The following is a 144,179-nucleotide window of genomic DNA, read 5'->3' on the forward strand; positions in this document are numbered from 1 at the left end:
ATGTAATAACCTGCCTTTTCCCTTCCCTCCTTGTTGGCAAACAGTGCCTTGCTCCAGAGGTTGTCTCCATACGTTCCATTCCTGCAGCAAACTACAGCGCGACTTCCTGCCAGCATCGCTCCATCCTAGAACTCGGAAGGGAGATGGCTATTACTGGACATGCATTGCCACAACTATTAGGACTGAAAAATGAAATCAGACATTTCCGGTGAGCAAATAAGCCTGACAGGGCCAATTAACTTGAAAACAAGGATCCGCTTAGCCAATTATGTTAAATGATGGATACATTTTTCTAAATTGAATATGTCTACAGCTTCAAGGTTTTGATGCAAACATATTTAAGGGAGGTCACAAGATAAAGGCACTTATTTTTTTAAATGTATTATCAGAGATAATGTTGCATTTAACAATATTTTAAAATTTCCCAGCACTTTTGAGTATTTCAGGTTACACAAGGTGCCTCTAAATTGAAAAATAACAGGTACAAAGAATAATCATTTGACAAATCTTGGAAGGCCTTTCTGGAATACATACCAGAAAGTGCAAAAGTGAATGACTCTAATAACTGAATAACAAATCTTTTTGCAAGTCAGTGGTTTCCAATTCTTTGCTTGCAACAAAATTGAAAGAGAGCCCAATTTATTTGTCAGCAAATGGATTCTAAAAATTAAGTTCAGATCATAAAGTACTGGGTAATTTTGGCATATTTCTAAGTTCAAAGAATTAAGATATCTATAGCTATAGATATTTATATATAATAGCTATAAAAACTCTTTGTACTTCTATCCACTTATTTATGTGAATCAGGTTACATCTATAAAAATGAAAAATAGGATGATAATTGATTCTAAAACCCGTCTCATTCTGGCAATAAGTAGTGTCCATCCAGAGACATACAATTCAATTAGAGAGAGAGAAACATAAAAACAGTTATTTAACAAAAGGAAATTTTTCCAAAAGAATTTTACCTTTTTAATAATTAGCAAAATACATATTTACACTATTTATATAGTAATTGTAATGTTAGTTCAATCCTGAAGAAATTTTTTAATACTTAGAGTTTTATGATCACAGAAAATTTGTTACACCTTCTATTTGTCAAAATTATGTATGTTTTTGTGGCACAGCTTGAGCGGGTGGGCAGCAAAACTTTAAAGGACTGAAATATATTAAATCAGTATAAAATTCTGTGGTGAAAAAGAAATAAAGAAGAACTTGTTTGAAAGTACTTTTAAATAGATGATGGTAGGGAACAAATTGCAATGGTTTTTAGATTTAAATACATTTAAGAGAGTAACTTTCAGTTTCTTTTTTTTTTTTTTTTTTTCCTGTATGCGGGCCTCTCACTATTGTGGCCTCTCCCGTTGCGGAGCACAGGCTCCGGACGCACAGGCTCAGCGGCCATGGCTCACGGGCCTAGCCGCTCCGCGGCATGTGGGATCTTCCCGGACCGGGGCACGAACCTGCGTCCCCTGCATCGGCAGGCGGACTCTCAACCACTGCGCCACCAGGGAAGCCCCTCAGCTTCATTTTAAAATGTCCTTATTTACCCACAAAATCAGTTTAGGGTGGCCTAGAGATGGGTTTTCCAGCAATGGAAGCCGGCTCTTGGTTCCCTTTTGGTTTTCTCGCTAAGCAGGTGTCAAGCTTTTCAAATAAGCGGGCAGTTTTCTCCAAGAATTTGATCAGCCTGCCACTGAAGATGCCCTTCGCCCTGCTCCCTTCAGAGTAGAGCTTCCCCAAGGTACCCCACGATGCAAGAAATCCCTGCCTTGGAAAGGTGGATATTTGAGGAGGACCAAGCTCTTCAAAGAGGGCATTTCTGTTGTGTGGAGGCCATGTGGACCCCAAACTGGCCTCCCTGCCTCCTTCCCACATCCCCACACAGGCACAGAGATTATTCTGAGTTGTGGGGAAAGCCTCTGGCCCAGGCCTCTCCGAGCCAGTCCCAGTTCTTATCCCTCCCTGGGGTCCCTGTTTAAAGACTGTAGGGCTGGACTTCCCTGGTGGTGCAGTGATTAAGAATCCGCCTGCCAATGCAGGGGACACAGGTTCGATCCCTTGTCTGGGAAGATCCCACATGCCACGGAGCAACTAAGCCCCTGTGCCACAACTATTGAGCCTGCGCTCTACAGCCCACGAGCCACAGCTACTGAAGCCCACGTGCCACAACTACTGAAGCCTGCGTGCCACAACTACTGAGCCTGTACTCTAGAGCCTGCGAGCCACAATTACTGAGCCTGCATGCCCTAGAGCCCGCACACTACAACTACTGAGCCCACACGCCGCAACCACTGCAGCCCGCGTGCTCTAGGGCCTACGTGCCGCAGCTACTGAACCCACATTGCTGCAACTACTGAAAGCCCATGCACCTAAAGCCTGTGATCTGAAACAAGAGAAGCCACCGCAATGAGAAGCCCGTGCACCAATACGAAGGGTAGTCCCTGCTCACCACAACTAGAGAAAGCCTGCGTGCAGTAACGAAGACCCTACGCAGTCAAAAAATAACTTAATAAAAAAAAAAGACTGTAGGGCTTGTCCTGGGTATCAAATCCAATTTGGCCACGATTAAAGGAAACACACACACAGGGCCTGCCACGTGCCAGGTGCCATGTTAAGCACTTTACACATAATGATCCACTCAATCCACTCTGTGCATATGACTGTTATCACCATCCCGTGTAATGGATGGGAAAACTGAAAATGGATGGTATAACTGTGTAACTTGGCACAAAGCTCATCAGTCCAGAGTTAGGACTTACCCCAAAGAGCGTGGATCCGGAGTCCCTACCCTCACCCCGACACCCTCCAGCGGTGTCCACACAGGATGCTCCAGTCCACTCGCTCCACAGCGGACCGAAGGCTCCAGCTACCAGGGCTCTGCATCTTGGAGAGGGAAGGCGGGGCTGAGGCGTGATCTGTGGCCCTTCTGCTGTCTGCTGGCATACTGGGCCTGCCTGGACTTGAAGTCAAGAAGATTACAAACCCATGGGACTTCATACACACACTCACCCTGCCTTACGGTGGCACGTGTTCTGGGATCAGCAGGTGCTTCCAAACTGGGGACTACCCTTCACCCTGGTGCAATTCAGGGTTTTTATAAAGCCCCATCAAAACTGCAGTGACACAGAGCTGGGACACCAGGATGTCACGGGGTCAGAATCAGCAATCTCCTTCAAGATCCCATCAAGATTCAGGCAGCAGCAGGCACGGAGGCCATCCCTCTGAAACCCTCCCGGGTCGTGCTTCCCCTGGACCCTTAATCCCATGTTAACCTGTAAAAAGTTAGGAGAAAGGAATTGCCTTGCTTAAGATAACACCAAGAATTCCTTCCAGGCTCTAGAGAGACTCAGGTAAATGGCAACACGAATTGAGAGTGAGTCAGGCCTGGGAGAAAGGAGGCTAAGGTGAAGAGGGTAGGGATGGGACAAAGGTCATTAAACGTGGCTCTGACCCATACGTGAAGGATGGTTAAATGAAGGTATGACAGACAAGCCTGAAGTGGTGTTACTCAGGGCTTAGCTGTAAAAAAACAAAATAGAGTTTTTATTCATCCTGTTTTATAGATTCTGCTCCCCTGTTTATCCTCCATATAATGTGTACGTGTGAGTATATAAAGGAGAAACAAAATGACAACTCAAAAAAAAAGGAATCTTTTAATAAAAATTACTCATAAAAATCCTAATAAATTTCAAAGAGCAAGATATTTCTTAGTACATTTATAAAAGAACATTTGGTCCTTTTACAAAAAGCTCCCTTTTAATTTAAATACATTTCTTATTTACAGATTAAACATAAAATATCATCTATAGTTGCAAAGCATATTGCACGTTACAGAGAGAAGCATTTGTATGTTTCAATCGGTTTTCCCCAGAGTTTCCAACTCTAGATTTTTGTGTGTGTGTAAAAACATATTTACCTTTCTTGTGCATAATAAATAAAAATGCAGCCTGTGTTTTGCTATTTAAAACTAAAACAAAATACCTTTAAAAATATTATTTCTCTGCCTCTCAGTAAGAGGGAAGGGGGGGTAACAAATCAGGAAGGTCCACAGGTACTTAACATTCTCGCCAGATTCACATGTAAATTCAAGTGGGAACACAACCCTGAGCCCTGCAAAACCTGGGGACACGCGGCCCAGCCGACTCACCTTCTCACTTTCACAAGAGTCCCTGCCCTGCAGGAACAGGCACTAGAGAAGGAGCTGGATGTCTGGGAATGGAAAAGGAAAGAAAGATCAAGACTTCATTTTTCTAAAGTCCCTGCTCAGCCACTCTAAGGCTGGGGCAATCATCCGGCCCGACCTGGCCACCAGCATTAAATTTGCAGTCAGCAAAAAGAAAGACCTCTAGAAAAAAAGAATTTCTGATATTTTGTCTACAAAATCCAAAGTGAAGGATTACAGTTTGTAATCATTCATTAAACTGAGCTAAGAAAATAGCTGAGAGGGATGTTTTTCTTTGGTGGAGGACACAGCAGGGAGGCGAGAGAGGAATCAAGCTGAGACCCTCAGATTGCACGTATCCAGCCAGGGAGCTGATTTCCATCTGCACAGACACCATCCTGGCACATAAACACACAGAAAACTATTGAACTGATGTGCACACGCCCCATGATCCAGGACAGCCTCAGAACCTGGGGACTCAGTCGCACAGAGCAGTCACACAGAGCAAGTTCTGACAGAAGATTTCAAAGTTCTGAAGGGAAGATTTGAACATGGAAGCTGGATTTCCACCAAGGCCAGGACAATTGGAGAGCTAGCAAACACTTCCTTCGTCACCTCCTCCTCCAGGAAACAGAGTTCCTCAGTCACAGCATCTCAGCCAGCGAAGCCTGCCCTGGAACAATTTAGAACTCTGTGGTGGGAGATTTAGACTCCACCCAATAAGGCAGCTATAAGGCAGCTTCCCACAAAGGTTTGGCAAAACCACTTTCATTGTGTGAACCAAAGCGGAGTCTAGACATTAGCTACACACAGGAACGCAAGGATGGTGCAAGCTGTCGGCTGTTCCAAAGCATGGAATGTTTGGAATCAGGGTGCTCCTAGGGCAAATCACAAGGGAATTTCCCTGACACTCCCCTCCTCAGCCCTCGCCTTCCTGATCTCTCACGACACAGAACAGAAGAAACAGCAAAGACCCTGAAGGACATATCACAATTGTTGACACTCTGACCTTTAAAGAGAAAGCAAGTTTCGAACGTGGCTCAAAGGACCTTCTCTGTAACTAGCCCCGAGACGGGCATTCTGGCATCTAGTCACTGACTACACGGCATCCAACTTTAGATTGGGCAGTCTGGAAGCTCAGCAACCAGGGTGAGAATGGGTCGCTCACCCTCGGACTCACAACTGGTACAAGTCCAGGGCCTGGAAGCCAAGAGGGTCTGAGACTTAATACAAAACATGTCTCATGCCAGCCTGTAGCCGTGAGGTGCCTCTGTGGCACTCAGGCCCAGGTCCCTGTTCCAGAGCAGGAGGGAGATGGGATACCTGAGCCCAGAGGAGGGGGAACACTGGGGTGCAATAACATAACAGCATGATCACAAAGGGCTCACCTTCTTCCCTGAGGTGCCCCATTCTCCCAAACAGCTCATTTATAGTCCCACCTTGGTTTACCTGGAGAAAAGGTGCAGGGATGCTCATGCAGGTGTATGTCTTTAAAAGGGGATATTTTGGTTTTACCGAGGCAATGACAATATTTTAAATATATATAGTATTCTCAAAGAAAATTTTCTGTTCAGTAGATGAGACAATGTTGATAAACAGAATGCTTCTGAAATGAAGAAAAAATGTGAAATAGAAGCATTTGATTTTTTTTCCTTTAAAACATTTGCACAGTAAATGTTTAAAAGACAGAGGTGACATTTATTACTGAAAATCCCTCTTCTAAAAACCTCAAAGAACTGAATTAGATATCTATTTTAAAACCAGCAACACTTAAATTTTCAAGAATAAAATTCCTCCCTTTTGACTGAAAATGCAATGGCTCACACAGCATTCCTTTCTAGCTTTAAAAAGACTAAAATAAAATCATTTGAAGTATCCTAGCGGTGACGGGTGAGTCACACGACAGGTGAAACTGGAGGTTTTTAAGAGACTTCCTACCCTTTCTATTGAGGTTCATTTCAACCTCTGACGTTACAGGGAAGCCAAAGCTCGGGGTTCAAACCCACTTCTGCTTTCTCTGAGCCCTCTGCACAAGTTCAAAGAGACACAGTTCCGTGCTCACTATGGAAATAATACCAACAAAGGAAAGAGGCGTTTTAGCACAATTTCCTCTTTATATAAGCTTGCTTAAAATATCAGGTTGAAAGGCAAGGACTGGCCAAGAAGTTTCCAGAACCTACCTGATAAACATCCCATGCCCCTTGCGCTGTGGTCACACCATGTAGCAATACAAAACAAGGCGGTTAAAATCATAGCAGCAGCTGTGACATCCAGTGGCCCAAACCAAGAGAATAAGGCACCCATCAAAAGCCTGCATTGCACAGAGAGACAGCTCAAGGATGCCAGAAAGTCATCTGATCATTTCTTTCTCCCTGGCTTAGCTGATTGGCACTAGACACAGGAAACAAAATCGAAACAATTCCAACCCAAACACGGTCGGAACTGACAATCCTTGGTTAGTAAATATAAGACAGATGAAAGCTCAGATGATCATAGGTATTTTTCTCTCCCTTAAAAGGCACCTGGTTCTGAAACTATGGGAGATCCTCAGGTGAGTTCACAATAAATGTAGAACACCATCCAAAAAATCTACCTGTTAAGCTCTTAAACTGTGAGGCGACAACTTAAGAGATGCCTGTTAGAATTCGGATAAATTCGTGAGCAAATAATCCGTAACACCGTGACGAATTGCATGGGGCGCAAATGCATAACTGGATGATTTTTCCCCATGTGACCGACAATCGTGGGTGGACACCTGGGAGACAGCCCAATTATCCAATAAGAGAGAGAGGATGACAAAATGCAGTAAATAGGGATGTCAGGGGAACCACGGGCCCTGTTGCACAGAAATTCATTCACAATCCTCTGACAGAGAGGTCGCCAGGCGGCGGTCACGCAAGCGCCGGCAGAGAAGACTCGACAGATTCCAAAGTAGGAAGGTCTGAAGATCCAGCCAAAGAGCCCCATCCACGGTGCACAGTAACATCAGCACGTCGTAAGAAGCCAACTTCTACGTACCTTCTCACTTCAAAGTATATCCTTAAGACAAACAGGGCATTTTATTGAATAGAAGAGAAACGCTAAAGTATCCAAGAATCTACCAGATGCGGCTGGGGAGCTGGACAGAGATTCCTACATCATCGTGGACAGCCAGACTCCTATCCTCCTCCACTTTGGACTGGGTCTCAGCCTGGCCTGGGTTCAGCTGTTTTAGATCCAGTTTCAGATGAGGCCACACGGGGGTGAGCAGATCAAATCAAGCCAACCATCTGGTCAATCTGTCGCATGTAGACGCTCTTTAAGGGCAGGGAATAGCGCCTCTCGTCAGGAACGCGATTGCACTAGAAAGAAAATGAATGAGGGACAATTTGAATTTTGAGTTAAGACGCCATGTGTTAATTCCTCAGATGTGACTGGATGACCTCCCCTGGGGTTTCTCATCCTGGCACTGTCAACACCTGGGGCCTGTCCCGTGCACTGCAGGATGGTCAACAGCACCCCTGGGCTCTCCCGCTATATGCCCCCTGCCCCTAGGCCCCAGTGTGACAACCAAGATTGTCTGCAGACATTGCTCAATGTCCCCTGAGGAGCAAAGTCACCTCCAGTTGAGGACCACTGACGTAATTTAATTTCCTCACTTCACAGGTGAAGAAATGGAAACCCAGGGAGGCTAAAAGACATGCACCCAAGTTGAAGAGGGGCCGGGACTAAAACCTGCACCCCTTGGGTCCTTAATCCACCCAGAATTGCAAACAATGTTTTAGCTACTTGAAAATACTGTTGTTTTTCTGAGTCTATGGCTCTTCTCATCCACAGCTAAAACCTAAATGCTTAAGAGTGTTATTTATTTACTTATTTTTTTAAATTAAAGGCTTTTTTTCTTTTCTCTCTCTCAAAGGGGATCTAAGTTTGAGAACCAAACATGCTGTCTGGAAAGTTTCCACATACATTCACGCTCTTCCTCAAAGAAACATTTTCTCGCTGCTCTGCACGTGCACTCACACGCCCTACTCCGCATCTTCGCAAGACCAAGACTGACAGGTGCTTCAGTTGGTCCCAACGCCCCTCACTCGTGTTGTTTGTAGGTGCTGTGCCTTCTGCCAGAACGTCCCTCCTGGGACGCTTCCCCTCATCATTCCAGGAGCTACTGAGAGGCAGCCTCCTGAGTGAAGCCCTCCTTGTTTTCCTGGCAGGATAATCCCTCCCTCTTCGGTGTTTCAGCAGCACTTCACACAGCCTCCTACTGACAAGCACCCGGGGGGAACCGGTCTCTACACTGGGCCCTGGGCCCATCCAGCACCAGGACCCCTCTGACCGGCCCGCATCCCTGGTGCCCGGCACAACGGAATCGGGTCTATGAGACGAGTGTCTCCTTCAGTACAAATCCGGGCTCCACCACGCGGCTCCACCGTGTGACCTGACCCTCTCCGTACCTCCCTTTTTCTGTCTGTGAAGTAGGGATATTACAATATGTACCCCTCACAGGGCTGCTATGAGAAGTTAACATACTTAAGCATTTAGCACAGTGCTTAGCATGTGGTAAGCTCCGGAAATAAATGTTGGCTATGATTATTATCTCTCCTTGTTTTTCCCTTTCCTCCCAATCACGCTTTGTTCGCTTAGTTCGCTTAATCTACCCTCCACGGCCTAATATAAATTCCAGGGTCTTATCTATAGCTACAGAAATGGCCTTTCTGGAACTCTTCTCAAATTACACAACCCGAGTGTGCCATGAATATTCTGTCAGGAACTCTGGATGATAGTGTGAGGAGTAGTGTTTTCTCTTCCTCCGATTGCAAACCACCCCTGGAGAAAGCAACTTACGTTGGAGCTGGAGTTGATGACTTTTAGCTCATGAGGTCTAGGCCTGTGCCCGGACTTCCCCACTTGGTCCTGCCCTCCCTCTTCAGAAAAGAACTCCTTCCAGGGTGACTCCCGGAGATGTTCGTCCACAGATATAATGTGTCCCTCAGTTGTAAACATGTATCTGGTTCCAGATTTGTGTACTGGATTCTCCTCATCAAAGAGCTAGTAGAAAAAAGAAAAGAAAACAGATACAATTGTAGCAGGTTTGGAACCAATTCATAGTGCGGCTGAGTTCAGACTACTTAGGGACCAGAAGCTGCTTGGCTCTCAGGCCAACTCAGGCTGTGGGGTGGAATCCCCAGTTGTGTTGAAACTCAGATGCCTGGACTTCCCCGATCCCGCCCACACCTAGAGATTCGAAAGCCCGGGGCTAAGACCCAAGCGCCACTAATCTGTAAAAGCCCTAGATGATGCCCCCACGCCCTCCGGAGAGTTCCGGCGCTGGAATCCTGGAAGTACCCCCAGCTCACGTGCACCTAGGCCCGAAACTGGAAAAGCCTGGAGAGAAGGAGGTCCGTGGTTTATCCTTCACCAGGTCCCCAGGGCCTGACACACGTGCCACCGCGTGGTGCACTCCTGTGTGGGCTCTGAGGGCACAGGGCACCCCAGGCAGTCCTTCCTTCAGCAGCGGGCGTGGGGGGTGGAGAAGGGCACGGCGGGGGCATCTAGAAAGAACCCCTGACCCAGGCGTGTGGTAAACGATGCATGAGGAAGAACGCAGAACTCTTAGAGACGGAGGAAACCTCACAGGCACCTCAGGAATTTTACAAACGAGGAAGAACGGTCGGCACAGCTGCTCTGTGTTCACACAGCTCCCAGGAGGAGAACAGGGTCGGCCCAGCCCCTCCCCCTCCGCCACCCGCCCTGACCCTGAGTTCTTTCCCCGGGAACACCTTGGGGGTCTCCTCCATTCATTCGCTCCAGAACTCGCCCCGTGAATACCCCGGACCCCACGGCTGCCGGATGGGATGCCCACCAGGCTCTCGGCAGCCAACCGGACCGGCCGCACTGCGCAGTGTGGGAGACATCGGCACCCACAGGACCTGGTGGCAGGACCACGCAGCTGGCGGGCGGGCACACCTCCTCCGCCTGCCATGAGCAGTGACGCCAGCAGCACCAGCAGCAGTGTTGTCTGAGAGGACTAGACCGGGGCTTCCGCAACCCGGCTTGGTACAGGACCATTAGAGGCGCTTGTCAACATTACAGGCTCCTGAGCCTGCTTCTGAAGATTCCCATTCAACATGGCTGTAATCTTACAGCGTGACTCCAATCCAGCTGACCCCGGGGCTTGGGGACCGCTGAACGAGATAAAACGAACCTATCATTACTGACGGATATCTTTGGATCTCGGCCTAAATTCTCCACGCTGCTTCCCCACCAGGATATCCGGACCCCCGAGCCCTGAGAAAGTATTCTTTTACGTGTAGCCATACGAGCCAGTGACAGAGGGGAGGAGAGCGGCCAGGTGCACCACACAGATGCCGTGCACGCCCGTGGCCAAGCAGCCAAGAGGAAGGAGCACTGGACAAGGAATCGGGCCCAGGGCTCAAGCCTTGGCTCTGCCATGTCGTCACCCCGAGAACCCCGGCAAGTCACCTGACCTCTGGCAGTTCCCCTGAGGGGAAGAATGAACACTGACGAAGATGATCCCCGAAGGTTCCTTCCAGGTCCAAAAATTCAGTCTCTCCTTAAACACGTGCGGATGTGTGTATGGACAGAGAGCCGGCCGGGCTGTGGGTCTCACCCAGAGAGCCCAGGTCAGGGGAAGGAGGAGCTGAGATTCTGAGGTCTCCCGCAGGGAAGCCTCGTGACCACCATGCTAACGAGGGTCCCCCAGGAACCGTTACCTGCACCTCACACAACGTGTAACCCAGAGTGTCTATGTGTGTACTCGGCAGTGCCTCCTCTACGAGGTCAGCCACCACGGAGTAGACAGCAACGTGCCTTCACTCCGACAGTGCTGCGCCCCTGGGCCAGCGAAACGTCCAGCCTGGAGCAGCGCCTGGTGGCGTATGTTAGACGGAAGGCAGAGGAATGCCTGCTGCCGGCAGAATGGAGCGCTTCCTGGGTTAATCTTACAACACACATACCAGATACAAGTATTTACAGGTCTCGCTGAGGAAGAAGCTCTCCATCCGGTCCTCTTTGGATTTCTCGATGACATGATGCAGCGTAGCGTAGCCACACCTACGAAACAGTCATCCAGTGAGCCCCACCTCCGCTCCCTCCCACCTGTGAATTAGTTTAAGAGGCTGAAGTAGCCTATTCACAGAACCACCAAGGCATCAAACACCACGTGAGAAACAAATTAGGGTAGGTTTAAGGGCTGTCCTTTTTCGGCCTAGATTGTCTGCAAACTTCATTAAAAAGTGGTCTGGGGCTTCCCTGGTGGCGCAGTGGTTGAGAGTCTGCCTGCCGATGCAGGGGACACGGGTTTGTGTCCCGGGAAGATCCCACATGCCGCGGAGCGGCTGGGCCCGTGGGCCATGGCCGCTGAGCCTGTGCGTCCGGAGCCTGTGCTCCGCAACGGGAGAGGCCACAACAGTGAGAGGCCCGAGTACCACAAAAAAATAAAAAATAAAAAAAGAATATAGCTTCAGAAATACACAAGACCTAGAATAAATAGCCTTATGTCCTGCTTTCTTAAAAAAAAAAAAAAAAAAAGTGGTCTGGCTGCCGAATCATCAGGTTAATGGCAGCGGAAGGGGGATGGGGGTGGGGGAGAGTATTTGCCAAAAGCATAACAGGACACCAAGAAAATGACTGGCAACAAATTCAAAAGGACTGATTTAAATTTCGTGTCCCAATACTTGCATAGACTGACTAATCATTTGATAGTCTAAGACAATATTTTGTAAGAAAATACTCGTGACATTATAGCTAGGTAAAAAAAGCACATCGCAAAACTGAAAGAGTTTTTATACATATACATATATACACACATTATAGATTTATATATAAATATATAGAAGAGTATAAAACTATATACTTTTTTTTTTTTTTTTCCCGGTATGCGGGCCTCTCACTGTTGTGGCCTCTCCCGTTGCGGAGCACAGGCTCCGGACGCGCAGGCTCAGCGGCCACGGCTCACGGGCCCAGCCGCTTTGCGGCATGTGGGATCTTCCCGGACCGGGGCACGAACCCGTGTCCCCTGCTTCGACAGGCGGACTCTCAACCACTGCGCCACCAGGGAAGCCCTAAAACTATATACTTAAATGCTGATGGCAGTTATCTCTGCAGGTGGAGATTACAGTGATAATATTCTACCTCTATATTTTCTATATTCCCTAAACTTTTTAGTATATATATTATTTGTATAACAGGGGACATAAGTTACTTAAAAAGAGCTCATATAGTGTGCTGGAACCCTACAGGAATAAAGGTGAGAAAAATTTTTAATTTCCACTATAATGGGCAGGTTCTACTACACAAAAAGTAAGCAATTTCCCTACAAAATTAACATTAATGACCTGTTCTATAAAGTAAAATGCAAAATAGAATTATATTACCTCAGCACAACTCAAAAGAAATCAACAGTGGCCAACAGAAAAAAGGAAGGAACTTAGAAAACTAACTTGACTTTTGTGTACTTTTCCAGACTCTGCAGAATGTCCATTCCTACATGGAGGTAGAAGGGATTCTTGGTTGCCTAGAGAGAACACGAGAGAATGTGATCCAGCGGGGGCCTGGAAGACACGCCGTCAACACACATCGCGGTGATGGCAGGATGGTCCCGAGGAGATGAATCACTGTCCAAAGGAAGGCACGGGCCAGTTCACTTTATCCTGAAGGGTCGCGAATGTTACAGGATTAAGGTGTTCTGTCAGTTCAAAGCGCGCCTCCAATCTGCTTAACTTGAACGGGGGGCGGCAGATCAACTCCCTGCCTTTGGCTCTCGTGATCCCCATCATGATCAGAAATGAAACAACACCTCACCGACAGTCCCATATCTGAGAACAAATCCAGTTTCCGTGTTGCCTCAGAACTCGCTAGAAACTTAAGCTGCAAGCACAGGGAAACAGGATGTTGCCCCCGTTCCATCCACAGCACCGTGAGAAGGGCTAGGGGGCAAGAAGACTCTCAAAGTATCTAAAGAGGCCTCCACATGCTGTGTTCTCTAATCACCCTAGGAACTCAGTCCCTGGGTTGCTTCCTCTTCCGTCACATGCTCATAGATAGTTTTGTTAGGGGGAAAAAAAAATTCTCTGGGAAGATGAGACTTTTATCCCAAAACTAGTTTGAAAGCTGGGGATCACCTATAATTCGTGCCCAGTGCCAACCGTGCAGCAGCAAAAGCAAACGAGCACAGGGTCAGCTGTGTCTGGATTAAGAGGGCACACGGAGCAGCTTCAGAAGGCAGGGCCAGAAAGCCGAAGATTTCTCCGGATTCTAAGAAAGTAGTCAATATGAGGAAGAAGCTGCAAGAAGAAAGAAGCAGTGACGGAAACAAAGAGGCATCAACCCAAAGGCAACAGACCTAAGCTTAAGAGGAGAACTCAGCCAGCACCCGAGTCTGTCACCCTCGGAGCGTGAGTGGCCGGACTCTACCCTGGGATCTGGGATCCGGGAGGCAAAATCAGAGGCTACCTCCCCACCCCTGAGAGCTTACATACAACTCACAAGGTGTCTCTACGCCTGAAGTCAGTTACCAGTTGCATAGGATTTCTCCCTTTTTCAGAAGCAAATGGCAAGGATTCGGTGCTAAAAAAAAACTATGGAGCAAAAAAAAAAACAAAAAAAAACTATGGAATAAATCTAAACTACTAATCCTACTACCAGAGCTCATCAGATCTCCTTGCGAGGGCTTGCCCGCTACACGCGTCTGCCGAACGCACGGAGGGCCGGCTTCTTGGAAAGTGAGCAGCTCGTGCTGCTGAATTTGCGAATGGCTGACAACTCTCGATGTGTATATATGTATGGCACGCACAGAGGTATAAATATCGGCCTTAAACCGTCAGGGAGAAGACCCTTCACAGTTAGAGTGACATTTCCTCTGGCATTCAAGTAATTCCACAAAAGAGGAAGACTGTATGTGTTTTTGAAGGATTAAACAAAAGTAGGCACTCAGACAATCCCAGATGATTCCCTTTCCAACTAAGAAAAATAATTTTTCTGTCTGAATACTTTACACAGACCAGGGTTCCACAGTACATGAGGACAGAAATGCATCCGCCAACAAGAGTTCTTTGGTCAAATAAATTTGGAAAACAGAGAGTACCAAATCTTCCTCTTGATTGAAGGATGTGAGAAACAAGCCCTGCAGTAAAGATATGACTCAGCCTTGCAGAATGTAGGGCAAACGCGTACATGACCGCAGACGTCTTCCCTGTCCCGTGCAACCAGGACAGACGCTGAGCGCTAACAGGGCTCTGGGCCGGCGGTCACTCTAACGGTCGCTGTGAAATAACACTACTCCCCACCTGTCAGCAAGTGTTCCCTACGAACCAACTGCTACAGGTCTTCCCAGCATTTCAACACAAACTACTGTTCAACAAGCTCTAGTACCTGGTAGAGGAGATACGTAGACTCCACCAGCTCGGGTCTCAGCGGGTAGAAGAGCACGTCGGGGGCCTGCAGCTGCCAGTTGTACCTCTCGGGGAGGGCCCCGTAGCGCTTCCATATGGCGTAGTAGAAGGCGTGCAGGCAGATGGCGTCTTCCACGTCTCCTATCAGAACCTACAGGGAAGGCGCAGGTCACCAGGCTAAGACACTGTTTTCAGAGTGGCAAGACGTGACACAGGCCCTGGGCTTCCCCCTCCCCCCACCAGTCATCTGACCTACAAACGCGGCTGGAGACAAAACCAACCCAAAAGGAGCATCCCAGACAGACCCCCCACCCCACATCTGGCCATCAATGCCAAAGCCCTGAGAACTGCATAGGACAAGAGGCTAGCTGTACTCAAGAATGAAGAACGGGCAACTGAGACATGAATCATCCAAAAATCACACACCGTTACTTCTCTGGCATGGCTTTGCACTGATTTAGCGTGGAGTAATTTCCAAAGAGAATAATGGGGACGTACTGTGCTATTCACTTCCCAAATATGAAGGAGCCAGAGAATGTTCTGGTACCATAAAAAGAAAACAGAAGGGGAAAAAAAGCCCTTTCCAGTGACTGCTTTTTCTTAGCAAACAGGATTGCGAAATACCTGCAGTCCTGGGAAGAACGCCTGCAGAGAGTCAATCCACGTGTTCATCAGCTGCCCGCTGAGCATGTTCACGTTGACGTAGAGGGGCGGGTCCCCTTCCCCCTCGTTACAGGCTTCCCGACTGAGGAGCCACACAGAGCGGCCAAAGGGGAAGAAAGAGAAACAGCTCCAGCTCTGTGCCCCCAGCAGCCCCTGGCAGTTTCACTTAGATGGAATCAACATTAACCTTTTCTCCTCACTCATTCTTTAAACCTTTGGAGACAGACTGCCTCTACCTCTCAATACAAGACTCTAGCATAAGATGACACTTACCAAAGGATAAAAGTTCTAAACTCAGCCATGGTAACATATTGGGATTTCACTGCATTTTGCAGAAAGCACTTTGACAATCAGGTTTGAGAAATACGTCCACATAATTTGGTATATAGCATGGGTCAGTTTTGACTTCAGTGGGGAAGTCTGGTTATTTCTGCACACACAAAAGAGTCTCTTCTCTAATAAAATCCTACACCATGGGCCTGGAGCAACACCTCAGAGCAAGAAGCTCAGGGATTACTACTAATTTAGTAAATTTAGGGGCTTTAAAAATCGAAAAGGACTGAACTCTGGCCAAACAGCCTCTTACTAAAACACATCACTTGAATGATCCTACAACAGCTAGGGTAGAAATGGGCAGGCAACTAGTAGCTATCACTTGCACTGGCCACTTAACACACACATGTGCACAAGGGAAGACCCAGGGAAGACAGGCGGCACCAGGGTCGAAGCCACTGCAGCTTCGAATGGCACTTCTCTTCTGCCATCCTGAATGCACAACTGACAAGCGGCAAACAAAGCTGCTTTAAACAAACACAGAGCGAAAAAAAGGTGGTAACTGTCCTTTCTCTCAAGTGTAAAGACCAACCCTAACTTCTTTAGAAAGTGAAAGAACCAATACAACTCTGCCGCATTACAGCTCTACGTGCAATTAAAACCAGCAAAACAGAGGGATGTGTCACTCCTTGGGGCAGCCAGTCTCCAGGTGGCCCCCAGTGACCCCTGCCTCCTGGCTGTCACACCCTTGTGCAGTACCCTCACAGACTACATCAGCCCTGGTCTGTGTGACCAACAGTGTCCGGCAGAAGTGCTGGTCGTCATTCTGAGATTAGGGCATGAAAGTGTATGGCCTCCGTTCTGGTGGCTCTCTTTCCATCTCTCTCAGATCACTCATTCTGAGGAAGCCAGCTGCCATGAGCTGCCTACAAAGAGGCCCCTATGGCAAGGAACTGACACCTCCAGCCACAGCACGTGAAGAACTGAAGCCTAGGAGGGGACCCTCCAGCCCTGAGTGAGCTGTGACAAGGCTGCAGCCCTCACCAATAACTTGTAGATGACCTCGTGAGAGCCCCTGGATCAGCCCAGCTGCTCCTGGCTTCCTGACCCTCAGAAAATGGGTAAGATAATGTTTGCTGTTTTAAGCCACTAGGTTTCAGGGTCATTTGTTACGCAGCAGTAAATAGCTAATACACCTTGTCACCACCCCCTCAAATGACTAACAAACGACTAGGAGGCAGTAAAATGAGGGCAGAGACCAAAAGACCCTGTGAACCTATGTTGAGAAAAATACGAACACTTCACAATACATTCTATTTGCTTGACGGGACAGTAAGAGAGATGGTGAGGAGACATACCCTCTTCTTAAGTAGTTCTGAATACTCTTATATGCAGCATTAAACATTTCTAGGTCTTCTTTTTCTCCAAAGAGAATGTAAGATTTCAAGAGGTATTCATAGAAGGAGTCCAGTCCGGCACCCAAGCCACTCTGCTTTCCGACCCAATGGCCCGTCTGAATGTTCACAACATTGCCTGTGAAAACAAGCAAGCTCGTCAGGGCCTGGTCGGGGGGCAGGGGGGGCCTCCTACTTCAGCCCCACTGCTCCTCAGCACTTTTGTCCCTCACAGGAAAGAGGAGGGATGAATGTGTGGCCCTCAGGTCTTTATCAGTCCTATCAGCAGCTTGGGTGGCCAGAGCTTCCTGAACATACAGTGTTTCAACACTGATACAAAAATGGGGAAAACATTTAATGCACAAGAAAAATAGGTTTGTCATGTTGCTTTTCCAGATTGACAATTCATTTCAAAAGCCTAAAGGGTGTTGTTCATCAGAGGATGATGAATTACATAATTTACATTATCTGTAAAATGGAAAAAAAAAAGAAAAACAGAAATAATCCAAATGTCCAACATCAGAAGAGTTAATGGACTGTCATATAGATTTTAAAGACAATAACTGTGAAAATAAGATAACAACTTGAAACCACCTGCATGATTTGCCAGATGAAAGGCAGAATAAAAATATCTATATTATAATCTGAAAGTATACAAAAGCTGCACATGGGGCTTCCCTGGTGGCGCAGTGGTTGAGAGTCCGCCTGCCGACGCAGGGGACATGGGTTCGTGCCCTGGTCCGGGAGGATCCCGCATGCCACGGAGCAGCTGGGCCCGTGAGCCATGGCCGCTGAGCCTGTGCGTCTGGAGCCTGTGCTCCGCAACTGGAGAGGCCACAACATTGAGAGGCCCGTATACCGCAAAAAAAAAAAAAAAAAAAAAAAGTTGCACATGACAGGCTGCAAGGGCCTATGGAAAATTTTAAAGTTGACAGTTTGGGGTGACACTGGTAATGGGGTGACGGGGCGACTATTTTGTTTCTACTATTATTGTTAAATATAACAAATTTGTAAATAAATTGAAGAACTTAAGGAACAGTAATCGAAGATCACTTCTCAAAAGCAGTGCTTTTGCAATGACACTCTAGGCTCCAGGACCACCAATCCAGTTCCTTCCCGATGACAAAAAGAAAATATTTCTCAAAATAAGACAAAGAGTTACAAGAGGCAAACAACCTATTTTAAAATAACATCTTGAGCTAGTAAAATACTGATCATCATTGAAGATAAATAATGAGTACATAGGGGTGCATTATTCATTATACTTTTGCCTACTTTGATATGTTTGAAATTTTCCATAATAATTTTTTAATAACATCTTGATCAAAATTCTCAAGGGAAAAGAAAAATCTAATACAGGTTTGATCTGGGCTTTTAACCTACGACCACATGCCGAGATTTCTTAAAAGGAGAAAGTCACTCTACCAGTTAACTCTAAATTCCTATCTTGGGAACCTTATACTGAAGCAATATAATCTGCCTCTGAGGCAGTTCTTTTTATAGCATTTAACAATCACTTTCAAGTGGAATATGCCAAGGAATCAGATCAGAAGGGAGCCCTCAAATAGGAAGAGCATTATTCTATCCCATCAAACCTTCCAGCCACCCTCTAAGTGAAAAGTCACACGGAGAAATCAGATGTGGCAGACACTGAGGGAGGGCCCTTCTGTCTGAGCTGTCAATGTTCAGGTTCAGTGGTACAAGGAAGGAGGAGTGGAAAGGGGGGAGGGCCCCAGAGCAGAGGAAAGCAAAGGGGGCGATGGGCGCAGTGCCAAGGGCCTCACAGGTGCCCCACACCTAACAATCCCGTATCGTTGCTCCGCAGGTTCCAAAGGGCTTTCACAGCTCGCCTGGCCACCCACTCAAACGTGGAATCCCCCAGCAGTCGACTCAGAATCCCAAATTCCACCAGCAGGGAACCAGCGCCGGCCGTGCACGTCTCATTATTGCTGTCAGGAGGAACGCCTGTCTTTAGATTCACCTGGGGACAGGAAGACACAAAGGATTTGTGGCAGAAGTCAAGGAACCCACAGGGCTAGAAGACCAGGTCACAGCGACCAGACTCCACTCATGAACCAAGCTCACCACAGGGGGAGTCCGCCCACTGCCTCCCACTTTACATCCAAAAGGAAAATGGGAGTAAGGTTAAGATACAAACAAGACAGTACGAACACCAGAGCCCTGTGTTATTAATAAGAGCAAGTCTTGGGGGAATCATTATAACGCTCTTCACTAATCTGCCTCTTCCCAGCAGGTTCTCTTCAGGGTTACGCAGCACCAGGCTTTGGCACTGGGGACAAAGCCAAGCTGTGGGATCACGGAGGAATTTTAAGTGAGCTGCTATGAGCTCAGGCCTGCTCAGCAAACATTAACAAACCTTGGACTGGGAGAGAAATGAACCCAGCGAGAAAGTGACAGCCTGTTTCATCACTGAGGCTCAGGGGTCTGGCAATTCTCCACTGATTGCTGACCCAAAGGCTGACTCAATTCTCAGAGGGGTTCTGGACTCAGTAAATCAGATGCCACAAAGACAGAATCTCATTCCAGACCTTGCATTTAAATCAGCAGCTAACTTACTGGTCTGTACAGGCTTTATTTGAAAGATCCACATGAAGTGTTCAAAAGAACATTTGAAAAGAACATTTGCTGAGCTCCTCCAGCGTACATGTGGGGAAATGGGCCCAAGTCAGAAATGAAGACAAATGGCCCCCACTGTTTTGCAGCAGGGGATATAAATCCCACCTGCAAAAAGGGTTAAGAATACAGAGCACAGGAACATAACTTCCTTAAGGAGAAGGATTAAGTCAAATATGTCACTGTGGGGCTTCCCTGGTGGCGCAGTGGTTGAGAGTCCGCCTGCTGATGCAGGGGACACGGGTTCGTGCTCCGGTCCGGGAGGATCCCACATGCCGCGGAGCGGCTGGGCCCGTGAGCCATGGCCACTGAGCCTGCACGTCCGGAGCCTGTGCTCCGCAACGGGAGAGGCCACAGCAGTGAGAGGCCCGCGTACCGCAAAAAAAAAAAAAAAAAAAAAAGTCACTGTATGCCCAGCACACAACAGGTGTTCAGTAAATGCTGAATGAATTAAAAACCATTTCTATCATATTTAGGGCCAAATTCTCTCAAGCACATGGCTTTCCTCTTCCGCATCAGTCCCACCCCTTCCCGCAAATAAATTCATCAACAAAGAGTTCTGATTCGGGAAGGTGGCGAGTTGTTGACGCCCTCTACCTACCCGAGGGTAGGGGATCCCTGTCCTGGTGTTTTCAAAGGCAGGGAGGAGCCGCACAGCCAGGTCGTGAGCCATATGCAACAGCTCGTTATCATAATCCTTGATCGTCATGTCACCAAAGGGCTGCTTGGAGTCAGTTATTATTCTGTGGGCAGAAAGAAGGCTTCCCAGGACCCTAATGACGGGAAGAGCAAAAGAAGGAATAAAATCACGTTGGTTGTAAATGTGTACGATCCAGCTCAGAATGACAGAAGCGGGCTTGAATTCCCTATGGACTTAGCACTGCCTGAAATCAGAGGGACTGGACTTAGTGACCCCCTGAAGTTCTTTCCAGCCGTGACAGTAAAGGATCAATCGTTAGCTAACAGCATTAAGGAAAGGGAGAAAGCGAGCCATTCTTCTGAGGCTACTGAGAATAATCCCACGTAAAGCAGTAACAATGTTTAGTCATTTTCATCACCTCATCGGAAGGGAGTGTCCTAATCATTCCCAGAATAAATATCACCTTTTAGTATTAATCAACTACTCTTGGTTTCTCTCACATGGGGAAAAAACTTAGCCAAATAAGAAGCAGAAAAGAGCAAGACGACAAACGCTAAGTAACTTTTGTAGTTCTGGCTGCCAAGCAACGTCAAATTCTCCAACTTCTGGTAAACAGGCAAGGTGGGGAAGAGAAGGAGAGAATGACCCGACCGAGCGGCAGGCGCCACCAGCTTAGATCTCAGTCCCTCAGCAGCCACGAGTTCAGGTCCCCCTCCAATGAACTGAAGCAGAGTGTGACATTTTTCAGAACGAATGTTTTCATAACTTTGATTTTAAATAAACGCTACATCTGGATGTTACGCGGTGATACAACTTTCAAAGTTTAAACGGAATAGGAAAGCAGTCGCAATCTATTAAACTAAAAAGGCAAGATATAAAACATGAGCCGGGTACATTAGAGGGAGGGAGAGGGAGGGAGACCCAAAGGGTCAGCAGTGGTTTTCTGCAGGTGGTGGGTGACAGGAGAAACTATGATTCCTTCAGAAATACATAGGGGTTTTCCTAGGACACACTGAAGGCAATGAGACTAGACATAAAGTGAAATAATGAAAAACTCCTTTAAAGGGACATCTATCTTAAACCTGCATTACAATGTGTCTTTCTATTTGGCCCCAAATATAATTACTTTGAAATGGCAATTGTTTCAGTTTTGATCAATCCAAAGCAGATGAAAAAAGGGACACAGTGCCCACAAGGTCTGCACGGACTCCCTACCTGGACCCCGGGGCTGGTGGACCCTCCAGGAGTTTTCGCCTTACACACCCAAAAGCAGCCTTCAATCCGTTTGATGTACTATTTTACCTTATCGTGGCCTCAAAGACTTGGACGGTGGAATCTTTGTCAAATGACACTGTGTTGATCACTAACTTGACTGCTTTCTGGAACTCGGATGAATTTCCCATTATCTTTAAAAAGAGGAACACAAACCATTACAACAGCCTGAAATGACACTGAGGCTGCATGATCGCAGGAGCTGGGCCACTTCATCTGAATGTCTGTACGTGTGGTTTTGCCACTCGTGGGAATAGAAACACAAAAGGTAGAAGAGCACAGTTATCTCTTAGAACACATTCTGGGACAGACGGCAAGCCCATTTCCACCAAACTCGGGCATCCTATCTCCAAATGGCAAAACTGTGCCAGTAACTCCTCATAAGATCATTAGCAGCCCTCATCGTCCTGCCGCATTCTCCCTCAACTTCTGTCTGACCTTGTCTAGCATGCAAGGCATTACAGTTCCAGAAATTCCTGAAATGAGTAATAATAAATCCAAAAATTGAAGAAACGAAAAACATGGCTTCCCCTCTGCTCCTCAAATAATGCGACAGCTTGGGCGCTTAGCTCCCAGGAGACCGAAACATCTGGAAAACTGACTCCTTGCTTGTTTCCCAGATGTCTGAACACTTTGGGAAATAGTGGTATTTTCTTTTCGAGCATAGCATAAGACCAATGACATTCAAAACAAACAAAACATACAGATAACCAGCTCTATGTCCTTTGTAAGAAATGTTCTAGAATTAGGATTCCTATTTTGGGTGTGTGGATATGGTATCATTCCAAGCTTCTCTCTCTTATATGAGGTGGAAATTGGACATAAAATTTGATAAAATAACCTGAATAGAAATGCTTTCATGCTGTTCAAGATTTTATGACAATCCTGGCACTATAATGACATCATAAAGACATCAAAAAAAAAAAACAAGAAAAAACAATTTCATTCAGACACTACTTATTTCAAGTATGTCTTATTTCCTAGTGTTTATTGATCTAGTGCATCTTTTTTTCTTTTTCTCCCCCTCATTGTTATTTTGCTGTTACATGCAGAGCAAGTACAGACGTTTTTTTATCTGGCTTTCGGTTCTTTCTTTTTAAAAGATTATTCAATCATGCTGCAAGTTGCATCGAACAGTCAAGGGACTGCTATCATCCAAGTGTTTCCAAAGGACACCTGTTAAAGTTTGTTTAAAGTGTCAGCAAAAGAAAAGGGAAACGTCAACAGAAGTTAACACCTGAAAAATAAGCCTGAAGTGTACCTTAAAGACCGGGTGTTCTACAATGAAAACCACAGAGATGGGTCTGTTTCCCTACAGATGTTCACCAGCAGCAAACTCTGTTAGCAGCTGCAGGCGCTGATATGATCTCAGATCACGTGGAGGACGGCAAAGGAAGCCAACAGCTTTCAATGATATATTGTAATTTGCCATCTTAGACAGCTACGGAACTGAGTAACGAGGTTCTGAAATCATTCACTCAGGCTCGAGAAAAGCTGGATTGGGGTTTCTTTACTTCTCAGAACTTCTCAGAGCCTTTAAACGGCTGGTGTGCATTTTGGCTCTCCAGCAGTGGGACAGACTGGTAGAATTTCTCAAGTTCATTTGGGAACAGAATTCTTCTCTGAGGGAGAACACCCTTGGAATCTGTGTTGGGAAGTGCCAGGTTACTAGAAATTCATTTTCTTAACACGTATTTGCACTCCTATCATGTAGCAGACACCATGCAGTGTGGACAGAGTGCAGTGACTGAAACAGAGACAAGGTCTCTGTCCTTCAAGAGCTGGCAGATGGATAAAAAGACACAATGGGGCAAAAGGAGAGAGGTCAGGGGGAAAAGGTGTGCTTTCGTAAGCTATATATGAGCCTTGGGACTTTTTTTAAAGCAACACTTGTAGCCTGACTCAGCCTGTGGTCCCCTCAACAAGTTAACTCTAATCAGGGTGAACACACCCGTCCGGGCACATTTTGATCAGTGATGGTGGATGACTGACAGGCAGTAGCAATCACTTCAGAAGGAGAGATTGGGAAACTAAACTGCTGTGCAACTGCAGCCCGGCAGAATGAAACCCCGGACTCTCTGTTAGACCAAGAGCCTCGGGGAACTTATTTATTTATTTATTTTTTTGCGGTACGCGGGCCTCTCACTGCTGCGGCCCCTCCCACTGCGGAGCACAGGCTCCGGACGCGCAGGCTCAGCGGCCACGGCTCACGGGCCCAGCCGCTCCATGGCATGTGGGATCTTCCCGGACCGGGGCACGAACCCGTGTCCCCTGCATCGGCAGGCGGACTCTCAACCACTGTGCCACCAGGGAAGCCCCCTAGGGGAACTTAGAAGGACGGCCCCAGCTCTTCCCAAGTTCCGGTAATTCTACTACTAGCAAGATTTGGAACAGTTGTAATGCAAACTTAGCTAGCGTTGCCCAATGCTAACTCCTGACAGCTTCAAACTCTGTTTAAGGAAAGTTAAAATGCAGGATGTGGAATCAACTACAGTACAAATTTTCTTATGGTAAAGGTGTGCCGGACAATGGAGGAGAGCAAAGAGGTAGTAGAATCATGTTTACTAAGGAAATTTTTCAACGCTACGCTGGAATATAGTCCCTTGCTGTATTTTACAGCAAAGGGTCGTGAGGCACACCAAGCACACGCGGCAGCCTGGTAATAAGAACCATGCATGGTGTCTGACTGCCTTCCATGTGCTTTGGCTCATCTGTCTAGAGGTCTCCAGCTGCCTTGAGGGAAACCAAGGGCTGAGCATGTAAAGGCTGCCCCTGAGCTGGCAGCCCAAGTCTGGAGGGGGTAGTGTCCACAAAACACGGAAAGCAAATAAAACAAGAGTGTTTATACAGAGGGTCTCTGCGCAGGGGCTGGAACCAGGGCTCAGACTTGATTTTGGGGAGTCAGTAGCTGGGGCACATTTCAGGGGATCTTGTCCCCTGGCGATCTTGAATCCTGAGATCCTGTCTTTTACTTCTAAAATCTTAACTACAGTAACTGTATACTGGTTCCTTTAAGGAATAAAATAGCGGGAACCCCGCAGAAAAATAGGTTTCCCCCAAAACAATCACACTTTCTTTTTTTTTTAAAAACATTTTTTTAAAGTTTATTTATTAATTTATTTGTTTTTGGCTGCGCTGGGTCTTTGTTGCTGTGCATGAGCTTTCTCTAGTTGCGGTGTGCGGGCTTCTCATGGCAGCAGCCTCTCTTGTTGTGGAGCACGGGCTCTAGGAGCACGGGCTTCAGCAGTTGTGGCATGTGGGCTCAGTATTTGTGGCTATGGGCTCTAGAGCGCAGCAGGCTCAGTACTTGTGGCGCACGGGCTTAGCTGCTCCACGGCATGTGGGATCTTCCCGGACTAGGGCTCGAAACCATGTCTCCTGCATTGGCAGGTGGATTCTTAACCAGTGCGTCACCAGGGAAGCCCAACGATCACACTTTCTCCTCTGCTTCTTTAGGGGAATCACATTTCCCCTCATCTAACCTTCAATGTTTTTCTTGCTCTCAGCATTAAGCTCATTAAAATAAACAATACCTATCAGAGCTATGAATACATGTTGAGAATCACCTTTCCTGGAATTCTCATCCCTGGGGGAAAGTAAGGGTAATTAACTCCAAAATATCTTAATTAATTTTTAAAAATAATAATAAAGCTGGACACTTACTGCGAGTGTATCCAACGCATCAACAAGAGTCAGTGAATAATTCCCTAGGACATCATTGATGTTCAGATTTGAACTGAAAAAGAAAGAAAATTAAAATTAAACAAAGGTAGTTTAAAAGAGAAAAAAGACAACAAAACTAAACACTCATCAGAAACTAAAATTGCTGGAAACTTATTTATTCAGGGACTACTGTGGGTGGATCAGTATGGCAATGGTCCTTCTACCTCACAAGGGACAGTCTCTATAGTGTCACAGAAGAGCAGAGACACACACGCTTATACTATAGTGGAAAGAACACAAAACAGGAAGGAAATGGGAAACAAGAGTCATTGCCCTCTCCAAGATGCAGTTTTAACAGCACAAATGACCTTTCTGTCCAGCTTCAAAAAGCTCTGATTTTGAAATCATTAGGAATGAAAAAGGAGAGGCCCTGTCACATGACCTGCAAATAAAACTTTAATTCAGAAATCAGACACTGCCGCAGATTACACACACAAAGCAGCAAATAAATACCTCAGTTACAGGCTCAGTATCACTCATCTGTCCTTGGGGTGGGGGAATAAATTAACTGCTTTATATCATTTTTTCCCTAACATACCACCCAAAGAATCCCCACCAGCTCCATCAACTGTGAGGAGCTGCTGTTTTACCATGAACCAAGGCAGGGCTTCTCGTAACTGCAGCTGCATCAATGCTTCTACCACACACCTTGTGCCCCATAATCAACACCAATCGCCCACTCTGAAACAATCTTAAGACACCAACTTCAGGGCTGCAATGAGGGTAACGGACAGTTCTTTATAGCGCTAAAAACGACAAAGATAATACTAATACGTCTGGGAAACGTGGGGATGGAGAAATAGTGCAAGTCATAAAGTCAGCTTGACAAATTCTAGGGAGTTCAGTTATTCCTGTGCCATTCCCACAAACCCAGAAAGCAACTGCAGAAGCTTGAAAAGATTTGAAAGTAAGGAGAGAAACGAAAAAGATGTAAGTAAGGAGAGAAAGAGGATGACTGTTTCGAGATTATGTTTATGAAAAACCACAGTGAAAACACCCTAGTTTTATCTTCAGCAACTGATTCGCCGTTATTATGACGTCTTCCATCAAATCCCCAGACCACGTGACCTGCTCCGTGGCTCTCTCTGATGGGTCCTGTCTCACTTCCCTGCGGGCAGCATCTCCGTGTTCCTGATGCTCGCCCTGCTCTCTGAGAGGCCTCCTATGCGCTTCAGCTGGGGTGAAGTGGGCCCCACGTGAACACACCTCACATCCGATTTTACCTGGGCCTTTGTTTTATGCTGGTTATGTCACTTAATCTAGGACAAAGAATGTGTGGCAAAATTTTACCTCCTTTTTTTTGAAACAAACTATCTAGAAGGGGCGATCTAGGAACCAGGGCTCTCACATGTCTCTCCCAAGCCGCGAAGCCAGCACACCGCACCTGCTGAAGAACCGCACCTGCTGCTTCTAGCTGTCGACTCTTTCTGAATACATGAATATGACTGCAGAAGGTCCTCTGAAGACGAGAGCTGTGGGTTAAGCTCAGCCCTTCAAGGGCAGTGCCAGCCAAAGAGGATATAGGAAGTGTCACAAGCTGGAGGGGAAGGCCAAAGGAGACAGGGAGATCCTCAATGCTGCCCACTCAAGAACATTCTATTGAGCTTAGATATTTACCTCCACCGTTCTGCCGCTCAGAAACCAAGAGCTGGCTCCAACAACCCACCTCATCACAAAACGGGTCCCTCATCGCTGAGCCTCCAGGCTGGATGCTGGGTGAACCCCGTGTGACCACCTTCCCCTGAGGGACACCCTCCTCTGTGGCGTATCACCCTTCCCACCTGCACCGGCCCTGGAAGGGATGACTAATCTGGAGCACTGCACTCCTTCCCATGGTTTACTGTGCTTTTCCTTTTAGGCTATAACTACATCGGACCCAGTTTTAAAATACTTCTCAATAGAACGCCCAAGCAGCCACGACAGAGAACAATTATAAGAGTTGGCACAAGAAAAAACGTGTTTGTAGTAACTGGTGGTTCCTTCTCTCCACTCAGACAAATCCACTCAAAGATCTAAGGCGTTCGTGAAAACACTTCCAAGTTCTTTTCTACCAGATTGCTACACACTCTTTCAAAATGTGCCAAAATAGAAAAAAGAAAAATGGGGAGGGCAGGAAAGAAACAGGAGACTCCACAGAAGCCTGTCGGCCTAACAGCGCCAGATTATCGGGCGTCCATTGAGGCCAGCCCACCATGCAGGCGAGACTGTGATCTGTCTGTCCTGTGCAAATCTTCTTGATCTATGGCCAGCCTGACCAAGAACTCAAACTTCAGGTACAAGGCTGGGTTCAAAAGTGCCCATCTTTCCACATAACCAGCTGCCAAACCACGATGGCTCTCCACTTAAGTTACCCTGTGTGACTGTTCGTGACATTCACCCCACGCTGCATTTTTAAGGTTCTTATTAGCCCCAAACAGAGAAGACGGAGAAAACTATGGCCTTTCACAGAAAATTTTTGGCGACGCAGCTAACATAATGCTAACACAGCATGTTCAAAATTAAACGCATGTGTAAAAAGGAAAAAAAAATTCCACATATACTTAACCTGTAACAGCTGTTCAGAAATCTACCTGGTGCTGTGTAGGCACAGAGGTAATATAAGAAACAGTCCCTGTGTTCCAGGGATTGACAATCTGGGGAGACAAGACAAAGGGAAAGGAAGGTGAACACACAACAGTACTCAAGTCTCACACGATATTAAAAGGTGGAAAAGCAGCTCAAAGGAAAGGAACCGAAAGGAGAACTGAGTAGATCAAGGACAGTCATCTTCAAACAGTTCAATGGCGTCACGGAAAAAGACTTGAGCCTGACTCTGAAGGAAGCCAAGATTCTAGGAAGAAAGGGAAATGCAGAGGAGGCCATCTTAAACTAGGGGTGCCTAGGAACAAGTCGGTTTAGGGGCCAGCATCGGTTTGGTTTGATTTGCTTTTTTGTTTGAATAGCAATATGGTTGGGGAGAAAACAAAGAAGGGTCATGCACCCAAGGTCTGAACTAACAGAACTAATTATTCACAAGACTGCAAAATTTCAATATCCAGACTTACTTGAAGAAACTTTTGAATTTGGATCCTCCAACCCAAATCGGGGATATGAGAGGAACTGAGTTTGCACAGTGATCTGTAGCTGGACTGAAACGTTTGCTATTTTTAAAAAAGTGTTCCGGTTTTATTTACTTCATGTCAATACTCTTCACCCTACCTCCAGTCAAACAAGACAGGCAAGATAAGCCTCAAGTAAATGTGACTAAAAAGAAAAGACAGGCACGTTATCACTCATATTTTGTTTCTGTACTTTTTACATAATATTCTAATGTCTAAGTTACTCTCTTTTTTAAGTGAGTCAATAGAATTCACTTGACAGTAATCATTAGAATACACTTGCTTAAAATAAATATCTGAAAGATTTTTTATTACCAGTTATTTATTTCGGGATGTAAATGTGGCCTGCTCTTTTCCTAAAGTCTGAGAGGAGTTAAGTGAAAGGAAAAGGAATAAGAAAAATTAACTTTCCACTCTTTACAAGCGGCCAGCATGAGGGTCTACTCAAGGCTACCATAACCCCAGAGCTCTTTCACCTCCTCAAAGACACCAAGGCTGACCAACCAAAAGGGCACAACCCTTCCCACATGTCATCCCCTCAATATCTCTAACTCCATCTTTCCAAAAGCAACATATCTGTCTCAAAGCAACCTGACCTCAACTTATCCAGACTGTCACTTAACAGTCAAACCAAACCACTCATCAGCAGATGTCATCCCCAAGCAAAGAAAACTAGTTAAGCAAAACAACTCATTTCCTAAAATCTGGAAAGGCCTAGTAATTAAAAAAAAAAAAAAACTTACTTAAAATTTTTCTCAAAAAAAAATTGAGATAGAAAACACATTTCTATGTATAAAGCCTAATACAGTGAAACATGAAAAATATAACTCATCAGTTTCCTACAACTTTAAAAAGGCCGAGTCTTTTTTAAGTTAACCTGGGATGTCCCCCTGGCTTCACTAAAAATCATGCTCTCCAAATGCAATTTAAGACAAGAATCTGTAGATAGTCTAACCATTTTAAAAACTCTTTAAGTCCCCTTAGTGTATGGGCTTCCTTTTTAGGACCTAAGGACTGGACTCTGCTGCTTTTCATCAGGTGAAGGAAAACACAGGCCTCAAATGTCCACAGGGACCAAGCAGCTCCACTCCTCCACTGCCAACTGAGGGGAGCGGCCGAGAGAAAGGCAGTCATATCCAGCCTAACAGGGTCAGTGTCAAGGCACACCGGTTCCCTCCAGCTAGGACGTCCTTAGCTGGGTGTGCTGTCCTCTTGGACTCTGATGTCAACAGCAGTAACCCTTGAAGCTCAGCCTCTGCAAACACGGCTGATGGAAGGGGAAGACTGGTAGATCTTCCCTGACAGCCCTGCCACCAGGGTGGGGGAATTTATGGGACAGACCCTAAATGTCATCTTGAGCATCAGGACCCCAAATCTGGGCCACCCAGCCTCTCTCTCCCTTCCATCTAACCATCCTCAGCCTAAGGAGCCGCCCCTGTGATAAAGGAGAAAGGCTGTAGCCCTGCTCTCCCTCAAACTCACTGGATGGCTTTAAAAAGTCCCTTCTCAGGATCAACTCCTGAATTTTTATATTTTTATACAGTAAAGTTGGAGTTGGCTAGGTGGAGGGAGATAAGCGCCGTTTCGAAGCTGCGTTTACAAGGGATTTCATTTTGATTTGACTTTCACCTGGAGAAAGGGTTGGAGATGGAAGTCTAAGGCCCCCCAAGCCACCCCTCGGTACTGCCACTGTCCCTTCCGGTCTCTGGGCCTCAGTTTCCCCATCTGTAAAAGAGACTGCGCTGACAGATGTCCAGTAACAGAGATTCCGGGAGAAGCAAGAGAAGGACAGCCACCGGGCCGTCCACGCAACCTCCAGCCCAGGACGACCTCAAAGTGGGTCGGCCGAGGCGCCGGACGGGTGGGCGCTGCCCCCAGCACCCTAAACGCCCGGGCACCAATGGGGGGACCCGGAGGACGGAAGGCTGCATCCGCCGGGAGAACCGAAGGAAGCGCGTGCGGCGCGCGGTCCTGGGCGTCGGGCCGGCGCGGGCTACTCACGGGTCCCCGCGGTCGGGTCCTCGGCCGCGGCAGTGGATGGGGTTGAGCTCGTCCTCGGGGAAGGCGTGCGCCATGTAGTTGTCGTAGCCGAACACGAACATGCCCCGCGCCAGGTCGCGCATCTGGGCGCGCAGCTGCGGTGGGAAGGCGCCGCTGTAGCGCTTCTCATACTCGTCCCGGCCGCGTCCCCGGCCGCCCAGCACGTAGCCCCAGTGGCCCGGGCCGCAGACGTCCGGCCCGGGCCGCCGCGGAGCCCGCCGCCGCCCCGCCGCCGCCCCAGCGACCTGCGGCTGCAGCCACGATGGCCCCGACGGCCCCCCGGGCGTCCCGGGCCGGCCTGCGGGCCCCGAGGCGGGAGACGTGGGGCCGTCGGGGCCCCTCAGGCGCTGGAAGCCGAAGCTGAGCGGGAAGCGCTGGTAGAAGCCCATGCTGGGCCCCAGCCCGAAGACGAGCCACAGCACTCCGTGGAGGCCAAGCCGGAGGAGCACCAGCCCCAGGACGAGCGCTCGCCATTGCATGGTCGCGCGGGCGCCGCGGGCATTATTTACAAACGCGGGGGGCTTTCCCCGCCGACCACCGCACCCCACGTCCGCCCAGGAGCTCCGCTCACTTCCCCTTTAAGGAACTCCCTCGTGACGCACCAGGAACTGGCCCATTGTCCCCACACCCCCAGCACCTCGGGCCCGGCCGGCCAGGCCCCACGTTCGCCCGCCCAGTCGCCCGGATTGGCCCGGCCCCGGCCCGGCCTCGCGGGGCGCGGCAGCGGACTCCCTCCCGCGCCATAGGCCCCCCATACGTCTCCAGCGCCGCAAGGCACCGCCCCTCCTTCCGCCCCGCCCTCCGGGCCCCGCCCCCTGGGCTGGCGGATTCGGATGGGCTGGCGTGGCGAGTAGGGACCGCTCGGGCTCCGGACGGGGGAACTTCCAGCCAATGGGAGCGCGGCACGGGAGCAGACGGCCGCCGGACAGGGACGTGGCCCCGGGCCCAACAGGTTCCGCGTAGAGCCTGTTTCTCGCGGAGCTAGAATGGAGGAAAACTACTCCAGCTCTATGTTAGGGATGGTGACAGAAAAGACGTAAGGAACGAGGAGGAAAAAGGACATTTCTGTAGGACAGGGTTTTTAATTTGTCTGTTATGTGGTAGGGGATGTTATGTGGTAGGGATGATACTATCATTAAGCTTAAGACTGCACAAAACGGTATCCTGAATTCTTTTTGTTAAAACATCCTAATTTGTAGTCTTTTAACACTTTTTTATTGAAACACCCTAACATGTAAGAATTGCTCACGGTGATTGTTCCCAGGTCCTGTCCTAGACCTATCGAACTCCAATGGAGTGTCCCGAGAATGTGTGTATAACAAGTGTTCTTGCGCCATTCTTAGCATCCGGCAATCTCAGGAAATATTGAGTTAGGTTATATTGCCTTTGTCTCGGAAATAGGATCTTTTTTTAAAAAGATACAGCGGGAGGAGTTAAGGCTGCCGCTGCCACCACCGAAGTATTTGTACTAGATCTATTTAATCATGTCCCCTCCTGCCCCTCCCACTGCCACCATCTCTCCCGTACAGTGTAGCAGTGACCTATCCTTTGAGGTGTGGGATAGATTCCTGGTCAAATCACTTTACCCCTCTGTATCTGCTTCCCGTAATTAATAAGGTGGCAAATGTCAGCTCTGAAGGTCTACTGCTTTCATGTGATGACTCAGCAGTTTAGGGGTTTTCTTTTGCTTGCTGCATTTGGAAATGTCTGCTAAGGTTTGCCCTCCATAAGCTTAGACCATGTGCCTCTTATATACCGAGGTTCCCGAAAAGCTTGGGAAGCAAGGCCTGACCGGTGGCTCAAATCAGAGATTGGCTGAGTGACCAAGGGAGTGATTAAGGATGATAAAGTTGTCACGTGGCACACTCATCACATTCTCAGAGGACTTTTAGCAACACAGAGGAGGTATAATGGGGACTGAGGAGGAACCCAAAGAAACATTTGATTCTAACACAGGGTAGCGGGCACACAGTAAGGCCCTTTTTGTTGGCTGAGCCGTATTCCTGTCCAAAATCCTGAGATAGGCCTGCCCAAGCATTGAAAAGAGTGTAAAGAGTTGGAGCGTGGGTCTTTTGCCTATACAGATTCTTTTCCTCTGTGAAAGGCACCTAGGGACCCTGCTGAAAGTCCAACATCAGCGCTTGATCCTCAACTTTCAGGTCTGCCTTCTTGGAACTTGCAAACTGAATGTGAATATTAAGGACCGCGTTGTATGTTTCCTCGCTAAGTTATTTTACTGCAAATCTTAACTCACCACAGTCAACTACAGACCACATTGATAGTAGCTCCTGTTTTCACATTAGAGACAAGGTCTAATAAAAACAAATCTTTTTTCATAACCAGAGAAAACCATCTAACTTTTGAAAGATGCTTTTCGTGGTCAAACTGACAATACCTGCCAGTTGTATATGTCTGGCGAGTTTCAAACTACTTTCACGTGTACTCATTTAATCCTCGCAGAAAACCTTATATGCTCTGTTCCATAAACCATAAGGGAAGAAGTCAGGTTGGGGGTCTCAAGTCCTCCAAGCTAGTTGGCTCTAGGCAGAAAAAGAGCTACTGCCCTACTTTCTCACACTTTAGTCCCAGAAATTTACTGTAACTAGCTGGCCCTCAAAGCAAAGAAAGACTGGTCCTTCTCTATTCTCCCCAAACCATCAATGCTGACACTAGTGTCCTGCAAGGCACAGCCTAGGATTTAGGGGCCAGGTTCAGAAAATATCTCCTTCTCAAATTAAACTCAACAACAACGCAAATCTTGTGCTAGCCCTTTAGATTAGACTAGACTGCCCTGAAGGTAAATGTGGCTAAGACTGGAACAACACCCGTATCTAACTAGAAAACCCAACCTTAAAAATCAACTCCTTAAGAGACTGTTTTGTGATAGGTTCTTCCACACATAATCTCACAAAAGCATCAGGGGACTGATTAAAAAGAACACTGAAATGCGCTGTGGTAAAAATGGGTGACGCCAAAGAGATAACAGCTACGAACCCAGACTCAGAAGTTCAGCTGCCAGGTGTTCAGATCTTAGCGCTGCCTGCTGAGTAACCTTGGGAAGTTACTTTTCAGGACCTGTTTTCTCATCTGTAAAATGAGGGTGATAAAAACAGTACTTACCACGTATGGTTGTGAGAATTAAATTCTTTATTGTGTATAGTATACCTACAACAGTGCCACATACATGGTGAGGCCTATAATTGCTACTCATTTACTCTGTGTTAAGACCAGCATCTAGTAAAAGTACCTGGAACATATAAGGCTGAGGTCTGTTGGATAAATTAAATAACTAAGCCCCTCCAATTTTCAAAGCACTATTTTAGGAGAAAAATGTGTCTAAGTCAACCGAGTATAAAATAGGACAAGGGCTAAAAGTTACCACAGTCTAAGAACAGTTGAAAAAGCTTTGAATCCTCGTCTAATTCCAGTTCTATTTAACTCAACCTGTTCCAGCTTCCACACATCACGGTCCTAAATCTGTGTGATTTGGGTTACATCCCAAAAGGTCATCCTAATTCAATCACCCTCTTACTTTGATAGTTGAAGGAGATGACGGCTTACCTCTATTTCAGTGCCTTTAAAGATATCCTCCACTGTAAATAAATAGACATTATAGTTTTGGGGATCAGTTTTGTGAGGCTGAGTGGGTGAATCAACGCACTAGTTTCCTAAAACTGCAAAGCCAGAAAAAAGCTCTGGCCCTTTGATGACCCTAAAGGGTAGTCCCAGAGCTTCCTATATTAAATATCAGGACTAAAATAGTCTATTAAAAGGAGGGGTTTTTCTACTCTAAGAAGTTATGTGATTTATTATCGAAAGCAATAATGTACAAAAAAAATCAAGTGATGTGATGACGACTTTTAAAACTCTGATTACTGGGCTTCCCTGGTGGCGCAGTGGTTGAGAGTCCACCTGCCGATGCAGGGGAAACGGGTTCGTGCCCTGGTCTGGGAAGACCCCACATGCCGCGGAGCGGCTGGGCCCGTGAGCCATGGCCGCTGGGCCTGTGCGTCCGGAGCCTGTGCTCCGCAACGGGAGAAGCCACAACAGTGAGAGGCCCACATACCGCAAAAAAAAAAAAAAACTCTGATGACTGCTTCTTTCTGAAGCAATCTATGCTTGCGTTATAAAGGGGGAGAATAAACTTAAGCAAAATAGGGGGGATATACCTGTAACCCCATGATTAATTTGGTAAAGATGCAACTCCAGAATTCAGTAATATTGTTTCCTCAGCTAGGTAAGAAAAGCTAAATTTCACATTTGTTTTAAAATTGGACAGTATATAATTATCATTCCTACCTATTTTATAGGCAGAAGTCCAGAAGTCTGTCAACACACTCTGTTGGCAAGACACAGGGGAGAAAGACTGGTGGAAATAAAAACTAGTACATCCCCTGTGAAGGGGAATGCGGCAATTCCCAGCGTAAGTGCAAAGGCATTTACTCTTTGACCCAGATATGTTTCTGTGGATTGCAGCACATGTACTTAATGATCCACTGCAGTACCGTTTATAAGAGCAAAAGGGACTTCCCTGGTGGCACAGTGGTTGGGAATCCGCCTGCCAATGCAGGGGACATGGGTTCGAGCCCTGGTCCGGAAAGATCCCACATGCCGCGGAGCAACTAAGCCCGTGCGCCACAACTACTGAGCCTGCGCTCTAGAGCCCGCAAGCCACAACTACTGAAGCCCGTGCGCCTAGATCCTGTGCTCCGCAACGAGAAGCCACCGCCATGAGAAGCCCGCGCATCGCAATGAAGAGTAGCCCCCGCTCGCCCCAACTAGAGAAAGCCTGCGCGCAGCAACGAAGACCCAACACAGCCATAAATAAATAAAGGGGGAAAAAAGCAAAAGGTTATATAAACAACCCAAATGTCTATCAACAATGACCAGTTAAATAAATTATGGAAACCCGACACAGTGAAAACCACACACAATGAAATGGGAACCATACTACTGTCAAAGAAAATGAGGAATTCTCTACATAGTGCTGTGGAAATATCACCCGTACATAGCAAGTGGAAGAAAGCTATGTTCAAATACCTCCTATACAAGAGACTTTTAAAAAAGTATATATTTCTGTTTCCTGTATTTTGTATAAGAAAACACTAGAACGATAAATAAGAAATTGATATATAAGGGTGACCTATAAGACCAGGTGGTAGTGGAAGAGTGGTTACTCAGACATGGGTGGGGTCAAGAGTTCCTAGGTCTTTTTATGTATTTTCAATTTTTGCATCATGTAACATACATATGAAAAATCAACTTATTCAAAAAATAAATGGAACTAAGAAAAAAAGTGATGAGCTTTCTGGCCCACACTTTTATTTTTTTAAATAAAGTTATTTATTTTTGGCTGTGTTGGGTCTTTGTTGTTGTGCGTGGCCTTTCTCTAGTTGGGGCGAGTGGGGGCTACTCTTCACTGCAGTGCACGGCCTTCTCATTGCGGTGGCTTCTCTTTGTTGCAGAGCACAGGCTCTAGGTGCACTGGCTTCAGCAGTTGTGGCACATAGGCTCAGTAGTTGTGGCTCGCGGGCTCTGGAGCGCAGGCTCAGTAGCTGTGGCACACAGGTTTAGTTGCTCTGCAGCACGTGGGATCTTCCCGGACCAGGGATCGAACCCATGTTCCCTGCATTGGCAGGCGGATTCTTAACCACTGCACCACCAGGGAAGTCCCTTGCCCACGTGTTCTAACTACTAAACCACTAAATCAAACACTGCAACTTTCCATCGAGAACTGATTTTCATCACCACTCACGTGCCATGCCCCAGCCCTTAAGTTATTGACGCATCCAGAAAAAGTAGGAATAAGTTCTTAACCCTTCTTTGAAGGGAGAGGAGAGCTAGCAATTTCATAAATTGGCTCATGGTATGACAATTTCTTTTTCCTTAGGGGATGATACAAATAGAAAAAAGAGTGATCTAATTCATGTATTGGGTAACAGATAAAAATGATGGACTCTGAACATGTAGAAACAAGATTGTACATTATGTGATACAAATTGTACAAAACTGAGGGTAGGCCAAAGCTGTGGATTATATAAGAGCTGGTTGGAGACATACTATAATTAGCAATCTGTTGATGTTCTACTTCTCATGTTCAAATGGGAACACATTGATTTTGTTGGGGGATTCCCCCCCACTTGCTATTTTAAAGGACTATTTTCTAACTGCTCCCCGTTTCTCCAAGCTCTAAATAAATTTTAGCAGAACTTAGCAACACAGCAGTTATAAAGTGTTAAAACACTCACTCTAAACATTTGCCCCCAAATTGGTAGTATATCTGTGGTTTATATTTTTCCACATTGTATACCAGAATATACGTTTTTCTGCAGTCTGGGAAATACTTTACCATTTTTAAATGGCTTTCAAAGTATAAGCCCGTGTGGTTACAGCATTTCCTTCAAACAAAATGTAAGTTATTACATCATTCTGTAAAATGTCTGTGATCTCCAGCCCTTAGCTATGTTAAAATAAAAGTTACAAAATGTAAACATTTCTGTGGTTTCAGGATTATTTTCAAGCAGAGTCAAGCAACACTAACACAATCACTAGGACAGACACTAGGACCAGTGGGCTTTTTCATCTCTTCCCTTTCTGTTTCACCACCAGCCAAATCTCTAGGCTGTTAGAACCATAGCCTGAGTAGGAGAAATAATATTAGAAATCCTCCACTCTTCATTTTGCAGAATGGAAAACTACGGAGCCAGAGGGGGTTTAGCAACTCACCGTGGTCACACAATCAGTTAACAGCAAAGAATTCATTCTCTTAAATGCCGATCCAGCACTCTTGACAGAACCGAGTATTTTAAGCTGACAATTCTTTCCCCACCACAACGCTTTTATGAATGCAAGACCTGCAAGCCCCAGTAAAAGGAGGCTAAGGTCCCCTCCCCTTCCTGACTCCTGCCAGGAAATCTGCATTACCTAAATCACCAGCTCCCTTGGGATTTTAAAATAGAATTACCTTACAGAGAGAGCTTGTTAATGAGATGGGATAATGAATGACTACTGCTGTTGCTCAGATTAAGGAACTTTCCATTGAGTCTGTCTAGCATGTCAATGACTTGCTTCTGTTTCCCTAGGAACATTCAAGAGGCAGCAATTACAAAAGTACCCACTTTTATTAATAGCTGAATTTTTTTTTTTAAAGAAGATGTTGGGGGTAGGAGTTTTTATTAATTTATTTATTTTTGCTGTGTTGCGTCTTCATTTCTGTGAGGGCTTTCTCTAGTTGTGGCAAGCGGGGGCCACTCTTCATCGCGGTGCGCGGGCCTCTCACTATCGCGGCCTCTTGTTGCGGAGCACAGGCTCCAGACGCGCAGGCTCAGTAGTCGTGGCTCACGGGCCTAGTTGCTCCGCGGCATGTGGGATCTTCCCAGACCAGGGCTCGAACCCGTGTCCCCTGCATTAGCAGGCAGATTCTCAACCACTGCGCCACCAGGGAAGCCCAATAGCTGAATTTTAAATAGAAATTGTGTGGAGGATATTTACTAATCAACAGGAAGCACCTGCCGTGGGTTGTACATTTGTAGAACTGCAAACTGAAGGGAAGACGGGCAAGCCGAGTGTTTGCTTTAACTGTCTTCCTTTTCAAGTATCTTCACTGATATACATGCTGCTGAGGGTACAACCTTTAAAGTTTGCAACAAAATGAAAATATTTCACGTACTGAACATGGTGGTTCCCCCCATGGCACATTTTTAGAGAACAGCATTCAGCCAATTGGATATTACAGATATGGTTCTGGCTACAGTAAATTAGCCGCTCAGTTCTCAATCCGCCAGCCCCTGAAGAGGTTGGAATTACCAAAGCAACAAGATTTCAGGGTAACTGGATCCTGCATGAATAGAATACACAAGGCAATTAGTTCCTCAGTCAAAAACAAAGACAAAAGCAGACACAGTCCAATACATCCAATTTACTTGACAGAATCAAAGGGACTAATTTTACTTTATTAAGATTTTCTTTTTTTGACGTGCAACTTTTTAAATTTATGGCTGCGCTGGGTCTTCACTGCTGCGCGCGAGCTTTCTCTAGTTGCGGCGAGCGGGGGCTACTCTTCATTGTGGTCCGCGGGCTTCTCATTACGGTGGCCTCTCCATTGTGGAGCACTGGCTCTAGGTGCGCGGGCCTTGGCAGTTGTGGCACGTGGGCTTCAGTTGTGGCTCGCGGGCTCCAGAGTGCAGGCTCAGTGGTTGTGGCGCACGGGCTTAGTTGCTCTGCGACACATGGGATCTTCCCGGACCAGGGCTCGAACCCGTGTCCCCTGCATTGGCAGGCGGATTCTTAACCACTGCGCTACCAGGGAAGCCCTGATGTGGGCCACTTTTAAAGTCTTTATTGAATTTGTTACAACATTGCTTCTGTTTTATGTTTTGGTTTTTTGGCAGCAAGGCATGTGGGACCTTAGCTCCCCGACCAGGGATCGAACCTGCACCCCCTGCATTGGAAGGCGAAGTCTTAATCACTGGACCACCAGGGAAGTCCTCAAAGGTACTAATTTTAGAAGTCTCAATTTTTGAAAGCAAACATAGATTCAGAATCGGGGTGAAGTAAACTAAACGTATATCCTCTCCCCAGCCACGCCCTCAACACACTCCTCTTTCAAAAATCGCTTTATAGGAAGCTGTTGAGAAAACAAGCAAACTGATAGCTTGACTAAATGGCTCCACTGATTCAATAAAAGAATTTAAACCTGATACCCAAGTACTTCTATCCTAGAAATGCAAGATCACACATCCAACTGACCAACACAATTTGGCTACACAGAAGGATGGTGTGCATACGGAGGAAGAGCCAAGTTGAACTTCTCTGAGTAAAAATACATAAAATCGTTTCCCCAAGAGCTTTTGATGGGATGAACGTTCACTTTTATAGTGCAAAAGATAACATACTATACAAAACAAGTCAAATGTTTTACTTTAAAAGTGTGCCTCTTTGGGGAAAACTACCAGGTTTGATACTTTAAATCTTTTCATTCTGGAACTGAAGTCAGCAAGTAGACATGTCTTGTAATTTCAGTTTATTAATAGTTCTGTTATGATTTTTAAAACCAGATTACAAAATGCTTAACTCAATACTTATTTTTAAAAAGTCCTAAATTTGGTGTATTATGACAGTTTACAAGTAGTAGCATTTCCTCCACCACCACCACCCCCCCACCCACCCCATCACAAGGTCAATTCTGTGGATATTTAAAAGTTTGTTTCTATTTTAACTAGCCCACAGACCAAATTTTTAAAGAGCTGAGCTGATTTCTTTCTAGCACATGGTCTACAGACCCTGCTCATGGTAACCTTCTTTCCACCCCTTCCAAAAAAGTCAGCACCTTCCAGCATGATGCACATTTTAAGTTAAAACCGTCAATACAACCCTCAAAATGCAAGTTTATTGAATAAAGCTGAGAAGAGCAGTAAACAGACAAAAAACGCATCCACCTAAATAAAAAAATTCACATATTTACAAAGTTCAGTAACTGTTAGGTTCCACATGCAGAGGTTAATGCACAGGAAAATGTTGGTAGTAGTGTCTGGATGTCTTGAAACGCTGGAAGCAATGAACAGACACACAAACACATTACGGTTTAGCTGTAGGTCAATTAACGAACCTATGCGGTCCCCACAGAGTCACACATTCTAGTTCTGATTCCTCCTTTTAGGCACAAGCAAATTGCCACATTCTTTGTAATGGTTCACAGTGACCATTAATGGTGTTGAAGTACAGTACCAAGTTTAAATATCCCTTCATTTACAGAACCATCCATCCCATCAGGAAAGTATGCAACATGCTTCAAAGAATAAGAACAGAATTTTAAAAGCCAAGATTCTACTCATAAAAATGTGAATGGAGAAAAGCAAGTAGTGTCTGTGCAACACGGTGCAGTATTTTGTACAGAATATCATTAAGGCCATGGCAGTCTATAAATTAAAACTGATTATCATTAAAAGAACTTACTGTTGACTGCACTTGGAGTGCTCAACACGTTTGGAAATGCACTGTCTACATGAGTGCTGCTTAACAAAAGAAACAAAATCACACATAGTGTGAGGCAACACATAAGCAAGTGTACCATAGAGTTTTATCTACTTCAGTGGGCTACGTAACAATTTACAAGTGCTCCAGTTTTAATATGTCCCTTTATGTGCATGGAGATTGCTAAACTACAAAACATGTCCGGGTATGTTTTTATACATCTCTGTATCATAGAAGCAAACAACAGACAGCATCAGTTCCTCACCTCTGTGTGATTATTCAACAACCTGCAGCCGTTGTGCATGATTACATCAGATAAAGCAGGCAGGTCTAGAGTTGTCACAATAAACAAGATGTCTAATGGCACCAGACAAAACAGTGCCAAACCTTACATCGATAAGAGAGAAAAATAAGAATTTTTATTTGTTTATAAGTATCTATTGTGCTGAAAGTCAACTTTATGACTGAATATAAAAAGTCAAGAGTTAGAGTGCCATGCAGCAGCACTGGTTTAATAACTGGAGAGAGAAAGAACAAACAGGTGTTTGAACAGTCTGACATTCTTAACACGTTTTATTGTATTGGCTGGAATGCTCTAAATTCATGAAAGCTTTTGAGAAAATCTTCAATTCCCAACCCCTTAAAAAAAGTGTGTTGAACCAGGAAAAAGAAAAGAAAAAAACTATAGAAGTAATGATCTGGACAGATACAAAACAGCACAGCTCAGTTCCTCCTGTACCCCCAACTGCTACCTGGAGAAGAACTCTCAGAAAGCAGAACGTGTTTAAAATTCATCGCCCAAGATCTTGCCTGTGTAAAGAAGGAACAACAACATTGATCTGGTGCCTCTATTCACTCTTTGCAGACCATTTTTAAAATTCCTAAGGTGTAATTATACATTTCACATGCATTTGTGAGATATGTAAACATTTTGTTTCTATCCCACACGAGTCAGGCTAAAGGTTTTCTAAATACTGTTTGTGGCACTAGAAACTTCATGCTGTATCAAGTCAGTATCAGTATTAAGCTACTGGACTCTATAATGAAATATCATAGACAGACAATTACTGAAAACCAATATAAAAACCTGGCCCAGAAAGACCAGAACAGAAATATGCAATTTTTCTTGATTTAAGGTGGTCAAAAGTGTGTTTTTTTTTTAAAAAAGCTCTACACACTGTTTAAGACAAGTATGTATAAGAAGCCTTTTGGGTGCTGACTTTATCATGACAACTCTAGCTGATTCTTTATGAAGGATTAAGGATACACATCTTCAGCAGTGCACATGAGAAATAAACTCTGAAAAAGGCAATTTCTTGGGTTTAGGAAGGACCATATTCTGGGAAGTACTTCAGAGGAATGGACAATAATTCTAGGATTATAGCCAGGAAGGACTGGAAGACTTCAGGAGATGCTTCAGCTTCTTCTAGATTTTGAATGTTGAATAAGCCACTGAAGTGTGATATCTAAAGGTGGAGGGAAAAAAAGTGAAGATGTTAAGATATCAAAGTTAAGAAACTAACTATCAGAGAATATTTAAAACGCAGCTATTTCAAAGCATATGCTGGGCCTGCCCTCTTCTTTTCTGCCTCTGTACTACTATACTTATATAGATATCTGTATCTATCCTACTATTCTTCATTCGCTGACCTTCAAGGAGTTAATCTGGAAACACAAGAGTCTCCGTCTCCAATTTCAAAGTTAAATTGTGTACAGAACAGCTTGTGCCTTCCTTTATTCATTCAAAAGTTTACTGATTGCCTGTAAGATCAGGTATTGTGTGTGAAGCTCCAGGATGCAAAGAGACGGGAGAACTGCTCTCTGCCCTCGAGGAGCTTTCAGTATGCTGGAAAACATGCAGGTAGTCGTCTGGCTTTGGAGGACAGCCTCCACAGAATTCCAGGCAAAAGAAAGAGCAAAACTCACAGAATAAGCAGAGGCATGAAACTATGTGGAGCTCTGGCTGGATTACAACTGAAAAGATGTGGCTGGATTACAAGTGAAAAGATGTGGCTGAAGCACAGGGATGGGTAAGGGGGTGCCACTCATTGCTACGGCTAGAGCAGGGGTTCTCAAGCTCACCCTCTTCACATTTGGGGCTGGATAATTCTTTGCTGTGCATAGTAGAATATTCTGCAACACCTATAACCTTGACCACAAGACGCCATTATCACCACCCCCCATCCTCAGTTGTGACAAGTAATGGCTCCAGATTATCTCCAAGTGTCCCCTGCGGAGCTCAGCTGTTTTCAGTTGAGAACCACAGGCCTAGAGGGAGCCAGATAACCTTGTATGCCATTCTAAGATGCTCAGAAGTTTGGATTTTATTCTCAAGTCAACAGGAAGTCAATGGAGAATTTTAAGCAGGGAAACCATACTGTTTATTGTAAACTGTAAGTTTATTGTAGTAAGTTCAACAATGGCAACTGAGGAGGGCAACTTGGAAGGCTGCCAGTATAGAGACTATCACAACAGGAACAGGAAAGGGCCGAAGGCCTGAAGCAAATCAAGTGCTGCAGGAATGGAGAGGAATAAAATGAGGAGCATGTTCAAAACACAGAACCTAACAGGACTGACCAAATGCAGTGGGTGAGACAGAATCTTCTGGCCTGAATAAGTGTGTGCGTCATGGAGCTGCTGACTAACAGGAGCTAAAGGAAGAACAGGCTTGGGAAAAAAAGACTAAGAATTCGGCAGTAGGCACACCAAGTTTGAGATGGAGAAGGCAGCACATGGAGATGTCCAGCAGGTAGTTTCAGCTGTACAGATCTGAGGAAGAGACGGACACTGGCAAGACAGCATCGTAGAGGTGGCAACTGAAGCTACCGTGGCCGAGAATAGCCAGGAAAAGCACTTAGACTGACAGAAGAAGGCAGCTAAGCAGGGCTGGTACTTTGCTATGGCAGTCTTAGGAAATTAATACAGACATTAAGTAGATAAAGGGTATTCTGGGCTTATCCTTTAGAGTGCTAACATACTACAGTAATATATTTTGATTTTGATACATGCAAAATCATAATAATGCCTATAGACCAATTTTTGTAAAGTCTTATTTCAAAAACATCATCCTGTTATAATGCACAGCTGGACACTAGCTCTGCAAAAATTAGTACAATAAACTGGTATCACATAATGCTTAACTTCATGTCTCTTTTGCATTTACTTCTTTAAATAGCATGGAGCAGATTCAGGATATTATATTTGTTGTCAAAAGGTATAATGTGTACTCTTCTTCCTGAGGCAAAAGCAATAGTACTTTATAAGGGAAATCACTTAAACAGAAATGGAGATAATAAACAGTAAAAAGCGTGAGACATCCCTTCTAATGATACCCACTTCTTCCACAAACACCAGTCACTTCTTACCTATATTATCCTTTTCTTTGCAAGAAATTGAATAGCAGCAAATTTCTCTATCCTGAATAGCAGACAGATTCCTATAAAAAGCAGAATTAAGAAAATAAGTCTGTGCTTAAAACAACTATCATCTTTTCACTCGCTGCTCAATTTTGCTTGTTTTTTTAATTACTATACAGAATAAATTATTTTACTGATACTAAAATTTTACGGGGACTTCCCAGGTGGTGCAGGGGTTAAGAATCCACCTGCCAATGCAGGGGACAAGGGTTCAAGCCCTGTTCTGGGAAGATCCCACATGCCGCGGAGCAACTAAGCCCATGCGCCACAACTACTGAACCCATGTGCCACAACTACTGAAGCTCGCACGCCTAGAGCCCGTGCTCCGCAACAAGAGAAGCCACTGCAATGAGAAGCCCATGCACCACAACGAAGAACCAGTGCAGCCAAAAATTAATTAATTAATTAATTAATTTAAAAAACAATGTTTGAGAGGAAAGAAAAAATTTACGGGTTCACTTTTCTAGTATGTCAAGTTTACTCCAAAACGTGACTATGATCATTACTGAATAATACAGCAATGCTAAACAAAGCAGTGGGCAAAACGGTATAATTTAGAACCAAATTATTTTTAAAAAACCATCATTCATTCTTAAGACATACATTTTTTCAATTAGCTGTTTCTCATCCAAGGCATTAGGAAGATCTCTCTTGTTTCCGAGTACTAGCACCTTTAAAAAGAAAAGGTACTGAGTAAATTTTACGTAAGAAAATGTCAGAGAAGCATATCATGTGCATATCCGTAGACATTAAAATTAGGATGTTATGTCATGCCATAATTAAATTAAAGTATATTTATGTGACTGGTGGCCTATCTCATTCATTTAATCATTCAAATTAGCATTTACTCTAACTCCTACCATGCAGATGTCCTTAATTCAATATGTGGCTGCCAACTTCTATTTGAAATATTCTAAGTCTACGGTATGCATTCTGCTATTTCTTAATAAATCTTTACCAAGAAGTGAATATGATCTTAACAACCAAGGGTGGAGGAATGAGTTTCAACCATTTTTATCTGTTAGTCATTAATCTAACGGTAAACATGTAAATAAGCCTTTAAAATTCTACACCCATCCTATAAAATATAATGTATAAATATTCTAAGATAATGGATAAGCCTGGGGATCAGGATAAATGCAGTAGCCATAAACTCTGAGAATAAACATCGCCATCTGATTGGTAGATGTGCTTTGAAAAACAAGTAAAGCGGAGAGGGGCGTCCCAATCATCACTCTGTCTTTCCCAGGTAGATCCACATCCTTTCTGCCTTACGAGACGCAAAACCTATGAGTACATATAACGTATTTGATAACATCCTTACTCTGAGTCAACGTTCTCTAAGAAACTGTATCTTTGACCAATCCTAAGAAAGTACACGCCATGTCTACCTTGTCATCTTGTTAAACACTTGTCAAACCTACTTCTTTCACTTAATACACGCTCCTACCCCCACCCCTGACTCCAAACACGGCGACGGATTCTATTTCTAGGCCCTAGACTCTTAGTTCTCACAAAGGAGAAAGAGCCAAGGACAGAGGCAGAGAGCAAGGGTCAACAGGAGCTCTCTGGGGAATGCTAAATCACAGGGGTCAGAGAGCCAAAAGCCAAATCTCAGCACCTTCAGTCAGCCCGTCCTCCCCTCCCCAACTCTTACCCCTCTCCACACTCTTATTTAAGTCACCCCACGTTCTCAACCTGGACCTGTGTGAGTTTTAAAAAATGCATCATGGTCATTTGTGATCAGCTGTCAGTTTTCGGGTTACCTGACATCTTAGCCCTCTTCCTACATTTAAGAAATCTTCCACCTTATGAACCTGCCTCCCAATAAAGCTTCTTGCTTCTGTAGACAATTTCTTTTCCAGCCTTCCTTTCTGCTAGAGAATGGAAACATAATCTAGGATCAACCAAAACTATGAATGCAGAGCCAGTACTGCAAGAAAGTGGGGATAGAGAATCCATTCTGCTAGGGAAGGGGCCTTCCTATCGGAGCAGCTGTGTCTGGTGTTCAGAAACTGCATGACGTCACCACACTTACTCGATGGTGTAAGTCTGGATGTAGTCCTAGCAGCTGCTGAGCCTCCCTTGTTCCAGCCTATTTTCTGAAGATGGTTATGGGCAGCCTTCTCAGAGACTTGGTGAGCTACCCAATATCCTTTCAGTAAATTCCTTTCTACTTAAATCAGCTTTCTACTGCTTGCAACTAAGAACTCTTACGGTGACCAAGATAAGACTGATTTTTTTACTTATGGTACGTAGAACTAGTTGTTAACATAGAAGAAGAAGAATAGGCTATGAAGTCACAAAGACATGGAGTCAAAACCTAGCTGTGCCAATACACTAATGAGCATGTGATCTTGAGTGAATAACAACTGTTACAAAGGAGGGATCACACCATCGACCTCAATACATTGTGAGGAATAACTGAGACGACATACCTCAAGGATCTGACACTCGTGAACTGGTCATGAGGGTAAAGCCTAGTCCTTTTCAGCATCCCTTAGCTCGACAAATGGCACCACCTTCCATCTAACTAAATGAGCCAGGAACTAGGAATTATTCTTTATATCTTCCCATGTAAAACATTACCAAGCCTGGCGGCCTGTCTTCCTAAAGATCCTTCCAGTCTATTTCCTTCTCACAACCTTCTCTACGACCACCTCAAACCATGGTACTCTATTTTGCCAAGACAACTTGAACAGCTTCCTAAAACTGTCCTCCTTATAGTCCCGGTTCAATCCGTTCTTAAAGTGACATCAGAATGATTTACATGATAAATCTCATCATTTAAAAACACCCAGGGAGGGCTTCCCTGGTGGTGCAGTGGTTGAGGGTCCGCCTGCCGACACAGGGGATGTGGGTTCGTGCCCCAGTCCGGGAAGATCCCACGTGCCACAGAGTGGCTGGGCCCGTGAGCCATGGCCGCTGAGCCTACACGTCCGGAGCCTGTGCTCCGCAACGGGAGAGGCCACGGCGGTGAGAGGCTCACGTACCGCGAAAAAAAAAAAAACCAACAACAACAACAAAAAACACCCAGGGAGCTTCAAGATGGCAGAAGAGTCAGACGCAGAGATCACCTTCCTCCCCACAGATACATCAGAAATACATCTACACGTGGAACTGCTCCTACAGAACACCTACTGAACGCTGACAGAAGACCTCAGACCTCCCAAAAGGCAAGAAATTCCCCACGTACCTGGGTAGGGCAAAAGAAAAAACAGAAACAAAAAGTAGGGAAGAGACCTGCACCAGTGGGAGGGAGCTGTGAAGGAGGAAAGGTTTCCACACACTAGGAAGTCCCTTCGCGGGCGGAGACTGTGGGTGGCGGAGGGGAGGGAACTTCGGAGCCACGGAGGAGAGCGCAGTCACGGGTGTGGAGGGCAAAACGGAGAGATTCCCAACAGAGGATCGGAGTCGACCAGCACTCACCAGACCGAGAGGCTTGTCTGCTCACCCGCTGAGGCGGACTGGGGTGGGAGCTGAGGCTCGGGCTTCAGTCGGAGCGCAGGGAGAGGACTGGGGTTGGCTGCGTGAAAACAGCTTGAAAGGGGCTAATGCGCCACAGCTAGCTGGGAGGGAGTCCGGGAAAAAACCTGGAACTGCCGAAGAGGCAAGAGACCATTGTTTCCTGGTGCGCAAGGAGAGGGGATTCAGAGCACCACCTAAATGAGCTCCAGAGACGGGCGCGAGCCGCAGCTATCAGTGCGGACCCCAGAGACGGGCATGAGACGCTAAGGCTGCTGCTGCTGCCGCCAAGAAGCCTGTGTGCGAGCACAGCTCACTCCCCACATCTCCCCTCCCGGGAGCCTGTGCAGCCCGCCATGGCCAGGGTCCCGGGATCCAGGGACAACTTCCCCAGGAGAAGGCACGGTGCGTCTCAGGCTGGTGCAACGTCATGTTGGCCTCTGCCGCTGCAGGCTCACCCCACATCCGTACCCTTCCCTCCCCCCGGCCTGAGTGAGCCAGAGTCCCCGAATCAGCTGCTCCTTTAACCCCATCCTATCTGAGTGAAGAACAGATGCCCTCAGGCGACCTACACACAGAGGCGGGGACATATCCAAAACTGAACTCCGAGAGCTGTGCGAACAAAGAAGACAAAGGGAAATCTCTCCCAGCAGCCTCAGGAGCAGTGGATTAAATCTCCACAATCAACTTGATGTACCCTGCATCTGTGGAATGCCTGAACAGACAATGAATCATCCCAAATTCAGGAGGTGGACTTTAGGAGCAATTACATATAAATATACATTTTTTCCCTTTATCTCTTTTTGTGAGTGTGTACGTGTATGCTTCTGTGTGTGATTTTGTCTGTATAGCTTTGCTTTTACCATTTGTCCTACGGGTCTGTCTGTCCATTTTTTTTTACTTAAAAAATTTTTTTTCTTAATAATTATCTTTTATTTTAATAACTATTTTATTTTATTTTATCTTCTTTCTTTCTTTCTTTCTTTTCTCCCTTTTCTTCTGAGCTGTGTGGAGGACAGGCTCTTGGTGCTCCAGCCAGGCATCAGGGCTGTGCCACTGAGGTGGGAGAGCCAAGTTCAGGACATTGGTCCACAAGAGACCTCCCAGCTCCACGTAATATCAAATGCTGGATATCTCCCACTGATCTCCATCTGAATGCCAAGACCCTGCTTCACTCAACAACCAGCAAGCTACAGTGCTGCACACCCTATGCCAAACAACTAGCAAGACAGGAACACAACCCCACCCATTAGCAGAGAGGCTACCTAAAATCATAATAAGGCCACAGACACCCCCAAAACACACCACCAGATGTGGACCTGCCCACCAGAAAAACAAGATCCAGCCTCATCCACCAGAACACAGGCACTAGTCCCCTCCACCAGGAAGCCTACACAACCCACTGAACCAACCTTAGCCACTGGGGACAGATACCAAAAACAACAGAAACTACGATCATGCAGCCTTCGAAAAGGAGACCCAAAATACAGTAAGTTAAGCAAAATGAGAAGACAGAGAAACACACAGCAGATGTAGGAGCAAGGCAAAAACCCACCAGACCTAACAAACGAAGAGGAAATAGGCAGTCTACCTGCAAAAGAATTCAGAATCATGATAGTAAAGATGATCCAAAATCTTGGAAACAGAATGGACAAAATACAGGCAACGTTTAACTAGGACCTAGAAGAGGGCTTCCCTGGTGGCGCAGTGGTTGAGAGTCCGCCTGCCGATGAAGGGGACGTGCGTTCGTGCCCCAGTCCGGGAAGATCCCACATGCTGCGGAGTGTCTGGGCCCGTGAGCCATGGCCGCTGAGCCTGGATGTCTGGAGCCTGTGCTCCACAACGGGAGAGGCCACAACAGTGAGAGGCCCACATACCGGAAAAAAAAAAAAAAAAGTACCTAGAAGAACTAAAGAGCAAACAAACAGAGATGAACAACACAATAAATGAAATTAAAAATTCTCTGGAAGGGATCAATAGCAGAATAACTGAGGCAGAAGAACGGATAAGTGACGTGGAAGATAAAATAGTGGAAATAACTACTGCAGAGCAGAATAAAGAAAAAAGAATGAAAAGAATTGAGGACAGTCTCAGAGACCTCTGGGACAACATTAAACGCACCAACATTCGAATTATAGAGGTCCCAGAAGAAGAAGAGAAAAAGAAACGGACTGGGGCCTCCCTGGTGGCGCAGTGGTTGAGAGTCCGCCTGCCGATGCAGGGGATACGGGTTCGTGCCCCGGTCTGGGAGGATCCCATGTGCCGCGGAGCGGCTGGGCCCGTGAGCCATGGCCTCTGGGCCTGCGCGTCTGGAGCCTGTGCTCCGCAACGGGAGAGGCCACAACAGTGAGAGGCCCGCATACCGCAAAAAGAAAAAAAAAAAAAAAAAAAAAAAAAAAAAAAAAACTTCCCTAATATGGGGAAAGGAAATAGTTAATCAAGTCCAGGAAGCACAGAGAGTCCCATACAGGATAAATCCAAGAAGAAACGTGCCAAGACACGTGTTATTCAAACTACCAAATATTAAATACAAAGAAAAACTATTAAAAGCAGCAAGGGAAAAGCAACAAATAACATACAAGGGAATCCCCATAAGGTTAACAGCTGATCTTTCAGCAGAAACTTTGCAAGCCAGAAGGGAGTGGCAGGACATATTTACACTGATGAAAGAGAAAAATCTACAAACAAGATTACCCAGCAAGGATCTCATTCAGACTTGACAGAGAAATTAAAAGCTTTACAGACAAGCAAAAGCTAAGAGAATTCAGCACCACCAAACCAGCTTTACAACAAATGCTAAAGGAACTTCTCTAGGCAGGAAACACAAGAGAAGGAAAAGACCTACAATAACAAACCCAAATCAAGTAAGAAAATGGTAATAGGAACATACATATTGATAATTACCTTAAATATAAATGGATTAAATGCTCCAACCAAAAGGCAGAGACTGGCTGAATGGATACAAAAACAAGACCCGTATATATGCTGTCTACAAGAGACCAACTTCAGACCTAGGGATACATACAGACTGAAAGTGAGGGGATGGAAAAAGATATTCCATGCAAATGGAAATCAAAAGAAAGCTGGAGTAGCAATTCTCATATCAGAGAAGATTGACTTTAAAATAAAGACTATTACAAGAGACAAAGAAGGACACTACATAACGATCGAGGGATCAATCCAAAAACAAGATATAACAATTGTAAATATTTATGCACCTAACACAGGAGCACCTCCATACATAAGGCAAATACTAACAGCCATAAAAGGGGAAATCGACAGTAACACACTCATAGTAGGGGACTTTAACACCCCACTTTCACCAATGTGCAGATCATCCAAAATGAAAATAAGGAAACACGAGCTTTAAATGATACATTAAACAAGATGGACTTAATTGATATTTATAGGACATTCCATCCAAAAACAACAGAATACACATTCTTCTCAACTGCTCATGGAACATTCTCCAGGATAGATCACATCTTGGGTCACAAATCAAGCCTTGGTAAATTTAAGAAAATTGAAATCATATCAAGTATCTTTTCTGACAACAATGCTATGAGACTAGATATCAATTACAGGGAAAATTCTGTAAGAAATACAAACACATGGAGGTTAAACAATACACTACTTAATAACCAAGAGATCACTGAAGAAATCAAAGAGGAAATCAAAAAATACCTAGGGCTTCCCTGGTGGCACAGTGGTTGGGAGTCCGCCTGCCGATGCAGGGGACGCGGGTTTGTGCCCCAGTCCAGGAAGATCCCACATGCCGTGGAGCGGCTGGGCCTGTGAGCCATGGCCGCTGAGCCTGCGCGTCTGGAGCCTGTGCTCCGCAAGGGGAGAGGCCACAACAGTGAGAGGCCCGCATACCGGAAAAAAAAAAACAAAAACCTAGAAACAAATGACAATGAGAACACGACAACCCAAAACCTATGGGATGCAGCAAAAGCAGTTCTAAGAGGGAAGTTTATAGCTATACAAGCCTACCTTAAGAATCAAGAAACATCTCAAATAAACAACCTAACCTTACACCTAAAGCAATTAGAGAAAGAAAAACAAAAATACCCCAAAGTTAGCAGAAGGAAAGAAATCATAAAGATCAGATCAGAAATAAATGAAAAAGAAATGAAGGAAATGATAGAAAAGATGAATAAAACTAAAAGCTGTTTCTTTGAGAAGATAAACAAAATTGATAAACCATTAGCCAGACTTATCAAGAAAAAAAGGGAGAAGACTCAGGGGCTTCCCTCTTGGCGCAGTGGTTGGGAGTCCGCCTTCTGATGCAGGGGACACGGGTTTGTGCCCCGGTCTGCGAAGATCCCACATGCCGCGGAGCGGCTGGGCCCGTGCACCATGGCCACTGGGCCTGCGCGTCCGGAGCCTGTGCTCCACAACAGGAGAGACCACAACAGTTAGAGGCCCGCGTACCGCAAAAAAAAAAAAAAAGGGAGAAGATTTAAATCAATAGAATTAGAAACAAAAAAGGAGAAGTAACAACTGACACTGCAGAAATACAAAGGATCATGAGAGATTACTACAAGCAACAATATGCCAATAAAATGGACAACCTGGAAGAAAGGAAAAATTCTTAGAAATGCACAACCTTCCGAGACTGAACCAGGAAGAAACAGAAAATATGAACAGACTGATAACAGCACTGAAATTGAAACTGTGCTTAAAAATATTCCAACAAACAAAAGCCCAGGACCAGATAGCTTCACAGGCGAATTCTATCAAACATTTAGAGAAGAGATAACACCTATCTTTCTCAAACTCTTCGAAAATATAGCAGAGGGAGGAACAATCCCAAACTCATTGTACGAGGCCACCATCACTCTGATACCAAAACCAGACAAAGATGTCACAAAGAAAGAAAACTACAGGCCATTATCACTGATGAACAAAGATGCAGAACTCCTCGACAAAATACTAACAAACAGAATCCAACAGCACATTAAAAGGATCATACACTGTGATCAAATGGGGTTATCCCAGGAATGCAATGATTCTTCAATATACGCAAATCAATCAACGTGATACACCATATTAACAAATTGAAAGAGAAAAAACATATGATCATCTCAATCAATGCAGAGAAAGCTTTTGACAAAATTCAACACCCATTTATGATAAAAACCCTGCAGAAAGTAGGCATAGAGGGAACTTTCCACAACATAATAAAGGCCATATATGACAAACCCACAGCCAACTTTATCCTCAATGGTGAAAACATGAAACCATTTCCACTAAGATCAAGAAAAACACAAGGTTGCCCACTCTCATCACTATTATTTAACAGGTTTGGAAGTTTTAGCTACAGCAATCAGAGAAGAAATAAAAGGAAACCAAATCGTAAAAGAAGTAAAGCTGTCACTGTTTGCAGATGACATGACACTATACAGAGAATCCTAAAGATGCTCCCAGAAAACTACTAGAGCTAATCAGTGAATTTGGTAAAGTAGCAGGATACAAAATTAATGCACAGAAATCTCTTGCATTCCTATACACTAATGATGAAAAATCTGAAAGTGAAATTAAGAAAACACTCCCATTTACCACTGCAACAAGAAGAACAAAATACCTAGGAATAAACCTACCTAAGGAGACAAAAGACCTGTATGCAGAAAATTATAAGACACTGATGAAAGAAATGAAAGATGATACAAATAGATGGAGAGATATACCATGTTCTTGGATTGGAAGAATCAACATTGTGAAAATGACTCTACTACCCAAAGCAATCTACAGATTCAATGCAATCCCTATCAAACTACCAATGGCATTTTTCACAGAACTACAACAAAAAATTTCACAATTTGTATGGAAACACAAAACACCCTGAATAGCCAAAGCAATCTTGAGAAAGAGAAATGGAGCTGGAGGAATCAGGCTCCCTGACTTCAGACTATACTACAAAGCTACAGTAATCAAGACAGTAGGGTACTGGCACAAAAACAGAAATATAGATCAATGGAACAGGACAGAAAGCCCAGAGATAAACCCACGCACCTATGGTCACCTTATCTTTGATAAAAGAGACAAGAATATACAATGGAGAAAAGACAGCCTCTTCAATAAGTGGTGCTGGGAAAACTGGACAGCTACATGAAAAAGAATGAAATTAGAACATTCCCTAATACCATACACAAAAATAAACTCAAAATGGATTAAAGACCTAAATGTAAGGCCAGACACTGTAAAACTCTTAGAGGAAAACATAGGCAGAACACTCTAAGACATAAATCACAGCAAGATCCTTTTTGACCCACCTCCTAGAGAAATGGAAATAAAAACAAAAATAAACAAATGGGACCTAATGAAACTTAAAAGCTTTTGCACAGCAAAGGAAACCATAAACAAGACGAAAAGATAACCCTCAGAATGGGAGAAAATATTTGCACACAAAGCAACTGACAAAGGATTAATCTCCAAAACATACAAGCAACTCATGTAGCTCAGTATCAAAAAAACAAACAACCCAATCCAAAAATGGGCAGCAGACCTAAATAGACATTTCTCCAAAAAGATACACAGATTGCCAACAAACACATGAAAGAATGCTCAACATCGTTAATCATTAGAGAAATGCAAATCAAAACTACAATGAGATATCATCTCACACCGGTCAGAATGGCCATCATCAAAAAATCTACAAACGATAAATGCCGGAGAGGGTGTGGAGAAAAGGGAACCCCCTTGCACTGTTGGTGGGAATGTAAATTGGTACAGCCACTATGGAGAACAGTGTGGAGTTTCCTTAAAAAATAAAAATAGAACTACCATACGACCCAGCAATCCCACTACTGGGCATATACCCTGAGAAAACCGTAATTCAAAAAGAGTCATGTACCAAAATGTTCACTGCAGCTCTTTTACAGTAGCCAGGAGATGGAAGCAACCTAAGTGTCCATCCACAGATGAATGGATAAAGAAGATGTGGCACATATATACAATGGAATATTACTCAACCATAAAAAGGAACGAAACTGAGTTATTTGTAGTGAGGTGGATGGACCTAGAGACTGTCATACAGAATGAAGTAAGTCAGAAAGAGAAAAACAAATACCGATGCTAACACATATATACATGGAATCTAAAAAAAAAAAAAGAAAAAAGAAAAAAAATGATCAGAAGAACCTAGGGGCAAGATGGGAATAAAGATGCAGACCTACTAGAGAATGGACTTGAGGATATGGGGAGGGGGAAGGGTAAGCTGGGACAAAGCGAGAGAGAGGCATGGACATATATACACTACCAAACGTAAGGTAGATAGCTAGAGGGAAGCAGCCGCAGAACACAGGGAGATCAGCTCGGTGCTTTTTGACCACCTGGAGGGGTGGGGTAGGGACGGTGGGAGGGAGGGAGATGCAAGAGGGAAGAGATATGAGGACATATGTATAACTGATTCACTTTGTTATAAAGCAGAAACTAACACACCATTGTAAAGCAATTATACTCCAATAAAGATGTATGTATGTATAAACAAACAAACAATCAAACAAACCCAACCAGTCCCACCCACACAGCCTCTTCTAGTGTCCAGCCCACCGCAAGCTCGCCACACTCCACCCCACCCTCCCCACTCTGCTCTGTGCTCTAGAAACACGGTCTTCCTCCCAGTGCCCCACCTCCTCCTACCAAAGAGCCTCTGCCTGCAACCCCCTTTTCCTCCAGCTGTCACATCCCTCACATGCCTACACACCCCTCACATCTCAGCTCAAGCAGCATTTCCTTGGGGAATCCTTCCTTCTTCCCTCAAGCTACATTAAGTCTCCCCTCTAACTTACAACTCAATAGCCCCTTATACCTCTCCCTTGAAGGACTGATCACAGCCGTATTATTCAAATGATTTCATATCATCTACCTAGTTTCCTACTGAACCATAAGCTCCATGATTGTAGGCAGCATGTCTGTTTCCACTTCTGCTCACTACTATTTCCCCAGGACTAAGCACTGCTCCTACTACATACAATTCAATAAACAGCTGGTTAAGAAATGAATAAACAGCACACTGCACAGTATGTGGCAGATACTCAGTAAATGTAAGCCTTCCAGGCTTTAAAACAAGACATTTTACTGACTTCAAACACAATAAGTAAAAATGTATAATTATACTTGTAATAATATAATTAAAATATTATAGTTATATAATGTAAAATTAACCAGTACTCCATACTCACTGGAATGCCTTGTAACTGTGGTTTATCTAGAAGATTATGTAGTTCATTTCGAGAGGCTTCTATCTTTTCACGATCTGCAGCATCTATCATGTAGCTTTAAAAAAAAAATAAAGTGATCTCAATATGTCTCCACCATATTGTTTGATGATCGCAATTAACAGATGTTTTAATTTTCTTAATTTATACTACTGTAACTGTTCATTAAAATAAAGTCCTCGATTTTAAAAGGCTGGCACCCCAAAATACTTTTTAATAGACTGTTCTACAGATACAAAGTACTATATATAAAATTAGATAAGCAACAAGGATATACTTATAGCACAGAGAATTATACCCATTATCTTTTAATAACCTATAACAGAATATAATTAAAACTACTGAATCACTATGCTGTATACCTGAAACCAACACAATACTGAAAATCAACTATACTTCAATAAAATAAGTACATAGGTAGACTGTTCTTAGGGGGCTAATACATGATAGTAAAACATTTATATCCATAGCTCTTAGCTACATAAAAAACAAACAAAACTCTCATTCTATCATTCTATTTTTAAAGTCTGATGTTAATGGGATTACACTAAGAAAATATCTAAGAAAGACTGTTATTGCCCGAAATAAAAATTGAGCCTTTAAAAGTATGAAAAACAGCGTTTTCCCTTGAAACCTAAACTGACTGCAAGGGGGGAGATGGGGGGGAGGGGCGGGGAAGCAGCTTACACAATAGCGTTGACCCCTCTGCAGTACCGTTCCCACATGCTCCGGAAGCGGGGTTGTCCTCCTATGTCCCAGATCTTCAAATCAAGATAGACAGTTCTTAATAAAGATATTTCAAATAACATATTGAAGAAAAAAGCAGCAGAAGGAGGGGAAAAGATCAAGCAGATATGCTCATTTCCACAATGTTAGAGCCAAACTGCTTTTGAAAAACTTGAGGTCAAACAAGCTCTTAATCTGGAAGTTCCTGGGGCCACTTCTAAACTTGAAGCTCATACTTAATATGTTTACATTAGATCTAATAGGTGGTGCTTGAGCAAAGATTTAGTTTCTGTGCAATACTTTCTTTGCCTGTTAACCAATAAATTTCCAATATTGAAAATACATATTTTTTGAAATAGCACTCTTAGAATCTGCATCATCAGCCATCATCCATATTTGAAGTCCAACACAGAAAAAAACAGTTCATTCAGAATCTATTTAAGTTTAGTTGTCTGATTGGGTATATATTAACATCTAATCATTTTTAGTTATTCTGTACATAACAGAAAACATTCCTACCTAGGTGCTTTTCTTATATAAAATTATTTTACCCATATGAAAGCTACTACCCACAGTAATTTCACTATTATGGCTACTCTGTAGGGCTATGTAAAGGTCTGAAGTCATGATATTTATCTTTAGGAGGCTTCCAATTTAGCCATAGACACTGGAAACATGCATGAAGACATACACGAAAAATGAGCAGCTTCATTAGATAAGCTACAGAACAAATTTAGTAAACAGCTTCTGTGCACCACAAGAACTGGGTAAAATGGCCATAAAGTTCAAGCTACAGAAGTAAACTCCCCCCATGAACAAGGAAGCCAAAAATAATAATACTAATAAATTAAAAAACAGTCCAACAGTCCACAATTCAAACCTATCAAACTTATTCTAGAAACAAAATTATGTTAAACTAGTTAACTTTTTACTGTTTTATAGTTTTAAATTTAGGGCTTATTAGTAAAGAAAGGGAAAACTAGTTTACCATATTGGCTACCACAAATATAATACTAAATTACCAACATTATAAACAATTATTATCTTTCAATATAAAATATCATTCATGAAATAATGTAATAATATCACATTCCAAATACTCTGAAAATGGGATTTTTCTTTCCTAGGAACACCTAAATCCCAAATAATACTTCTGCCAATCCATATGCTAAGTTTTTTATGGGCACTTAACAACATTTCAACACACAGATTTTGATCTATTAGAGCAAGAAAGAAAAAAACTTCATTTACACTCTTTTGGAACATGCCCACTCATTAATTAAGAACTGCCAATACTCATGTAAAATGCAAAGAAACGAACAGAAAAATTCCTAGTTTGTATCTGCTAACAATGTAACTCAAGTATGGCAAGAAGCTGACGTACCTTTATTGTGACGTTACCTTTAGTTACTTTCCTCATGTTGAAGCCCACTGTAGGTATCATATCTTCACTGAATTGACCTGACTGAAAGAAAACATTTTTAGATTAATCGTTGTTTATAAAAACATGTAACACTGCAAACCTTTCACATCAACATTACTCTGTACCCATCTTAGCAAATAACTAATTTTTTAGTGATGATAACAAATACCTTAAGAAAACACTCTTAATAGCCATAAATCTTGAAGAGGTGCCTTATTTTTTTCATTCAAAGACATAGTCTTCCATTAAAGATACTTCTGAAACTACTATAATTTTTTACGTATTTTTAAGTTTAAGAAATACTGTACAACTACATATGAACATTTATTAATTCGTGCACCTATACGTGAATTTTTGCATACAAGGTACAAGTAAATCAGAAGGAAAAGTTCAAAGTTTTCTATTTTTAGGATGGAAATTATTTTGACAATACTGTTAAAATTCACTGTTGCTTTTCTGAGTCAGTCTTTTAACAAGGCTTATAAAATGTTTTCTTCATAAACATGATCCTCCCTTACGTAATCAATTATATTCTCTTTTTGGTTTCTGACATTCCTGTCAGAGGACTAAAATTAAATATCTTCTAACAGTATTTATATTTTTAAATTTAAAATGTTCACCCATCTAGGATTTGATTACACAATGCAAGAAAGGTCCTTTTTACAAATGTATAGCCTATAATCACCTCACTCCTCATTTAAAACTTATGTATTTATTTATTATTTATTTTTGGCTGTGTTGGGTCCTCACTGCTGCGCACAGGCTTTCTCTAGTTGCAGCGAGTTGGGGCTACTCTTCATTGTGGTGCACAGACTTCTCATTGCAGTGGTTTCTCTTGCTGCAGAGAACGGGCTCTAGGTGCGCGGGCTTCAGTAGTTGTGGCACGCGGGCTCAGTAGCTGTGGCTTGGGGGCTCTAGAGCGCAGGCTCAGTAGTTGTGGCGCACAGACCCAGCTGCTCCGCAGCATGTTGGGTCTTCCTGGACCAGGGCTCCAACCCGTGTCCCCTGCATTGGCAGGCGGATTCCTAACCACTACGCCACCAGGGAAGCCCTCACTCCTCATTTAAAAATCCACACTTTCCAGGCTTCCCTGGTGGCGCAGTGGTTGAGAGTCCGCCTGCCGATGCAGGGGACACGGGTTCGTGCCCCGGTCCGGGAGGATCCCACGTGCCGTGGAGCGGCTGGGCCCGTGAGCCATGGCTGCTGGGCCTGCGCGTCCGGAGCCTGTGCTCCACGACGGGAGAGGCCACAACAGTGAGAGGCCCGCGTACCACAAAAAAAAAAAAAAAAAAAAAAAAAAAAATCCACACTTTCCTAACTAGATTGATGTGATACGCCAAATTCCATATAGAGACAGTTCTATATCTGAGTCTTCAATTCTTTTCCATTACTCTGTTTAGTTCTAATTGGAAATAAATTAGGACTACATGAATTACTGTAGCTTATCCTATATATTATTCTATATAGCAGATCAAGAAGTGGAATGTTCAGGAATGTGTTTCATCTCTCGCATTTGAAATAAACTTTAGAAATTAATAATTCTCTTAAAATACTAACTGCCCTTTATCAACTCTTGATACTTAACCAAGTCTCTCCACCGAGGCACATGGTTTGTCCACTCAAACATTAAAATCCCTTATATCCTTCAGTGAAGTATCATAATTCTCTCCTAACAGGTCTTCCATCTTTCTTGTCATATTCTTTATTTTGACTGCAATTATGAAGTACACCTAATGAGTCACAATTGATACTGATTTTATATATTTACATATTCGTATATTTTATTTGCCAAATGTTTATTTCTCCAGTGATCTCTTATTTATTAGGTATAGCTCGGGATTATGAAATGTATCAACTTGGGAGTAATTAAACATATGGAACTATTTTCAAGGCCCTAACACTGGCCAATTGTTTGCCAAACATTCATTCCAAAACTGTCTACAAGTACCAATTGTACCAAGCACAATGAATTCCAATTTTACAAATTAATTTCTTCTATATAACCCCAAAAGTGTTCTACTTTTTAAATTTTTCCCCTCCTGTTCAGTGGAGTTTGGGCTAATCTCAAAAAGAAAATGTGAAAGAGAGAGGAGAAAGAGAGAGAGAGAGAGAGAGAGAAACGAAAGAAGGAAGGGAGGGAGGGAGGGAGAGAGAGAGAGGGGGAGAGAGAGAGAGAGAGAGAAAGAAAAAGAAAGAAGGAAGGAAGGAAGGAAGGAAGGAAAGAAAGAAAGAAAGAAAGAAAGAAAGAAAGAAAGAAAGAAAGAAAGAAAGAAAGAAAGAAAGAAAGAAAGAAAGAAAGAAAGAAAGAAAAGAAAAGAAAAAGGACAGAAAAAAGAAAGAGAAAGGAAGAAAGTTAACACAACCATAATCACTACTTTATACATACAGACATTATAATTTTCAGAACTTTCACACATATATTTATATGTGTGAAGATCTAGTCATGATATCAAAACTAGCCATAACACAAGAACAAAAAATATAACCTGATTAAAAATGGGCAAAGGCAAAACCAAAGGCATAATCTACGAAAGAAACAATAAGATAACTTCATTAAAAACTTCTGCTCTGCAAAAGACAATGCCAAGAGACTCAGAAAACAAGCCACAGAGTAAGAGAAAAATATGTGCAAAAGATATTCTATAAAGGACTGTTATGGGAAATATACAAAGAACTTTTAAAACTCAGCAATACGAAAACAAACAATCCAATTAAAATATGAGCCAAAGATCTTAACAGACATCTCATCAAAGAAGATATACAGATGGCAAATAAGCATATGAAAAGATGCACCACATCATGTGTCACCACGGAAATGCAAATTAAAACAATGAGATACCACCACAAAGCAATGAGTGGCCCAAATCTGGTATTCTTTGATAACACCAAATGCTGATGAGGATGTAGAGCAAGAGGAACTCTCAGTCATTGCTGATAGGTTTGCAAAATGGTACAGCCACTTTGGAAGACACTTTGACAGTTTCTTACAAAACCAAACATACTCTTAACATACAATCCAACAATGACACAACCTTGGTATTTACCCAAAGGACTTGCAAACTTAAGTCCACACAAAAACTTATAAATTAAATGCTTACAGCATCGTTATTTATAATTGTTAAAACCTGAAAGCAACCAAGATGTCCTTCAATAAGTGAATGGATAGACTGGTACATCCAGACAACGTAGTATTATTCAGCACTAAAAGAAATTAGCTATCAAGCCACAAAGACATGGAGGAGCCTCAAACGCATGTTTAATGAAAGACCCAATGTAGAAGGACTACATACTGTATGATTCCAACAATATCACATTATGAAAAGAGTAAAAATATCAGTGGTTGTCAGGGGTTGAACAATGAAAAACAATATGGCAGTTCCTCAAAACATTAAAAATAGAATTACCACATGATCCAGCAATTCCAGTTCTGGGTATATACCTAAATGAAAGCAGGAACTTGAAGAGATATTTGTATAACCACGTTCACAGCTGAATTATTCTTAATAGCCACAAAGTGGAAGCAACCTGAGTGTCCACCTGCAGATGAGCAGATAAAGTGTGGTCTAGTCCTACGATGCAGTATTTTTCAGCCTTAAAAACCTTATTCATGGACTTGAGCACACGGCAGGGGGGGAGGGTAAGCTGGGACAAAGAGGAAGAGTAGCACTGACATATATACACTACCAAATGTAAAACAGACAGCTAGGGGAAAGCAGCTGCATAGCACAGGGAGATCAGCTCGGTGCTTTGTGACCACCTAGAGGGGTGGGACAGGGAGGGTGGGAGGGAGGCGTAAGAGGGAGGGGATATGGGGATATATGTATACGTACAGCTGATTCACTTTGTTATACAGCAGAAACTAACACAACAATGTAAAGCAATTATACTCCAATAAAGATGTTAAAAAAAACCAACCTTATTCATGCTACACCGTGGATGAACCTTGAAGACATTATGCTAAGTGTAAGGCAGTCCCAAAAAAGACAAATACTTCATGATTCTATTTAAATAAGGAGCCTAGAGTAGTTAAATTCATAAAGACAGAAAATAGAATGGTAGTTGCCAAAGGCTAGAGAAGGGGAAACAAGGAGTTAATGCTTAGTGGGTACAGAATTTCAGGTTGGGAAGATCAAAGGTCCTATAGATGGATAGCAGTGATGGTTACACAAAAATGTAAATGTATTTAATAGCACTGTACACTCAAAAATAGTTAAGATGGTAATTTTAATGTTTTGTGTGTTTTACATTTTTTAGAAATATATGAGGTAAAGGGAGGCAATTATCACTACCATTTTACAGAACAAGAAATAAATTCCCCAGGTCACATACCTCAATAGTGGCTGATTACATGTCTTACAGATCACCAGTGTGAACTGTAATAGGCTTTAATTAATATCTGATGAGAAGTCTGTATGAGATAATGCTTCATTTATTTGGTATATTAGGTATTTGGTATATTAGGAAAAGGTGCTATACATAATAAAACGGCCAGAAATTGTAGCTAAAGTTTTTAGATACCAAAACTTTTAAAAAAGCTTGCACAGAAAGATTTCTAAAATGAAATACATACTTGGTTAACTTCTCACAGTCTATGGAACATGATTTAATGTGTTCTTGGTGTTTCAGGGTTATTTTATAAATTGTAAAAAGAGAAAACTAGGGGGCCTCCCTGGTGGCGCAGTGGTTGAGAGTCCGCCTGCCGATGCAGGGGATACGGGTTCGTGCCCCGGTCTGGGAGGATCCCATATGCCGCGGAGCGGCTGGGCCCGTGAGCCATGGCCGCTGGGCCTGCGCATCCGGAGCCTGTGCTCCGCAACGGGAGGGGCCACAAGAGTGAGAGGCCCGCATACCGCAAAAAGAAAAAAAAAAAAAAAGAGAAAACTAGGGACTTTCCTGGCGGTCCCGTGGTTAAGAATCTGCACTTCCCAGAAATCTCTTGCATTCCTATACACTAATGATGAAAAATCTGAAAGTGAAATTAAGAAAACATTCCCATTTACCACTGCAACAAAAAGAGTAAAATACCTAGGAATAAACCTACCTAAGGAGACAAAAGACCTGTATGCAGAAAACTATAAGACACTGATGAAAGAAATTAAAGATGATACAAACAGATGGAGAGATATACCATGTTCTTGGATTGGAAGAATCAACATTGAAAAATGACTATAGCACCCAAAACAATCTACAGATTCAATGCAATCCCTATCAAACTACCAATGGCATTTTTCACAGAACTACAACAAAAAATTTCACAATTTGTATGGAAACACAAAAGACCCCAAATAGCCAAAGCAATCTTGAGAAAGAGAAATGGAGCTGGAGGAATCAGGCTCCCTGACTTCAGACTATACTACAAAGCTACAGTAATCAAGATGGTATGGTACTGGCACAAAAACAGAAATGTAGCTCAATGGTACAGGATAGAAAGCCCAAAGATAAACCCATGTACATATGGTCACCTTATCATTGATAAAGGAGGCAAGAATACATAATGGAGAAAAGACAGCCTCTTCAATCAGTGGTGGTGGGAAAACTGGACAGCTACATGAAAAAGAATGAAATTAGAACACTTCCTAATACCATACACAAAAATAAACTCAAAATGGATTAAAGACCTAAATGTAAGGTCAGACACTATAAAACTCTTAGAGGAAAACATAGGCAGAACACTCTATGACATAAATCACAGCAAGATCTTTTTGACCCACCTCCTAGAGAAATGGAAATAAAAACAAAAATAAACAAATGGGACCTAATGAAACTTAAAAGCTTTTGCACAGCAAAGGAAACCATAAACAAGACGAAAAGAAAACCCTCAGAATGGGAGAAAATATTTGCAAACGAAGCAACTGACAAAGGATTAATCTCCAAAACATACAAGCAGCTCATGCAGCTCAATATCAAAAAAACAAACAACCCAATCCAAAAATGGGCAGAAGACCTAAATAGACATTTCTCCAAAAAGATACACAGATTGCCAACAAACACATGAAAGAATGCTCAACGTCATTAATCATTAGAGAAATGCAAATCAAAACAACGAGATATCATCTCACACCGGTCAGAATAGCCATCATCAAAAAATCTACAAACAATAAATGCTGGACAGGGTGTGGAGAAAAGGGAACCCTCCTACACTGTTGGTGGGAATGTAATTTGTACAGCCACTATGGAGAACAGTGTGGAGGTTCCTTAAAAAACTAAAAATAAAACTACCATATGACCCAGCAATCCCACTACTGGGCATATACCCCGAGAAAACCATAATTCAAAAAGAGTAACGTACCACAATGTTCACTGCAGCACTATTTACAACAGCCAGGACATGGAAGCAACCTAAGTGTCCATCGACAGATGAATGGATAAAGAAGATGTGGCACATATATACAACAGAATATTACTCAGCCATAAAAAGAAAGGAAATTGAGTTATTTGTAGTGAGGTAGATGGACCTTGAGTCTGTCATACAAAGTGAAGTCAGTCAGAAAGAGAAAAACAAATACCGTATGTTAACACATATATATGGAATCTAAAAAAAAAAAAAGGTTCTGAAGAAACTAGGGGCAGAACAGGAATAAAGACACAGACGTAGAGAATGGATTTGAGGACAAGGGGAGGGGGGAAGGGTAAGCTGGGACGAAGTGAGAGAGTGGCACTGACATATATACACTACCAAATGTAAAACAGATAGCTAGTAGGAAGCAACCGCATAGCACAGGGAGATCAGCTTGGTGCTTTGTGACCACTTAGAGGGGTGGGATAGGAAGGGTGGGAGGGAGACGCAAGAGGGAGGGGATATGGGGATGTATGTATATATATAGCTGATTCACTTTGTTATAAAACAACAATGTAAAGCAATTATACTCCAATAAAGATGTTAAAAAAAAAAAAAAAAAGAATCTGTGCTTCCACTGCAGGGGGCTCCAGTTCTATCCCTGGTTGGGGAACTAAGATCCCACATGCCACGCGGTGCAGCCAAAAAAAAAAAAGTGAAAATACTTAAAATATTAAAAAAAAAAACCAAGAAAACTAAATTTGATAACCCTTAAGGGCCCTTCTGGCAGTAAAATTTTATGATTATGACCATCAATTATAGTACCAGCCCATGATAAAATGATGTAGGGGGCTGCAGTATACACGGCTGCTCCTGAACTTTCATAAATGTTCATCTCTCTCTTCACCATTACTTCTCACTGCTGGCAGATGTTAACAATAACTTTCCCTAATTCACCTGGCACTGCTAATCTGCAATGGCTGAAAATTAGGTAATCAAATCTTCGGGTTTTTAATCTCCAAATGTCTTGAGGACAGCAAAATGTTCAAAAATCATTCATCAGCTTTGATGAATGGATTCTGTGGTATAACAACTTTACAGACTTGGAAGCATTTTCAACTTCTTTCTTCGTATCAAATCTTAATCGTCACTTTTCAAAGTTTGTGTTGAATGACTAAACCACTAAGTTGGCAGTTGTGCTCTAAATAACAGAATTTATTTCTGTGCTGTCAAAATGCCAGTAAGCTGAGACTAGCAATTCAGGGAACAAGTAGATGCTTTAAAAGTACTACTTAATTGTGTATCATGCTATTTATTTTAACAAACACTTAAATAACGTGAAGCACTGTTCTAAGTACTTAGTAAATATTCATCAATATTAACTTACTTAATCCTTATAACAACCCTATGAAGTAAGTAGCATTATCCCCATTTTTCAGATGAGAAAACCAAGGCAGACAGGTTAAGTCATTTGCTCAAAGTCCCATCATTTTTAAGATCTGTGAAGAGAAGTAAAAAGATGCTTTCATACCTGTCTTCCTAAACAGTATAGGAAACATAAACTGACCTTCACTTAATAACACAAATTTAAGATCACAAGTGGCACTCACTGTGATTTTGTGACAGTGGACAGACTGCAGTTATCAGTGTGTACCCAAAGTCACAAGGTAGCATCTTTGGAGTCTGGCTTGAGACAAGATAAAATTGAAGCAAAATAAGATGGTAAAAAAAAGACTCTCAAGGTCCAGGAATCTTGCCACCATTAACATTACTTACTAACCACATGCAAGTCATCTTACCCTCAGGATTAAGCTTTCTTACTAGAAAAAAGGTACTTGGAAGAGTATTTCCAAAATCACTTCGAGCTCTAACATTTATGGTTTTATGTTTTATTCATAGGCCTCTCATTTAAAACAGAGTTAAGCGGGCTTCCCTGGTGGCACAGCGGTTGAGAATCTGCCTGCTAATGCAGGGGACACGAGTTCGAGCCCTGGTCTGGGAGGATCCCACATGCCGCGGAGCAAGTAGGCCCGTGAGCCACAACTACTGAGCCTGCACGTCTGGAGCCTGTACTCCGCAACAAGAGAGGCCGCGATAGTGAGAGGCCCGCGCACCACGATGAAGAGTGGCCCCCGCTTGTCACAACTAGAGAAAGCCCTCGCACAGAAATCAAGACCCATCACAGCAAAAACAAATAAATTTTAAAAAAAGAAAAGAGAAATGGTCATATAATTACCATTATAAAAAAAATAAAATAAAATAAAATATAGTTAAGCAAGAGATGAATGCCTACAGCAGTAGGAAAAATGTGGCTCTTTTTTTTCCCAAAAAATTCATTAGTATACCAAAGGCTAAAAGCAGACCTTGTCCCATAAAGTTTTGTTAGTGTCAACTTCAGCACACAGAGCTTACCTAAATTTATTACTGCAGATCGTAGGAATGAGGCAAATAGAAAAGGGGAAGGAAAGAGAACAACCAAGGTAAAAGTTAACACCACAAAGGCAGAAAACATGAGGCAGTGGACCTGTAATAGTGAAAGGACACTTCACTGAGTGTACTCTAAGACAATAAGAATGGGGGAGGAGTCTATTCTTTGTAAACAGGTTAATGTACAGAGATATACCATGCAGCACTGGCTGCTTATATACCATGATATCTGACACTAGTGAGAACACAGTGAAATACTCATACATTTCAGGGCTTTAAAGTAGAGACTCCAAATGGAACAGATTAGACTTTACCATTGCTGTTTTAAATGAACAGATGCAGAAATCAAGCTATTAACAACATGGTAGAAGTTTCTGTTTGCTTAATCTGTTCCTCTGTAGTAGCAGTCCAATCCAATTCAATAAACTTTAAACACAAGTGGAAAAATACCTGCTTTGACAAATGTCTCACAGTTTCTTTCTCTAAGAATCTTTTTATTTTTTAAGGCTTTAGTTATCAAGCTACTTTGTAAAGACGGAATGAAATAAAGAGCACAACAAAATACTCATACTAAATTTCTCCTTTCAGCCCGAAGAAACTACTTTCACATGTTAAGCAGAGTGGACATCTCACACTATGACTCAATTGTTTAATCGCCAAAATTTACACATTTGACAAGTGAGAAGATATGGCCAATAAATACATAAGTTAGTCATTTTTCTTTCCAAGAACTTCTAATTCAAATGGAAAACTTATTATCAATACCCATTTTCCTAGTTTGTAGCATTATTATGGTTCTTATATTTCACTAATAAGTAGAACTACTGATAATATTACTCTTATATTTCGATTTACAATAGTTAAAAAAATGACAACCTATTTTTTGCTGAAGTTATTTAAAATGAAAGGTAGATCTAGGGGAACTTTTGATGAGGAGTAGGGTATTTCCATGATCTTAAAGTGTACCCCACAAACTATGCATCAGTTGCAGAGGGAAAAACAAGCAATTCTACAATGGAGAAATCAGACAACGTCTTGACTTCACATGGGCATCTCAGATGGACTTCATGTGCCTACAGAAGTATTACTACAAGGACACAATATCCCCCATATAGTATTTCAGCTGAGAATGCATAAACTAAATCTAATTATGAAGAAAGATCCAAAACAGAGGAACATTCTCTTAAAAAGGCGGGGGAGGGAGGGTAATTTTTCAAAGATGTCAATGTCATAAAAGATCAAGGCTGTAAAAATGTTTCAGACTAGATAGAGGGGACTAAAAAGACATGACAACTAAATGCAGTACCTGACCCTAGACTGGATCCTGCACTGGAGAACAAAAACAATATAAACAACATTATCAGGTCAAGTGACAAAATAGCAAGAGGTAAAATGTGAGGTATCATTTTCTAACATATCATTTTCTTCATAATCTAGTCATGAAGAAAGATCCAAAACAGAGGAACATTCTCTTTAAAAGGCGGGGGAGGGAGGGTAATTTTTCAAAGATGTCAATGTCATAAAAGATCAAGGCTGTAAAAATGTTTCAGACTAGATAGAGGGGACTAAAAAGACATGACAACTAAATGCAGTACCTGACCCTAGACTGGATCCTGCACTGGAGAACAAAAACACTATAAACAACATTATCGGGTCAAGTGACAAAATAGGAAGAGATAAAATGTGAGGTATCATTTTCTCACATAATGAAGTTGGCAACTAAATTAGTTATGCAAGGGAATATTCCTAAGCTTAGAAAACACAAACTTAAGTATTTAGGAATAAGGGCCATGGTGCATAGACCTTACTTACCTAAGGTGACACACGCAGTGCATGAATGATAAAGCAAATGATGTAAAATGTGTGACCTCAATAAGAGATATATAAATGTTTTTTTGGAATGCTTTTATTCCCGCAAATTTTCTGTGAATTTGAAATTGTTTCCAAATAAAAGATTTCTTAAATGGAATAATCAAATACCATCTTCTTGTATTTCATATCTAGGACACAACTAGAATTACAAGATAAATTACCTACTACAATAGTAGTGAAATTCATGAATACATTCAATCACAAGGAATTATGACAACTAGTTCAGGAACAAGTCATTGCTAATCTTGTTTTGTCCTCTAATATTCTAAAAAAATACTAACTTACAAATGTCTTCTAATAGAAAAATCCATGTTTTATAGTTTCAGTATAAGGAAAAAGCCTCTGGGCTTTAAAATTGGCATTTTAAAATCTACTTCAATGTTTTAATATTTATTTATAAGCTGGGAAATGAATTAAAACATAGTGTGCTCTTCCAAGTCTAAGTTCCTCTTCGTTTTGGGGAAAACTGTCCCACTTAACACATATTCTTCTTCTTTTCTTTCTAAACGTTTCATACAGTAGTTACCACTGTGAACACATGCATCGTATCTAAGGATATCTCCCTACAACCTCTTTTTAAGGGGCTAGAAAAGATCATTCACTACAGCAGTATTTCAAGGACCATACAATGTTCATTTTCTATTTTAGAACATTTTGGACATTTCCTTAAATAATTTCCCAAAAGACAGTAATTTGTTCTCAGTTTTATGCGCCAGAGTTACTTCCAACTACAGACAAAATTCCTTCCCACAGAATGTCAGTTTAAAAGCACAGGTTAAGATTCATTTGAGATTTAAATATTACTAACCAAGGAATAACATCTCTCAAAATCCCAGTGGGTTTGTGTTTTTTGTTTGTTCTGAGAGGGAGGGATTCTCTTCAGTCCTTACCAGAAAAAAATAACTAGCATAAAAAATTTTTAAATTTTAGGTTTCTTAGGGGCATAATCAATTAAGGCCTCTCATCTCCAAATGGCCCAGATACTGAAAATGAGCCATGATTCCAAATAAACCAAACTGAAGAGCTATTTTTCTGAAGCAAATCAAGTAACAAAAACTTTCTGCAAAATCATAAAGTTCCAGGATTACCCTTCAAAAAATGGCATAATTTGCAACAATACTGACTCAAAAAAAAAACTTTCTAGGGCTTCTCTGGTGGCCCAGTGGTTGAGAGTCCGCCTGCCGATGCAGGGGACACGGGTTCGTGCCCCGGTCCGGGAAGATCCCACATGCCGTGGAGCGGCTGGGCCGGTGAGCCACGGCCGCTAAGCCTGCGCGTCCGGAGCCTGTGCTCCGCAACAGGAGAGGCCACAACAGTGAGAGGCCCACGTACCGCAAAACAAAACAAAACAAAACCAACTTCTAACTCTTCAAAAAACACTAGCCAAAAAGATAAAGGCATCCTTAGATTCTGGCATGGACAGGCCCCCATGTAGACTGTGGTCTAGATGCCAATGTTTTCCATCTGGTCTGCCAACTCAAACTAACTGGCAGCGGCTTCCACCTGGGCACAGTGAGTGCTGTGCTCTTCTTTCATCTGTGTTATCCACACAGATGAGGGAGAAGTGCTTGTGGCTCTCATGCTAAGCATTTACAAACTCTGGTCTAGATGTTCTAATGTCGGCAGGCCAATTATAAAAGCCTGCTTCGCAGATGATCCAATCATCAACAGCAGACACAGATAATGAATCTGTATTGTGATGATTCACAAACACCTATTATTGTTCACCCCCTCCTTTATGGTTTTATCAACCCACAAAGCTACTTTGCCTCTGCCTTTATTCATTCATTCACTCACTTATTCAACGACAGAGAAAAGGAAAAGCAAAGTAACTGGGAAACAAATATAAAAACATCACACAACAAATATATCCTACAGAGGAGATAATACAGGATGACTGGGTACTCAAGGAAAGCCTCTCTGGAGGAGTGATATTTAAGGCTCCAGACCCACTCGGATGCATAATATGTAATATTTAACCCTCAACTGCTCTAGTGGTCCTCATAAACCACTCAAGAATTGTCTCTCTCCTGTCAGAGGCACTCTTGATATACTTCTGAAGACTACTCCTTTAAAGGGTCCAGTTAGGCAAGTCTCCAGGTTTTAGGATTGAAATTGCCAGGGTTTTGTTTTGTTCTTTTTTGATGGTAAATTTATGATAATTTGGCAAGCAATCAGTTTTGCCTTGGGAGGGACTTCAGGTGAATAGTTTATTTTTCAAGTTAACTATTGGTTAGGTTTTATTTATACACCCCAAATAGTAGCAACATGAATTAAAAGTTATTTTTAAGTAGCAACATTAAAACTAGGTGAAAGACACTATGTTTTCTTTGATATGAAACTATGAAATCTGAATATAACAAATGAGAATTCTTTAGATAAAAACTTTTTACTAAGCGGGCTTCCCTGGTGGTGCAGTGGCTCAGAATCTGCCTGCCAATGCAGGGAACACGGATTCAATCCCTGGTCTGGGAAGATCCCACATGCCGCGGAGCAACTAGGCCCGTGAGCCACAACTACTGAGCCTGCGCGTCTGGAGCCTGTGCTCTGCAACAAGAGAGGCCGTGATAGTGAGAGGCCCACACACTGCGATGAAGAGTGGCCCCCGCTTGCCGCAACTAGAGAAAGCCCTCACACAGAAACGAAGACCCAACACGGCCAAAAATAAATAAAATAACTGAAAATCACATCCAAATTTAAAAAAAATTTTTTAATAAACATAATGACATAGGCAACTAACTAATAAAATGCCTGTCACTCTAATTCAACTCATTTCAAACAACTAATTAATCCCTACTGCCAGCTAATACCAATAGAGCTACTATGCAGCAATCTCCTTTACAAAGACAACTCCTGAGGATTAAAATGTTCTCAAACCCACAATTTCAATTAGGAGCCTGAAAACTCTCATTCCTGCTAACCTCTATTCCTGAAGAAAATTCACTTCAAAAGGTCTCTAATGACTATTTCCTACATTCACTACGACTTTCATTAACAGCACGTTAGTAATGGTTTTACTAAATCTACATCCAAAGAACTGCTGAAGAAAATTAATTTGCTAGTCTATAGAACAATCTGCTAGTAAGCATCCCTAGTCAATCACTGGGCAACCACACCACAGTGCAGCATCTTCACTCAGTCAGAAATTCTGATGATGTAATAACAATGTTAAAAAGGGCCCCAGAAGATATCAGTGCTGGAGAGCTTTAGCAAATACAGTATTTGCTAACTTGTCAAGTCATTAATATGTCTGGATGTATTTCCCATGAACATCAAGAGCCCACTATAAATCTGTAATAAATACTTGTATCTTTATATGAAAAAAGTCTACTAATCTTCACATGTAGGATGAAGCAGGTTCTGAAGTCAGAAGCATGAGGGTCAGGGGAATTAGCATACAAGTCACATTTTCAGGCATTGATACTATTACTACTGGTTGGTCTCTAGACAATTCAACTACTTTTTTTATTTTTACTTTCCTTTGTAACAAATACCTCTTCATAAAGAAAGTGACAAGAAAAAGAAAGTAAAGGAAGCCAAACTGGAAAGAAAGTAAAACTGCCATTGTTTGCAGATAACACGATAGTACATATAAAAAATTCTAGACACCATCAAAAAAATTCATCAATGAATTCAGTAAAATTGCAGAATACAAAGTTAATATATAGAAATCGATTGTGTCTGTACACACTAACAATGAACTATCAGAAAGAGACAGCAAGAAAAAAATCCCATTTACAACTGCATCAAAAAGAATAAAATATCTAGGAATAAACCTACCTAAGGAGGTAAAAGACCTGTACTCAGAAAACTGTAAGACACTGATTAGATAAATGGAAGATGACACAAGATGTAAGATGATATACCATGGTCATGGATTGGAAGAATAAACATTGTTAAAATAACCATATTACCCAAGACAATCTACAGATTCAAGGCAATTCCTATCAAAATACCGATGGCACTTTTCACAGAAGTAGAACAAATAATTCTAAAATTTGTATAAGAACACAAAAGACTCCAAATAGCCAAAACAATCTTGCAATGAAGAACAAAGCTGGAGATATCACACTACCTGATTTCAAGCTATTCTACAAAGCTACAATAACCAAAACAGTATGGTGCTGGCAGAAAAACAGAGACATAGATCAACGGACAGAACAGAGAGCCCAGAAACAAACTCACACTTCAAACTGAGTCTCCCTAAAGCCAAGTTCCCTTACCAAGTTTATCATTAATCTCTCTATCCTATACTTTATTCCCTTTCTTGTCTCCTCTGACCTCAATCCTGTGCTAACTTAATACTAATCAACCAGTTGGATGACTGAAACTGCTGTTGTCGATGACATCGATAATGTACTAAAACTGCTTTTATAGATATCATCATATCATCATTAACGTACAAACTCAGGTTGCTCTCCAGGGCAAGATGAGCTAACAGACCCCCAACCCATGGACCACTTGGCAGATACTCATAAACCACACTCCAAAAACTTCAAGTAAGAAATGTCCAATGACAATGATTAATCCCAGCCTCTTTGTTCTCCCCCCTTTAAAAAAACAAAAACAAAAAACTAACTCAAAGACCAAGTTGGAGTGGATCTGAGGCTTGCCTCCTACTCCCTTGCTTGGCGCCCTGCAACATATCCTTACTTTGCTGCGAACTACCACTATCAGAGTTTGGCTTTCGGCACTATGGGCACATGTGCCCTTTGCTGGATTTCACACTAGAGTAATTAATCTATGACAAAGGAAGAAAGAATACATGATGGGAAAAAGATAGCCTCTTCAATAAATAGTGATGGGAAAACTGGACAGCTACATTAAGTGTAAGAACTAAAGTCATAAAACACCTAGAAGAAAACAGGCCATATGCTCTTTCACATCAGTCTGTTTTTTTTTTTAATATTTATTTTTCTATTTGGTTGTGCTGGGTCTTAGTTGCAGCATGCGGGATCTTCGTTGAAGCATGCAGGATCTTTAGTTGCAGCATGAGGACTCTTTCAGTTGTGGCATGTGGAATCTAGTTCCCCAATCAGGGATCAAACCTGGGCCCCCTGCATTGGGAGAGTTGAGTCTTAACCACTGGACCACCAGCGAAGTCCCCTGACATCAGTCTTCAGCAGTATTTTTTTGGGTATGTCTCCTCAGGGAAAGGAAACAAAAGCAAAACTGAACAAATGTGACTACATCAAACTAAAAAGCTTTTGCACAGCAAAGGAAACTATCAACAAAACAAACAGGCTGCCTACTGAATGGGAGAAGATAACCTGACATGGGTTTAATATCCAAAGTATACAAAGAACTCATAAAACTCAACATCAAAAAACAATCCAATTAAAAATGGGCAGGGCTTCCCTGGTGGTGCAGTCGTTGAGAATCTGCTTGCCAATGCAGGGGACATGGGTTCGAGCCCTGGTCTGGGAAGATCCCACATGCCGCGGAGCAACTAAGCCCGTGAGCCACAACTACTGAGCCTGCGCGTCTGAAGCCTGTGTTATGCAACAAAAGAGGCCGTGATAGTGAGAGGCCCGCGTACCACGATGAAGACTGGCCCCCGCTTGCTGCAACTAGAGAAAGCCCTCACACAGAAACGAAGACCCAACACAGTCAAAAATAAATATAAAAATAAATAAATTAATTAAAATGTTGAAAGACACTAACCTTAAGACCTCAACAGCAGAGATAAATATTTTTTTTAAAAAAAGGGCAGAGGACATGAATAAACATTTTTTCAAAGAACACATACAGATGGCCAACACACACATGAAACGATGCTCAACATCACTAATCATCAGGGAAATGCAAATCAAAACCACAAAAGGATATCACCTCACACCTGTCAAAGTGGCTATTATCAAAAAACATCAAATAACAAGTGCTAGCAAGGATGTGGAGAAAAAGGAACCCTTGTTGCATGCTGTCAGTGAGAATATAAATTGATATAGCCACTATGGAATAGGAGGGAGGTTCCTCAAAAAATTAAAAATTGAATTACCATACGATCCAGCAATTCCATTTCTGGGTTTTTTCCAAAAAAAACAAAAACACTAATTCGAAAAGATATATGCACCCCACGTTCACTGCAGCATTACTGACAATATCCAAGATAAGGAAGCAACCTAAGTGCTGGTGAGTAGATGAATGGATAAAAAAGATGTGGGGTGTGATAGATGTGATATGTGCGTGCGTGTGTGTACATATATATACATACAATGGAATACTGGGTATAAAAAAGAATGAAATCTTGCCATTTGTGACAACATGGATGGACCTAGAGGATATCATGCTAAGCAAAATAAGTCAGACAGAGAAAGACAAATACAGTTATGATTTCACTTATATGTGGAACCTAAAAAACAAAACAAATGAACAAACGTAGCAAAACAGAAACAGAGCCACAAATACAGAGAAAACAGAGAGGAGGAGGGTGGAGGGGATGAGTGAAACAGGAAAATTAAGAGGTACAAACTTCCAGTTACAAAATAAATGGGTCATGGAGATGAAATACACAAGAGTGGGGGAATACAGTTAATAATAATGTAATAACTATGTATGACAGATGATAACTAGACTTATGATAGTGATCATTCTGTAACGTACTGAAATATCAAGTCACTATACTGTGCATCAGGAACTAACATAGTATTACAGGTCAATTATACTTCAAAAACAAACACTCTTTTTAGAGGTCAGATTTGTGGCTACCAGAGGTGACGGGCGGGGGGAGGGGGAATTGGATAAAGGTGTTCAAAAGGTACAAACTTCCAGTTATGAGATAAATAAGTACTAGAGATGTAATGTACAACATGATTAATATAATTAATTATAATGCTGAATGTTACACATGAAAACTATTAAAAGAGTAAATCCTAAACGTTCTAAGGGAATTTTTTTTCTTTTAATTTTATATGAGATGATAGATGTCACTAAATTTATTATGGTTATCATCTCATGATGTATATAAGTCAAATCATGATGCAGTACACCTTAAATTTATACAGTGCTATATGTCAGCTATACTGAAGAAAATAAGTGATTTTCTGTATTTAAAAGTTTCTTTCCCTCTTTTGGGGAAGAACTGGGTATTTAGGGAACTAAAATGAGAAAGAGACTTAGTTTTCACTGTATGCCCTTCTGTGTGTGCATGTACAGCTTGTTCAAAAAAAAAAGATTATAAAAAAAACTTTCCTTCAAATCCTAAAATAGGCTTCTATTATTAAATTTAAAAAGGGGATTCCTAAAACGAACCAAATGCTACACATCAATGAGTTACATACATAACAAAAGCCTTTTAGTCTTAAGAAAAACACTGTGATGGAAATCACAACTTGTAACCTACAAATGGTAAAATGAATCTTGAACTCTTTTAAAACAAAATAAGAGGGGACTTCCTTGGTGGCACAGTGGTTAAGAATCCCCCTGCCATTGCAGGGGACACATATTCGAGCCCTGGTCCGGGAAGATCCCACATACCACAGAGCAGCTAAGCCCGTGTGCCACAACTACTGAAGCCTGTGCGCCTAGAGCCCATGCTCCACAACAAGAGAAGCCACCACAATGAGAAGCCCGTGCACTGCAACAAAGAGTAGACCCTGCTCGCCGCAACTAGAGAAAGCCCGTGCACAGCAACGAAGACCCAATGCAGCCCCCCCGCAAAAAAAAGCCTAGTCTTCATTGAAACTCACTTTCTCCAAATGTAAAGTGAATATACCAAGTCTCTACCTCAAGTTAAATGATTTAAAATACATACACCATTTAGAACAATGCCTGCTTCGGGCACTGGTTACAGGTACAGGGGAAGCATTGAATATTTGCTATCATCATCATCACACAGAGTCCATGAAATGTGATGTTACAAAGTAGTTCACAGTGTTCTGGTTAAGATTAGGTAAACACACTCCACCCTGTCCCTTCCACTGAATGTAACTAAAAACCATGGACAGAATGCATGCAGCAGCTAACTGAGAACTCTGAAAGTAAGTGTAGCAGATAGATTAGACAACGAAATCAGAACTCAAAACACAAGCAATCTCTTAATTTACGACAAAGGAGGCAAGAACATACAACGGAAAAAAGACAGCCTCTTCAATAAGTGGTGCTGGGAAAACTGGAGAGCTACATGTAAAAGAATGAAATTAGAACACTCCCTAACACCATATACAAAAATAAACTCAAAATGGATTAAACACCTAAATGTTAAGACTGGACTCTATAAAACTCTTAGAGGAAAACATAGGAAGAACACTCTTTGACATAAATCACAGCAAGATCTTTTTTGACCCACCTCCTAGAGTAAGGGAAATAAAAACACAAATAAACGGGACAACTAAACTTAAAGGCTTTTGCACAGCAAAGGAAACCATAAACAAGACAAAAAGACAACCCTCAGAATGGGAGAAAATATTTACAAATGAAACAACAGACAAAGGATTAATCTCCAAAATATACAAACAGCTCATGGAGCTCAATATCAAAAAAACAAACAATCCAGTTAAAAAATGGGCGGAAGACCTAAATAGACATTTCACCAAGGAAGACATACAGATGGCCAAGAGGCACATGAAAAGACCCTCACCATCACTAATTATTAGAGAAATGCAAATCAAAACTACAATGAGGTATCACCTCACGCTGGTCAGAATGGCCATCATCAAAAAATTTAGAAACAATAAATGCTGGAAAGGATGTGGTGAAAAGGGAACCCTCCTGCACTGTTGGTGGAAATGTAAACTGATACAACCATTATGGAGAACAGCATGGAGGTTCCTTAAAAAAGTAAAAATAGAACTGCCATACAACACAGCAATCCCGCTACTGGGCATATACCCTAAGAAAACCATAATTCAAAAAGAGTCATGTACCACAATGTTCAATGAAGCACTATTTACAATAGCCAGGACATGGAAGCAACTTAAGTGTCCATGGACAGATGAATGGATAAAGAAAATGTGGCACATATGTACAATGGAATATTACGCAGCCATAAAAAGAAACGAAATTGAGTTATTTGTAGTGAGGTGGATGGACCCAGAGTCTGTCATACAGAGTGAAGTCAGAAAGAGAAAAACAAATACCGTATGCGAACGCATATATATAAAATCTAAAAAAAAAAAAAAGTGCTGATGAACCTAGTTGTAGGGCAGGAATAAAGAGGTAGACATAGAGAATGGACTTGAGGACATGGGGTGGGAGGGCGAAGCTGGGGTAGCATCGACATATACACACCACCGAATGTAAAATAGTTGGCTGATGGGAAGCAGCACCATAGCACAGGGAAGTCAGCTCGGTGCTTTGCGATGACCTAGAGGGGTGGGAGAGGGAGGGGATATGGGGACATGTGTATGCATGGCTGATTCACTTTGCTGTGCAACAGAAACTAACAAAGTATTGTGAAGCAATTATACTCCAATGAAGATCTATTAAAAATTTTTTGAATAAATATATCCTCAAAAGAAAAAAAAAACAACATAAGCAATCTGATGCTATTTCCTAGTTGCTTTTTTGCTTTTTTTTCTTCCCTCATTCTCCCAGAGCCTGGATCAAAGGCAGCCCAACTGCCAGAAATGTATACCAAGCATGAACAGAAAAAGCTTAGAGAGGAGCCTTCTCTTTTTGGTAGGAGGACTGTGTATGGCTGTTTGTGGGGGGGGGGGCAGGCAGGAAGGTGGGTAATAGGACAGAGAAAGCGGGAGAAATGCCCTGGGTTTTATCCTTTCTCCTGCCATAGCCCCCAGACAAACCAAGTCTTGAAGCTGTGAGCACCTAACAGCAGCTATGGCCAAACAAGTACCTTGAGAGGAGGAATCTTCTCTAACCATACGAACTGTGGAAAGTACTTGGGGGTGGAGTGGATGGGAAGAGCACTGGGGGTGATAGAGGGAGAAATCCCTGTTGATTTTTTTTTTTTTTTTTGGTCTTTATTCTCTCTCCTACCACTTAGCTCCTGAGAGATTCAGTTGACGGAAGGGCACAGCAAAGCAAGGAGACTGACTCCATCCAACCACCCAGAACTTTATAGCCAGAGGATCAGGAAGCGGGGAGGGGAAGAGCCCTGTGAGTCAGTATCAGGGAGATTCATAAAGGAAGGGACTAGGGAAATGAACCCTATAAGTTGTATCTGAACTCCTGGGCTCATCCTCAAACTGTGATATGTGGGTCTGACCCTAAACAACTTACCAAAGGCCTTGAGAACTAAACTATGAGGTAGACCACTAGCCAGATTTCTGGTTAATCCCCTCAGTAGTGTACAGGCAGGAATGATCCAAACAGTACTACTGCAAACTGGACTGACATTAGAACCAAAAACCAAAGACCAAAGAAGGTTGATTGGAGTTTGTGGCCTGAACCTAACTGGGCCAAATGCCTGCTAAAACAAAACAACAAATCAACATTCTCCAAAGAATTTAAACAAAACCCAGAGTCTCATAATATTCAAACTATCCAAAATAACTGAATATGTGAAGATTAAGAAAATTTCAAGTAGCAAGGGAAAAAGACACTGAACAGATGCCAACATCAAAATAACCCAAATAATGGAAATATCAAAGACTAGCTATCATAACCATACTCCAAGAAGGGCAAACACTGTTGAAATGAATGGAATAGAAAGTTTCAGAGTGTAAATAAAAGCCATAAAATAGAACCAGGTGGAAATCTTAGAACTGAAAAATACAATAACCAAAATTTACAACAAACAAAAACAAAACAAAAAAACAAAACCCACCTCAATGGATGGGCTAATAGAAGAATGGAGGTGACAGAAAAAAACTCAATGAAGTTGAAGATAGATCAAGAGAAGTTATTCCAAGCTGAAAGAAACAGAAAAAAAGATTGGGGGAAAAAATGAACAGAGCCTCAAGGATCCATAAGACTATAAAAACGTCTAACATTCAGGTCACTGAAATCCAAGAATAAGAGAAAAAGAATGATACCACAAAAGACTTCAAAGAGTCAAAACAATCTTGAGAAAAAAGAACAAATTTAGAGGCATCATGCTGCCTGATTTCATACTCTATTACAAAGCTGCAATAATCAAAACAGTATTGTATGAGCCTAAAAAAACCACAAAAATCAATGGGACAGAATAGAGAACTCAGAAATAAACTGATTTATGATAAAGGAGCTAAGAATATACAATAAGGAAAAGACAGCCACTCCAATCAATGGCATTGGGAAAACTGGACAACCAAAAAACTGGATAGTGGTCCAGGTTCACTGACCAAAGAACGAAACTGTACCACTCACTATCTTACACCATATTAAAAAAATTAACTCAAAGTGAATTAAGGACTTGAACATAAAAGACCTGAAACCATAACGCTCCTGGAAGAAGACATAGGCAATAAGCTCCTTGCCACAGGTCTTGGTGACAATTTTTTTAATCTAACACCAAAAGCAACAAAAGCAAAAATAAACAAGTGAAACTACATCAAACTAAAAAGCTTCTGCACAGCAAAGGAAACCATCAACAAAATGAAAAAGCGACTTACCAAATAGGAAAAATATATGTAAATCATGTACCTGATAAAGGGCTGATATCCAAAATGTAAGAACTCATACAACTCAAAAGCTAGAAAAACAAGCAATTGGTTAAAAACTGGTCAGAAGATCTGAAAACACATTTTTCCGAAGAAGACATATAGATAGCCAACGGGTACATGAAAAAGTGCTCAGCATCACTAATCATCACAGAAATGCAAATTAAAACTACAAGAAAATATCACCTCACACCTGTTAGAATGGCTATTATCAAAAAGACAACAAATAACAAGTTTTGGCAAGGATGTGGGGAAAAGGAAACCCTTGTACACTCTTGATGGTAAGGTAAATTGGCACTATTGGCCACTTTGGAAAATGGTCTGGAAGTTCCTCAAAAAATTAAAAACAGAACTACCATATGATCGAGTAATTCCACTTCTGGGTATTTATCTGAAGCAAATGAAGACTCTAACCCAAGAAGATATATGCATCCCCATGTTCAGTGCAACATTATTTACAACAGCCAAAATATGGAAACAACCTAAGTGTCCAGTGTCAAATGAAAAGATTTTTTAAATGTGACAGATTAATAGACATATAAACATGTGCACGCCCATACACACACACGCACAATGGAACATTATTCAGTCTTTAAAAAGAATGAGATCTTGCCATTTGGAACAACACAGACGGACCTCAAGGGTATTATGCTAAGTGAAAAAAGTCAGACAAAGAAAGACAAATATTAAAAGCTCTCACTTATATGTGGAATCTAAAAACAAAACAGCAAAAAAACTAAGCTTATAGATAGAGAACAAACAGCTGGTTGCCAGAAATGCGGGATGGGGGGTAAGAGAAATGAGTGAAAGGGTCAAAAGTTACAAACTTCCAGTTATAAAATAAGTAAGTCATGGGGATATAATGTACAGCATGGTGACAAAAGTTAATAATACTATATTAAATATCTGAAAGTTGATAAGAGTAAATCTTACAAGTTCTCATCACAAGAAAAAAAAGTTTCTTGGCAACTATGTAAGGTGACAGAGGTTAACTACACTTATTGTGGTAATCATTTTGCAACGTATACAAATATTGAATCATTTTACTTCACACATGAAACTAACATAATGTTCGATGTCAATTATACAATAAAGAAAAAGAGAGAGAGAGAAAATGGCTGAAAATGTTCAAAATTTGGTGAAAGACAAACTTACAGATTCAAGAAATGCACCAAACCCAAAGTGGGGTAAGCTCAGAGAAATCCACACCCAGATACATCATGATTGAACTGCTGAGACCAAAGACAAAGAAAAAATCTTGAAAGTAGCCAGAGAGAAATGATATATGACATGAGAATAACAATTTGAATGATTATGAATTTCTCATCACAAATAATAAATGCCTATTCAAAAGCGCTGGGTGAAAAAAAAGGACTGTCAACCTAGAACTCTATATCCAGGGAAAACATCCTTTAGGAATGAAGATAATAAAGACATCCTCAAAGGAAGAAAGACTAAAAGAATTTGCAACTGGCAGATATGCTCTAAAAGAAATACTAAAGGAAATTCTTCAGCCATAAAAGAAACTAACCTAGAGCTTCAGTAATTAAGGGAAAGCAATAGAAATGATAATATCTGAGTAAATGTAATAAAGTATTCACTTTCTCTTTACTATAAAATGTTTGGTGGTTGAAAGTAAAAATCACAACATTGTCCGGTATGGTTTTCAATGTATGTAGATACGATATGACAAGCACCACATAAAGGGAAGAAGGTAAACGAACCTATATGGTGGTAAGGTTTCTACATTCCACATGAAGTGATATGTACTAATTCTAAGTAAACTAGGTAAAGTATGTATATTTTAATCCCAAGAATAACCACTAAAGGAGCCATACAAAGATAACAGTCAAAACCTCAATAAATTAAAATACTGAAGAATGAATAGAAAACAGAAGAGGAAAAAGGGAACAAAAATCAAAGGAGACAAACAAAACAAACAAAATGGTAGAACTAAATCCAAACATACCAATAATTACAGTATAAGTAGTCTAAACACACCAACTAAAAGACAGACTGTCGGAATATATATATTTTTAAAAAGACCCAACTATATGCTATCTTCAAGAAATCCACTTCAAATATAATGACAGAGGTAGGTTAAAAGGAAAAGGCTAGAAAGAGTATCACCATGCAACGACTAACCAAAAGAAAGCTGGAGTAGCTATATCAATATCAAGACAGACTTCAGAGCAAGGAAAATTACCAAGGATAAAGAGGCACCCTAAATAATGATAAAAGAATCAATTCACCAAGAGCATATAACATCCTAAACATGTATGCACCTAACAACAAAGCTTCAAGATAAATTTAAAACTGATGGAACTAAAAGGAGAAATAAACCCACAATTATAGAGACTTCAGGATTCCTCCCTTAATTGACAGAACAAGTAGCAAGAAAACAAGCAAGGGTGCAGAAGTTAACATCACCAACAATCAACTAGGTCTAACTGACATTTATACAACACTCCACTCAAAAAGGGCAGAATATACACTATTTTCAAGTAAACATGGAACATTCAAGATAAACCATATGCTGGCCATCAAACAACACTTAAGCAATTTTAAAAGGTTCAAGTCATACAAAGTATGTTCTCTGATTACAATGGAATTAAACTAGAAATAATTAATACAGAAGTATCTGGAAATAACCAAACACTTGATTATATATAATCTATGGGGCAAGGAGGAAGGCTCAAGGAACTAAATCAAAAACACATCCAAATTTGTGGGATGCAGCTAAAGCAATGCTTAGAAGGAAATTCAAAGACTCAAATGTTTATATTAAAGAAGAAGAAGGGTATCAAATTAACAACTTAAATTAGAAAAAGAAAAGATATGTACAACATGATGACTATAGTTAACACTACTGTATGGTATATTTGAAGGTTAAGAGAGTAAAATACGAAGAGTTATCACAAGAAAAAAATTTTTTTCCTCTTTTTTTGTATCTAGAGGTGATGAGTATTAACTAAACTTGTGACAATCATTTCATCACAATATATGAAAGCCAAGTAATTATGCTGTATTACCTTAAACTTACCCAGTGTTTATGTCAATTATATCTCAATAAAACTGGGGAGGGGGGGAGGGAGAGCAAAATACATCCAAAACAAGCAGAAGAAAATAGTAAGAGCAGTAATTAATAACACTGAACAGAAAATCCATAGAAGCAAATCAATGGAACCAAGAGCTGGTTCTCTAAAGATAAATAAAACTGATAAACTAACAAATGAAAAAAGAGGAGACAAAAATTATGAATACCAACAATGAAGGAAGAGATATCACTAAACTCTACAGACATTAAAGGGATAATAAGGAAATACTATGAACTCTATGCACACAAATTCAACAACTCCAGTGCAATGGACCAATTCCTTAAAAGTCACAATCTATCAAAACTTACCAAGGAAGAAAACTTTAACAGTCCTCTATTTATTAAAGAAATGGAATAAGTAATTTTAAATCTTCTTAAATAGAAATCTCTAGGCCCAGATAGAGACTGGTGGGGAAGGGTAGCGGAGTGGGAGCATGCCAAGCTCCCCTGCCAGGAGGTTACTGGTGGTAACTCCTCGATGGTTCCTGGTATCCCAGGAACCATTCATTCTAATTTTCAGAATACAACAAATCAGTTCCACACATAAAACTGCTTCCCCAAGGGTGTCTTTTCTCTTCTGACTGTACCCATATTTCAATTTTAAGCAGTGTGAAAACCTGCTCCAATATTCTCTAAGTAGAGAATTAAAGACAAGATTAATCTGTGTTGGAATTTATCCATGAAGCTTAGTTCCTGAGGCACCAAAAGAGCATTAAATTTAAAACTGCCACACATGGTCCCCAAAGTGAAGAAAACAAGCGATCACATCCTGTATAGGAAGATGATGCCATGACCATTGCCACCTCTGAAAGAATATGAGTAGCAAGGTCACTAGGAGCCCCGCAAGCTCTGTATTGCATATTGCCCTAACTTCTCTTAGACAGGACACGCTGTAGGAACTGAACTGACACATTCAGAACTCCCAGATCCAAGATAATCCATTAACTACTTTTGCTTCCTGTTCAGCTCCATTTCTTTTTCTTTTTTTTATTTTTTTTTTATTTTTTGCGGTACGCGGGCCTCTCACTGTTGTGGCCTCTCCCGCTGCGGAGCACAGGCTCCGGACGCGCAGGCTCAGCGGCCATGGCTCACGGGCCCAGCCGCTCCGCGGCATGTGGGATCCTCCCGGACCGGGGCACAAACCTGTGTCCCCTGCATCGGCAGGCGGACTCTCAACCACTGCGCCACCAGGGAAGCCCAGCTCCATTTCTTTAAGGGAAGTTATACAGGAGTTTTTCTAGGCCATGAAGAAATCTAACTGTTGGCAACGTTTTACACAATTGTCTGAGGCTGCCTCAATCTATTTCCAGGCAAACAAATTTCACTGCCCACTGAAACTGTAATATCCATTAGTGGCTTTTTAGATCTGCAATCAAACAAATGTCAAAGACATTACTTAGAAAGTACCAAGAAACCGTCTCCTAGTTTAGAATTTAATCCATGACTACTATTGCTACTTGGAACCCTTAAATGTCAGAATGAAAAATCCTCTAAATGTAACCTAGGATTACAGCATATCTTTCCTGATGACAGCATACGTGTGACCTCTTATCAGTTCTCGTTTCCATCTGGAAGATAAATGAAGCTACTAAAACCATGCCCCACAATTATTTCATAAAACAGATAGGCAATCTTACCTTATCTTTTAAAGACTACCCTAGGCATTTTTTTAAACTTATTTATTTTATTTATTTATTTTTGGCTGCATTGGGTCTTCGTTGCTGTACGCGGGCTTTCTCTAGTTGTGGAGAGCGGGGGCTACTTTTCGTTGCGGTGCCCGGGTTTCTCATTGCAGTGCTCCTCTTGTTGTGGAGCCCGGGCTCTAGAGCACAGGCTCAGTAGCTGTGGCACACGGGCTCAGCAGTTGTGGCTCATGGGCTCTAGAGTGCAGGCTCAGTAGTTGTGGCGCACGGGCTTAGTTGCTCTGCGGCATGTGGGATCTTCCTGGACCAGGGCTCGAACCCGTGTCCCCTGCATTGGCAGGCGGATCCTTAACCACTGCGCCAGCAGGGAAGCCCTAGCCTAGGCATTCTTGACAGACGTAGTGGAGACAAGAAAATGTTTATAAACACAATTCTGATGTCAGACTCTGGAGAAAGCAAACTGTGGGACCTATCATTAGGATACATTACAACATGGCTTTTAATTGACTAGTCCTTTACTGCCCACTTGTCACATTTTCTGGCCTTGTGGATTTACAAACTTACCTCCTCCACTGATAACATCATGTGGGCTGCTTTGTCTTCCCCCACTGTAAAATGTTTAGCAGCGCTGTTTACTTTTTAAAATATTAAAGTTAGTAATTCCCTAAAAACATTTTAAACTAAAATACATCAATTCTTTTAGCTATCTATTTATTTGTGTATCAGCGGAGGCATCTCTCATTCAATGTTTATCAGTTTTGCAGTACAGTGGCATGGCTGCACAAAATGATCTGAATACGGTCTCTCTCAATGGCTATTTTTCACCCTCTGGCTCTCTGGGTGTCCCCAAAGAAACATGAAACACTGTAAAGTTACTCCATTAGCCCAGTCAGTGTTATCAGAATTGCTTCATACTGAAACTCAGCTCTTAAATGATGGACAGTCATGAAACACTGAGTCACTGTACACTGCTCAGGTTCCGAACTGCAGAGCCTTCTAAGATGCTAACATCATTATTTATTCAGTAGCTGTCTACAACCCCACCTACTACCATCCGGGTGGGGAGCTTGGAAGGGAACTGGAAGTGCAGCAACAGGCTGAAGTAACAAGAATATTTTCCAGTTATATGTGATTACTGCATCAAGAATACGTTAGTTATTAGCTAGAATACATGCTGCTGGCTCACCCTATTAATAACAATAAAAATAACAGGGCTTCCCTGGTGGCGCAGGGGTTGAGAGTCCGCCTGCCAGTGCAGGGGACGCGGGTTCGTGCCCCGGTCTGGGAGGATCCCACGTGCCGCGGAGCGGCTGGGCCCGTGAGCCGTGGCCGCTGAGCCTGCGCGTCCGGAGCCTGTGCTTCGCAACGGGAGAGGCCAGGGCAGTGAGAGGCCCGCGTACAGCACACACACAAACAAACAAACAAACAAACAAACAAAATAACAATAGCAGCACAACACCAGTTGATTTGTTGGCCTCGCTTTACAGAAATGGAAGTTAGAGGTCAAGGTCTCAAGGTCACACACTCAGCTAAATAGTGGCAAATCTGGGATTTGAACCCAAGTCTAAACGTCAAAGCCCTAATGTTATTCACTACTTGAATATAATACTTCAGGCATTTGAGGGTTATTTGTTGATAAATAAGCAAGGGTCATCATTTGTCCAGAAGGCAACGTTAGGACGCTCAAAAGCAACAACAACAACGGGAGGGGCCATCAGCAGTAAGAGGCCCGCGTACCGCAAAAAAAAAAAAAAAAGAATTAGAAACTGGTCCCCAGCGCCCATTACACCTCTACCCTGACACTCAGGAGCCTTTCATCCCCCGCTGAAATTGAAGCCCTACTCAGTGCTCACTTGAGGAGTGAGGGGTTTCCATTTCACCTACCATCTAACTGGAGCCCATGCCCCTGCCCTAATTCCCAAACATCACATCAACTGCAATGATAATTACTAACTACGGAGCATTCACTATATGCCAGGGATTGTGCTGATTACCTTACCTCATACCATGAGTCCCTGGGGTACCTAGTCTCACTCCCAAATCACCAATGAGCAAACTAAAATTTTGAGGGCATCACAGAGCTTTGACAGATCTAGAATTCAAATTTAGGCCTGTCTGACCCAACATACTTAAACATGACCCGACACTGCTTCACTCTATTAAGTCAATAATTATGAAGCACCTACTGAGTCAGGCCCAGAGCTACACTTAGCGGGCATAAATAATAATAAGTAAGTTTACAGTCTGGAGGTAGGGACAGATGAACAGATAACTGGCTCAAATACAATTCTGAACAAAGTATTATGACAACAGAGCAAGGGACAATTAACTTTGCCTGGGAGAAGAGTTGGGGCAAGGTTTCACAGATCTGGGACCTAAACAATGTGTAAGACAGTGTCATCTAAGGGAAAAGGAACACCGGGAGATAAAAACTGTATTGTAGGCCAAAATACAAGTGTGTGGGGGGGTGGCGGTTGCTATCTTGGGTGTCTCATTCTCCTTCATTACCACAGTCTAACATGGATTCCAAAGGCCTGCTTCCTCTATCCTTCTCCCCATACCCACATTGGCAAATTTAAGACCCCCTCCTAAGTCTCACAAAAACACAAGAAAACACTAAGATTTAGAAATGCTCCTAGAAACGATAAAATAGGGGCTATTTAAACAACCAGTAAACCAGACAAAGTATTTGGCAACAAACAGCCAAAGAAAGCTAAAATCGCATATGGAACACCACAAGGTCATGTCCAATTTCCAAACTAGTCTGTCACAGGACTTGGAAGAACTGTACTTATCAGGTGGCAAAGTAAAATCCTAAAGGATTTGTCTGTCCACATGGATTCATCATAGTTCACCTTCTTTATGGAATACAACATTCAGACTGAGCACTGGAATTGAACTTTAGATCTATCTAAAAACTGTGTCACTTAAACCTTTCTTTACCCTATATAATGAATATCCACTTAACAAAGGAGCCAAAAAAAATCATACAATGCATTGTGTGCGAAAGCACTTCATAAAACAGTCAACTGTTTCATTAACTAAATAAATGAAAAGATTTTTCTTGAATGCCCTGTGTGATGGAAATAAAGGAAAAGGAGGATTAAGAAATAGTACGATGGGGCTTCTCTGGTGGCACAGTGGTTAACAATCCGCCTGCCAATTCAGGGGACACGGGTTTGAGCCCTGGTCCAGGAAGATCCCACGTGCCGCGGAGCAACTAGGCCCATGCGCCACAACTACCGAGCCTGCGCTCTAGAGCCTGCGAGCCACAACTACTGAGTCCACGTGCCACAACTACTGAAGCCCATGCGCCTAGAGCCCGTGCTCTGCCACAAGAGAAGCCACCGTAATGAGAAGCCCGCGCACCACAATGAAGAGTGGCCTCCGCTCGCCGCAACTAGAGAAAGCCCACACGCAGCACTGAAGACCCAATGCAGCCAAAAATAAATAAATTAAATAAATTAAAAGAAATAGGTGGTCTAGGAACATTCTTTGTGTTAACCACCCTCGAGAACGACATAGTGTAGGTGGCAGAGCCACTTCCTGTCTTATTTTATGGTAAATGTCCACATGTTCCAAGAGGAACTGATGTCTTTGAGCACTATAAATCCACGACAGACTGCACTTAGTGAGTCTCTAAGCAGACATCAAACTGCCTGAGATATGAGAACTGAGGATCACACTTTGTTTTTGCAACCACACAGTAAAATAATCAGTAATGTAACCTGACAAGAAAGAAAAAATGATATTCTAAGCCTAATACTATCTATAAGCTTACCCAGCACCTAAGAAAAAATCCCAACATACCGGATACTCTTTATGTTTAAAAAAAATAAATTACACATACCAACTTTTCTCTTCAGTAGAAAGACACTAAACCAGACATGTTCCAGGGATAGAAACATTCCTCTTCAAAGTAGCAAGGGTTTCCAAGACTATAAAAGAGTATGAGTCACTCTGAACACACAGCCTTCATTCAGCTGCGTAAAGGACCTGTTATGGAAGGCCTGCATTCTGGGCACGGATTAATGCACCTAAGCACCAAAAATAAATCAAGATAGTCCAACTGGGGCTTCCCTGGTGGCGTAGTGGTTAAGAATCCGCCTGCCAATGCAGGGGACACAGGTTCGATCCTTGGTCCGGGAAGATCCCACATGCCACGGAGCAACTAAGCCCCGTGCATCACAACTACTGAGCCTGCGCTCTAGAGCCCATGAGCCACAACTGCCGGGCCCGTGTGCCACAACTACTGAAGCCCGCATGCCTAGAGCCCGTGCTCTACAAGAAAGAGAAGCCACCGCAATGAGAAGCCCGCGCACCGCAACGAAGAGTGGCCCCCGCTCACCACAACTAGAGAAAGCCCACGCGCAGCAACGAAGACCCAACTCAGCCAAAGATAAAATAAATAAATTTATTTTAAAAAAAAGATAGTCCAACTGCAATTCTGAAGGAGTGGAGATATTCTGCTTGCTCTTTGCATACAAAACACTGGAAAGACTTTGGATGAAATTTCAATTCTCAGCTTTAGTGCCACTGTATGTGAATATAGTACTAATTCCCTTCCCAAACAGCATTCCCTTTATATCATTAATTATATAATACATTCTATACTCAACTTATCCCCTTCTCTTCACCCATTCCCCCTTCTCTACCCCAATATGTGCTGCTTGTTGATCACACAACCACATTCCCCACCATTCACTTAAATCCTTAAAAAGGTCTTTGACTACAAATTCCCCTTTGCCCTGTACATCTGACTCAACTGCTCAACTGTACCCACTCCACTTCCATAATAAAGCTCACTACTTTCTCTTACTCCCCACCCCACTTAATTACCTCTCAACTAGACTTTTGTAATAATCTTGTAACCAATTTCTTTCTTGATGCTCTCTATATTGCCACTAAATTAGTCCTTTGGAAACACAGGTCTTCATTCCCATGAACAAAAATCTTCAATGGCTCCCCATGCCTACAGATTCAAATTTACTCAAGGCTTTGTGTTAACTGATTCAACCTATTTTTCTAGCCTTTTGGGGTTTTTTTCCCTTCATGCAGGTTACACTCAATCTGACAAAAGTTCTTGCCCTCAATTGTGTCTTTGCGTCTCCTACTGTTCCTTCATGGCACTAGAAGCTCCACCACAGAAGGAACCATATCTCTTTTGTTCTTCATTATGCGTATGTTGCCTAGAACACTGCTTCAAATACCCACTGAATGAATGAAAACCACCCTACTCAAAGCTCAGCTCCATGGCCATTCTCAACACAGTCCCACCCAAAGCCAGCAAACTGCCTTTCTAAAACTCCCCTGATGTCTTCCGTGAGGGTGGGGAGATTCCCATAACATTATGTGCCAATTTTAAGGCACTTAGTATTTCTATCCTCTACATGGCTACTATGAGGCAAATACTCTACCACAAATAACGCTGCCTGATACATTTATGAATCATCTCCTACCATGATGCCTTGCACACAATCTGAGTATAAAAGAATAGATACACTACTTTGCTGTTATATTCATTCATTCACTCAACATTTAGAGAGCTTACTATGTGCCAGGCACTGTTCTTTGCACTGGGATGCACCAATGAAAAAAGGAAAAAGCCCTGCCCCTATGGAATTTATATTCAGAAAACAGATGAAGACACTAAGCAAGATAATCTCTGATGGTGGTAAGTGTGGTGAAAATTACAATGGAGGTGACATGATCAATCCTGACTGGGGAAGATACCTACCATACACAGGATGACAGGGAAATGTAAAGGTTAAAGCTGGTCAAATCATTTGGCCCACTTCCTGGAACTCCAAAGAAAACTACAAAATGAAAGTTTTAGGCGCCAACATTTCAATCACTCAACAGTGGAAAATCATGCCTGTAACCAAAATGTACACATAAGGGTTAATTAAAGCCTGTAACATCCTTTTTTTCTTTTTTAAAAAAATATTTTTAAGATAAGGGTAGATGTTGGTTCCTTGGATCGAGACAGGAAGGGATCAGGAATTCCGTCTTGAACTGACTGAACATGAGTTGCCTATTAGCCGTCAAAGTAGGTAAATCAAGTAGACTACAAGAGACCACTCAGTATGTACAGCATGATCCCATCAATGTTGTCAAGAAAGCATATACTGGGCATTATGCTAAGTGAGATAAGTGGGACAGAGAAAGACACATATATGGAATCTAAAACAAAACACAAAAAATCCCAGCTCATAGACGGAGAACAGATTGGGGCTGGAATAGGTGAAAGGAGATCAAAAGGTACAAACTTCCAGTTACAAAATACATACATAAGTCATGAGATGTAATGTACAGAAAAGTGACTATAGTCACTGTATACTGACTATACTGTATTGTATATTTGCAGTTACTACAAGAGTAATCATCACAAGAAAAAAATTCTAACTATGTATGGTAGTGATGATGTTAACTGGACTTGGCTGTTGTGATTATGTCACAGTATATACAAACATAGAATCTTTATGTTATACAACTAAAATTAATATAATATTATATGTCAAATACATCAATTTTTAAAAAGCCGATATTTGTATATATAAAGGGAGAGGAAAAAAATCTGAAGGATATGCAGCTTAATATTAATAGTGATTAAATCTTAATGGTATTAAAGATTATTTTTTCCAATCTGTATATCCACACTTCTTTTTTAAACAATATGGATTTTGTGTATTTTTTTAAATGTTTTAAGTTTTTTAATTCAGTCACTGAATGAAGAAGTAATAAGATCAAAATAAGGAAACCAACAGCTAGTGGAGTGCAACAGGTAGATTTTAGAGGGAGAAAAAAGTGAATTTCCTCCATTTCCCAGTTTTTCCTCTGAAAGAAACTATTCAGAAATGATTAAATCTATATATTTGTGTTAAACCATTCTCCAGACAAAATGAGCTTTCAAGAAAATAGTAAAGAAAAAGTAGCCTAGTGATGAGTGTCTAAACCAGACACCTTAAGCCACCTTAAGAGAGGAAACTCTGCCAAAAGCCCTTTCTGGCCCAGCCTGCATGCAGTCTGCAGAGCCCACTTCTCATCTAGGGGAACAGGCCAACACAGACACAAAATAGCGCCTGCTGGGGCTTGCAAATTTACAGCTGTCAACAGTGACTGAAATCCACCTGGATCTTAAATCCTGGTTTAAAAACTACAACAAACATACACAAAAAGCACTACTATGGTTTAATACAAATTTAAAAATTTCATCTAAGCATACATTTGTACAGGACACCTGAATTCTAGAGGGCAGGTACTACTCAAAAGGTTCACTCTTTTCTTCCTGTTGGGATCAGTCTACCTTTCCACCTCTTAAATAAAGCAGCAAACCATCTCAGCTTTTCTTCTGGCAAGAGGCTGGGATCTTATAACCGGCATTTTATACTGGAGCCTTTATACTTTTATTTTATTCTCTGATCTATGAGTAAGAATTCCAATTCCAGGTACAGGAAAGCACCACTAAATTCCCAAACAATAAGGCTGTCAGTGTTTATTCACTCTTCACAAGCATCAAAACCAAAGAACAGACAAGTTAAACGACTTGTCCACAGTCCTGCCATTAGTCAGTGGTGGGACAAACAAAAGAACAACTCAGATTTCCAATTCCCTGTGAATTCTTTCCATAACAAATACCCCCCCCACACACACACACACAGTCCAAGGAGAAGTATATAGATCTATTAACCTCATTTTCTAAAAGGAAGAATTATATGAGTAGGTTCATCAAAAATAACTAGCCTAGGGCTCCCCTGGTGGCGCAGTGGTTGGGAGTCCGCCTGCCGATGCGGGGGACACGGGTTCGTGCCCTGGTCTGGGAGGATCCCACATGCCGCGGAGCGGCTGGGCCCGTGAGCCATGGCCGTTGGGCCTGCGCGTCCGGAGCCTGTGCTCCGCAATGGGAGAGGCCACAACAGTGAGAGGCCCACATACCACACAAAAAAATAATAATAATAACTAGCCTAGGGCTTCCCTGGTGGCGTAGTGGTTGAGAGTCTGCCTGCCGATGCAGGGGACACAGGTTCGTGCCCCGGTCTGGGAAGATCCCACATGCCGCGGAGCGGCTGGGCCCGTGAGCCATGGCCACTGAGCCTGCGCATCCAGAGCCTGTGCTCCGCAACGGGAGAGGCCACAACAGTGAAAGGCCCGCGTACCACAAAAAAAAAAAAAAAAAAAAACTAGCCTATCCAGGAGGCTAAAACATTTTTTCTACCAGCCCATCTCAGCTATCAAAAAAATTCAACATGATAAAATATAACGTGCTCAAAACTTTTCCAAGAATTAAACAAAACCAAACCTTACTTCCTAAACAAAAGCTACAAATATTTAAATATAATTAAGAGAAATCTAAATGATAATTGAGCATAAAGGCTGATGATTACATCAAACGTTACCCCTGACACATAACAGTTACCATTTAGAGCGCTCTCTATGTGCCAAGCACAGTGCTAAGCACTTTACATACATTCATTTAATTCTGAAAACCACTCCAGGAGGCAGTTCTTTGACCATCTACATTTTACAGAGGAGGAAAAAATGAAACACACAGATGCTAATACAAGTGATATACAGCCAAGTCAATATTCAAATCCAAATCTATGACTGCAAAACTCTCATTCCTAACATTATGCTACACTTTGCATACTGAAATATGAATATGGGTTCAAAAGACACTTGTTCTTTATTTTATATTTTAAATGTAATATTTGTCCATTGGAAAATACATGTTAGCACCTAGTGTATGCCAGAAACTGTTTAAGACACTTGGAACACATCAGTGAACAAAAAAGAGAGAATTCCCTGCTCTCAAGGAGATCACATTATAGTAACCTAGCAGCTAACACATGCCTTATTTTGATCACTGTTCAGTGTTTTAGAAGTATAAACCCGTAATAACTCCATGAGGTAGAAACTACCATTATTCCCATTTTACAAGTAAGGAAGCAGATACTGAGTGGTTAAATAGCTTGCCAAAAATAGCACAGGTGTTAATAGTCAGGATCTGGACCTAAACAGTCTGGCTTTCAACTCCCAACCTCCATGCATTCTAATTCATGTAGCCACTTATACATATTCCAAATAAACTCAACCATACCACATTCATATACCAACAAACTTAGGCTCAAAATATATTCTTACAGTAACACTATTTTGGTAGATGCTTAAGTAACTGTCATCAAGTAAATTGATACAAAAGACATTTTTAGAATCATTTTGCCAATCATCATACAATTTTTTTTTAACAAATGATTACTTTTCTAGCCCAGTTTAGGAGGAAAGCCCTCAATTTTCAAGAGAAGTGTCACTACTTAGATACCTGAATCCTAAAATTATTTTGCCAGTATTATAATTTTTTTAAAATACAGTATTATTAGAGATAATTTCTAAATGAACCCTAAAGCTTTATTAATATTTTAATTTTTTTTTTTTTTTTTTTTGCGGTACGCGGGCCTCTCACTGCCGTGGCCTCTCCCGTTGCGGAGCACAGGCTCCGGACGCACAGGCTCAGCGGCCACGGCTCACGGGCCCAGCCGCTCCGCGGCACGTGGGATCTTCCCGGACCGGGGCACGAACCCGTGTCCCCTGCATCGGCAGGCGGACTCTCAACCACTGCGCCACCAGGGAAGCCCTAATATTTTAATTTTTTAAAAAAGTTTCTGTCAGGATATGAAATAAGAATCTTATTCTATTACATAAAACTGGGCAAAGTCATATCCAAATACAAGATCCAATATCTAATTTAGGAAACAATATAACGGGACTTCCCTGGTGGCAGAGTGGTTAAGAATCTGCCTGCCAATGCAGGGGACACAGGTTCGAGCCCTGGTCTGGCAAGATACCACATGCCACGGAGCAACTGAGTCCATGCGCCACAACTACTGAGCCTGTGCTCTAGAGCCTGCAAGCCACAACTACTGAAGCCCGCACTTCAAGAGCCCATTCTCTGCAACAAGAGAAGCACCGCAATAAGAAGCCCCCGCACTGCCATGAAGAGTAGCCCATGCTCACCGCAACTAGAGAAAGCCCGTGCGCAGCAACGAAGACCCAACACAACCAAAAATAAATAAATAAAATAAATAAATTTATTAAAAACAAAAAGCAATGTAACCTTTAAAAAATAGCACAATAGAATGTAAGACTTGTGGTTTTTACTTTGAAGAAAGAAATTAACTCAAATCACTCCATTACAGATTTCAATTTTGGTTTGTCCTGTCTCAGAAAAACTAAATACCTTAAATTATCGTTTGATTTTGACCTATTCAGCAGACAGGTTAATATTTTTTTCCTTTGTTTTTTTCATACAAGAGCTCAAAAGACATGAATCAACTTTTACAAGTATAAATGATACTCAAGTTATAAACTTAAAAATTTCATACGCTATAGCTTCAAAAAGTGGTCTACCTGGCAAACTTTCTTAGACTCTGGTTTAGGAAAAATTGCTTTTAATACACCACCCCCCCAAAAAAAGTGAGCAGCATCCCACTATAATAGAGCAAGATTAGGTAAGGACTGCACGGAAACATGCCGTAATTCTGGAATACAAACCCCTAATGCAATCCACCGGAAGTTTAAAACAAATTAGGCTGTGATAGCTAAAGGGAATGAGCTGTATTTATATGGCTTGCCTGCAAAGTTCAGTAAAAAAGAAAACTGAAAAAGGAATTATGTTCTCTATAGTCTCAGTCTTATCAGTTGCTGAAGCATAAATAGGTACTTCTTAAAACATTAAACAAAGAAACAGAGCAATTATCTGATAGGATAGTTTAAAAATACTGCTGGTTAATTTTACCTTACCAACAAAACTAAGTATGCCCTAAAAATACCACAGGACAAAGTGTTTAAATGAAGTCCAAGTTTTGTTCAGAAGACCTTCTCAGTAGGAGTGCATACTTTCTGGAAAGCAATTTGGCCATTCGACATGAAATATGTTCATACCCTTGACCCAGTGACGCCAACTCTGGAACCCCTCCTCAGGAAATGCAGATCAAACTGATGTACAACAGCAAAACCCTGCAAACCACTCAACTGTCCAATAATGAGGAAATGATCAAATATACTGTGGTATATCCACAAGATATGCTATAACAAGATAAATTATGAAGGAATTAAAGATGGTTTTAGACACAGAAAAATGTGTACACCGTAATTAAAAGAAAACAAACCAGGATACAAACATTATCTCAAGACTTTTTTAGCCATTTAGATATATACTTTTTAAAAAAAAAAAAAGATGAAAAGGAAATACTCTGGTATGCTGACAGTAGTTAACTTTGGATGGTGGAGATAACAAGTGGTTTCTTCTATTTTATAGTATTCTTTTCAAATTTCTACTAATGACCCTGTGCTATTTTGATAATTAGGAAAAAAACTAGATCTTCTAAAAATAATATGTAAATAACTGTTCTCTAATAGGTGCAATGTATTTTGTATCCATGTTCACTGATACTCCACTTTACCTCTGAGAACCGCAGTGCTTTAAGTTGTGAAATATCCTCTAAGTTAGTAAGTTAAAGCGCCTAATGCACTCTTAACAGCTTCTTACGGAGAACATTTTGCTTTGAGATTCTAAGCCTGCATGGAAAACACAATGGGAAAGGGGGTAAAGAACTTTGAAGAAATGCTCCTTAGCAGGATGCCTCCTGTTCCACAACTCTGAATCCGTATCTGAAGATGACCTCACTGGAAGGCCAGCTCCTACAGTCAAGTTTCAGATTTGCTAAACTTTACAGGTGAGCATGTTTTCTTTAAAAACTACTTTTGCCCTTCTTACCCCAATGTAATTCAATAAGAAGCACTCTGATCACAGAACTATTTCTGCTCTTAAAAGATATTAAACGTAGTTCAATAACCTAACAATGCCTGTGAGCCAGTTATTCAAATGTGCAAACATAGTATTATAATATTCCACTATTGCTACTTTCCATAGATTATCATTCTTTCCTCTAATTCATGTCTTCAAATACACACACACACACAAACACTGTGTGTGTGTGTGTATATTCCTCAAATGTTAGTCAATATGCTTAAGAAGGTTGGATCTAAAATGCTATCCAGATTCGTAAGAGTATATTTATATTCAAAAAAGATGTTTAAAGGGTTAAGAGCTCCCAATTCACAGCTCTATGGTTCTAACCTCAGGTAGATCTACAGAGGCAGATAAGTAGAAAGTGCACTGGCCCTGGGTTCTAATTTTATCTCAGCTACTAATTAGCCTTAGGAATTTCACTTAACCTTTCTGGATCTCCTACCTACATCTCTAAAATGAGGGTAAAATTAGACTACTTAATTAAGGTTTTTACAAACTCTTAAAAAAATTATTCTAGGTCCAGATTTCTACAATCTTTCCAAATATCTCCTTTTCCTAACTCTCAGCAGTAATAAACTTTTCCTTGGATTAACCTTTGAGCTATTGACACTTCACAAAAATGTAGACAAATTTTTATAATACTACTAATTTCAAAAATACACAATGTCTATAAAACTTATCCCATAACATTTTGGTAAATCCTATTAAACATTTCTTCGTAAGTATCCTATAACCCACCTAAGGGTTTCAGTTAAAAATAAAGATTACTCAACGTACATTACACATACAAGACACATGTTTTATTACGTAATAACTGCCATAATACTTAGCAATGGGCAGTATTTCATTTCCTAACACTAATCAAAAAAATTAAAGACTAGATGTGCTTCTTTTCCGTTTTTTTAATGTTCAAAACAAAGAGAACACTATGTATATTAAGTGTCTCTACATAAAACATTAGATAACATGAAGTATCATTTGGGGTTTGAAACCATAAGAATATGAATTTGAGGACTGAAACTCTCCGTAAGCAAATTGCCTAATTTCAGAATGGACCAAACCCTGCATGTAAGTAATTCAGTTTCACAAACCTTTTGAGTAAGTTAAATGACATCAAAGTTTTCTTAACTTTTAAGGCAGAAAATATAGACACATTTTAATTTGACATTTACAAAAAGTTGATTTTTACCTAAGAAAATTGGCTTCACCTGAAGCTTTTCCTACCTGGCAAGTTACTAGTTGAATTTGAGAAATAAACAGCCAACTTTCTAAAGTAACACGTAGGAGTCAACGCGTCTGAATTTCTGAGTCTATAAATCAAACACTTTATACAAAGAATGCAGTTGATTTTTTTTAAGATAAAGCTAAATTTACTATTTTGGACACACTGTTTCTATCTAAAACTCTGTAAATTCACTTTTAATTACTTATTCCTCACCCTCAATATATTCTATAAGAACCACAGATTAGGTTAAAATCTGAGGTTTAAAAAAAGGCATGAAATTTACTGAGGTCTCTTTTTTCCAGCATCCTAAAGGCCACGGGCAATTACCGTCACGATTTTTTCTTAACAGAACCTACCCACATCGTATCATTCAAAAAGAATGGTATAGGGAATTCCCTGGCGGTCCAGGGGTTAGGACTCAGAGCTCTCACTGCCAAAGATCCAGGTTCAATCCCTGGTCGGGGTACTAAGATCCCCCAACTTGTACCGCGCGGCCAAAACAAAACGCAACGAAGAGTCTAACGTTAAAATAACGGTTCACTTTGAGTTCAACAGCTTTCCAGATGTCAAAATAATCTAATGCAAAAAAGGGGGGAAGGGGGAGGACATGATGTGATTACTTGCCACAATCTAGGAATACACTACAGCAGTCCACATTTGGATACATACACAAATTCAAAGACGGAAATGACCCCAGCTAATTCCTTTCTGAATATTTTTCAAAATATCGTTTCTGCATTAAACGAGTATACCCACTACAAATAATAACAGCAGTTACCATTTATCTAACCCCTTCTATAGGCAGGCACGATGCGAGTCACTTAACATCTGTCATTTCAGGTACTCACAGCAACTCTGTAAGAAACCTATTATTATCTCCTCTTAATAGATGGGAAATCAAGGACTGAAAGAGGATACAAGGCTGCTAAGTGGCAGAGCCAGACTGCAAACCCAGGGATGCTTGATTTCAAAGTTCATGCTCATTATACTAAGCTACACTGTCTACTGAAAACACAAGCATGGAAAATTGAGCTTATATTTTTAGAAGTTCCTCAAAGATTTACTAAACTTTTTTTAGGTTTCCCAAGAATAACTACTTCTCTGCAACAAACAAGACTGACTGTAGTAATACACCTATATACACTATAAATTAATCCAGTCTTGTCAAAAAGATAGAATTTAGGAGGAGACACCAATTCTTGTCTGAAAGGAATATCAGAAAATGTACAGTTAAATGAGCTCAGCTGCACTCAGGCTGATCTTTTCCCCATCATACAAAAGTTCGAATATGGATACTTAGCCCAAAGTTTTTCCTTACTGATTTTAGTGGTACTAGATACACATTCCACTTTTTTATGACTGTTGAAAAAATAGTCATCTCAAGCACCCCCCCCAATCATATTGTACAAAAAGAGCCCAAAAAGTAGGCCAATTTTCTTTGTTTATATGCAACATTCCTCAAAGGAAGTTCGGATTTCTGCTGATCTCTGTTTCTCCAAGTCTTACTCATTCCTGTTGCTCTATAACTGCAAGGACTAAGAGGCACGAGTTCCACGAGTTGTGTTCCCTAACAAGGAAGGCGTGTTTGAATAATTTCAGTAACCCAACCAGTTGGACAGCTAGTCGCCTATTTTTTCACCCATCATCCAAACGGTGGAGGAACTGCTACCATCTCTCTTTGGGGTAGCTGGGCAGGCACAAGCCCCTATCAGCTAAGACTGAGTCACAGCAACTCCTGGGCTGTAAATAAAGACTGACGAGAATCTTTCGCTCTTATTCTTTCCCCAGCCAACCAGACAAGCAAAACTGAATGATCCTCCTTCCCCTCAATCACTGCTGAATAAACACCACATTGTATATAGGCTCCCAGGGCAATTCCCCTCCCAGACACCCATTCCCTGGGCGTGGAATAAGCTACGTTCCTGCCCAGACCCTTCCCCTCCCTTCATTTAAGAAGCACCATTACAAAAGACCACCCCCGCTTTTTCAACGTAGTTAACTTGACGCTGGCTGCAGATCTTACCCCCTAGATGAGGACATTTAGCTCTAGAAATGCAGAGACCCCCTAACTGCTCGGCTTAATAAAAGCTGTGCATTTATAAATCAATTACACCTCAATTAGATAAATAAAATGTAGAATAAATTAAAATAAAACAAAAGCTGTGCACTACTTTGGATTGGCTGGAAATGTCCCTCCCCAGCTTTACCGGGGAGCGCAGCACAATCAACTTGATCTTGGCCCCTCGGGAAACGAGTGAAAACCAGTAACTAAATTACAGCGGAGAAGCTGCCCACAGAATTCAGGAATGAGTCCCCACCGGTCCCCTGCTTTCCTACATCGGGGTTCTTCGTCCCGAGTGGCTAGTTGAGAGGATCTCAATTTTTATGCTTTCTCACGGGACACACAGAGTCGCCAAATCCCACCCTTCAGGAAAGTGACAAGCTGGAGTTAACCCTTCCGCTGCCCTCACAGACCAAACCCGAAGGAAACCCCAATCCCCCAAGCGCCTTAAAAATGTGACAAGGCCAATTCCACCCTTTCCAAACCCCGGCCGCGATAAGAACACGGCGCTTGGAACAACTAAATGGAATTAACCCTTCAGCTGCCGATCTCAGCGCTACACTTCAGCCACCAACACACGCGAAGCTCCGAGTCCTAACCCTAGGAGAGGTGACAAGCACGCCTACTCCCTCCCCCAATACACACACACTCCCAAGAGCCCGCCGCGCAGAGGAGACCCCCAAGCCGGGCCTGCGCGCGGACCCCGCGCCGGACGCGAGGGCTGCGGCGCCCCGGGCGGGTGAGCGGGAGAGCACTCACCGCGATGACATTGACGAAGGTGGTCTTGCCCGAGTACTGCAGCCCTACGAGCGTCAGCTCCATCTCCTCCTTCCAGAAGAGCGAGCGGAACCAGTCCAGCAGGCGGGAGATGAGAGCCAGCATGATGGCGGCCGGGAGGAAGGACGGACGGGTGAGCGGGCAGGCAGCGGTGGCGACGACCTCCACACAAGTGGGCCTCAGCCCGGACCCCCCAAAGGCTCCTCGGGACCCCGGCGCGACGCTGGCGGGCACGGGCTGGCGGCTGCAGCGGCCGAAGCCAGGAAGCCGAACGGGTCATATGACTCGCCCTACCCCCCACGCTCGTCCCCGCGCCGCCGTCTGCGCCTACGGCAAGAGCGGCGGGCCCCCACCCCCACCCCCCGGCCAGGCGCGACCGCCGCCTACAGCGCCACCTGTTGGGGCCTCCGTGCAGCACCGGCGAGCCGCCCTTGGCTCCTTTCCTACTACCCTCCTTGGCTCATTCATATTGGTTCATTCATCTTTCATCCTCTCTACAATTGTTTATTGACAGTCCGCTCTGTGCAGAAAGACTTCAAAACTCTGGGGATACAGCATGGAAATCCCCGTCGCATATAACAAAAGATGGAAGCCACAAGTATTTATCAGTAGGGAAGTGATAACTCCAGTATGTTCCCAAAAGGGAATACTATAGAGCTGTTTAAAAAAGAATGAGAAAGTTCTATATAAACTGATATGGGATGATGTCCAGGAAATATTTTGAAGGAACATAAATGCAAGGGGCCAACTATGTATTAAATGACATCTTCAGTATAAGATGGGAAAACAAGAATATATATGAACATATATACAAATACGTATTGTAGTTGCATAAAGAGATACTGGGAGACTAGTAAAAATGGTTTTCTATGGGGGTCAGGGAAACTGGATAGTCAGAAACTGGATAGTCCCCAGAAATGGGAAAGAGCCTTCTCTGGATATCTTTTTATATCATTTTCACTTTCAACCATGTAAATGAGTCACCTGTTCAAAAGTTTAACTAAAAAGTACATTAAAATATCTGAAAGCTTTTCAAATTTTAAAAAATCCCTTCCCCTGAGGAGCTTACATTCCAGGGGGGAGATATGTAATATAACAAACAAATAAATATAAGATATAATGCCATGTAGTACTGAGCATTATAAAGAAAACTGAACAAGAGGATACAGGAGTGGCCCCTGTTCTAGGGGTTAGGGTCAGAGTAGACCTCTCAAAGGAGTTGGCCCTGGATGGGAAGACCTGGAGGACATGAGAATGAGAGCCAGGCACACATCTGGTGGAAGCACGTTTCAGACAGAAGGAACAGCAAAGACTCTGAAGGGGAAAGGCACATGGAATGCTCTAGGAATAGAAAGACAGTCAGTGTGGTTAGCTCAGAATACTAAGAGATATGGATGGAGAAAGATGCAGGGACCAGAGGAAGTAAGGTATGGTGGCCATAGTTCAGGTCTTGATATGATGGGGAACTCGGAGAGTGAACCAGTTTAAATTTTTAAAAGTTTTCTCTGGCAGCTCCATACAGAGCTGACTGTAGGAAGGCATTATGGGTTGAAGTGTGTCCCCATGAAAGATACGTTGGAGTCCTAACCCCCAGTACCTCAGAGAGTGGCCTTCTTTGGAAACAGGGCCATTGCCAATGTAATCAGTTAAGATGGTCTTAGTGGAGTATGGTGGACCCTTAATCCAAAATGACTTCTTCGCCTCAAGAAGAGTAGAAGATACACAGACACAGGAGGGGAGAGACCCATGGGACAACAGAAGCAGAGACTGAAGTGTTGCAGCTGCAAGCCAGGGAACACCAAGGAATTGCCAGCAAACCACCAGGAACTGGAAGAGAGGCACTAGGAACTGGAAGAGAGGCACCAGGAACTGGAACAGATTCTCTCTCACAGCCTCAGAAGGACCCAACCTTGCCAATACCTTGATCTTGGACTTCTGGCCTCCAGAACTGTGAGGCAATACATTTCTGTGGTTTTGAGCCACCCAGTTTGTGGTCCTTTGGTATGGCAGCCCTAGCAAATTAATACAGAAGGAAAGAGCAGAAGCAGTGAGATGGGTTCAGAAGCAATTATACTAGTGTAAGGGAGTGATGCTGGTGGCTGGGCCCAAGACTTTGGACACACAGGTATCGACTGCCGCGGACCTTCTGTTCTAGAAGGAAAGACAATGAACAAGTCAACAAACTAATTTCAAAATGAAAAGTTGAACATTCCTCAACCTTTACAATTATCATAATTTCCTTCACTTCTAAAACCGTTTAATAGAAAAGTCACTTCTTACCTCCCGATTCTAGTTTCACAGTAAAAAAAACACAAAAACCCTTTTATCAGGTGTTCCCAGGGGTGAGGACTCAGCACTTCCACTGCCCAAGTTCAATCGAGTTCAATACCTGGTCGAGGAACTGAGATCCCGCAAGCCACGCAGCAGGGCCAAAAAAAAAAAAAGAAAATTTTATAAATTATTTTTGATCATAAAAGCACAATACGATGGTTGTAAAACCATCAACTAGTAGAGAGCTATGATAAGAAAAAGAGAATCAGTCTATTGGCATCCTCAATTCCCCATCTCTGAAGTAACCCATTTTAAGAGTTTACTCTTTTTTGATCAAACAAACATTTATACACATATACGGGGTAGAGAATTTTCTCTTATGCACAAAAATGCGAACATGTTGTAGGCATTTTTCTAGAGCTTCCTTTGTTCAGTTATAGTTAAATACATTTCATTAAAAAGAAAGGCATAAATATTCAAATAGATATTCAAAACTTATCATTTCCTAATCACTTTAATACAGTTTACTATTAGCTATATATATATATTTTTTTTAATAAATTTTTGTGCTTTTTTGGCTGTGTTGGGTCTTCGTTTCTGTGCGAGGGCCTTCTCCAGTTGTGGCGAGCGGGGGCCACTCTTCATCGCGGTGCGCGGGCCTCTCACTGTCGTGGCCTCTCCTGTTGCGGAGCACAGGCTTCAGACGCGCAGGCTCAGTAGTTGTGCCTCACGGGCCTAGACGCTCCGCGGCATGTGGGATCTTCCCAGACCAGGGCTCGAACCCGTGTCCCCTGCATTGGCAGGTAGATTCTTAACCACTGCGCCACCAGGGAAGCCCTTGGCTATATTCTTGAAGCTATTTACAAGTAGAGTATCCATAGGATGGAAATACCATATAATGGAGAACATTTCTTCCCAACTCTGGGTTCATCGATTCTCATTGGTAGCTTGAAATTAACCACTCTGGGAGTATTTATTTGCACCATGAAAATTGGCAAACAATACAATTTAGGCTTCTCCCTTCCCTGGAGAGCCAGTTGTTAGACATCTACTGGCACACTACTGATAGTACCTAATTCATAGCACTAAAGTGAGAATTAAATAAAATAATAGTACATTAGATTAAGTAAGGTAAAGAAAGGCAAGATGATAAACATTTTGCGTACAGTGTTCATAGTATAGAATGAACCTTCTGATCACAACTCCTCTACCTATCAGCTGTGTGAACTGTGCAAGCTGCCTAACCTCTCTATGCCTCTAATTACTGTAAAGGGAGGTAATATTGTTATCAGCCTCAAAAGGCTATTGTGAAGAGTAAATGAGTTCACATGAAACTCTTATTATAGCACCTGGTGCAGCCACATTCACTAAATGCTAGTTATTATTTCTGGAACATAGCGACTCAGGACATTTGGTTAGCAATTCAGGCGCTCAGTTTCTCATTTGTAAAATAGGGGTAAGGATACCACCCTTATATGATATTTTAACTAAAGAGGCATTTTCTTCTGGAGTCAGTCCATCATGTACAAAGACCTGTGGGTGTATTCTTCCCTTTGAACTTTATCTAGAGTTAAGTTTTAAAAATGGGAATTCATCCTACACACTAAAGATGAAAAATCTGAAAGAGAAATTAAGGAAACACTCCCATTTACCACTGCAACAAAAAGGATAAAATACCTAGGAATAAACCTACCTAAGGAGAGAAAAGACCTGTATACAGAAAGCTATAAGACACTGTTGAAAGAAATTAAAAATTATACAAACAGATGGAGAGATATACCATGTTCTTGGATTGGAAGAATCAACATTGTGAAAATGACTCTACTACCCAAAGCAATCTACAGATTCAATGCAATCCCTATCAAACTACCAATGGCATTTTTCACAGAACTACAACAAAAAATTTCACAATTTGTATGGAAACACAAAGGACCCCGAAGAGCCAAAGCAATCTTGAGAAAGAGAAACGGAGCTGGAGGAATCAGGCTCCCTGACTTCAGACTATACTACAAAGACAGTATGGTACAGGCACAAAAACAGAAATATAGATCAACGGAACAGGATAGAAAGCCCAGAGATAAACCCACGCATCTATGGCCACCTTATCTTTGATAAAGGAGGCAAGAATATACAATGGAGAAAAGACAGCCTCTTCAATAAGTGGTGCTGGGAAAACTGGACAGCTACATGTAAAAGAATGAAATTAGAACACTCCCTAACACCATACACAAAAATAAACTCAAAATGGATTAAAGACCTACATGTAAGGCCAGACACTATAAAACTCTTAGAGGAAAACATAGGCAGAACACTCTATGACATAAATCACAGCAAGATCCTTTACGACCCACCTCCTAGAGAAATGGAAATAAAAACAAAAATAAACAAATGGGACCTAATGAAACTTAAAAGATTTTGCACAGCAAAGGAAACCATAAACAAGACAAGACAGCACTCAGAATGGGAGAAAATATTTGCAAACGAAGCAACTGACAAAGGATTAATCTCCAAAACATACAAGCAGCTCATGCAGCTCAATGTCAAAAAAACAAACAACCCAATCCAAAAATGGGCAGAAGACCTACATAGACATTTCTCCAAAGAAGATATACAGATTGCCAACAAACACATCAAAGGATGCTCAACATCACTAATCATTAGAGAAATGCAAATCAAAACTACAATGAGGTATCACCTCACACCAGTCAGAATGGCCATCATCAAAAAATCTGCAAACAATAAATGCTGGAGGGGGTGTGGAGAAAGAAGAACCCTTCTACACTGTTGGTGGGAATGCAAATTGATACAGCCACTATGGAGAACAGTATGGAGGTTCCTTAAAAAACTAAAAATAGAACTACCATATGACCCAGCAACCCCACTACTGGGCATATACCGTGAGAAAACCATAATTCAAAAAGAGTCATGTACCACAATGTTCTTTGCAGCTTTATTCACAATACCCAGGACATAGAAGCAACCTAAGTGTCCATCGACAGATGAATGGATAAAGAAGATGTGGCACATATATACAATGGAATATTACTCAGCCATAAAAAGAAATGAAATTGAGTTATTTGTAGTGAGGTGGATGGGCCCATAATCTGTCATACAGAGTGATGTAAGTCAGAAAGAGACAAACAAATACCGTATGCTAACACATATATATGGAATCTAAAAAGAAAACAAAAAAAGGTTCTGAAGAACCTAGGGGCAGGACAGGAATAAAGACGCAGATGTAGAGAATGGACTTGAGGACACGGGGAGGGGGAAGGGTAAGCTGGGACGAAGTGAGGGAGTGGCATGGACATATATACACTACCAAATGTAAAATAGCTAGCTAGTGGGAAGCAGCCACATAGCACAGGGAGATCAGCGCGGTGCTTTGTGACCACCTACAGCTGATTCACTTTGTTATACAGCAGAAACTAAAACAACAATGTAAAGCAATTATACTCCAATAAAGATGTTAAAAATACATACATACATACATAAATAATAAAAATGGGAATGCAGGATCATGTGCTCAGATACATTCCCAAGTCATGTGTAAAGGTCAGGAATCCCATTGTTCTGGGAATGTGGATGAAGAGGACAAGGCAAGTGATCAGAATAACCCATGTGTTTGCTATATGGCTGTTGTATAAGAAATGGAAAACTCTATGGCATCAGAGCTGGATGCATCCTTGAAGACCATTCTAGTTTTGGCTACCAGAAAAAGAATTTGAAAAAGAATAGATACATGTATATGTATAGCTGAATCACTTTGCTGTACACTTGAAACTAACACAACATTGTTAACAAACTATACTCTAATATAAAATTAAAAGTTTAAAAAATTAAAAAATAAATAAATACAATAAAATAAATAACTCTCCCCAGGTGGGTGAGAAGTTGATCTGTGAACTTAATTCCAGATTCTCCATTCTTTGGCCACTGAATAAAGCTTGTGCTGTGTCGATCTCAAAAAAAGAGAGAGAGAGAAGAAAACTGAGGCACGGAGGAGGAAATATCACAGCTAGGGACAGGATTTTCAGTTGTAATCTTAAGAACAGGGACCATTTCTACTTAAACTAATAAAGTCATTCTGAGAAAATGAGTGGTTAGGGTCTCATCTCTTAGCTGTCTGTTTTGTCAGCCTCACATTTGTCTAATGAGATAATAGTTTTGGACAAGGAATAAGATGGGTGTGACACATTCCATGTTCCCACTGGCCTAATTATCAGTTTCACAGCATTTTAAAATGACAGCACCTGAGCCTTCTCCACAGGACATGGCCGCATCTTGGCCAAGTCAGTCAAAGAGCCAGAATCTTTCCTTAGCCATGGATGTCAGCCCAGGTCATAGAGAGAGCCCTTCAAAATTGACAAGGGGCAGAATACCAGCTCTGTCTTTTAAAAAGAGTGTCAACCTCAGGAAAAGGGAAGCAAGAACCAGTTAGGGAATTCTCTTTAGAAGGAACACTCATTATTCTAAAACTGAACTCGTCAACCCCCGTTGTAAGAAAAGTCAATGATTTGAGAATTCCAAGGGTGGAAAACAGATACTAAACAGATGCTCAGGGTGATGCAAAGAGCACTCTGCTGGCAAGGAAAAGCCTTACCTTGAATAAAAAGTTCTTATTCTGGCTTTAAAACCTAAACAGTGACCTTGGGCAAGTCACTTCCCTCCTCTGGGCTTTAGTTTCAACTGTCTGTGAAAGGAACCAAGTGAGGTAAGGAAATGAAATAAAATGCAACAAAGTAGAAGAAACAATAGAAAAAGAGAGGAATACAGGTATTGGATAGAAGCATTAACTTTTTTCAAATAGATCTCTCCTTCATCCAGGTCATCAGTGCTTTTTGGTGGATTTGATTACTGGTCAGTGTTATGGTTTCGGGGGTAAAACTGTAAGCAGATAGGGAAGGGGGTGGCAGTCCTGGAGAAAGAGAACTAGGCCTGGCTTTCTTGACATAAGAGAAGGCATTTTTGGCCTAAGCCATTTTGTGATCTAAGCCTGGCCACAATGTTTATCTTTGAGCAGGTCTCAGTAACTAACGATCTGAAGAAAACAGGGGAAGACAGGAACAAAGGAAAAACAGTCAAGAAAACAATAGTTCAGCAACACAACAGAGTCCTAGTTCCTTCTCGAGGGATATACCTAACAACCTGACACAGATCTCAAAGTTTTGCAGAAACTAAGGCCCCACCCCGGTGGAGGATGGTACCAACATGCTGAGATCCCAGACTGGTCAGAACCCAAGGAATGATGATGCTGACCTTTTCCAACCCTCCTGACTTTAATCAACCAAAGACTTGATTCTGGCGACCTCTGCCCCAATTCTATCCTGCATTCTCTTCTGCTCAAGCCCCTTCATGAATATGCATGTACTCAATTTAAAATGTCCCCATTTGCTATTTAGGGAGACACTGCCTTGGGAAAAGATCCCCAGTGTCCTCCTTACTTGTTGCAAGTGATAAATCCTTCCTTCTCCCCATCTTTGGCTTAGTTGTGCTTTTGGGTTCAACGCCCACCAAGAGATGAATCCAGTTTGGGGGTAACAAAAGCCTGCCCTTTGGAGTCAAGCAGGAGCAGGTTTGCATCCCAATTTTCTCCCTTCTGACTTTTGGCAAATTACTTCACCTCTCTGAGCCTAAATGGAAATAAGATCTGCTTCTCAGGGCTGTCACGAGAGTCAAATGAAACAACACAACGACGCCTCAGCACAGGGAAGTGCTCAGCCCACAGAAAGTGCTCCTTTAATCTCACTGTCGCTACTTCTCATATCTGAGATCCCAAAGCCTAACGTGGAAATTCCCTCTAGCGTGTTCCTGTGACAGGCACGCCGCCCAGTAAATGACTGACCCAGTCCCCTCCTAAGCATTCCCATTCTACAACCACACGCCCTGGGGGTCCTCTCTCTCGGCTATCCTCACAGCCACTTTAGGAGCACTTAGGATACATACAGTGGTTTCAGTGTTGAAGCCAGGGTTTCTCAACCTCAGCACTACTGGCATTTGGGGCCTGATAATTCTGTGCATGGGCAGCTGTTCTGTGTGCTGTAGGATCTTTAAAAGCATCCCTGGACTCCATCTACTAGGCACTGGCAGCACACCCTCGCCCCGTTATGACAATAAAAAACGGCTCCAGACATGGCCAGATATCCCTCGGGGACAAGATTGCCCCCAGCTGAAAAACCACCAGATTCGACATTAGTTCTTTTGTTTTTTCCTATTTCCCACTGTCCTGTCCTTCAAATCCAATCTGGGGCAATGGTGGGAGTGGCAGGAGTGGCCCCCCAGGTAGGAGGAGTATTTTATCACTGACATTTTCAATACTGCAGCACAGCAGTACTAAAAAGCAGATAAATTACTGTTGGTTTGTTATTGGGTTTATCTTCTCACCAGGAAATGCATCCCTTCATTGCGGCACCCGGCATCCCGCCCCCTGGCTAGGCCATTGCTCTGTGCAGTGGTTCTTCCCCGGCACCCGTTATTCTTACACCATAAAAACCACCTGCTGTCACTTTAAATGGCTGCGCACACTTCAGGTTCAGTAACAAATATATTCAGTTCTAAGAAACTGACGACAAAATTATTTCAGGTAAAATTTCTCCTGCTGCCTAGTTTGAGCCAGCTGCAGAATGGACCTTTGGGAAGGGATATAGGACAAGATTGCCTGTTTCTGTTTCCCGGTGTATTCGCTTCCCAGGGCTGCTGTGAAAAAGGATCACAGACTGGGTGGCTTAAACAACAGACATGTTTTGTTTTACAGTCTGGAGGCTGGGAGTCTGAGATCAAGGTGTCAGCAGGGCTGGTTCCCTCTCAGGGATGTGAGGAAGCATCTGTTCCAGGCCTCTCCCCCCAGCTTCCGGTAGATGGCTGGCAACCTTTGGCATGCCTTGGCTTGTAAAGGTATCACCCCACCTCCGCCTTCATCTTCATATGGCGTTTTCCCTGGGTGCATGCCTGTTTCTGTGTCCAAATTCCCTCTTTTTATAAGGACACCAGTCATACTGGACGAGGGCCCACCCTGATGACCTCACCTTGATTACCTCATTTCCAAATAAGGTCACGTTCTGAGGCACTGGAGGTTAGAACTTCAACATATCACTTTGGGAGGCACAATTCATAACACCTGCCCAAGTGGCTACCTCGATTCTCCCATCAGTAGGATGAACATGTAATTTATCATCCAAATAGGACCCTTTTAAGACTGAAAGGGGGTGCTGTCAATAATTATGCCAGAACTTCAGTTGTAAACCAGAACCATCCCAGTCAAACTGGGGCATATGGTCACCCTACCCACGAAGCACAGACCCAGTGGATGCAGGGAGCCAGGTGTGGGGGGCTGGAAAGTGTTGACTTGACCGACAAGGCCATAGTAGGTGCTGGCACTCTCTGGGCGTGGCAGATATTTCAGGCTGATAGTTTCCCTCATGGAGCACTGGAAATATCTCACCTGCAGTTCACTGGATTCAGGCAAATGCATCTCTATTTCAGCAGGTTGCTTAAGGTTTCCTTCTTTTAGAATCAGAGCACCCAGGAGCCTTTTTTCTGCTGAGATCTCCTCACTCCACCAGGAGGTCTCCACAGACAAGACCTAAGACAGCCCCACTGCGGTTCTCTCCACAGGGGATCCACATCTGGTCCCCTGAGAACACTCACCGAAATTTGCCTTCACAAACTGTGGGGATAAGATTGCCCCCAGTGTGGTAACACCTTTTTCCTCTTCAGTCAGAACAACTAGTCAACCCAGTGCCACATGTTTTAGATTTCCCAGGAGGCCTCTCCAAGGGGTCCCTTTAAAGCCCCTTTCCCTAGGTTTAAGTTAATGAGAACTAAAGGACTTAACTCATCAACGGTTCTCTCTCCAAACACTTTTTCCTTTAATTTTCCCCTCTGGGTCCCCTTCCTACCCTCAGTGGGAGGAGTTCAGCACCTCCAAGCCATCCCTTTTTGCACGTCCTGCACGGCGACCTGACACATCTCCTTGACATGTGACATCTATTATTTTGGTGCTTCAGCCAGAAACAGAACCAAATGGTTTCCCTGAAACCGTCTTTTACCCTACTATTATTTACCAGGCTGAGGCCCTCTGAAGGCAGGGATTGTCTTACTCAACTTGGCGTCCCAAGCCTCCAGCTGCGGGTCTGACCCCTGGTAGGGGGATCTGTAAATGTTTCCCAATGAATGAAGTAACGCCAGTTTCCAGTCCTCTCCACGTCCGGATCCCTCTCCTCTGACAGCGTTTCAGTTTGGTTTTATTAAAGCCCTAAAGGAACCTTTGGTAATGGAATAAAGAGACAAGCGTAGAAAAGGGAGATGGAGGTGAACTTCGTCCAGCTTCGGAAAGGATGCCTCTGATTCGGGCAGGCGGGATGCACACAGGCAGAGGGGCGGGCGGAGCAGACGCGCCCCCCGCTGCGAGGCTCCCCGCGGTCTCGGAGAGGCGCGGCTGCCTTTGAGCTCCAGCTGGCGGCTGCCGGGCGCACTGCAGGGCTCCTCCTGGCTGCGAGAGGAGGGACCACTGCTCCCACGCGCAGCGGGATCGTCTGGGATGCTCCGGGAGATTTTCATTGGCTGCCAAGCCAAGTTCAAAGGCGGCCTGGAAGCTTTCAGGATAGACACGTCCGTCCAGACCAGACCCAGGCAGGTGGTCTGCCCTGCGGATGTGCTGAGGGAAGACTGATTCAGGGAATCCAAAGAAAACTTTGTTAATAACATGGGGTTCCACATACTGCTCTGGGGCCAAAAATATGCTGTGGGACAGAAACACTTGAATCGACCTTTCAGATTTTTTTTAAAAGGGTTCATTATTATTGCACTGGTTTGCTTGTAAGAGAAGATAAAGGCACTTGGGGAAATAAATTTTGACAGAGGTATGTTTTATAAAATAATTTACATAATATATATATAATAGAAGTAGCCTCTGACTGGTGTAAATACTTCGAACAACCCAGATGTGTATTAAGTAGAAAATATGAATCGCTATCCCCTCCCTGGCACCCCAGCTTCACTCCCTCTCCAGAGAGGTAATCATTAGCAGACAGTTTGGTGAGTTTTCCTTAGTAATGGTAATCGTGGTAGTAAAAATAATAATAATAGCAAAAATGGATCAAGGACCCACTTATGTGTCAGGCAGTGTCCTAGGTCCTAGGCATTGGGGTCTCAGTGAACAAAACAGAAAAAAAGAAAACCCTCTTGAAGTGTTTGTTCTACTGGTCTGAACTTCAAATGGGCCAGGAAAACCACAGTCCCTGATGATCTGTTGTCAGTAACCTTTCTGGGACACATGTGGTAATTTAATAAAGAATAATAATTCCTTATGCTTATTTAACCAGTATGAATTGCTTCCTGATCCCTGGGTTAGCAGCAACTTTATGTCTTTATTTTTGAAATTGAATTAGGACCCGTTCACAGCCTTATATATCAAGATTAGAAGGGAGTCTGGTATCTGTCTGCTGAGGTGCTCCCTCTACCTTGGCATGCAGGATTCTAGAGGGGATCTTATGATCCAAGAAGGGGGTCTTCTCGACTTCCAACAGGAAGCATCCTGACTTCTGAGTCCAGAGTTGACCAGAGCTGCTAATGTTCCAAGCTACTACTTGATGTCATTGTCAGAAATGAGCGACCCACCACATGGGGTGACCCAAAATATTGAACCATCTGTATACCATGGGCATCAACCGATCAGAAGACAAGCAAGCCGCAGTGCCAGTGTAGGGTGCTGGGACCCCCATCATTCCTGAACTTAACCTTTGTTCATTAGATCATGGATACTGGAGGGGAGGGTGGGGAAGCCAGGTCAGAGTCATCGTGGTAGAGGGGACACTTGAGTGGGCGGAGGATTGAGGCAGTGGCTAATGAGCCGCCATTACAAACGTATTCCAATATGTCAACCACCCATAGAGCCACACCTGTGTGGGCAGGTAAATAGCCCAGCTCATGGTCTGTCAAGTGGGGCTGCTGATGGTGGCAGTGGATTCTTGCTTGCCCAATTACATGCCCTAGACAGTGCATCCATGAAGAAAGGTAGATGATGTCTGTTCCTTTCCTTGACCCACGGAGCCCTTCACTGCACTCCACAATATTTGAACCCAGTTCTTACAGACATGCTCCCAGGAGGTCATCCCTCCTCAAAGGGTCTGCCTCTGTGTGGGCTCTGCAGTCTGGTGGAACTGACATCACTTGCCTCCTTCTTATTCCCAAAGGGAACTTCTCAAAGAGCCATTTGAGCTTTTGGATATAAAATGCTGATTTCACCTTATTTTCTAGGCAATGGCATTGGCCCCATCTCTTCTAAGAATGGCTACCACAAAGCCCTGACACACAGATGTGCATATGCCAGACACACACACACACACACACACCCTCTGAAGAAAGCTACCTGTATTTTACGGGTTCTCAAACTTCAGGAAACATAAAATGCAAATTTCCAGGACTCCCTCCCTCAAGAGTCTAGTTAATCAGGTATCCAGTGCAACACAGATTTTTGTATTTTAAACAAGACACCTCTCAACAATTGGCTTTGAGGCAGATGGTCAGACGGAAACAAACACCCACTGTTCCTCAACAAGGACTTCAGCTCCATTTACAAATCACTTTGTGTTTTGCAAACAATGACAGGTGTGTTGCCCTCTCCAAAGCCCTAATGCTGAACAGAGAAGTAAATCATAAACTCTAAATTTGGTTGTTACACTCACCCTATTAGTCTGTTTCCTTTAAGTTGTCCCTGGCAAACATGCCCAGAGATTCCTTTGGAGATTGGAGGTTATTGCAAGGATGCAAGGGAATCTGAGGTAGCATGGAACCTTTCCCCAGCCATGCAATCTATCTACCTCCCAATACTCCTCTGATCAATGTTCACAGAGACTTGAGGCTCAGGAGATAGCCCAAGTCAAGTACCCATCTTTATGTTTGTTCATTTAGAATATATATTTCCCCCAAAAGGGCTTATGATTGGTCAGCTCTTCACCGAGCAGAGTGGAAGGCTCTTCTGAACAGCTTCACACCCCACACAGCCTCAGAGGGTGGAGCTTCTCATGTTCAGACAGCTTTGGTGCCATTTCTGATCCAATGACACATGACCTGAGACGTGAGTTCATTTTCCAAATTATACGACAACTCTTGGAAGAAAGTCCCTTGTAGGAATATTTTCCCCAGAAGGAGATAAGGGCAAGCAGGCTCTTGAAGGTTCATGGAAAACTCTTGGCTTCTCCATGTGTTCTCCATTGACTGGGGGCATGTGGTATATACATACATCAGAATACTATTCAACCTTTGAAAAGAAGGAGATTATACCATATGTGACAACATGGGTGGACCTGGAGGATGTTATACCAAGTGCAACAGCCAGTCACAGAAAGACACGTATTGCATGATTCCACTTCCGTGAGGTTTCTAAAACAGTCAAATTCATAAAAGCAGTGACTGGAAGAGCAGTTACCAGGGGCCTGGAGGAGGGGGATATGGGGAGTTAATCGTCAACAGGCATAAAGTTTCAGTTAAGAAGAATTAGTTAAGTAAGAAGAGATGTGCACTATGACATAGTACCAACAGTCAACAATAATATACTATACACTGAACACTTGCCCAGAGGATAGATCTCATGTTAAGTGTTCTTACCAAAATAAAGGAGTCTTTTCATACCGGAACCTTGCTTTCCATCATGCTGAACGTTCACTTCCTCCTTCAATTCTCAGCCCAGAACTTAAAAACTCATTGTGTGTGAATGACCAAAATTTTTTCTTTGTTACTTCTACCCAGAGTTTTTTCCATTTTGAAAACATACCTCTGTGTGTGTGTGTGTGTGTGTGTGTGTGTGTGTGTTACTTTTTCAAGGCTTCTGGTCAATGGTGCACAGAATTTAGCCTCCCAAGGTCTGTTGAGAAGATAAAAGAGATGTTTTTATACCACTGAAACCACAACATGAAGGAAAACAAAATAAAGGAGCCAGGAACAGAGCTAAAACTGGGGGCGGGGGGGCGGGGCGGGAATTCTAAAAGGTAGAAGCAAAATGGAATTTGGTGAAGAGAGAAAAGAATAGCGAGGAATCACTCAAAGAGCAATCCTTCCCAAGGATGAGAGAAGCTTGAGGGTGGGAGTCCACAGGGAAAGGCAGCTGGGAGGCCATCACAGGATTAACAGCAGTGTTCTGGCCATCTATTGCTGGGCTGCAAACGACCAAAAACTTAAAACAATATTTATTGTGCTTTATTTATTGCACAATATTTATTGTGCAATATTTATTTGTGCAACAAATCTACCGTTGAGGCAGAATTCACTGGAGACAGCTGCGTCTGCTTTCTCAGCACTGGAGCAGTTCAAACATGGGGGCTGGACCACCAGGGGCTGCTTGGTATCTCTGTGTGGTTTCTACAGATGGTCTCTCCAGTGTGGTGGCTTCAGGGCAGTTTGGCTTCTTACATGGCAGCTCAGGGCTCCAAAGGGACATATCCCGAGAAATAGCCAGGCAGATACTGAATTGTCTTTAGGACTTAGCTTTGGAAGTCGTTTAGCATCACTTCCACTGCAGACGATTCAAGGGGAAAGAACATAGACCCACTTCTTGATGGAACAGTGTCCGCATCAGGTTTAAGAAGAGTATATGAGAGGGGATAGTTTCGTGGGCCCATCTTTGGAAAACACAAACTGCCACAAATTACGTTTAGACCAGCTGCACCAGATAATTACAGAAAACCAAAACAGTGAAGAGAAGGGTCAAGATGAACAAACACAACTGACCCATGAAGGAAGAAAAAAAAATTCAGGAAACACAGATATAATTTTTTAATAAAAACTGATTAGGACCATCAAAATTACTTGCGAATACTTTACATCCATAAAATACTATAGGCTGATATGAGAAAGACATAAGCCAAATAAAAGAATCTGACCAAAGTTAATTATTGGATGGACTGGCTGGATAATAGAAAAGGTACGGTGAGGACCAAGACAGCAACCTAGAAGATAATCTTGAAAAAATCCCCTACGATGTACAGCAAAAAGCAAAGAGTGAAAAATCTGTTTTTTTAAAGCTGGTCTTTAACCAAAGGAGTTGAAAACTTATGTCTACACCGTAACTTGCATAGAGATGTTTAGAGCAGCTTTATTCACAACTGCCAAAACGTGGAAGCAACCAAGATGTCCTTCAGTAAGTGAATGGGTAAATAGACTGTGGTACACCCAGACAATGCGTTATTATTCAGCACTAAAAAGAAATGAGCTACTAAGCCACGAAAAGACAAGGAGGTAGCTTAAATGCACATTACTAAGTGAAAGAAGCCAATCTGAAAAAGTTACATACTGAGTGATTCCAACTATATGACATTCTGCAAAAGGCAAAACTGAGACAATAAAAAAGATCAGTGATCACCAGGGCTTGAGGGGAAGGAGGGATGAACAGGCAGAGCACAGAGGATTTTTAGAGCAGTGAAAATAACTGTATGATATTGTAATGATGGATACGTATCCTTATACGTTTGCCCAAACCCACAGAATATACAACACCAGGAGTGAACCATAATGTAAACTATGGACAGTGGGTGATTATGATGTGTCACTGTAGGGCCACCCTGATTTTTTTTAAAAAAGTACCGTACTGGTGAGTGATGTTGATAATGGGGGAGGTTACATAAAAAATAAAAAGTTAAAGAACACAGAAGGTAAGTCTACTGGGTCACAACTTTTATGTACTAGGACTATCAGAAACAGATGCAGCCACAACAGAGAGGAGGAAATAATCTCCTCAAATAGAGGAAAATATCCCCAAAGTAAAGAAAAGTGTGACCCTTTGGGAGTCTAAAAGGTCCCCAAGGGCTAAATGGGGTGAATAAAAAGGAGCTCATGAACAGAAACATACAGTTGAACTTTCGGATGTCTAAGATAAAATAAAAAGAAAATATCCTTCAAGAAATATGCATATTCTTTGTGCCAGAAAGAGAAAACGGGTTACCTACAAAGCAAAGAACCACACTGTCACTGGACTTCTCTTCAGCAAACATGGATTCGAGAAGTCAGTGACGTCATGTTTTCTAATTATGAATGATTTTTTTTCGATCCTAGATTTCTATACCCATCCAAGACTAATCAGGCAACATTAAGAAATATTCACACATGCTAGTATGCATGTACTCTCAATTTTAAAATAAAATTCTAAAAAAATAATTCAATAAAAATACAATTCTAAAAGAAATACTCAACTACAATGAGATACTACTATACACACACCAGAATGGCTATAATTTAAAAAGACTAAAACTGTCAAGTGTTGGGGGGAGATGTGGAGTAACTGGAACTCTCACACATTATTGGTGGGAGTATAAAATGCTGCCACCACTATGGAAAAACTGTATGGCAGCTTTCTATAAGGTTTGACATGCATTTACTCTATAACCTAGCAAATGGCACTCTGAGGTATATACACAAGAGAAATAAAAGCATGTGTGCACATAAAGACTTGTACACAACTGCTCGTACTGGCTTTTTTCATAATAGGCAAAATCAAGGAAAAACTCCAAATACCCATCAACAGAAGAATGGAAAAACAAATTTTGGTAGATTCCTGAAATGAAATTCATCTGTAGAAAAGAACAAATTCCTGATAACAACAGCATGGGTAAATCTCAAGAACATCACGTTGAGCAAAAGAAACTAGACACAGAGGACTACATAGGTCTGGTGCCATTTAGATAAGTTCTTGAACAGATCAAAATAAACTGTGGTGATAGAAGTCAGAACAGGGGTTACCTGAGGGGAGCGGGGATAACTGACTAGAGAGAAGGATGAGGGAACTTTCCAGAGTGATAGGAATGTTGTTTGCCTTAAGATTTGTACACTTAAGATTTGTGCATTTTCCTCTACATAAAGTACACCTTCATAAAGGTACATTAAAAGGAAAAAAAATAAATCAGGAGATATAATTCACCAGTTTTAATGATTGGGTGTAAAAAGAGGGAGAGAATGGAGAGCTGAGTTTTACATTCAAGGATGACTCTCAGGCATCGTCAGTGCTATCAGCTGAGCCCGAGAATAACAGGTCACGAGCAAGACTGTCAGAGCTGGAGTTCTCAGCCAATAGCACAGAATGGCAGGGTGGGCTTTGCTGTAAGTAATTCCTTACCATCAATAGCTACCAAAGTTGCGAATGGTTTGTTTTAATATTTTTAACTCAGCAAGTGCAGATTTGAGGTTACCGCTTTAATGAGGGCATTGTAACAAACTTACATTCCAATGTACGGTTTCTGATGGGAAATCAAACGGTGAAGTTCAGCCCCCAAAACAGGAATGTGCATCACCTACAGTTTACCTATGCCACAGCGACCTCCTGGAGAGATTAAAGCATTCAGATGCTTACAGGGCACCTTTATGGTTTTATCGTGCAGTAAAATAAACCAAAATACAGAAGGACAAAATAAGTTAAAAGGAGACATTCAAGCAAAATGAGAAAAAAATTCAAGAAAGAACTTAGTGTAAGACAAAAAGAAGCACTCTGGTTACGTATGACCCAGAAGAAGAGAAGAAAGCTAAAAATCAAGGAAGGAAGGTACCCGTGAACACTGATGCTCAAGACATCTCCTGCCAAATGGCTGAAGTTTAAGAGCACAATATCACATCTTCATCTCTATGGACTCAATCAGACTAATGAGCTCTGTGGTAAATAGTGACTGCATAATGAAAATATTGTAATAGTTGTATTAAATGCGAAACTTAGACTCGGTCTTGAGATGGGTAAGAAAAGAATTACAGTCTTGCCAGTAAAAAATAAAAATAATAAAAACTGGAAAGCATGGTGGAGATGAGAGCTGGACAGACGCGTTCATATGCTAATTTCCATTTCCTTCATCCGGGAGTGCCAACAGATAACTGTCTGCATTTCAAAAGTAAACCGAGGTTTGATTGTATTATTTTAGGTCATGAAGATCACCATTATAAGAATTAAAAATAATACCTAAAGAGGGAAGGGAGAGGGCTTCCCTGGTGGCGCAGTGGTTGAGAGTCCGCCTGCCGATGCAGGGGACACGGGTTTGTACCCCTGTCCAGGAAGATCCCACATGCCGCGGAGCGGCTGGGCCCGTGAGCCATGGCCGCTGAGCCTGTGCGTCCGGAGCCTGCGCTCCGCAACGGGAGAGGCCACAATAGTGAGAGACTTGCGTACTGCAAAAAAAAAAAAAAAAAGAGGGAAGGGAGAGTGGTGGGTATAAAGGTAGTAAAGAAACTGCACTGAGTTCTTCATAACTCATGGTCTGAAGGCAATAGATACCATCTACAGTTGGTAAAACAGGACATGAATATGTATACTGTTGAAAATAAATGTTAACTACTTGCGGAACTTAAAAATCATTAAAAATGGCCATCTCGGGACTTCCCTGGCACTCTGGTGGTTAAGACTTCGCGACTTCGCCTTCCAATGCAGGGGGTAAGGGTTCAATCCCTTGCAGGGGAGCTAAGATCCCACATGCCTCGTGGCCAAAAATTAAACAAAACAGAAGCAATACTGTAACAAATTCAATAAAAAGACTGTAAAAATGGTCCACATCAAAAACAATCTTTAAAAAAAAAAATGGCCATCTCTGAGAGTGAGTGACGGATTCAGGATGAAAATGCAAGTTGAAAATATTAACTGTTAGTTCCTTCGGATGGCTAAAATTGGGACCGTGATGGAGTAGATTACTACCTTTACTGTTTTGTTTGTTTAGGGTGGCTGATGGGAGAGGCAAAAGCCTCCCCCACTTCCTCCACAAGCTTTCCCTTGGTACCTTCTGTGCCTGCGCTGTTCTTTTGCTTTAGCTTTGCAGGATTTTTTGTCAGGATTCAAGCCACCCAAGGTTCCCTTATGACAATCCCTGAGATCTCACATGAGAACTACCAACCGGAGGGGTTAGAAGCCAGTGAAGCAAACCTGAAGGCTGGCTGACTGCCTTACTATGCTACTCCTGACATTCCTTGTTGGAGATACCAGGTAGGGCCAGAATGTCACCAACCTGCCTCACTATCATTCTAAGGAATTAGCTTAAAAATGTATGGCTAATAGAAAGTTTAACAATAACAAAGACATTAACATTAACAAGGAATTTCCATCTCTGCCCCCTTCCACCCTTTCCCCTACACACACACACACACACACACACACACACACGCCTCCTGTTTCCATGGAGGAACTTCCTCTTAAGCAAAGTTCTCAACCCTATGGGGTAAAGAGATGCATCTAGAAATATGTGGGCATTATTTTGGTTGTTAAATAACTGAGCCACATGTCAAGGATGCTAAAGATCTTACAGTGTGTAGGACACTTCAACCAGAAACTGTCCTGCCTAACATAGCAACGGCAACCATTCAGCAACATCCCAATAGAGTGACACTCTTAACTCTCTGTTCCCCTTCCTCCTCCACCCCAGGGAAGGAATGACTTCTCTAATTGGTGGCTTTGGGAGAAGGAATGAGGAGGGTAGCTCAGGCCCTGCTGGGATCCACTGTCTTGGAAAGACCTGGAATTCATCCACACCAGAGCCTGGGTGGGAAAATCTGTTAATTCTAGTGGAATGTTAGCAAGCCCTTTGGGACACAGTTCTGAAGCCACTGTCTGCAGTCACCTTTGTCAGTAATAGAGATGACATTTTTATGTCCATTTGTCTCTCTGCTGTGTATTATTTCCCAATTGTTCTGAACGGGGAAGGGAATCAAGGAATGCTACTTATTTATTTATTTATTTATTTATTTTTTGCAGTACGCGGGCCTCTCACTGTTGTGGCCTCTCCCGTTGCGGAGCACAGGCCTCAGACACGCAGGCTCAGCGGCCATGGCTCACGGGCCTAGCCGCTCCACGGCATGTGGGATCTTCCTGGACCGGGGCACAAACCTGTGTCCCCTGCATCGGCAGGCAGACTCTCAACCACTGCGCCACCAGGGAAGCCCCAAGGAATGCTATTTATTGATCCAATATTTTTTTTTAATTTTTGAGAGACTTAAGAGAAAAAGTGCAGAATATAAATGCCAATGGTCTTTAGATTTTTCAGTGATCTTCAATTTTAAAATGCCCATCATTTAGAATAATTTGTTATTCATATGGATTAAAGGACATTGAAATGGTATTTTCATTATTAAGACTGCACCTAGCCTAATGCTAAAATAGACTCGAGGCTGCTTTTTAAAAAATGCATACAATTGCACAAGATTTTCTTTCTTGCTTAAAGATACACAGTATGGAAAATCAAGGTCCAATAACAAGATAAAGCATGCTCTACAGTCCTGTACGATTTTAAAAGGTAGGCAGCAAATTAAGTACTAAACTTTCAGGTGGCCAAAGCAGAAAGGAAAACACAGTTTCAATACTGATTCTGCCGCCTGAATATAAGATTTAAATATATTTTCATTGATTTTACATACACACACACTCACTCACACACACATACACCAGTCAGTGTGTCAGTTGCTCAAGACAAAATCAGAATTGCTAGCGCCGATGCCTGAGGGAACTTTCTACAGTAGTTTTCATAAAAGGCTTATTGGCTGATATAATGGTTGTTCCTCCACAGCATCTCTAAAGCAAATATATCAGTGAATTACTTTCAGCTGTTTCTTATGGTTTTCTTCAACACAAGCCATGAGCATGATGCCAAAGCAGAATTTAATAAAAGGTCTCCTTCAGAGACCAAGACAATCCAAGAAAACTTCCCTCCAGTGGTCTGGCTTGATGCCCAAACTTACAAGGGATAGACTGTTTCATCATTTATAGACATTTTTGAATAGCTGCTATTATATTGTATATATGATAAATGTTCAAAGTCTATACTGCCAATACCCTATCATCTACTCAAGGACATAAATCATTCCAAAGCTTAGACGTTTTTTAAAATTAAAAAGAGCTAGAAAATCTAAATGCTTTTTGGCTTTGGATTATACTGCTTGGATGTTTTTTTAAACAGTAACAATTTACTTCCTCTAGTATCTTTTTCTTGGTTGTCTGTATCCTCTGATCTTCAACATGTGAGCTCCCTCACAGGGTATGGGATGGAAGAATTTCCACTGAGGTAAGACACTGAGTCATTATAACTTCTACTTATATTTCCTTTTTAAGAACGAAAAGAAAAGGGAGGGAAGGAGGGAGGGAGGGAGCAAGGAAGAGGGAATTAATAAAGCCTTCCTGGGGCTTCCCTGGTGGTGCAGTGGTTAAGAATCCGCCTGCCAATGCGGGACACGGGTTCGAGCCCTGGTCCGGGAAGATCCCACATGCTACGGAGCAACTAAGTCCATGCGCCACAACTACTGAGCCTGCACTCTAGAGCCTGAGAAATACTGCTTTACACAGTATATTTCAACACTTCCCAAATTCCATTCATTCAGGTATCATCTCATCTCCATGATTTGTGTCAACTACCATCCATTCTATTAAGACTTTCATTCTCACTTTTTTTACTTTAATAAGTTTATTTGAAAAAGAAACTTGTGGGAATTCCCTGGCAGTCCAGTGGTTAGGACACTATGCTTTCACTGCCGGGTTCAATCCCTGGTGGGGGAACTAAGATCCCACAAGCTGCAGGGCGTGGCCAAAAAAAAGAAAGAAACTTGTATGTTGATTCCATAAGTGGAAGACTAGTATAAGTTGTCATAAAATGAAAACCATAATAGGGAGGGTGGGAGGGAGGGAGACGCAAGAGGGAAGAGATATGGAGATATATGTATATGTATAACTGATTCACTTTGTCATAAAGCAGAAACTAACACACCATTGTAAAGCAATTATACTCCAATAAAGATGTTAAAAAAAAGAAAACCATAAAAAATTTTTAAAGCATTACAACTAAATTTAAAAAATATCTGTCCATGTACCTTTAATATTAACGTTAGTAAATGAAAGAAAAAAACATAAAGCTTTTAGAGGAAAATATAGAACGATATTTTCAGGACCTGAGGGTAGGCAAAAGTTTCTTAGGTCACAGAAAGCAAAATCACAAAAGAAAATTAGGTAAGTTGGATTTCCTTAAAATTTCAAACTTCTGCTCATCAAAGACACAATTAAGAAAATACAGGGACTTCCCTGCTAGCACAGTGGTTAAGAATCTGCCTGTCAACGTAGAGGACACGGGTTCGATCCCTGGTCTGGGAAGATCTCACGTGCCATGGAGCAACTAAGCCTGCAAGCCACAACTACTGAGCCCGCGTGCCATAGCTACTGAAGCCCACACGCCTAGAGCCCGTGCTTCTTAACAAGAGAAGCCACCACCACGAGAAGCCCGTGCACTACAACGAAGAGTAGCCCCCGCACGCCACAACTAGAGAAAGCTCACACGCTGCAATGAAGACCCAACACAGCCAAAAATAAAAGTAAGTAACTTTTTTAAAAATTAAAAAAAAAAGAAAATAAATAAGCAAGCTACAGATTGGGAGAAAATGTTGCAAAACATCTACCTGACAAAAGACTTCTATCTAGGGTATGCAAAGCATTCCTACAATGCAATAACAGAAGACAACTAACCCAATTTTAAAAAGACAAAAGTGACACTTCATAAAAGAAGATATTAGACAATAAGAACAGGGAAACAGTGAATGGTTTACTCACTGATTCTACAAACATTCACTGAATATTAAATATGTGCTCCATGAATAGAACAACTGTGCTCCTGAGGGCCTCACTGCTGGTAGTGGAGGTGACTAAACAGATGCATCAAATACAGTGTAGTGAGTGTTATTACACAGATAATAGCTTTTCATGTATGTATACATACACAAACACCTATGTACACATCTACATGTATATACATATGTAACATATATTAGTAATATATAACAATAATGCAATATGTAATAAATACTAACATATAATACATTACTAATATATAATATATATTATATATTCACAGATTTGAATACAGATTTATATTTATGAAGATTTTTGTGTGCCACTAAGGGTAAGGGCCCTTCCTGACTGCCCTGAACATTTATTCAACATTTCCTGAGCACATTAACTAAACCTGAATAAGTATGTGCTAAGTCATGTAAGGAAATAAAATATTCATATATTTAGATGATTCCATTTATATGACATTCAAGAACAGCAAAAACCTATGGTATAGAAATAATAATAGTAGTCATCTTTGGCACTATTTTGACTGGGATGGAGCTCGGGAAAATCGTTTCATGCTGAAATGTTCTAAAAAATCTTGACTTAGGTGATTGCATACACTTATTCGTGTTTGTGGTAGGAAGTTATACCTCAATAAGAAGTTTAAAAGGACAAATCAGACAAGCCCCTGCCTTAAAGGACATTGCAACCTAGTCGGCAAAAATAAGGTACATTGAAACTAACTACAGCAGAAGGCAAGGTGTGTTAAAAGTGATGGATCTAGGGGACAGTGTGGCTCAGGGGTTGAGGCATGGCCTCCACACCAAGAGGTCTTGGATTTGAAACCAGCCTCGTGAACTTGGGCCAGTCACTTCATTGCTGTGAGTTCACTCCTGGGAACCCATTAAAGCAGTGGTCCCCAAACTTTTTGGCACCAGGGACTGGTTTTGTGGAAGACAACTCTTCCACCGACAGGGGCGGGGTGGGCGGTGGTTCAGGAGGTAACGCCAGCTCCACTCACTTACCTGCCACTCATCGCCTGTTGTGCGTCTCGGGGCTTGGGGACCCCTGCATTAGATCTTCCCTGCTCTATAAAATGTGAATCATAGTATTTCCCTGCCAGGATTGTAGGGAGGATCAGACGAAATCCCTTATGTAAGTCCCTTACCATAGGGCCTGGCACTCATTTGTATTCAGCGAGTCTCAGCTTGTATTATTGCTACATGCAAGCATTCCTAAAAACTCTCACAACACGGTAAGTATAAGTTCTCACAGCCACAGTAGCCCACATGCAGCAAGTGGACCTTTCTCTATCGATCCACTTTTCAACTGGACCTCTGTTGAACCCCTGTTCTGCCACGTGGCAGAAAATAAAATCTCAGTTCCTGGTTTTCTCAGTTATTTCAGGGTCGAGCTCAGTCCTTTCGTGGTTTCTGCTTCCCAGATCGGGAGGTGGGTTAGGTTGTGCACTGAGGAAGTGGCTGATCCATGCCAGCACCCAGGGGACCTACCTTGTTCCATCAGAATCCTGTCCTGAGGGGCCTGGCAATGTCACCCCTCACACTGATACTCACCCCCCAACCCCAGGTTCCAGCCTCCACTGCATACATTACCACCATGTTGAAAGAGGCGGGCATGTTTTAGCATGGCAGGAGCTAAATGCTCTCATCATTTAAAATAGACAATAGATATTTTAAAATAATTTTAGGGAAATGCTAGCTCCTGCAAAAACCCCTAACCAAGTGCTCACCAATGTGGGACACTTCCCAGATCTAAGTTCTCAATTGCTATTTGACCACCTTCCTTCTGCCACTAATCTCTCTCTGGTTGCCCAAGGATTCCATCCTCCAAAACCAACTAACAAGAGAGTTGGAACAAAATAAAATCAAAAGCTGGATTAGCATATCATTAAAGGACTTCATTTTCCACATAACAGAATCAAAAGAATGAGTGGAGCATGGCAGGTGCAGGGAGGTAAGGAGAGAGGGGGACAATGACAATAGTAATAAAAGTTACATTTATTACATGCTAGCTGCTGTACTGAGGCTTTTTTTTAATAATGGGAAATTTTTGTACTTTTGGTATTGTCTCACATAATTTTTTTCTTTAATGGGAAACAACAGCAGATGGGGAAGGAAATATTCTACTTCTCTTACCAGCAATCAGCCCTGTGCTACTTAGTTCAAAGCAGGATTTCCCCCCCTGGTCATGAAGTTCTCAGAAATTAGCTCAGTGAATCCTCACAGCAACCCAGTGAGGAAGCCCCACAATCATCTCCACTTGAAAGATGAGTGCAGAGTGTTGTTTTTTTTTTAATAATGCACTTAAAAAAAAAAGTCTTTACTGAATTTGTTACAATACTGCTGCTGCTTTTTATGTTTTGGTCTTTTGGCCATGAGGCATGTGGGATCTTAGTTCCCCGACCAGGAATCGAACCCACACCCCCTGCATTGGAAGGCGAGGTCTTAACCACCGGACCACCAGGGAAGTCCCACAAGATGAGTGCATGGAGTTTTACGTGTGAGAGATTCACGGCTCTAGTTGAAGCCACCATGGTTTTGGGTCTCTGCACTGCACCCTCACATCTAATACAGTCTGGTATGGTCACTGGCTGTCTTGGTTTTGCTACCCAGGCCTATCTCCTCCTCTACAGCCAGCACTTTTTTTTTTGTATATATATTTTATTTATTTGTTTTTGGTTGCATCGGGTCTTAGTCGTGGCACACGGGCTTCTCTCTAGTTGTGGCGTGCAGGCTCATTTGCTCCCCAGCATGTGGGATCTTAGTTTCCTGACCAGGGATTGAACCCATGTCCCCTGCATTAGCAGGCAGATTCTTCACCACTGGACCACCAGGGAAGTCCCTACAGCCATCAATCTTATGATGCCATTGTTACTCAGTGTACACACAACAGCTGTACAGCAGTCACGGGAAGGGTACATCCAGTTGGGAATTTAATTAATAGATTTTTTCTTTAGAGGACAGTAAAATTGAGGAGAGGGTGCAGATCTCCCAAATACCCCTTTGCACCCACACTCACAACCCGCCCCATGAACAACATCGCCCCCAGAGTGGTCCATGTGTTACATTTGATGAACCTGCATTAACACATCATGATCACCCAAATCCACAGTTTACGTCAGGGTTCACTGTTCGTGCTGTACATTCTATAGGTTTGAACAAATGTGTAATGACATGTATCCACTATTATAACATCATACACAGTATTGTCACTGCCCTAAACATCCTCTGTGCTCTGCTTTTTCATCCATCTCCTTGTCCCCCAACCCCTGACCATCACTGATCTTTGTACTGTCTCCATAGCTTTGCCCTTTCCAGCATGTCATATAGTTGGAATCATTGGCTGGGATTTTTTTTTTAATATATAAATTTATTTATTTATTTTTGGCTGTGTTGGGTCTTCGTTGCTGCCCGTGGGCTTTTCTCTAGTTGTGGTGAGCGGGGGCTGCTCTTCGTTGCAGTGCACAGACTTCTCACTGCAGTGGCTTCTCTTGTTGCGGAGCACGGGCTCTAGGTGCGTGGGCTTCAGTAGTTGTGGCACATGGGCTCAGTAGTTGTGGCACACGGGCTTAGTTGCTCCGTGGCATGTGGGATCTTCCCGGACCAGGGCTTGAACCCATGTCCCCTGCATTGGCAGGCAGATTCTTAACCACTGTGCCACCAGGGAAGTCCGGGTAGGATTTTTAAAGAGACTCTGAGTAGCTATTTTTGGAGGTGGCGAGGGTTCAAGGAAGTAATGGGGATACCGAGGCGCCCAGGGACTAGTGCCTTGAAAAGTCATTACTACCTGCGGGCCTGAAGATGTTACCAGAGTCTGGTTGAGGGTTAGCACCACGGAGAGGGGCTGTCCAAGGGAGGATGAAGTCACAGAGGGATATAGCTATGGCCCAAACCGAGCCAAATCAGGAGGAATAAATATCCAGACCTTTCTCTCTCCTCCACCCTCAAGCCTCTAGCTGGTGCCTCCCATGGGCCAATCAGAAGCCAGAGGGCAAGATGACTTAGGTGACACAGTCCATAGGGCTTTGCTTCCCAGGGTGCAGAGCAGGGTCTACAAAGGTGGAGAAAAGGCTTGGGGGCAAATGGAGAATTACCCACCCAATGGGTAATTCTCTTGACTTCACTATCAGTCAAGTCTTAAACAGTCTGTTCCCCGGTAAAAATTTAATTCACTTTGTGAGTACCACTGGCAAAGGAGGAAGCATATTCCTATAAAGAAACTGTGTCCATTTTTAGATACTCTCTAGTATGTAGACTTTCTACAGTAAATTGTACTTTTTTAAGTGGACGGTTTTTACATTGAAAACAGAAGCTAGCAAACCTGTTCATTTCCTCAGTTAATCAAGAGTTCAGTGTGCCTTTGTATGAAGACAAACTGCAGCCCTTTGGACATTTCTGCCAGTTCTCATATTTAGAAGAAGAACCAAATGAAGTTAGCAAAAAGCAAGGATTGAGGAACTATATGACAAATGTTTTGTGGGTTTTTTTGCTTTTTTTTTTTCTTCTCCTTTTTGACCAGAAGTGACAACAGAGGAGCAGAAACAGGGGAAATTTTCTGCCACTGGGCATACCTGTTATATTGTTGGATCACAGACTCCCTTTTTTTAAAATAAATTTATTTATTTATTTTTGGCTATGTTGGGTCTTCGTTGCTGCACGCAGGCTTTCTGTAGTTGCAGCGAGCGGGGGCTACTCTTCATTGTGGTGCGCAAGCTTCTCGTTGCGGTGGCTTCTCTTGTTGCGGAGCACAGGCTCCAGACACGCAGGCTCAGAGGTTGCGGCACAGGGGCTTAGTTGTTCCGTGGCATGTGGGATCTTCCCAGACCAGGGCTCGAACCTGTGTCCCCTGCATTGGCAGGCGGATTCTTAATCGCTGTGCCACCAGGGAAGCCCCCCCAGATCTTAACAATGAAAAAGACCTTAAAAATCATCTAGTCCTGTGTTTTTCAAGCCTTTTTAGTTGTGGGGCCCCTTGCTCAGGCACTGACATGGCAACCCATTGAGTGGAAGAATTTTACTTCACAGGGCCTGGTACTGTGCTTTGCACTTGGCCAGGATTATCTCATTTCATCCTGTCTACAGCCTTAAGAGGGAGGTTCTTCCTTTTGTACATTGACAGAGAAAGATGCCAAGGGTCAGAGATGAGCAAGGGCACATTGCCAGTGGCTGTAGCAGGTGGGATTCAACGTCAGGGTTCCTGACTCCACAGCCCGAGTCTCTGCTTCCACATAAAGGCAGAGGTGATTTAGTTAAAGCAGAGTGTAGGTTTTCAGAGCTTGCCTCATTCTCCCCTTAACCCTGACCTTACCCTTGGCCACCTGGGACACTGTTTAAAAAATACCCATCCGAGTCTAACACTTGATAACTTAATCGGTTAAACTGACTATCATCAACCCCAATATATGGAAAAACAGTCCCATACTTCTCAAATACACCCCAGCTCTTATTTTCCCTCCTCTTCAAAGTACTTAGATATAATTTTCCCTGTCATCAATATGCACATGCAATTTAATCTTTGGCTTCTTTTAACCTAAATCTATTTTCTATAAAAGTTCCCATGTATAAATCCAGACATTGGACTCACCAATTTAAACAGCTGTTTATCATTTTTATAGAATACTTTGTAATAGAACTTCATGCCCCGTATTCCATGGAAGCCTCGTTCCTGATGATATTAATAGGTGTCTGCAATAAGAAGGGTTTTTTACCAGTTTTTATATTTATGTGAAAAAATATGTATTTTTTGACAAGTTTGGGAAATGATACACATGCTCTCCTGCACATCACATGCACATTAGAAAATTAAAGATGATAAAAAGTCATGCAAGGACTTCCCTGGTGGCACAGTGGTTAAGAATCCACCTGCCAATGCAGGGGACACGGGTTTGAGCCCTGGTCTGGGAAGATCCCACATGCTGCAGAGCAACTGAGCCTGTGCACCACAACTACTGAGCCTGCACTCTAGAGCCCATGAACCACAACCATTGAAGCCCGTGAGCCTATAGCCCAGGCTCCGCAACAAGAGAAGCCACCCCAATAAGAAGCCCGCGCACCACAACAAAGAGTAGCCCCCGCTCACTGCAACTAGAGAAAGCCCGCACACAGCCATTAAAACCCAATGCAGCCACAAATAAATAAATAAATTTATTTTTTTTAAGTCATGTAAGAGAGCAACGGACGTGATTAGGCTTAGCAAACGGATTTGATCATAAAATCCTTTTGTAAAAACCTCTGTGGAGCAAATCCACTGCTCTACAGATCCACCGGATGGAACCCCACCTTGTACCAGGTTTGCTTGGTCCTTTCTCAGTGAGTATGGGACCCTTACTTTACAGACAAGGAAGGTAGATTTTCAAGTCACCCATCTGGCTGGTAACACCGATCAGGATCCTAGCTCAGGTCTCCTAATAACTTTTACAGAAATCCCTGTGATAAAACTGTCTCGGCTCTTAAAGATGGACACATACTCTGATATTTCACAACTGATGGAGAGCAAGCCAGCACAACTCCTAGGCCCTACGGTCACCTCACATCGCCTGGTAACTTGGTGGCCCAAGGCCTCTTAAAAGGAGAATAGTTATTGGCTGAGGATGACTCAGCTTTGCCTCCAAATCCTAAGGATCTCCACTGGGAGGCAGCTGCAGGGGGCATACCAGTGGCTCGGAACAGTTTCCCTCTGCTGAGGTGCTGCAAGCACCATCCAGTCAGCAGCCTGATCCCACGGCACAGTCTTCTTGTGTTCTAGGCCCTGCAGAAAACTGATGGATTTTTGGGTTACACAATAAGCGGGTTAGGAATAAAAGTGTGGGCTCTGGGACTTCCCTGGTGGCGCAGTGGTTAAGAATCCACCTGCCAATGCAGGGGACATGGGTTCGATCTCTGGTCCGGGAAGAGCCCACATGCTACAGAGCAACTAAGCCTGTGCGTCACAACTCCTAAGCCTGTGCTCTAGAACCCGAGTGCCGCAACTACTGAAGCCCATGCGCTCTAGGGCCCACGAGCCACAACTACTGAGCCCGAATGCTGCAATTACTGAAGCCTGCATGCCTAGAGCCCAGGCTCCGCAACAAGAGAGAAGCCACCGCAATGAGAAGCCCGTGCACCGCCATGAAGAATAGCCCCTGCTCGCCACAACTAGAGAAAGCCTGTGCACAGCAACGAAGACCTAACGCAGCCAAAAAGAAAAAGAAAAAAAAAAGAAAGTGTGGGCTCTGGCATGGAGCCCTGAACAATGTGCTTGCTAAGGGCAAACTGAATATGGGGTGGGTAGAGGAAGACAGTGGTCATAGGTATCAGCTATGACCACACGATCAGTCGCAGAAACCAGGACCGTGATAGTTGTGCGCATTCTTCCTTATTTGACATGAATATATTCGCTTATATACAAACCAGTTTTACCCTCTTTCATTGCTCTAGCCTCTGGAATAAGATGTGTTAATAGTAGTTAACCTCATATTTCATTATTTAAGCTACAGGATATCAAAGGGACATTGACTTACCTAGAAAAGAAATCACCAAAACATGGACTTTGGACAGGTTCAGCACGTTTCTGGATGTATGAGACAAATTGTATTATGCCTCTAATTGGTTAAACTGCCACCTATCAAAGAAATACTGGGTAGGAGATGGGAAAGAGGTGCAAAGGAGTGTAATTCAGCCAGTACTCATAGGAAGTTAGATATAATACTGCATTTGTCCATGCAACATAATTCAGCATCCTTGAAAAGTAAGTGTGCCAACAAGGTTCAAGGAAATTGATGCCTTTGCACTGGAGGATAAATAACCAAATGCCACCTGGGGGGACTCACACTCTCCCAGGCTTCTTAGAACTTACAAGCAGCAGAGACTTTTTGTTGATACCAAGAGACGATGGGGGAGGTTCTGTGCGGAAATGATTTTTGGTGCCAGGTGACTCATTTTTAAACAACTTCCACATTCGGCAGATGGTGATAATGCCAGCGCTTAACGATAGAGCTGGGTAAATCAGGACGGCATGTTTCCACACTTCTCAGATGCTTATTTCTAAACAGTATGTAAAAACCACGTCTTTGGGTACCTCTCTCTGCAGTGAGTCATGTAATCTAAGCAAGGCTGCCGCCTCTGGAGTCCATGCTGCCCTCCTGTTAGAATCCGGTAATGGACCACACTGATTAGAGTATGGAAAAAGGATCCAGACACTCATTTTTCAGATGCTGAAAACATCAGGCCACAGAATACACTTACCACAGACATTTTCTGTCTTGATCATTTCTCACACGAACACTGTCCTATTGAAAGGACCTTAACCCTCATCAAATTCCCATGTATTCCAGACAAATTAAATCATGTAACCATAGAAACTATGGGGTAGAAGGAACTTACACTCATTGAGACCAGGGCAGAAATAACGAACTTTTTATCAAATATTTCATGTTCCCCCTCCCGTGCAGAAGAGCTGTGGCTGAAACATGGCTGCCCAGGGAGGCAATACATTTCTCAATGCCTTTCATTTGTGCAAGGGTGTGTGACTGGTATTGGCCAATATAAAGTGAGCAGAAGTGATGTGTGCCACTTCTGGCCAAAGCAGTTAAGAAGACGGTGTGTCACTTCTTCTCTCTCCCCTTCCTCCTGGACACAGAGGTCTCTAAACCTTCAAGGGATGGCAGAGCCATGAGATGAGACATGCCTGGGTCCCTGAATCACCATATGGGTCCCTGAATCACCACCACCAGGACAATCTTCATCAGATTGTTATGTGAGTAACAAATACATTTTTACTGTGTTAAGACTCTGAAATCAGGGGCTTAATCTTTCTTGTAGCTAGTATTTCCTTAATTAATACAGAGTCCTACTTCCATCTTCCTCTCTCTATCCAGTGTTTTAATTCTCTTTACAACTCCTCACAGAGACATTACTAGGAATACCCAGAAGCACTTTGTACAATGGCCGAGATTATGCACCCTGGGATCAGGCAGACTAGGCTTTTAATTCCAGTTTCTATACTAAACTAGCTATGTGTTCTTGACCAAGCCAATTAACTTCTCAGAGCCTTGGTTTCCTCATCTGTAAAATGCACATAATAATAGTACTTATGTCATAATATTGTTGAGAGGAGTAAAGGAGCTCATCCACATAAGGCACTAAGTATTTAAGAAATGAAGGCTTTTGTTCTTTCTGGCATTATCCTACAGGTGATCATGCAACATGCTCTGGTGATACTATTAAAGAGATCAACGGGCAGCTTTTTGTTGCACTGACACTTTCCAGAGGGCCAGAAGAACTTAGGCATACCAGCAGCTTCCCTACTTAGATACCAGGACCTTAGAAAATTGGGTGAGGTGATCCAATAGAAACACAGGTCCTAGGAGACTCGGGTACCAGGAACCCAGAAGGAATAAGCTTCAGAATCTCTGGGCACTAACACATCTTACCAACACTCAGGGTCCTTCAGTAAAGAGGAGATGGGAGCTGTTGTTTTCAGGATGTACACGTGAGGTCATGTGGGAGACGCAAATGGATAGACCCAGTGTAGGTCTATCTCTGACCGGGCCTCAGGAAATGGAGCCCTCCCCCATGGTCGCTAAGGAAACCCCAGAGATGCTCTCAGGTGACATAAAGAAGGGGGAGCCCCAGCACCAGAAGGAGGCTTGGGAGGAACGCTGCTGGGAGCGCATGAGGGCGATGGAGGAGGACAAGGGCCAGGGGAGGCGGCCAGAAGCCTGTGCTCCACAAGAGAATCAGCAGTTTCCTGCCTCTGATTCCTGTACCTGCTCCGCCGGCTCCGCTGTGGGCCCGGGCACCCTCTCCCTCTGCCCTCTTAGCAGAAGTGCAGAGCGTCTTGTAGACTTCCCTGCTGACCCCTCTGTCACCCGCTGCCCCAGGGCAGTCCTCCTTTGGCAAGAGGACTCTGAAACAAGACTCACCCTTTCCTTCCTTTGCCCAGACGCTAAGGGTTGGAAAACAAATGCAGATGTCTGGCTCAAAACCACTCCAAAGAAAGATGAGAACAGCCTGCTTCCTGCCGCCCCTCTGGACAGCGATCAGGAGAGTGATAACTCAGACCCTGCCCTGTGCCCACTTCCAAGATCCCTCCAGCCAAGCCACTGGAGAGGCTTCACGACACTGGCCCCACCAACGACTTCAAAAGCCCTCTCTGAAGACCAAGAAGGACAGAAAAGGAAAAGCAGAAAGAGAAGCTCCCGTGCAGCACCCCGGGCATCTGCACCGAGGGACACCACTGGCTCAGGCTACCTTCTCCGTCTGGTTGTCTTTCGGTCATGTGTTTGTATTGCTGCTGCAGTTTTCAAGTATTTGGATTTGAACAGATGAGGGAAGGCTTTCCACCACAGTAGGGAGAACCAAGAAAATTTCAAATACAATGCATTTTCCAGATTCCTGTCTTTATACCAAAATAAAGTATTGATATTCATGAAGGCAAGCAAGAAAGGAGGGAGGGAGGGAAGGAAAGAGAAGGAGCCCTTCAGAGTAAATAATAATTTATCTTGGGCTTCCCTGGTGGTGCAGTGGTTGAGAGTCCGCCTGCCGATGCAGGGGACGCGGGTTCGTGCCCCGGTCAGGGAGATTCCCACATGCCATGGAGCGGCTGGGCCCGTGAGCCATGGCCGCTGAGCCTGCGCGTCCGGAGCCTGTGCTCTGCAACGGGAGAGGCCACACAGTGAGAGGCCTGTGTACCACAAAAAAATAAATAAATAATAATAATTTATCTTGTGCTTACCTCGTAGTCTGGTTTTCAGCACTCCCAACACTGATGACCTAGAAGAAAATGAAGTCATGCAACAGTGCATAAGTGACCTGTCCCCCCAAAACACACATCTGAAGCAGCCCATTCCAGCTTTGGATGATGGGACTGAATACTTTCCTTTATACTGAGACAAAATATTTCTGCCTCTATTTCTCATCCCTGGTCCTCTCTCCTGTCTTGGGTCCACATGGAACAAATCTAAATTTTCTTTCTCATGTAAAAGTCCACAGTGAAGCCCTGTCCATGTGAGAGCAGAGGGAGAGGGTCGTCGCCTTGAGGATTAGCTCTCCACGGGGAGCCTTCACCTTTGCAGCGATAACAGGCAAAATCTTTCATGGCTTTTTTTTTGAGAGATGCTAAAGGACTCTGAACCCCAAGTCTTCCTTCCAAATTCCAGTCTTGCTCTAACTCCTTTACTGTGACCTCTTCTTCCTCAGTGTCCCCTAATATGGCACAGAGGCTGCAGGGAACAGGACCAGGATAGGTACGTTTGGAGGTCAGAGCGTGAGATGTGACCCAGTTTGGACTGGGGAGAAGAGAGACCCCAAAATACTGGAGATGCTTATATCCAGTCAGCACAGGCCACAGCTACTCATTTTTCATCATCACCAAGGCCCCATGGGTGAGACAGGAGCAGGACGTCAGAAACACCTCCCTCTGCCAATCCTGTCCCAACGTGTCTCACCAGCCCAGGTGTCCCTCATACCCTCCCCTCTGTCTACTGTCTTCTTTTCTAAAACGATCCTTCAAGATGTTGGTGGACGTAAGAGGAAAGATTTGAGAGAAGAGAAAGGAGAGGGCCTGGGCTATTTATCCAAGAATTTAAACCCCTTAAAGTCTGGCTCTTCCGAATTCTCTTCAGAGATAACTTACTCTTCTGATCTTCTCATCCTTCTGCTTCTATCTTCCCAAGTTGACAAATATTGTTTGCCCACGTGACACCCTTTTCCTTTCTCCTGGTAAAAGCTTTCTGAGTTTCCTCTGATGAGGCACCTCCTTGGTCCACGTGGTTTATTCGACTGACTGCCCACGACTCACCATCGCAGGGATGAACGGAAGACCAAGGCCTGACCAAGCAGAGTCACGGTGATTGGCTTGGGGACAAAAATGGGAGGGAAGGCAGCCCAGTGAGAGTCTACACTGTGGATTTTGCTGGAACTATTGGAAAGGATGTGCTGAGGTTGCTAGGCTAATAGGATTTAAACCTGGAGCTGCAGACAGCCATCATCACCTGCTCTTTACGGTACTCTTTTTTTTTTTTTTTTTTGCGGTACGCGGGCCTCTCAGTGCTGTGGCCTCTCCCGCTGCGGAGCACAGGCTCCGGACGCGCAGGCTCAGTGACCATGGCTCACGGGCCCAGCCGATCTGTGGCATGTGGGATCCTCCCGGACCAGGGCACGAACCCGCGTCCCCTGCATCGGCAGGCGGACTCTCAACCACTGCGCCACCAGGGAAGCCCCATCACCTGCTCTTGAGGAAAGCCTGCAGAGCATGAAGCTAACACTAAGGGGTGAGGGACCAAGAGGTGAAGAGACACAGGCTTTGGCTTATGGCTGTTTGAGTTGTTTGTCTCTTGCATCCAAAATTACTCAGAATTCTGAGTAATACTTGACCCCGGTGGTTCTGAAACTTTTTCATCTCAGAATCTCTTTGCAATTTAAATGTTTTTGATGACCCCAAAGAGCTTTTGTTTGTGTGAATTATTTTTATTGATATTTATCATATTAGAAATTAAAATTGAGAAATTTTATAACTGTCAATAAAACTCACAACGAACTCATTTCGTGTTAGTATAAATAACGTATTTTTATGAAAAATAACTACATTTTCCAATAGAATATATTCAGTGAGAAGCATGCCTTTGTTTCACATTTTTTCAATTGTCTTGCAATGTCTGGCTTAATACAACATAGCTGAATTCTCATATATGTTTCTGCAGAATGACATTGCCATATGTTCTTTGGTTAAAGTATGTGAAGAAAACCTGGCCTCACAGAGATATGTATTGTTAAAAAAGACAGATTTTACAAGACTTTTCAGAGAGTTGTGGATATTCTTTTTTGGTATTTTCCCAAAACTTGACAAGTGGTAGTCTCTTAAAAGTTCGTTACAATGTGGAATCTGAAACTATAAAAGGAGCTTTTCATATTCTATATACTCATAAAAAGTGAGGGTGATAAAAGGCAAAATAATATCTTAGAATTAACAGGAAAATAGTTTTGATCTTCTGGATCCCCTGAAAGGTTTCTAGGGACCTCCAGGGGTCCCTGGACCACACTTTGAGAACTACTGCTCCACCCTAAGCCTTATCAACCCTGACTCTCTCTGTGTGTATTTTTCTAAGTTAAACTTCTTTTTTTTCCTTTTTTTTTTTTTTTTCTGGCCATGCCGTGCGGCTTGCGGGATCTTAGTTCCCTAACCAGGGGCTGAACCTGGGCCCAGGCAGTGAGAGTGCCGAGTCTTACGCACTGGACCACCAGGGAAATCCCTAATTTAAACTTCTAATATGAAGAAAAGGGAACTGATTTGGCTCATTCGGTCACCCTTCAAGAAGAAAATCTGTATAAGGTTTTCAACGAATAGTGCTGGGTGCTCCCCATGTTCTGGGCACTATGGTGGGAGCTGGGAGTACAGTGAAGAGCAAAACAGAAGGGGCCCCTACCCTCAAGTTGCCGGTAGCCGAGCGTGGCTCCCAGACATCAATCCTAACATAGATTTACGAACTAGGGTAAGTTATGTGAAGGAAACTACAAAAAGTCAGGGAGTGGTAAGGGATTGGTTCTGCAAAGACGTGACTTTTAAAAGATAAAAGGATAGGGGCTTCCCTGGTGGCGCAGTGGTTGAGAGTCCGCCTGCCAATGCAGGGGACACAGGTTCGTGCCCCGGTCCGGGAAGATCCCACATGCCGCGGGGCGGCTGGGCCCGTGAGCCATGGCCGCTGAGCCTGTGCGTCCAGAGCCTGTGCTCCACGATGGGAGAGGCCACAACAGTGAGAGGTCCGTGTACCGCAAAAAGAAAAAAAAAAAAAAGGATAAGTAGTCGTTCTAGGACGGTAGAGGAGAGGCATGGGGAGGGGCGAATGCCTCTCGTTCCAGGCCGAGGCAGTTCCATGTGAAGCCAGCATCCCTGGAAAGCGAAGGTAGGCACCAAATTGCAGGAGAGTCTGGAGAGGTAGACAGGAGCCACCTGTTAGACACGGTGCTTGCAAAACGCCATCTCATTGGCTGCTGGCCTGCCTACAGAGGAGTGCCTTTGAGTCTGGCACCTGCCCCTGGTCGAGGCAGCTGGAGCCGAGATGCAGGGTCATGTGGTGGCCCAAGCATCAGGGACCACTGGGAAGGGATTGTGGGAGTACAGCAAGCACTCCCAGAAGACTCGTGATCTCCTCTAAAAATCATATTCCATCTCTCACGGCTTCACAGTTGTCCGACGCACAGCCATCCTCTGATTTGGAAGCCTTGAAGATCTTCTGCATTCGCTGGTCACCCATGCTTGATTTTCAATAGGGACATTGTCACAGGTGGGGCTCCCGAGAGGCAGATTCGGAGATGGAGCTTAGCAGCAGGATGACTATTAGGCCTTGGAGACAAGACTTGTGAGAGAGAAGCGACAGAAGCAGGATTGCGCAGAGGGAGAAGCTGACCCGCAAGGCACTCTCAACAACGGTCTCAGCTAATCTCATGGGCAGCTCTGAAGCTGAGCTGGCCCTCCTGAATTGTCTCGATTTGCAGCAGGAGGGTCAGCTTTACACCCTAGCGTCTCCCAGTCACTGGATATGCGTTGCTCTGGAAGGAAGCATGACCTTGGAAGGCACCATGACCAGGCAAGGCAGTTTTCTTCAGTTAATGCAAGCCCCAAAGTGGAATGACAACAGATGGCTCTCTTCCAGCATCATTCCCAAGTCCTAGGGGCATAATCCTTCTTTCCAGAAGGAGGATCTGAGGGGTGCAGCACAGCGCCCATCATGCTCAACACTCAACAAGAATCACAGTGGCGTTTATGAGGACAGCGGTGGCCAGGGACTCAGTGGGACTGAGTTCCAGTGCTGGCTTTTCATGAATCAAACACACATAAGAACTTAGAGCTGGTGAGCTGGGTGCACCCTGCCTGTCTCTCCACCTTGTCTCATAGCCATTCTCCCTCATCCATCCACTCCATCAACCCTTCAAGCTCATTTCTTCCCTGGGGCCTTTGTACTGTCGTTAAGAATTAACTCATTTGTGTGCTGAACTAGAAGGTATGTTCCACGGGCATAGAAACTGTGTTCTTCATCTTTGTGTCTTCAGAACCTAGAACACAGTAGGCATAAAAACATTTGCTGGAAAAAAATGAATGACTGGACTTCCTTGGTGGTGCAGTGGTTGGGAGTCCACCTGTCAATGCAGGGGACACAGGTTCGAGCCCTGGTCCAGGAAGATCCCACATGCCGCAGAGCAACCAAACCCGTGTGCCAAACTACTGAGCCTGCGCTCTAGAGCCCGCGAGCCACAACTACTGAGCCCGCATGCTACAACTACTGAGCCCTCATGCCACAACCATTGAGCCCACGTGCCTAGAGCCTGTGCTCCACAACAAGAGAAGCTACCGCAATGAGAAGCCCACGCACAGCAACGAACAGTAGCCCCCGCTCACCACAACTAGAGGAAGCCCATGTGCAGCAACAGAGACCCAACGCAGCCAAAATAAATAAATAAATAAATTTATTTTTTTTTTTTAAAAAAAGAATGACTGAGGACCAGGCAGAGTGGGTATACTGGATTACTAGGGCTGCCATAACTAATTACCACAGACTGGGTGGCTTAAACTACAGAAGTATATTTTCTCACAGTTCTGGAGGCTACAAGTCTGAGTGTCGGCAGGGCTGGTTTCTTTTGAGGTCTCTCTCCTTGGTTTGCAGATGGCTGTCTTCTCCCTCTGTCTTCACATGGTCTCTCCTCAGTACGTGTGTGGATCCAAATTTCTTCATCTTAGAAGGACACCAGTCACATTGGATTAGGGCCCACCCTAATGGCCTCATTTTACCTTAGTTACCTCTTTAAAGACCCTATCTCCAAATGGAGTCACATTCTGAAGTACTGGGGGTTAGGACTTCAACATACAAATTTGGGGAGAAACAATGCAACCGAAAACATTGAGGGGACACAAAAAGGCTGTGTTGTGGGGTTTTTCTCTCAGAAGCATTGCTGTTTCACACAAAAGAAGAGATGACATAACACCAGCCAGCATTATTTTTAGTCTTTACAACCAGGCACTGTGCCGGTGCTTTACAGGCATTAACTTATTTCTCCTCACAACCATCTGTTGAGGTAGGGAGCAATATGCCCATTATACTGACAAGAAGACAGAGGCTCTGAGATCTTACTTACTCAAGGTCACACAGTGGCCAAGGGGAGAAGCTAAAACTTGAACGCAGATCTCCTGACTCTAAGCTCCCACAGTTAACTATTTCTAGAGAGTGCCTCTTGTTTATCTTCACAGCTTTCCCACCCCATGATTTAAAATGCTAACACCCTGACTCCACAGAGCCATAATTCGTTTAATTACATGGTATTTTGTGATGTCCTCGCCCAGTCACCTGTGGCCCTCTCCATGGAGAAGGGAACCATCCAGGAAAATAACAGAAACCCAGATGTTGCCCTGCATTCAGGGTAGAGAAGCCTAAACAAACATTTCTTTTTGCTCCCAGCACTAAGTCTAATGCTACGCTCCCCACCCTGAAACTTAAAACCAAAATCAGAACTTACTTCATTCTCTGTTTCATTAGCTTGGAATAAGCCCAAGATAAGGTTACCCAATTGACGAGTCTGAAAAAACTGCAACCAATTACCCTGAAAAATATGCTAAGCCTGAACAGATTTATTCAACGTTGCTTGGTGGGTGGCTTCACAGGACGGAGGCCAAGATTTATCATCTGCTTGGCTTTGCCTTTGATTATTCATTGACTGGCATGACTCTCTTACCATAAGCTGATACAGTCTCCCATCTCAGAGAGAGAGAGAGCAAAAAAAATACAAAACACCACATTGACTGATTCATTCCAAACAGAATGTTTTTTTTTTTTTTGAGACAGACCTGTGGTACTAATGCATCTTCCCTGTTTTCCTTTTTTAATTCAAGGCAGGAGATTAATGAAAAATTTAGTGATGGGTGTGCAGATGGAATGTTCTACTGATTCCTCTGGGTGTATATCTGAACACACATTATAACTGGCTGTTATAAGCCATGCATCTTGGTAGATGTACTCTCAAATCATCTCATTTAACTTGCACAAGATCCCATAGATAGGTGTTGTCATCCCCACTGTACAGGTGAGGAAACTGACTCTTTAAAACTGCGTTGTCCAATACGGTAGTCACTAGCTACAGGTGGTTATTTAAACTTAAAGGTAAAGTAATTACAATTTTAAAAGTCAGCTCCTCAGTTACACCAGCCACATTTCAAGTGCTCAACAGCCAGGGGTGGCTAGTGGCCACCAGATTGAACGGAACAGATGTAGAACATTTCTAACAACACAGAAAGTTTTGTTGGACATGCTACTCTACAGTCTAGAGGCAAGAGCCTTGCCATTTGCTTAAGCAAAGGTGAGATTCAAACCCAGCTCTCTCTGCTCCAAACCCACTATTCCAGCACACCTATGGCATCTGTGGTCTCCCAGTGGGAGCCTCTTAGCTACAGAGGGCAGCAACCTTGACCCTGATTTCTTTAGTATTCCCATGGCGCCTTACACTTAAATTGAAAACTTCTTTCTGCCCTGAAAGGCGTGTTGGAAAATGCCAAGAAATGACCAGCAGGTGGTGTGTGTGTCCCATGTCTCATAAAAGTGTGCCATTCCCCAGGCCCTGCTAAAAAAGGAGCCTGCAAAATCCAAACACTTGTTCTGTTGCAAGACAAAGGCTATAGATAAAATTGGAATTGTTCTCTCTTCCCTCTCTTTAAGTTCTTTTTCTTATCACTCAGAAACTTTGCAATAAAGACGTTTAAAAAACTGGAAAATACAGCCACCTTCCAATGTCAGCTCCCTTGGCTTTAAATAATATCTAAATGTGGATTACTCTGAAATGTGCCTCCTCAGACAGACCCACCCCTAAAACTCTTATTGTATTTATCCAACTGCCTACTTGGTATCTCACATGGGTGTCAAAAAGGCATTTCGATATGAATTTGACCAAAAAGGAAGTCTCACTTCCCTGACCCCTCTGCCTCCCAAACTTGTTCTTTCTCCATCTTCCCTATTTCTAGAAATAGTACCACCATGCACAAAGTTACTCAGGTCCAAATCCTAGCCTGCGTGCACGCACGCACACACACACACACACACGTTACATCACTTCATCAGCAAATCCTGGTGGTTCCACCTCAGCAGATCTTGAATCCATTTACTTCTCTCTGTGTCCACAACATCTCGCTCATCCAAGCTGTCATCCTCTCTTGCCTGGACAACTACAGTGGTTCCTAACAGGTCTCCATGCTTTGTCCCTTGCTATTCTCCAACACATTCTCCAAAGACATCGTTTAAAACCGAATCAGAGGGACTTCCCTGGCGGTGCAGTGGTTAAGAATCCGCCTGCCAATGCAGGGGACTCGGGTTTGAGCCCTGGTCCAGGAAGATCCCACATGTCGCGGAGCAACTAAGGCCGTGTGCCACCAACTACTGAGCCTGCGCTCTAGAGCCTGCAACCCACAACTACTGAGCCTGTACGCCACAACTACTGAAGCCTGTGCGCCTAGAGCCAGGCCGCACTCCGCAACAAAGAGAAGCCACCGCCATGAGAAGCCCACGCACCAGAATGAAGAGTAGCCCCCGCTCAAAGCACCTAGAGAAAGCCCACGCACAGCAACGAAGAGCCAACACAGACAAAAATAATAAACAATTTATTTTTCAAAAAAACCAAATCAGAGTATGTCACTCCCTTTAGAATAAAATCCAAGCTCTTATCAGGAAGTTCATGTAGGCCTACAAGACCCTACAAGGTCAGGCTCCTGCCTCCCAGGGCTTTTATGGTTGGTCACTAATCTCTCACATCTGTGGTTCCTCAAGCACACCAAGCTCTCTCTTCCCTAAGGGCCTTTGCATGATCTCTGGTCTCCTTTCAGGGGTCACCTCCTCCGAGATGCCTTCCCTGATTACTCTGTCTAAAGAGGCCTCTTCTTCTAGTGTTTAGACCATCACACTATTTCATTCTTCAGAAAATTGACCCCAATTATAAATGAGGTTGAACTCAAAGCTACCAGCTCCAAAGTTCCAGTACATTTCAAAAGAGGAGGGAACATGGCATTCAGAACTCGTACCTGAAGGCATATTTTCAATTAAAATCGTCCTCTTGTCTTTCTTACTTCAAAACACCTCTGGCATTCTTGCTTTGGAATTTCCTCCGGAGCCAAGCATTTGATCATAATGTGGTTCTAAATGGGCTGCAATACAGAAAGCGGCAAAGAGCACGTTTTAGAACAGTACTGTGATATAATCTCATTTTTCAAGTGGAAGAAATACATGACACTCTCTCTCACTTTCCCTGAACACACCTCCCTCACACACGCACTCCTTCCATGGAAACACAGTTGTCCCTCGGTATCCGTGGGATAGTCGTTCCAGGACCCCGGGCAGACACAAAAGTGCGCAGACGCTCACTTCCTGTCTATACAATGGCGCAAGCGCAGTCGGCTCTCCGTCTCCGCGGGTCCGCATGCTCAGTTCAACGCGCTCTGTGGTTGGTTGAATGCGTGGACGGGGACCCCGCAGGTGCGCGGATACGGAGCACGGAGTGTATTTTAAGTCTGAAAGGAGACTCGCTGAATTGTTGACAGTGTTTACGGTAAGGAGAGAAGAACTTTCAAAACGCGCCATTACTCCTCTGCAACTGGGATTCCCAAGGGAGCGGATAGGGAGACGCGGGGCTGATTTTCAGCTGGAATGCAGCAACTCGGGCTGACCCGCTGGTCACAGCCCCCGACCCCTCTTACTGGACTGTGCCATGACATACCAACTTTTTTTTTTTTTTTTTTTTTTTTTTTTTGCGGTACACGGGCCTCTCACTGCCGTGGCCTCTCCCGTTGCGGAGCACAGGCTCCGGACGCACAGGCTCAGCGGCCATGGCTCACGGGCCCAGCCGCTCCGCGGCATGTGGGATCTTCCCGGACCGGGGCACGAACCCGCGTCCCCTGCATCGGCAGGCGGACTCTCAACCACTGCGCCACCAGGGAAACCCCATACCAACTTTTAAATGTTTTCACTGACACCCAGAAAACAACCCAGGTTCTGTTTTCTGCCCCAGTACACACTGCTGTATTATTTAAATTCAGTATGATATGTGTGCATCGATTTAGTTCACATCACATATGTGACAAAATTCGTTTCATCTCAATACTGAGCATCTACTATTGCCGTGTACCAGTGGTGGGGTGAAGAGGCAAGGACAGATGAAACACAATGCCTGCCCCCAAATCTCACAACCCGTGACCAAGACTATCATCACTCAGCTTACTCGTGACAGTTTGATCTGAAAAACTGTTGGCTCTTTTCAAATATCAAAATCTTCCTCAGTGAGCAAAACCCTAGAAAATTCTCAAGGGGGCTGGGGGTGGAGGGAGTGCAAATAAAAGCCTGCCTTGTCTCCGAAGGCAGTTCCAAGAGAAGACTAGGAAAGACTTTGGAGCAAAAATGGCCACTAAAGTAAGTCCTTGATTGCCGAGGAAGCTTGGATGGGACGATCATTTATTTGCTGTGTAAATTCTGGCACCAAAAGTAAAAACTCATTCACATTTTCTTAAAACTATAGTTCATAGTTACACCTAACCCCTTTTTCTTAACACAAATATTTTTGTAACATCGTCCTTACTCTCCTGAATTGTAATTTACACCGGGTATAATCTACCTACAAAAAATTTCTAAAAATCAATATATTGTTTTGTCATATAAGGGAGAAGTAAAAAATACAGTTTACAGTATAATATGTATTTTATAATACGAAAGTGCTCAGATGATTCAAGAATCAGTGAGTAGTCAAATGTTTGCACCTATTTTTAATGATGACATCTGGATTTCAGAAGAACTAGACCATATTCTACTGAATGTTGTTGACTGTTTTGCTTTATATTTGCTATTTCCAAATAAGGGCTAGATAAGCATACACAGAATCTCCATGAATGAAATAGCTATAAATGAAAACTGATGCAACTACGTGGCCCTGGTGACTCAGATCCCAAGTGTGATACTGCCATTAATGACATCATTTTCCAAGATGGCGGACAGCTCTGGGTAAACTGCTAGAGCCTTCCTTCCATTTACACAGTAGTAGCGTTCCTGGGAAGCGTGGTGGCTATTAAAACCATGCTGGTGTTTGTGTTTATGTGAAAAAAGGA

At 42.9% G+C, this 144,179-nt stretch overlaps 2 protein-coding genes across 2 annotated transcripts; both read right to left on the reverse strand.

Annotated features, from left to right (window-relative positions):
- Positions 1 to 3,640: 3,640 nt before the first annotated feature.
- EDEM1 (ER degradation enhancing alpha-mannosidase like protein 1) lies at positions 3,641 to 30,906 on the reverse strand. Its single transcript, XM_081246011.1, has 12 exons — positions 30,255 to 30,906; positions 25,096 to 25,168; positions 21,463 to 21,566; positions 20,122 to 20,293; positions 18,684 to 18,867; positions 16,851 to 17,025; positions 15,181 to 15,301; positions 14,537 to 14,707; positions 12,607 to 12,680; positions 11,122 to 11,218; positions 8,990 to 9,193; positions 3,641 to 7,506 (listed from the first exon to the last, which is right to left on the reverse strand). Exons 1-12 carry the CDS (start codon positions 30,770 to 30,772, stop codon positions 7,417 to 7,419), a joined length of 1,983 nt encoding a protein of 660 aa, XP_081102137.1. The 5' UTR covers positions 30,773 to 30,906; the 3' UTR covers positions 3,641 to 7,416.
- Positions 30,907 to 40,759: 9,853 nt separating this feature from the next.
- On the reverse strand, positions 40,760 to 100,564 carry ARL8B (ARF like GTPase 8B). The gene is made up of 7 exons (XM_081246499.1): positions 100,229 to 100,564; positions 57,479 to 57,559; positions 56,056 to 56,129; positions 55,333 to 55,426; positions 44,285 to 44,352; positions 43,631 to 43,701; positions 40,760 to 41,731 (listed from the first exon to the last, which is right to left on the reverse strand). The coding sequence occupies exons 1-7, from the start codon at positions 100,349 to 100,351 to the stop codon at positions 41,682 to 41,684; spliced, it is 561 nt and encodes a 186-aa protein (XP_081102625.1). The 5' UTR covers positions 100,352 to 100,564; the 3' UTR covers positions 40,760 to 41,681.
- Positions 100,565 to 144,179: the final 43,615 nt, after the last annotated feature.

The sequence above is a fragment of the Mesoplodon bidens genome, assembly GCF_964165515.1.
Source record: "Mesoplodon bidens genome assembly, chromosome: 10".
NCBI classification, from domain to species: domain Eukaryota; kingdom Metazoa; phylum Chordata; class Mammalia; order Artiodactyla; family Ziphiidae; genus Mesoplodon; species Mesoplodon bidens.

Coding starts and splice junctions, on each gene's coding strand:
- EDEM1 (XM_081246011.1), bottom strand. CDS start 30,772: ATGCAATGGCGAGCGCTCGTCCTGGGGCTGGTGCTCCTCCGGCTTGGC. Junction 25,169..30,254: donor GGACCCGACCGCGGGGACCC/GTGAGTAGCCCG, acceptor TTTCTTTTTCAG/TTCAAATCTGAACATCAATG. Junction 20,294..21,462: donor GTCTTTGAGGCCACGATAAG/GTAAAATAGTAC, acceptor TCCCGTCATTAG/GGTCCTGGGAAGCCTTCTTT.
- ARL8B (XM_081246499.1), bottom strand. CDS start 100,351: ATGCTGGCTCTCATCTCCCGCCTGCTGGACTGGTTCCGCTCGCTCTTC. Junction 55,427..56,055: donor AGAGGGGTCAACGCTATTGT/GTAAGCTGCTTC, acceptor TTTTTTTTAAAG/CTACATGATAGATGCTGCAG. Junction 44,353..55,332: donor CACAGTTACAAGGCATTCCA/GTGAGTATGGAG, acceptor TTCTTTTTAAAG/GTGCTAGTACTCGGAAACAA.